Source organism: Centruroides vittatus, unplaced genomic scaffold (genome assembly GCF_030686945.1).
Source record: "Centruroides vittatus isolate TY-2023 unplaced genomic scaffold, ASM3068694v2 scaffold_149, whole genome shotgun sequence".
NCBI lineage: Eukaryota > Metazoa > Arthropoda > Arachnida > Scorpiones > Buthidae > Centruroides > Centruroides vittatus.
The window spans coordinates 2669567-2813745 of record NW_027122681.1 but is presented as its reverse complement, the minus strand read 5'-3'; the positions used below and the strand labels follow the sequence as shown (position 1 = coordinate 2813745).

Here is a 144179-nt window from a genome sequence, read left to right as displayed (position 1 = left end):
CTGCATTAATAAGTAAGTAAAACGGGTGGCAATAAATTATTTAAAGTGACAATTTTTTAAAATTTTTCGGATGAAATTAAGAAAAATTAACATATTTTAAACATCTTTTATATATTAGTTTTCGATTATTATTATAAAAATTTAAAATAATACGACAGCTAATAAAAACTCAAAGAAATAAGATTAATTATGTAATATTTTAAATATAAAATTAATTTGAAAATTAAAAGTAATTATCTTTCTAATTAATTATTACAATTTTAAATAATAATTATAAAATTAATCATTTAACACAAGAAGAAAAACATTAAAACAGAAAATATTTCAATTACATCACTATTAGCTTTTGATGTTATACAGAAAAAAATAAATAAATATAATAAATAAAGTTAACTGAACAGGAAACGAAATTCAAATTGAATATATAAAGTAGGATAAGCTAAAATGGTACTTAAAAATTTAAAAATAACTGGCTAATTAAATGTTTTGATACAACTACAAGATATTTTCTTCATTATATAAAATACATTTGTATTTTTGTAATACTTATACCAAATTATTTGTGAAGACAGCACACTATATATTATAAAAAAATATATAAATAATTCGTGTATCTTTGGATTTATTTAAAGAATATTTATGTTAAAAACTTTAGAATAAATAGAATAAATATTACAAATTTAACGAATGGAGAAAATGAAGTTTTCAGGTGTGATACAATATTGTACTTTAGTCTTGAAAAATTACATTTAAGTTAAATATTTTGATATATTTATGTAATATTTTGATGTACCGTAGATTAGGAACAAATCAAAAATCTCATAATGAATCAGAGAGCTTCATTAAATTATTACTAACACCATAAAAAAATTTATTAACAAGTTAATTCATTTAAATAATAAACTCTTCATTAAAACTGTAATGTATGGTCATAAATTTATATTAATAAATTTACTTCTTTAATATAACATAGCAAGTTTTGATTCATTCATTAAAAAAACTTTTTCTAGAAATTAAGAATCACTGGCTGCGTTCAGCAGATTCAACAGTCGTAACTGAGCAAATCAGTAACTGTTACGTAGCAACCTGGATCTGCTGAACGATGAGTGACACATGCATTGGAATGAAAAGCCTCATTGGTCGGTTTCGGGTAGCGATAAGTAGCGTAAATGAAAGAGGTTACTAAACATGATGTCAAAACACCAAACATGTTCCAAAAGAGCACTACTGCAGAGGGAGTTCAGCAGAAAAATACTCAACAGCTCTGGAACTGTTGAATCTGCTGAATGCAGCCGTTGCAACAACAACAAACCATTCTCTTGTAAATTAACCAATCACAACTGAATTTGTTTGATGTTGCTATCCAATAAGCATTTTTGATCCAGCATTTATATTTTTAATAAAATGAATGTTTTCAATTGCTTTTAACAGCCTTCTTCAGGTTTAAGTATAGATCATCAACAAAACAGAACATTCCCATCTGAAATGCTTTGTAGATCAATTCAATTTAATGCTTAAATATAAAATTATTTGATTTAACATTTAAGGATTAAGTATTAATCAATGAAATTTTTGGATTTTACATTTAAATTTTAAATCAATTCATAAAGCACTCTAGATGGTAACGTTTATAGATGGTAATGTTCTATACTTAAAAACAGATGATGATTGACAAAAGCAGCTTAAAATATTTGTTTTATTAAAAATATAATTACTGAATCAAAAAAAAAAAATTCGAATGGAAACAATAAATTAACAAATCAGACTTTTACTGCTTTTGGATGTTTAACTACAAAAAGATTTATGGAATATACTGAGGCCTCTGATGATGGACTTATCAGCCCAATAATACTTAGACTAAAATTCCATTTGTGGTTGTTATATTCCTGAAAGCAGTAAAAGTCTTATTTATTAATCTTTAAATTATTGAAGTTCCTTAATTAAATCATTAATTCACTTTAGTGGTTTGAAGATTAACTGCTAATTACAATTATGAGAATGAGGATAAGTATCCCGAACAATACTTCTAGATACAGATGTGTTTTTTTAAATGTTTTTAACAATTTAAAAACACTTTAAACTAACACTTTTCAATTTTCAGTGTTTCTACTACAACAACATATTCCAAACTACCACCAGGACCATCAAGAGGAAGGGTTGGGATTTCTCCCACATCCAAAAGTGTCTTAGAAAAAACGGACTCTGATTAATACACTCAACCAAACTAATACCAGCAACTATGGGTTAATGTTACCTTAGATAGCCAAGATGGCGGCTCGTCTCCAATTCCAGCAAGGAAACAGTGGGACGCACGTTCTAACCTAACCTAACCTATTCTAATAAATTACCATAATTATTAGCAACCAAATTATTAGAATAGGTTAGGTTAGGTTAGGTTAGAACGTGCGTCCCACTGTTTCCTTGCTGGAATCGGAGACGAGCCGCCATCTTGGCTACCTAAGGTAACATGAACCCTACATTAAACTACTCTGGAATTATACTTTTACAGTTCAGAGGTGTGATGTTTTATATGATATAATATATTCCAGTCTTAGTGTTTGAAGGTAAGTAAATATTTATTTATTAAATACATAGTTGCCAGTATTGGTTTGGTAAAGCGTTTATCCAATCCCAGCTTTAGAGAATTACAGACTCAGATTACTACACCTAAAAATTAATAAAAAGGACCAGGCAAAGACAGAGGAATAACCAAAACACAGTGTGGTAGGTGCACTCCATCGAAAGAAACATCTGCATCGGTCACACCAAGACAGTTGCACATACACCATACAAATTAACGCTATTTTTACTAAAAAATAAAATCTCAACACTAGATTTTATTAATTAATAAAGAGACATATTACTCGTTCAAAAAATTAAACAAATAAATAAAAGCAGCAAGAGGGAACGGGGGTAGGCCCCGCTCTAACCCCATTCCCCTGGCAAGCCAGCAAAGGCCCCGACCACCACCTCTTTTAAAAACAATATAAAAACTGACATGTATCTGGTTTACATACAATATAATGTTTTATATAGAAAGTTTAAACGAATAGGTGTTTATTTTCAGTAAAAACATTGCCAAACATCATGCTCATATAATTATTTTAATGTATTATACAAAAACTGTGCCCTGTATAATAATAATAATAATAATAATAATAATATACTGATAAGCTGTGCTTATTGGATTTAATTATAATTAACTGTGATGAAAACAGGTTACAGGTTACTTGACATGTAAATTAATTGTGTAACGTTTATATATATAAAAACTTTTCGTATTATATTTATAGGTTACGATTTACTTACGAAAATATAAATTGTAAATAAGAAAAATTTGAAAGTTGGGGCGTTTACCTGTTTACTTTGACTAAAATTCGCTTCTTTCGGTGAAAGTACTGTAAATTATATCGAATAAATTCTTCTTGTAAGCTACAAAATCATTTTAATATATGTTTATGACGCGCATATTGATAAAAGCGATACAATTTCACTTAGTTCAATATTTAAACCGATCGCTTCCTTTCCTCCATCATTTAACACTTGCAGCAGCATCCATTATCGAACGCAATCACCGGTGACGTCTATCAAAAAATAATAATAATAATAATAATTCGCATATAAAATATTTTTAAATGAATTTTATTATTTTATTTTTAATTTTTGATAATAATTTAGGTATAAAAATCGTTAGAAATACGAGATATTATTATTGTTTAATTTTTTTGAAATGTATTTGTAATGAAGAGTTTTATTCGCTAGGAAGAGTCATGTGATGTAAATTCGTTTTCGATTATTGGTTTTCGTTTGTCCAATTAATTTGAAGTTGTTAAATTTCAAAAATGGAGACGTTATTGTGATGTAAAAATGAAAATTATTGTATGTTTTAAATCTGTATTATATTTTTAATAAATTATTTTCTTTCAAAGACGTTTCAATGTTTATAATATAATGTTTTTTTTTAATTTTTTCCGCCCTGCGGTTCTAAAAGGGTCTCTTTTAGCAAGCCCATTATGGATTCGGCCAGGCCCACAACGGGGCGGCCAAGTGGTAAGGGATGGGGCCGACATATCCTTTCAGGATTCGATTCCGCAGAGCGGTAGGCTGCCACCTTGACCGCTCGTCCATCCGGCCGTCTAGTATAGTATGGTATAGTAAGGTTTGGTTTTATTCGTATACGACAACGCCACACAAAGGCGATCTGCCGAGGGAGAAATGCCACCCGATAAGGTTTTTTTTTATGGAAAATGGCCCCTATTTAGGTGTTACAAACGTGAAGAAAACCCGTTGGCCACGAACAACAACCAGTGTTCAGTAGTTTTATTTACTCGCCACTGGTGGTTTAATGTCTATAGTATCCAAATGGCTTTATTTATTGTATTTGATGCAGTTAAAAATGTAAACTGTGTAAGCTTCAAAATGAAGTAGAAGATATTACGTGTTTATTGTCCTTCAGGTAATGGCATGTACTGTACATTTTTCATTTTTGTGTTTTTTTTTTTTTTTTTTTCCTTTTCATAACCATCGTGGGTTCGGCCAGACATCTGAGATAGGTAGTCCATAAAAATTTATTGAGATTTTCGACCTCTTGGATTCGATTCCGGATACTCAAAAATGGCGGGCTGACGCTTCTGCCTCGGGCAATCTGCCTGCTTCATGCATATTTAATTAATACAGTAAATCCTCGTTCAGTCGAAGTTTAATTTAAAGACGAAGTGCGTGACCCGCCATTTTTGATAAATCTAATAAACAGTACCCAATTAAAAATGATTATTTCTTTATGGATTATAAAGATTACAATAAATACTTTTTAATTAGGTGATTTTTGCTCACATGGATTACAATATTAAACATACATTAAAGGAACCTGTTAATACACTAACATTCTTGTTAATAGTGAGAATGACTGAAGATTGCAAGAAATGGATTATCTTTAAATACAATGCCGAAGTAACGAGATTTTTCTTCGAGAGAATTGTTCGGGGAAGTTATTTTTTTATAAAAGATTGGTTTGGTGGCTTCCTGTTAGTGAGGCCCCAGGCAATTGTCTGTGGGCTTTTATTGCTCCAGCCAATAAAAGCCCATAGGATAACGCGCAACTGATTAAAAGTACCGACAATTTCGAATTAACGTAACCGTGTTATATGGAAAATCCTGCAGTATATACTGGGCAGACGGCTTCGAGTTAACGCAGTTCGACTTAGCGAACGTTTACTGTGTCATAATTCCTGATAAAAATATTTCGATTGATTTTATTTCCTGTTTGTGCATAAAGGGATCAAGTGTAATCTATTACGCTCCAAGTGTCAGCGAGCGACGAGCTGGTGACGTAAGCTTGCATCACTCTCATGATGGAAGAGAAGAATAGAATGTGAATCTTCCCAAATGGAAAGTTTTGTGATTCCATTCGTGATTCCAGATTGTGATTTCACTTAAAATAGAAACTTTACTTTTTCAATGCATGTGAAGTATTAATTTAAGGCAGAGCCAAAACTTTTTTAGCGCGAAACTTCTTCGTTAGATGGAGGTTGAAAAAATAACTAGCCACCAAGACGAGTTTGAACAAAGGATTTTGGTACTAAGTAACGCACATGATTTAAATTCACATTTTTAATAAAAAATAAATTTACGAAACGTATTAACCCATTTAATTTACAATATCCTTTATGTAAAAATTTGAAAAAGTTCACTTACAGAGATCTCTTTGGTTAGCAGTTAAGCACGCTGCTTCTGAGCCACAGAATATTAGTTGAAAAATTCCGCAAAGCATACTCATAAGTTTCTCGAGATTTTTAAACCGGGAATCTTTATTGGGCAATGTGATAATGCACGCTTTCTCGCATTGCTCAATAAAGATTCGTACCAAGCAGGGGCGAATCCTGACCAAAATTTTCGGGCATGCTGAAAGTTATAATAGGAATAATGAGCCTATCTCTAGCATTAAACCAGGGGTCACCAAACTATTGCCAGCAAAGTCAGTTCATCCGGCCCGCCGCCGCACTGTGCCACAAATGAGATAAAATACTACGAGTTGCGCTGCTTTAATCCATCAATCTAATCCATTATGGACAATGGATGAGTTGAGTATGGCCAGGAACACATGCGTAAAATTGTTTGGCAGAAAATTGAATTAGAAATCAGCTTTCAGTTTAATTTCTGTTTTACACTTTTATGCCAGAACACACATACGTAAAAATTCTGGCCGAATAGAAAACACCATTGCCACTAATAGTGCTAATTTTATTAATTTTTTTCCTCTCGTATATCTATTCCTTTGTACCTTCCATTTTTTCTCCGCTTCCTCTGCTATAATATAGAAAATTTAAATTAATACACTTGTATTCCGAATTCAAATAAAGAACGTGTGATCTAAATACTAGGCCTATATATCGATTCTACTAGACCTACCTGTTGTTTGAAATTTTGCACCTATAGCCATCTATAAACGTTGTTTAAATGCAGTGTCTTTCTTTATACATGACACTGATGTGGTCGAACGGATTCGATAAACCCCTCCATTTCATTTATTTTTCGTTTTTTCGAGACCGTCACAATTATAGAGTTGACCCTCATTGCCGCCGTTGTTAGAATAAAAACCACGTGCTACTTTGACGTCACAGAAAATACCTCTTTATTGGAGGAATTTTGACGTAAAAATTTTACGGCGTAAAAAGTAGAGACACGCTCTACTCTTTTTTCAGTTCTGTTTTAGCCAAAATTTCAGAAAAATTTTTACGTTTTCTGTTTTATGCTAGATTTTACGCCGATTTTTACGCATGTGTGTTCCTGGCCTATTTCCCATTGATTTTATGGAATTTTACGAACCCACGACTACCATCCAGTGTTTAGCGATTTTCATCCACTCGACCACTGGTGAGCCTGTCCATGATAGAAACTAAAGTAATAGCAAAATAATAAATGACGTTTGAGACTATACTAATCTTTTAAGTTTAACCTTTTCTGCAGTATCTTAACAATGCAAACTACCCCACAGATTTTTATGTTTATAAGCACGAAGTCGAGAAATCAGACTTAATTTGAGATAATAAGACTAATTTAATTACGCAACTCGTGCTGGATTTTTCGCTTAGCATTTGTCATAAACATTATATTGTCCATTGTCCACCATTTCTATTTTTACTTTCCCAGCTGTTATATATAACAGAGGAAAAGTATAGCGATTGGTCCAAAAATGGCCCCCAAAATTTTTACATTTTTTGACTCGGGTACCTTGAAACGTCCTAAAATGCAAAAAGGGAGTTTTTCTGTATGTATGAATATTAGAGTGTGTGGTGAGGGCACGATTTTGTTCAGCCTCTTCGAAGCTTAATAACTCCTGTGCTTTTTGTCGAAATTTTCAGGGGTGTTTGTGCATTATGGGGATTGATGCTATTAAGTTTTGATGGTTAAATGTCGAAGAGGTGAGGAGATGAAAGGGGTCGCGTGTATGTCTAGTAGGATCGGACTTAATGACGATTTTATTAGCATTTACAATTCTTTATAAACCCATCCTTACCCTCAAAATTAAGCTTTTTGCCATTCTATAATAGTTAAGAATATGAAAAGTTTTTTAATAAAATATCATAACAGATGGCGCCACCAAACGTTGCCGGGGAAACTTAAGCAACTCGTTGATGAATTATTATTATTTATTTATTTTTTTATGGGAAACTTGTCCAAAATTAACCTAAATAAAACAGAAACCCGCCCAAACGGAGTGATTTTCTACGTTAAATAAAGAATACCCATTTAAAATGGAAATCTGCCAAACTGGAAAAATATTCTAAGCTTTACAATTCCGATTTATACAGGTTTTAATGTATTTAACTTGATATAAAGTTTCTTTATCACAGTTTTCTCAAGAATAACGTAGAATGCTTTATTTTTAACCTTTCCGTCCCGTAGGCACTAAGAAGGTCTTTTTTAGCAAGCTTGTTATAGGTTGTTCGGCCAAGCTCACAATGGGACAGCCGGGTATGAAGGACAGGACCCGACATGTCTAGATAGACCATTTTCCGAAAAATTCCTAAGGTTCCTCACCCGTCCGGATTCGATTTCGGGTTCCCTAGAGCGGTAGGCGCCAACTCAATCGCTCTGTGGTACACTGGATTAAATCTTGGTTGATCGAAAACCTTAGGAATTTTTTGGAGTGATCTGTTCCGAATACGTCGGACACCATTCCTCACTACCGGCCGCTCCACTGTCTAACCCATAATGGGCATGATTAAAAGTCCCTCTTAGTGCTCACACAAGTGCAATATGGTTATTATTGCACCAAGTATTGTCGATTAAATTAAAATTTTATGACTATTTAATAAAAAATATAAAATTCGGCCATTAGAAAAATTTTAACAACCAGTTATTTATTTTTCTCTTCCTTCCAGACCCCCCAGAGATGGGATGGATAAAACCACTAAATATTGGTCGTGGGTTCGCGCCTCACCAATGGATTAGTCACGTGGTTTTCCGGGTTTTCTTCATCTAAATAAGGTCCAGTTTCCTTTAGAAAGTCTTCTGGGAGGATGCCCATTCTCCACCTTTGCCTTACACAAATAAACCAAACCTCTTCCTCTCGTCTCTTCCTAAGTAAAAGCCAAAGAATGTTTAATCCGTTGATGTTTTTTTATTGAATTTTTTTTAATAAATCAAATCCTGAGCTTTAATGACATTCTGGTTTCTTATTGTCAACAAAAATATCATCGTGTTCTCTTACAATTCTTCCATCTGTCTCGTGTTTTAATAATCAGGAATAAAGACTGGTTCACACCGTATACGTTTGTCAACACAGCACGTCCCTGCACAATAGAATATTTAGCTCCTCACACTATTGTTATAAGCTGTGTGGCAGCTAATGAGGAAAGACGACAGAAAATTTTGAAGTTATTTTAACCTTGACTTATTGTTTTATCTCTTATTTATCATCTTTTTTTCCTTTAAAAATGATTGCATACTCGCAACAAGGTTCGGAATAAACAAGATATGAAAAGAGTAAAATAACATATAAATACGATACGACACTTTGAAATTTATTTCGGAATTAATTTCTTTTTATTTCTTATCGCTTATTCGTCATAACCATTCATTATAAATGTTCAATTATACAGTCTAAGTAGGTGACTCGAACTCCAGAAATAGAAATTTCTGTTTATATATTAATAATAATAATAATAATAATCTTCTCTTTTACAAAAAGCTATTCTTGAGGTTCACATTATTATATATTCTAATTATTTCCTCCAATGATGTAATTTAGAGCAATAACCTTACTAACTGACAGGTATGACTTGCTTTCTTTTCGTTTTATACAAAATAATCTAAATACAGGCTAAGACACAATTAACACACTTCTTCCGGATGTATTGTACATTTGATGTTAATTGGTTATTGGGCTAAAAAGGCAATTAATGAACGAATGACTAAAACTCACGAACGTCGCGGGTTCGGGTCTCACCCACGAATTCGACACGTGTTTTGTGTGTCTTCATGTGTCTAACACCTAAATAGGAACCAGTTTCCCATAAAAAGTCTTAGATCACCCACGTGTTGACGTATCGTATCAAACATTTAGGGATGTAAACAGTGAAAAAACATGTTAGATAAGAAGGACCACGAGTTTCTCGTGGTTTACAGGCCTGAGGTAAAAATGAAAAACAAAAATCCAGCAGCGAGTTGTTTAACTTTCCCGGCAACATTTAAAACTGCGTGTTATGAGGGACGTGTTTTATAAAAATTTGTAAATGCTAGTAACAAGTAAAACAGTCATTAAGTCCGACCCTACTCCAGATATGACATACGACCCGCTCTATCTCCCCACCTTCTCTACCTTTAACCACCAAAGTTTAATAGCGTCGATCTCCCTAATACACAAACATTCCTGCAAAATTTCAGAAATTTTCGACTAAAAGCACAGGAGCTATTAAGCTTCAAACAGGGTGAACATAATCGTGCCTTCCCTCCACACACATACCTTACATCCAAAAAACGTTTATTACTTACGCCTCACCTTGTCAATAATTTATTATATTATAAACAACCAATATATGTTTCAATTAAGCGTAGAAAAAACAAACACTAGAACTTCTCTCCATTGTTCTTACTGAATATAACTTTATTTTATTGTTATAAAGTTACTTGATATCATGCAACAGCTATTGTTTGGCCTTTACCTAATTTCAAAGGTAAATAATTACTACTTCTGTTCCGCTTGTATTCATTCATCTTCGTTGTTATTATTGTTATCATCAAGCAATTGTTTTCACTGCCAAGTAATTATTATTATTAGCATCAGTTTATGTATCAAAAACTGAAATTCGTAATGAGATTATTTCTATCTTCTATTGAAAATAAAACAAAACATTCTCTTAATACTATTTTGGGCGGATGGCTAAGGCGTTAGTGTTCTGGGGGATCCGGAACCGAATTCGGGCGGAGAACCCAGGAATTCTTCATGGGCAGAGGATGGGCTACGTCCCTACAACTCTGCGGCTCAGTTGTAGGCCCGGTCATATCCGTGATGTGCATAGGAAAAGGCCCTCTTAGTGCCCACAGGGCAGAAAGAGAATAAAAAATCTTATATATTTTGTATTAGTATAGAAGGGCAACAAGGAGTAAAGATTAGTTGTTTGTTTGTATAAGGCAACGCTACACGTGGGAAATACCTGGAGGTCTAGAATTTCTATAAGAAACTGGCCCCCATTTAGATTTTAAAACCAAAAAAAAAAAAAAAACCCCGGAAAACTCTACGTGATAAGCCCGTTGGCGAGGCGCGCACCCACGACCAGTAAAGATTAGAAACACTTGCCTTAGAATATGCAAGTTTTACTGTCATATTGACTGTAAGATAAAAATTTATATTGTACTACATTAATTCCTACTTCCAATTATCTCATAAAAGTATTAAAATTTTAAAAAAGCACAGCATTTTATTTATAAATTCTATATTAGATTACTCTACAGAGCCGAAATTAAAATTTGAAATCCGGTTTTGGTAGATATTCAGGACAAGTTTGCAAGATTTCAAAGGATAACACTTACATACATAAATGAAATTTCTCAATCATTCTCGGAATGACATACCAAATAATAGTAATAATAAAACTATTATTCTCATTACACCAAAAAATTACTACTTCGTCTCATATGATTATATTCAACTATATAATTAAAGTTTTGCAATTTTTACTCCATATTTAAGTTTAAAAAGAATTTAAAAGAAGCAATTTCTGAATTTCCAATTCAATTTCTAATTTCTAAAGAAGCTATTTCTAATCAAAAATTCTAAATTTAGAAATTTCAAAAGCAATTTCTAAATTTAAATATATTTAAAAATAATTAATCAGCATAAAAACTCTTATTCAAAATACAGTATATTTCAGCAGAGTTGACAAGGTGGGGTCTCATGCCCCCACATACCAAGCTTTGGTGCCCATTTTGCCCCCATTTTTTTGAACAAAGGAAATACAATAACATTTATAGTAAGCACTAAAAGGTGCCCAAGTTTTCTCCGGGTGCGTGGAAAAATCCCCAGCTTCCCCCCATCGATGGCCCTGTCCTTCAGGATGAGAGAGATTTAAACACGTAAAGTCTGATTATCAATTATAACAAACGTTTAAGTTTTTAATTTAAATTCTATGACGAAATAAAACTCACGACACGTTAATCTTTATTAACCTATGAACTTCAAGGTTATAATTTCAAAAAAACAGCTACGTTTGATGTGAAGTTTTCTTAATCTCGCCTTGACTACATTCATTTCGAAACGTTTAAACACAAAAAAAAATTACTTAAAGAAATAATTTAACACAAAAGAGTTGTGTGTTTATCTGTTTAACGATTACAAAGTGAAAGAACGGTAATTAACACGACAATCCATCTGTAAATCACTCACAGGTGACAGTTCTTATTGTTTATTTATTGTGTTATTACACAGTTATAAAGTACAAAGGTTTAAGTATCACAGTTAATTGAAGTACAAGATTTAAGTAAGTTACACCTCTAGAAAATGATTTTTTAAAAGTTTAATTTACAAAAGTAAAAATTCCTTCACTTAGTACCATGTGATCCATACAATCTCTTCACTAATGTTTAATACTGTAGAGGCATTTGAGAATATTTTAGATTTGTAATTAAAATCAAAATCTTTCCGAACAATTAGGCCAATAATATTTTAAATCTCTCTCGACTCGTCCCGGTTGTTGAACTTTGTCGGAAATTCCATCGTCGTCTAATGGAGAAACGGTTGTGAAATTATCTTCGTATTCGACCACGTCCACACTAAAAGCACTAATTAAAACATTAACCACAGTTATTAGGAATATCATGACTACAATGGCGTTGTTCATCTCATCGGCTCCTTTCTGGTGTTTCTTATAATTAATATTGGATCTTCCTACTAGAATCAGCATTATTCCAACAATTATCTGTGAATAAGATTGATACGAGTGTATAAGTTACTCACTATAAATCACTTTTAAACAGTATACATTATACTGAAAGTGACAAAAGTTATTTATGGTAATGTTATTAACCTTGGATACATTTTTATGTCACTGATTTATGTATTTAGGTATTGACTTTTATGATAAATAAAATGGACAGTATGAATATTTAATGTTTATAATACTCTTGAATGAGGTTACTTCTGAATCATTTTTAGGACAGAAATTGTCCTACACTTGAGAACTTATTTGTAACACCACTTGTATTTTTGTTATGGTAATATAAAGATTTCAGGCCATAGATGAACTTAAAATGAATTTATATAAAACTGTTAGCTTCTAAATTAAAACTGTTTAATTTTCCTTATATTTTACATGGATATTTTTGTAAATTAGGAACAAATCTAATCTTATCACATACTTAAATATTTTGGAAAGTAATGCATAAAGTGGCTTTACTATAACTGGATAAGCAAACCAATAACATACCTCCTTTTATTTGAGAGGTTCTCAACCTTTTTCACTGGAGTAACCCAGGGGTACGCATACTACCCATTGAGAATTGATTGATTACATTGTTGGTTTGTTTATCCAGTATATTAGCCTATGCCATTTTACCAGGCATCTGCAAAATGACAGATTATCAAGACAAGCTTTAATGCATATAGTTTATCATCATCAGTTTTGGAATAACTTTTATCCTAGAACAAAGATTAGATTTATTAAAGTATAAACTGAGAGAATAACAATCTTATAACAAGACTAAATTAATATATCTACAAACGCTTTTCTATCAGAAGTTATTGATTTATTTAAGAAATTCTAACTTCCCATACAAAAGAAACTTCATTTCTGTTTGAGAATGTTGCTTTCTCGTATACTTTCTTAGATATAAACTATTTAATAGGTGGGTTAATATAATTTTACTACAAAAACTGCTATAACCCAGTTCGGTTAATGTTACCCTAGGTGCCAAGATGGCGGCTCGTCTCTGATTCCAGCAAGGAAACAGTGGGACGCACGTTCTAACCTAACCTAACCTAACCTAACCTAACCTATTCTAATAAATTACCATAATTATTAGCAACCAAATTATTAGAATAGGTTAGGTTAAAACGTGCGTCCCACTGTTTCCTTGCTGGAATCAGAGACGAGCCGCCATCTTGGCACCTAGGGTAACATTAACCAATAGTTCTTTGCCCTTCTATCAACCTATCCTTCTGTTCAAATGATTTATATACTTCTATAAAATTATTTTAAACTATAGAAAAATTTTCAATAATTAACAAATTTTCTACTTCAAACCATTTTAGACTTTACTTTCTCATAAATTCATTTAATTTATAGCTCAATAAAGCTAAATTCAAGTTTATTTTAGACTGACAATCTTCAAACCATATATATATATATATATATACTGTATAATGAATTTTGTTTTATTAGGTCTACAGTAAGCTTGATTTGAAATATACATAGGTCTTGTGTGTATGTATGCATGCACTTGTGTATATTATTGATACATATAACTTCCTATAGCCTAAGTGTGTAATTCATAACAACATAAATACTAACCTGCAAAGCCATCGAAGCGCCAATTAACGTAATGTTAATTAGAAAATATTCGTGCATATCCGAATGACTAAGAACATACTTTAACTGTGACGCATTGGCAGTTAATAGAGCAATATCCATCATCCCCTGAGCTACAGTTTTTCTCGTCGCGTATATATTTACATCCATAGGCACACGTCTCGCTTCTCGAGTGCACTGAAATCAACAAAAAGAAGCAAAAATTAAACACCGATTCGACACTTTGAACTCGAATTTCGTAACATAAACACGCGTTTAACCTTCAGATATCGTTATATAAAACAAAATCAAACGTAAACAAAACTTAAACTTTCAGTTTTACATCTTAAAACAACGAAACGAGCTGCGGTATATCGAATTAAATCACTCTTAAGCAGGGCATGTTCGGTATACATGAACCTGTAATACACACCTTCAGGTATACCAGAACAGGTACTCCTGTTCAGGTATACCCGTCTTAACAGTGATTTAATTAACTCGTATTAAAACAAAGTCATTTTATGCCTTCCTACAAGTCACAGGGCACTATAAAACGGAATTTTAGCCTGATATAACCCCCAACTTACTTCGCTGCAAGTCATGGCAAGGCTGAAACCTCGCTAGCAATTACGTCAACCAATAATTACAAAGTCAATCTATAAAATGACAGCGTGACCAATAGTAAAGCACGTAACCGGATTTTACGAATAAGTTCTAACGCCCAATAAGCGGTAGAACGAGTTACGGAAAGACATTCCACACGACTCATTCCACCTTTAAGTCGCTTAAACTTATTTATAAATGTATAAAGAATTATAAAAACCTAACAAATTAACAACAACGCTTCCTGTCTTCGTCCACACGCGGTTAAACAATGGAGGAAATTTTTAAAAGTAACGGCATACTTTAATTGTAATTAATTAATAATAGCCGTTCAATTACTTGCATTTTAATAATAATTACAGTCCTAAGTAGAATTAACGAATTTTAATCGAGTTAAAGTGACGTCATTAATTTTAAAATCTTGACGCTTGACGTAAGCGTTATTATTATTATTATTATTAATTTTTAAAAAATTCATAAAATATGCGTAATATTCAATCGCATCTGGAATAAATTAATATAAAATTAATATATTAATTAATATTAAAAAAGTTAATAAAAATAACTTCACGATTTCTCGTAATGTTTATAGTTCAGTTATTAAAGAATGATCACGTTTAAATTATAATAATAATTTCGATTAAATTTCTGATATTTTTACCTCTTTATTTCTCTTGAACTTTCTACAGGATGTTTTGTCATAAATCGTCCGCCTGCGATGACGTAATAGACGTTCAAGGACGCGTTTTTTAAACTTTCAAAATGGCCTCCGGTTAAGTTCTTAGTAGAAACGGGCGCGAACGGGGTGATGGAGGAGAGAAACGAAGCGATTAACATGAAGCAGACGAGTATGGTCGAATGTGGCGATCAACCAGATAGAACACTCATCGAACGGGAGGTAAGAAACGGAAATTATTTTAAAAAATAAACGAATTAAAAACGAATAGTGTTCGCTGTTTTACAGGATCGTCCTCGTTCTTCTCGGCCTGCCATGGATGTTAATTTATATGCCGCCAAAAAGACAGTTGCTCAAGGGATGATGGACATAGCCCTTCTTACTGCCAATGCATCTCAATTGAAATATGTTTTGCGTGAAGGGGAGAATGACAAGTACTATCTACTCAACGTCACTTGCCTCAGCGTGTCTATCTCCTTACAGGTATTTATAGAAAGATGTGTCTATACATATACACAGAATACATATTAATAATATACTCGCTTAATTTCATAAGTTAGACAGTTTTATATACACTACAACTACACTGTAACAGTTTAAATATTCTAACAAGTAAGTGTAGTGTTTATATGAAACAAACTACTACAGTTATTTATAGAAGGATATGTGTTTGTGTATATAGATACATCTTCCTATAAATATCTAAGTAATTTGTTTAACACTACACTTACAGTGTATAAAATTAACTAATTTATGAAAATTAATAATAAGTCAGACAATTAATTTTATATATACTACAACTACACTGCAACAGTTTAAATATTGTGAGTGATATTATATATGAAATAAACCAAAGCTGAGAATATAGCACTTTATTATGCTATAAAGTAGTGGAAGCTGGGGATGTTTATAATCTCGAGTAGTTTTTGTTCAGTAAATTTTCTAGTTCAAGATACGCTGTATCAATCTGTCTAGAGCTACGTAATTGAAGTATGGAACAAAGCCTTAAAAGAGCAATTATTTAAATATTCTGTTTTCATTGTTAACGCCTCAATTTTATCCCTTGCAATCTGTTGTGTAATACTCAACTAGAGTGGTGCACATATTATAAATTGGAAAAAAAAGGGGATTAGCCAAATTTTATATTTACGTTGAAAGTGGATAAGGTTTTCTTTTTGTATATAACAAATTAAAATATAGAAGTTTGAACGAAAAGCAGTTTTAACTTTTAAAACAGATTTAAATTAGTTAATCTTAACTGGATTAGAGAATTGAATAAATTAAATCAAGTTCGAAATTAAATTGAACAATTCGATTATTTTTCAATTTAAAATTGAAAAACAATTAGTTTTAATTATTTAAAATCGAAAATTAAATTTAATTTTCGATTTTAAATAATTTGACTAATTGTCACAATTCTTATTGGAAAAATTTTTAATTAATTCCTCTTGATAAGCTTAAACTCCTCTCTCTCTTCTCTAAACCATGTCTAGTCCAATTCACGGGTGTCAATCCATAAGAGACTGGCTATATCCCCCAATATTTTCTATGGGAAATTGCCCACCCTCCCAAGATATATAGGCTACGTATTTTAATTTTATACCATAATATAAAAATTATAATACCATAATATAAAAAAGGAGCAGTAACAAGTACACTTAACAACAATAGGTACACCTTATTTTTTACATCCATTCAAAACCTGACAATAGGAATGTTTTTCACCCATCATTGCCCCTCCCCAAATGTATGTATATATAGATCAACGCAGACTGCCCAAATTACTGAGTATCTTAATTAATTATTCGTGTTATAGCCCTATAAGAATCGAGTTTTATCATTCGATTATTAAACTCTTCTTCGTTTCAATTTTTTAATAATTTTTTTTTTTTTTCTGTAGGCGAAATGAGTTTATGACACGCTCATACCGTTTTAAACGAGAAAAGTTTAGATGTTAAACTGTACGACATTTGGTCCCCTACTCTCCGACTCGTACGCCCACGCTAGTATTCAATGTAACAACGAAGCATGAACAATTAACCAACATCTACAATTCTTTACATATTCAAACCTCCAATAACGGCTACCTCTAAAAAGCGGCCATTTTTTTCGTGACGGCGGCATTATATTGTAAGAAGTTTTGTTAGAAATGCTTCCAAACTAACCTCCTAACAACGGCCATTTTTTAAAATGTTTCCATCAGTGGCCGTTATTCAAAGGTTTGACTGTATTGTAAATAATTGCTTTTTTAAGGTGTTCACTGAAAGAATAGTAATTGTTCGTTTTTGATTTTTACGCTTTTCACCGTAATCGTAAATTTATCTTTTTAATTGAAATTCTTTTTTTTTAAATAAAACATTCTTAAATTTCTAGCTACACAATTATAAATTGGGTGGATGCAAGGTTAAGTAATATCAGCAACAATCTTCAGACAACTTTCTTCGGGTTTGTTATTAAAAGGGGCAGAATGATATCTTGACAATATGTAGGAAAAAACAAATTAGTTCCCATTGAAGGACGGGAAACGTAATAATTAATCTATGGCCAATAACGGTAGAAATCTTAATTGTGTTCATATAATTTCTATTTTATTAACTGAATGTTTATAGCAAAGGCATTTAACGCAGTACATTTTAATTGTAATTAAATATTAACATAATAATTGTATAAGAGGGGAGGAAACTCTAAACATGGTGTTTGGTATGATATTATTTTGATAAATGAAAGCCGAGATAAAGTATCAAAACAAATAGGAACCATTAAAGGAGAAGTTTAATTAAAGTTTAGGGTGTTGTCACATCGCTCAATTTTGATTAACTCCTACTTTAATTTTTCAGATCATCGTGGGAGTTTTATTAGTATTGAATAACCGGTACAATATCAACATGGCCGCTCAGCAACATAATGCAGAATTGCTTAATAATTTAACTATCATAGGTATATTTTTGATTACAGTTGTCAATGTTTTCATATCGGCATTCGGCACTTCTCATTAAGAGTGGCGTATGTAGTAAATATTTATATTTGAGCTTATTAAAAATATATTATGTTGTAAATACTTTCGTAAGATTCTCGGTGTAAATAATTCTACATAAATAAGCCTCGTGTTTACACCAAGGCGATGTTTATGTTATTAGATTGAAAGTTTATATGGTGAAATTTTATTGAATGTAAGTAAAAACTGAAAAAAGTATATTTTTTTAGTAATAAAAAAATGTTTATAGCTCTTATTTCGTATATAAAATGTGAATTTTTATGAACGATCTTTACCTTTCTCGATCAAATCATTTTACATGTTAACCTAAGGATCTCGTACATTATAATACACTAAAAACTAATACGGGGTAGGCCATAATTACGTTCCCTACTTTAAGAGTAAAAATAATTACTGTAAAAACTAATTAAACCTCAAATTTCGAAAAGAAATCTTTGTCTAATATTAAAATTAAAACTTAATATTCGTACAGTATGTAGTTAATATGAAGCTCCTGTTCTGTATCTGCCTTCGGTTTTCATCTAAGTACGTTCTCGAGATTAAGGAAGGACAGACAAACAACAATGGGAAATCTATAGGTCTGCAATTTTAAAATTGCAGCCCAATAATGAAGTATAAATCTTAGTACGAGCAGCATATCTATACAAGGTTTGGTGTGGTTTTTGATTGAATACGCAGTACATGGAGCGATCGATCTTCCAAGGTGGTGGGTGACTTTTTGAAAGACTGAGAAATTGGCCCTTATTTAGGTGTTGGACATGTGTAGGAAATTTGGAAAATTCTGAGCTGCCAACCCGCGAATGTTTAGTGGTTTTTATCCACTCATCCATTGATGGGTCGTTTTCTAATTAATTTTGGAAATAGAAGACCGAGCGTCACTTCAGTCAATGGAGTTTTTAGAACATTGAGATGGAAGACACATCCGATCATATTTTTGCATAATATGCACATAATAGAGACAGCAGTGCTGAATTTCGCTGTAGCTGCCGAATTTTGAAGAAAATTGTTTCCCGGAAATACAAACCTTACTCTTTAATTACGATCATCATGTATTATTTATCCCAAGGATCGGCAACCTTTTTGCAAGAAGAGCCAAGTTTTTAAAATTTAAACAGAAACTAGTGTGGGTTTGAGTCCGACTTTACTAGCCTTACGGGTCGACCTTAGGTGAAAAGGTTTCGACCCTCGCTTTGCTCGCGATCTGTCAGGATGACACGAGAAAGGCTTTTCGTATGGGGTTAGTGGTTTGCTGGACGCAAAGAGACTCACACAGAGACCGTAAGTCCAAAATGAACGCGTTTATTTATACAGAGGCATCATGCTTACAGATTCAGATTGGGCCGAAAAATCGTTCGGTCGTCGTATGATATTTCCGACAAATCTGGTGCACTCAGATGTCCGTCTGTCTTTCCAGCGGTGATTTCCGTCGAATCGAGCATGGGAGGTACGGAATGCCGAGAACGTCTTCGGGAAGTTGAGTCCCTTTCTTGTTCTTGCGTCCGGAGGCTGTCGGATCTCTCCTCTCCTCGGTCCTTCCTCAGAGTCCGTTAAGGTTTTCTCTTTGTCTAACGTCAGAGTATCCACTGTCCGAGTGCAAGGATCGACGTTTTCGAACACCATCTCCCCGTGTCCTTGGGATCTCGGGCTTTTATATCATTTTTACCCGAAATCCCGAGGTTTTGGTTGGTCCAAAAGATGTTCTCCGTTAATTCTATTGGTCCCTGGTCTGTTGCCGGGGACGCGATTCGGGCCGCGGGGTCGCCAAACATCCCCGAACTCCCCCGTCCGGGCCGTTTCCCTCCGGAGTCGGGTCAAGCCTTTCCCCGGATGGCGGTCTTGTAAATTTTACCCTAATGTGTATTTTCCTGTCCCGGAGAATATGCAGCTGTCGAGGACGCCGTCCCCTCCACAGGAGTGTCAGTAGGTCCCGCTTTGAACTCTGTAAGGTGACCATCCAAAGTTTCTCCGAGGACGATTCCTCTCTCGTTCTCACGATGTACGATCGGGGATCTGTCAATTAGGTCGGGAATGCGACAATTAAATCGTCTCGCACCCCGTTCCTCGGCCATGCCGGTCCTATTTACACGATAAGTCATCGATTTATTGACTTTAGCTCGACAGCCTGTTCTCCGATGGGGGGAGTGAAGTCCCGGCCTCACACTAAATTACTAAGAGCTGTAGGGTATGTATGTACTGTACATAAAAATTGCTATAATTAATAATTATCTACTTTTTAAGGTGCAAACGTAAAACGTAGTAGTCATTTTTAAAGTAAATTGAGGAAGGAAACAATGGTAATAAGATGTCATTCAATGAAAATACAGAAAATCCTCGATTCGAACTCGGATAGTTCGAAATCCCGTTCGCTGGTAACTATACTTTTCTCCCGGCCGGCAATATAGAGATTTACATATTAAGTATGACGAAATCGAAAAAATACTTTTGTAAAAGTCCGGGTTCTCACATAATTAAGCTTGTTTTTACATTCCCGGCTCTGTTATATATAACATACATACATACAAGAAAGACATCGGCCGTACACGAAGTGTTTAGCCGACAGAAAAAAGGGGAGAGGAGATAGACTGTAGAGAAAGGTAGGATCCCTCTGAACGGCGTACATATGGCTACAGTACCCTCTACGTTTGATGCTGGCGTGCAGTTTTTAGGTGCAAGGCCTTAGTACCCCTAAGGGTCTAAAAGAAAATCTGAGTGTAGCGAACACCAACAATTGAGTGCCGCCACGAATAGCTAAGTATAGAAGTTAGTGCCAAGTTGCTGTTAGTACGAAGACTTATATCTACTTAATACTAATAAAACTGAACGCGATCGCGAATCTTAATTCTTCTTAACAGCTAGACAGACAGCGCGAAAAGGAAACGAACACAATGAGAAACTAGACGAGACGAACGGACCGACAGAAACAAATGGACAAGACCCCAATTTTTTTTAACATACTAACTAAACTAACCTACCATAACCTGGTACGAACCTAACTCTGTTAGGTTCGTCCTAGGTTACTTTCGCCATACTTTTCTTCTGTTATATATAACAGAGGAATAGTATGGCGATCGGTCAAAAAATGAACCTCCCAATATTTTTACATTTTTGGGCTCGAGACCTTGAAACGTCGTGAAATACAAAACCACTGGAATTCTTTCTGTATGGATGTTACGGTGTGTGAGGGGCACGATTTTGTTGACCCTCTTTGAAGCTTAAGCACCTTTTGTCGAAAATTTCTGAAATTTACGAATTAAGAATTCTGATGGCAATTCCTGGCGTGTAAAAGACCACAATCATTACAAATTCCTCTTAGGATTTTCAAAAATACAGATAACATTACTTTAGAATAAATGAATGATTTGACATTTCTATAATTTTATTTACTAGAAAAAAGAAAGCATTATTTTAACTTAAAAAACTTAAAGTAATTCTGTTTCTAATGAATATTATTTTAATAAAATAATCCTCTCTGAAATATTTCAAACCGATTAATGTTTTTACGTAACACGTGACGTAAAATATGACGGGTTCGTAATACGTCACGCGTTCTTAACAATATATTCTAACAATACGTAACGAATTGTTAGAATGTATTGTTGGCTTTTTCTATTGTAGGTGGGCATTGTTAATGATGTTCGGTATGAGATTGAACTAAATTTTGTGGCCCTAACGTGCATTTTATTATGACCAGATGTATTTATAGATTTCTGTCTTTCTTTAGTTATTGTAATAGAAAAAATCCACTTCTTTAAATTAGCTCCCTGGCAAAAACTCGACGCAGTTAGCAGTCTTGCGAAAGCTAACTTTCCACCTCACTCTAGGTACAACGGCAAAAAAGAAGATGGACACCATTGACAAGGCCCTGAAGAGATACGCTAAGAGATGGCTCAACTTGCCACAACGTGCCAGTGCAGAGATCTTATACCTAACATACAACCAGGGAGGAGCAAACTTCCTTCCACTTAACACCTCAGCTGACCTGGCCCAAATCAACCACGCACTACATCTCTTCCAGTCCCGAGACGACAAAATAACCACCATTGCAACATATTCTCTGAAAACAGTAATCCGGAAGCGCATCAGGAGAGACCCATCAAACACAGATGTCTGTAAGTATCTTAATGGTTCCCTACAAGATGAATTTGGCCTTGCGTCCGGTGACATCAGGTCTACCTGGACTCGACTACGTTCTGCTACCAGACGTCTCCGCAAGCTGTTCCCGTTGGAATGGGTTCCTGGCGACGGTTCCCCCTCCTGACGGTCAACGGCAACATAATCCACAAGAAATCCTGCTCTAACATCCTGAACGGTCTGATAAGGCTAAGACACTTAAAGTCACTCCACAACAAACCCGACCAAGGTAAGGCCTTTCGCATCACCAACGCTTGCAGGGAGAGTAATCACTTTATGTGGGACGGAAAATATACCCAATTTGCGGACTGGCACTTCATCCACCGTGCCCGCATGAGTGTGGTTCCGCTCCACGGACATAAGCGTTATGGTAACTTCTCCAAAAAATGTATGCGGTGCACACACCGCAATGAGACCTTAGCACACGTCCTGTGTCATTGCCTCCCGAGCATGGTCGATATAACCAAGAAGCACAATAACATCCTGCATCGCCTGGCCAACGCCTTTGATAAAAAAGGAGGAATTCTTCTCATCAATCAACGGATTCCTGACTTCCCGGATAACTGCCGACCAGATCTAGTACTCCTCAATGAGTCTGCGAAGGAAGCTACGATAATTGACGTGACGGTGCCCTTTGAAAATGGAGAGGAGGCCTTTTCTACTACTAGATCGGCAAAAATCGAAAAATGCAAGGCTCTAGCTGACTTTTTAAAAGGTAGGGGTTTTAATACCTTCGTTGATGCATTCATTGTAGCTCATTGCTCTGGGCGGCTGGGATTCAGCCAATGAAGCTACCATCAGCAGAGCCGTAACTAGGGTATGGCCAACGTGGCCCCCGCCATAGGCGCCGATTTAATAAAGGCGCCAATGAGAAGGTTTTGGAATAATATGTATTCGAAATTAACAACACAAAACAACTTCTACATTTATATTTGTATAGTATTTATGATCTGTAATTTCTACGAACATATATTTCAAAAATAAACCACCATTTTTATTTTTATTTAATAACAAAAATTAAAAAGGCGCCATTTTTATTCTTGGCCATAGGCGTCCAAAATCCTAGTTACGGCACTGACCATCAGACGTCTAGCTATCCCTAGAAATTATGCCAAAACAATGAAGAAGCTCATGGTCAGTGATACCATCCGTGCAAGCCGAGAAATATATCATACATAAAGCATCTCAGCGGCAGCCACGACAGCAACAACTACCAGCGTGATCAGACAAGAAACAACACCTCTGTGTACCATAGTAACCAATACACCAACTCATACCCCTCCAGGTCGCACTGAGCCGTTCAGGTTAGTTCCGTCACTCGGACTCTCACCTACGATTATACTCATCTTAGCTGGCTGTGCGCCCATGGTCACGCGCCTTCCTACTCCTGTAAATTTGTGCCCATGTTAACTCGCGTCACATACATCCTCTGTAAATACCTTCTTTGTTTAGCAGGCTAAGTGCCCATGGCCACGCGTATCATCAGCACTGATGCTGACTTGATTTGCATATTCTGTTTCATATAACCAATGTATTTTAAAATATTTTATTAATAATAATAAAAGACTTTTAAATATTGAATCCCTTAGTTTAGATAGTAATAATACGGTGAGCTTCGAATAGATGAATTTGAAGTATTCAGAGGTAATTATAAATGTTTTCATTGTGCGAGTTAGGAAGAATTCGACTCGACAAGTGACGTTGGTCACTTGTGGAGTAGCATTCTTTCCAACTCTTGGTGGAACTCTGAAGCAGCCACCTTCGCGTGGTGAGTTCTGGGTTGTCGTTCGTCTGGAAATGACCAACGGCAGGCGAAGAGCTGCTTGTTCCATTTTATCCATTCGGCCGCTGCTGGGCAGCTTTCTTATGCCATTTGATGTTGAAAGCCCAAAGTGTTTTGCTGTTTCGTTGAAAAAGTCGAGTACAAAATCAAATTTAAATTATTATAAACTGCTAATAAGTAATTTACAATTGTCCCTCCTGTGATTTATTAATTCTCAAATTGAAATGTTTTGTTAAATACATTCTATTATATTAACTTCGGGTTTCTCGACGTGGTCGGTATTGATTCTTTACGGGTCGATGAAAGTTTGCGGGAGTGCTAAAACTTTGCAAATATTTAGAATTTTACACATTTTTCTTGCTGAAATAAATGTCTTTTAAAAATTATATAAGAGATTATATTTTATATAATATAATATTACATAATATATACATATAGGTTTTAAAATACACCTGTGTTCATCTTTCATCACTCAGTCCTGTAATTGTGATAATGCGCAAAGCGCCCCCTAGGCTTCCGCACCACTTGACGTCAGGATAGAAGACACCACACAGCAACTAGGGCTGTTTTTGATTAATGTCAGTGTTGTTGTGAAGGTCACGCGAGCGGTCGGATTCGGAATGGAGGAGATCTGAAAGACGGCGCGTTGGAAGTGAATCACTGGGATTCACAAGACTCTAGCCCTCTGGTAGACATTTGTTCTAAATCCTGCTGCTACCGCGAACAGCGGCAACTGAGTTTGTTTTTGTTTCAGTGTTTCGTTGAAAATGGAATGCAGTATATGCAATTTAAAGCACAAAGTTTAAGCAGACATGTGAAAAAGAAGCATAAAAGGGAGGACTATAACAGGAATGCTAAAGTTATAAAGTTATTTAAATGTAGTTTATTCAGGTGAATTTTATAAAATAGTAGTAGTATTGTCACACTTCAGAGAGCTACACGATATTACTACATGTAATTATAATCAGACATTTAATTCATTTAGTGATTTTAAAGAATGGAAACAGAAATATAAAGTGGAAAATACCGTTAAGTATATATATATATATATTTTTTAACTCTTTCTGCCCTGTGGGCACTAAGAGGGCCTCTTATAGTAGGCCCATTATGGGTTCGGCCAGGCCCACAATGGGCGACCGGGTAGTGAGGGACGGGGACCGACATATCCGAACGGACCACCCCCCCGAAAAATTCCTGGGGATTTTTCGACCCGTTCGGATTCGATCCCGGTCCCCCAGAGCAGCAGGCTGCCACCTTGACCGCTCGGCCATCCGGCCGCTCCGTTAAGTATATTATAAGTGGTTCAGAAACGAACATTAAGCCTAAATAATTCTATATATCTTATTAACTGCCACAGATAATAAATTTTAAGCCCCCTATGTTGTATTTTATTCATAATTCCATCACATAATCTTACAATATTAATTTTTTATAGAATAATTCATTTTTAAGCAATGTATCTGTTCATAAATCTATTTTATTTTCACTTTTAACTAATAATTTATAATTACGAATAGAAAACACAAGTATTGTACCGGTATATTTTATAAATCACACTCCCTATACTCCATTTTATTTAACGTATAACGAGTTCAACAACGTTGACAGTACGATAAAAACGATAAGGCCTGTAACTACGACCCCAAACTGACAAATGCAGTTGGCGCTGTTCGCCGTAGCGACATAGTTTAGAACTAATATTTATTTGGCAGCTATACTCTTGTCTCGGATGCCAGGTTAACAACTAACAACCGTTTAATTGCGCAGAAAAAGAGTACATGACACAAACTTCGGAAGGTATTAAAAAGAAAAAGAAATAAATTGTAACCAACACTTCTATTCGCTACAGAAGCACCCTGACTGATATAAATAACATGAAACCGCTCAAGCCAAAGTCGCAAACGATTAACCAATAACGTAGAGAAAATTTTCCTAATTAAACTGATTAGCGATATTAGACGATAATTCAGAGGATCGAAACGACCACCCTTCTTATATATCACTTTTAAGCAGATATTTTTCCAAATAGTAAGAAAAGAATAATTAGTTTTGAAATTATTAAATAAAGATAACAAATCGTTTAAAGCATTAATCGGGAGAGATTTAATCATCTTAGCCTTAATAGCATCTAAGCAGGGCCTTTATTATTATTATTTTTTTTTTAGACACCGCACTACAAATTGTAATTCATCAAAAGAAAAATTTTCGTCAAGTAATTGGTCCGTAGTGTCATTGGTACAAATGGACAGTGCAGCCAAAGATGGTCCAGAGAACTAGGTTTTCAAATAATCCGACCAATCACAAATAGAAATGTTATTATGCGCAAGTTTGTTAGTTCGAAATTTATTAACAATCTTCCAAAATTCAGCAGAGTTTTTAATATGCGATAATTGAAAACCCTTCTTTCATCTAGCCATGAAAGAAGGGTTTTCTATTAAAGAAGCGATAGCGATGAAAGAAGGGTTTTCAACGATGATGTCATCCATGATTCAAGAAGATAGTGATGAAAGAAGGGTTTTCAACGATGATATCATCCACGATTTAGTTATACCAATAACATGATATGAAAAGACAAAATCAACAAAACTCTTATCAGAAAAATTAGTATATAATGAACCTTGGCTATTCCAAGATAATACCTTTAACGTAAAAAAAAAACTTCTGAACAAGGAATAACAGGTAAAGTTTTTAATTTTCGTCCATTTGACGATCCACCGACTTCCCTGGTAATAAAAAAGGTTCAATCTTCATCAGCTTGTTATTCAGTAGGTCAAACGTAAAGTTATCTCCATCAATTGTTAAACAATCAGCTCTCATGAAAGCAGACTTACCTGTCGCCTTAGCCTCTCGGTAAAAAGGAACGAGATTTCTTTTCATAATTCTCGATCTCCAATGTAAATCGTCAAAAAACTTTACCCTAGAACACTTTTCCCTCATTTGGATGTTATGTATACAGTACAGTACATTTCGGTAAATGAGTTTCTTTTTATCGGAGACAGCGTCAAGTTCAGTCACCACCAAATTATTTTTTTAAACTATCTTAAGATCTTTCACCAAAATAGAGTCACCATTGGGTCTTTTAACGGATGACAGAATGCCACAACTTCAGACGAATTTCCCTCTAATCCGGCGACAACAATATTATTTCTCTGACCTTCATTAGACGATGAATCTAAGTGATATAAAAAAATAGGAAGTCGGAGTAGTAGAAGTAACATTTAAGTTAGAAAATTCTTCTACCTTCTTCCCCACACTCAGGAGACGCTGTTCAAAGTCTTTATGCAAATTTACCAGCTATTCAAATTTAGGTTAGATTTTTGGATATACCCTAGGTAGCCAAAATGGCGACTCGTCTCTGATTCCAGCATACAGAAGAAAGGAAACAGTGGGGACGCACGTTCTAACCTAATCTAACCTATTCTAATAAATTACCATAATTATTAGCAACCAAATTATTAGAATCGGTTAGAACGTGCGTCCCACTGTCTCCTTTCTTCTGTAATCAGAGACGAGTCGCCATTTTGGCTACCTAGGGTAAATCTAACCCAAATTTAGTAGCTAAATCTTCGAGTTTAGTCAAAATGGTATCAAATTTCTTCTCCAAAAAAGAAAATAAATTTTGAGGTACATTAGCAGACGAAGCCAGTAGAGGAAAAAAACATTCGAGACGTTGAAATTTTAGAGTTGGTTCACTAGCAGACCTTTGTCTTTTACCAACAGACGATATGGACGACTCTGAAGGAGAGGAGGGAGGAGGAGTACGAGACATCGGGCCAGAGTTAGATTCGATGCCTCCAATTAGTAATAAAGTACATAGTAATAAATATATATCAAAAACTTTAGTAAAACTGAAGTAAATAAGCACACAATTTTTAATATAAATCCAATCCAAAGCGCTAGAGTTCATTAATGACATCTCACTCAAAAACTCGCCAACACTGACGAACGTCGCAAGCGTTCCCTTCCCCATAAAACGTTAAAATATTTCGAGGACATTATTGTTATAATCCCCTGGTCAGAATGTTTTCTTAAACAAACGAAACAATTTTAATAATTACTGAAACCATTTTATACAAATAAAGATAATATAATAATAATAAAGCATTTAAAATTATTCATACGGACAATTACAAAGACGAATTTGGAATTCTGTATAATTTTTTTATTTTATTTATATATATATATATATATATATATACTAGTATATCTAGTGTACCAGAGCCCCTTTAGCAGCCATTCAAAATCATCGAGTAGCGTTTCCACTTTCCAGGACGAGGACCTAGGGGTTGGATTTTGGAAAGCGGTGTTTGTGTTATGTGACGGTGTTGTTTACAGCTTTGACGCGTGATATATAAATGAATGGATGCGATGAACAAATTAGATAATGATTCAATTTTGAATGTTTGAATGTGAGGGGTGTTTGTAAGGAAGTGTTGTAATGAATATGAAGAAAACATAGCGCAAATTTCATAAATTGATGATTCTAACAGATGCATTAAATAATATATAATTACCTGATGCTGAGTGCGCCGTGACAAGATGATGATAACTCTTGGGCGAAGTCCGGTAATTGCAATTGAATTGATGCAGATGGAACATGAAATCTGTAATACACTTGTATGTATCAACTACTCCTATACGAATTAATGTGATATCAATCATGTATCTGCATCAATTTCTCACGGACTTATCCCCGGGTCCCACGCCAAATAAATTCCACCGAAGGTTGCTCTTGGAAACTCGAGTGTCGAATCTTTCCATTCGTAATGTGGTCTTCGGATTTCGGTCCTCGGGTCCCACGTCAAATACGCGTGCTCTCGGGAATGAAATATCATTCGAAATTTTACCATGAAACCTTTTCAGCTTTTCGAAATTCGAGACTTTTCGAGAATGCAAATTAATCGTTGTGTAAATCTGTTTCAATACTTGATTAATTTCCATTGTTTTTTGGGAAGCATTGTTTAATAATAACCATAAAAACCATTATTGGAATGATGAAATTCAATTATTTAATTTTGAAGAAAAATATTTTAATCAATTCTACGGATTATTAATTCGGCTTTTTGTTTATGTTTGTTTGTTTGTCTTTTTTTAAAGTTTTATAATACTGTAAGCTGAAAATTTTTTAAATAAAGCATTTAAACGTTTACGATTAAGGCTTTAGAAGTAGTTTCAAAGCATAAGGCCTCAAAAGGTCTTTCATTTTCCTTTGCATCGAGGACTTGTATTGACACGCGACACTCCTATACAAAAAGTGCATGTTATGCAAGCTACTTACAAATGTGATTTATTCTAGAACTAACAGATGAGTCTGGTGTCTCTCGGGAAAAACTAACAACAAACATTAAGATTATTAGATGTTTTTTTTTTACTTCTAACCTTTTTCTTATATTGTAGTATTTGATTTATATAACTACAAATGTTATTTTACATAAGAGTTTAAAACACCAAGTGTTTAATCTCACGTATTCCATTTAAATCATATTTTGTGCAGGCTGATAACCTCGTATTTTGGATGTTTCGATTCCAACACCGCCATACCGTTGGTCCGATAGAAGTAAGGGACCTTTTTTTTTAACTCTTTCCGCCCTGTGAGCACAAAGAGGGCCTCTTTTAGTAGGCCCATTGTGGGGGTTCGGCCAGGCCCACAATGGGGCGACCGGGTGGTGAGGGACGGGGCCCGACATATCCGAACGGACCCCCCCCCGAAAAAGTCCTGGGGATTGCTCGACCCGTTCGGATTCGATTCCGGGTCCCCCAGAGCGGTAGGCTGCCACCTTGACCGCTCGGCCATCTGGCCAAAAGAAGTAAGGGACCGTTGCGGATAGGGTCGAAGTGATTCGAGCAAAAGTAGCCGTTGATCTCCTCCCGGAAAAGAGGATGGTCAACGACTACTAATTAATACGGGTGTACTATTAATATTTGAAAAGTGATCCGTGTTAGACAGGTTGTGATGGCTCCGCACGTGATCGAGTTGCTAACCTTAACGTCCGAAAGTCTTCATATAGAACTTGTTTAAGTAAAAATTCTTGTAAAACTGTGAGAATAATTGCTTTTGTGTTATACCTATACAAAAACACCTTATCTCACTGAATTTATTGACCGTAACAAACGTTTTCAACCTTTAACCAACGTTTTTTTTATCTATTTTATTATTTTGATATTTTAAATTGTATATACATTACTGTAATTTATTTTTTAGATTATTCGAATCAATATTCCAAAGAATATTGTATTTTAAATGTGTTCTTTACTCTTTCATACAAAAAAGAACAGTTACAGTAGAGACTCGTTAATCGGAACCCCGGTAATCGGAATCGCCGGTAATCGGAACGCTTTTCAGTCGGACTGAATCGAACGTTTTTGATACTAAATTTACTTCTAAAGTATAATTTTCATGTTTTTATATTCTTCAATATATTTATTTTGTTTGTACAAAATGCAGAAATAATTTTTAACGATACGATAGCCTCGATTATTATTATAAAAATTTTCGTTAGGCTTAAAATCGACGAAAATTCAACACGAGGCGACACGCAACGGAGAAAATTTGAACATCGGACAGGTTAATGTATCTGTTCGTGCATAATCGGTAATCGGAACAAATCACTAATCTGAACAACCCCAGTCCCCAATTGATTCCGATTTTCGGTTCTCTACTGTATCAATATGCCTTAATTTCTAAAAACCTGAAAATGGCCTGTAGAACAGGTTGAAAACTTTCGTTACAGTTAACTGATCCATATTGTAAGTGGTTGCGAGAGAGAGTTTACATAAGATTCGCGCGGAGATAAATACGTGTAGTTAAAAGAAAAAATTATTACAATTAGTTTGATTGATTTGGTGCCTCCCTGGAAGACTTTCTAAAACCATCTGGCCCGAATTTAGATGTAACTAACGTGTATAAAACCTAGAAACTTCCACGTGGCCAGTCCGTATTAACTGAATGTAATATTTGTTTCTTTTAAAAATTATATTAATTTTCGTACAAATTATATTGAGTTTATTATTTTTAAATTTTTTCGCCAATAGCTGGCGCCACATATTAAAACGGAAAATCGAATATCGACAGAAATTAATTGATATATAGAAATGCATTCAATATTTCGTGATGATTTGTATGACATTATCTAAGTTAAAAATATGTTAACGTAAATGCCGAGTTTAGTAGAAATTGGTCGTACGGTCTACAAGTGCATAGCGAACAAACAAACACCCTCCTTTACATACATAGATAACTTGTATTTGACGTCATCTATTATCAGATTTTTTATCGTAAACTTTCATATTACTAATTATTTTAAAATGTGAAAACGCTTATTTTCGGAGAGAGATGAGTTTTATAAAGCATTGTAAATGCTAATAAAAGTAAAATCTTAATTAATCCCATAATGAATTCATACACAAAATCTTGATTTTTAGCCCAACCTCCGTAACTCGAAAGTTTTTACATTGAAGTTTCAAATTTACCGATCGATTCCAATTGACTAGATTTCACTGTAGTAACAATAAAGTAATCTAGTATAATAGAATCCGGAAATCCATAAACAATCCAGCAACGAGAGTTGCTTAACTTTTCCGGGCTGTCTGACAGGGGAGCTGTATTAGAAAATTGAGGCGGGTATACGTTTGGTAGTTGGATAAGATGATGTAAATGTTTTAATAGAGGTTGAAATGAAGCAACCCCCCCTACATAACAAAACATTGAAAGAATATTCTGACAGTGATTTAAAAATAAAAATGGTGCATGTTTGTGGTTTGATAAGATAATGAAAGGTTTCAAAATTTGTAGTAATTCACAAAACTCTCAACACTCATACGGAAATATCCAAAAGAATTTTTGAGGATAGAAATGCAGTTCATTAAGCTGCCTTTCGCTCCAGATCGGGTGAACACAATATCGAGGTTGAGGCCAAAGTTTTAAACACGAAAACGCGTACTTCGGACGTTTAGCGCCGCTTTCCTATGAGCCTAGAAGTTTGACAATGGCGTTTGGAATGTCGAGCATGATTCCACTGACTTTCCAAACACCATTGTCAAACTTCTAGGCTTACAGGAAAGCTGAACGTCCGACGTACACGTTTTCTCGTTTAAAACTTCGGCCTCAACCTCGCTAGTAGCGCTCTTTGCGTTAATTTCTTCTGTTTTGTGATAAGTGCACATACCACAGCCGCCTTCATACTTAAAGGCCATATAGTACTGACGGATAAAAAAATAGGCTGTTAAAACTTAAGTTTTTGGGGTGACTAGTAACCACAGCGACAAGATGGCGACAGTCGTGACAAAAAAATCACTAGTGCCTGGTTTGCAAATTGTACTCTCACTCCTGGGATAAGACAATACAAAATTTTTAATTGATAAATTTTATTTTCTTTTTAAAATATATTTGTATAAAAACAAGTGTATACAGTATAAAAAGCATACAAGATTTGTATCAGTAAAAAATTAAAAAAGATCAATACATCTCAACAGTGAGGTAGTGGAGTAAACCAACAATATATACAAATATGTAAATAATTTAACAAATTTATACACATTTTACAAAAATATTACACATCATTTTTCTATTTTGTTTCTTGTAAAGACTCTTCATTAACATTTATTTTTCTTCTTCATCATTAATTTCTTCCTCTTCACTTTTCTCCACCTCAACTGGAAATTATATAACAATGTTTATACTTCCAAGAAATAGAGCATTTGTATCCTTTTAATACAGAATGAAATTTATATGTAATAATCTTTAATTACCAATTCCAAAGTATGACATCCTTTCCATAAGATCACCAATTTCATTGTTGGTATTGTAGACATAAGGGGCACCACAATAGCTTTTATTGTCACAACAATATTCCAATAGCCTATGTATAAATATAATTATTAGTGATGTATTTTATACATATTTGGCAAAAATTATTTAAAAAAAATAAATATCAACCTGTTCCAATTCTTGTCTTTTGATAAGATGAAAGGGTTACCCACTATTATTAATAATGCTTTTGCTCTTGTTAATGCTACATTGAATCTCTGAAATAGGCAAAGGACATTGTAAATTTATGGATTGGATTGGAAAATATAAAAGCTTTTAATTAATAAAATTTACTTTAGGTTCTCTCAGAAATCCAAGGTTAAATTTATGATCTATGGCGAGAAGATCGGGATTGCTGCGGACGGTCGAAATAATGATTACTTTCCTTTCTTGCCCTTGAAATACTTCCACGCATCCAACAGAAATGCCATTGCAGTTTTCAGTTAATTTCAATTCGTTTCTGATTTTATCAACCTAAATTTATTAAATAATTATGTTAATTTTGTTATATTCATTTCCAACTGTATAAATATAACTAAACTAATTTTCACCTGTTTCCTATAAGGGGATATAATTCCTATATCTTTCGGAGACAAATTAAGATCACCTGTAGACTCGAGTAACTTTTCAACGTAATCCATGACAACTGAAATTTCCTCCAGATTAAAATACGACGGACTGTTTGGCTCTCTCTTATCTTGACCGATTACACCATGAAATATAATTGGGAAACCTTTTGATGGTAAATATGTCCAATTGCAGAATAAATTGCACACAGTTTTGTCTGCACATTCCTAGAAAGAAACAAATTCACATCTTTAAATTCTTTGTAACAATCATTATTATTATTATATTCTCTACTTAAATTATTTCTGTGATTGAATCCAGGCGAGCAACCCCCCATTTTTCATATGCAGTCTGTTCGAGATATGTTAAGTATCATCCTTCACTACTCAGCTGTCCATATTGTGGGACTGCTGAATCCACAATGGGTATGAAGATGCCCTCTTAGTACCCACAGAGCAGAAAGTTTTACAAAAATGCTAATTAATTTGTTAAATTAATTAAATCTCTCACCTGCAATTCGTTGTCATAAAACAACTCATTTGGAAGTTTCAATATAGATGGATGACTTCGATAATTTTTCAATAATTTTGTAAGTACTTTTTTGTTGTATACATTTTCTTTGCGTCCATACACTTGTTCTATATTCATCAGGCGTTCCAAAAGTGACAAACCTGTTTAAAAAAATTATATACTTTTAATAAACAAAATGAAAATAACTTTCATAATAAAAGTAAACATTAAAAATAATTACCCAAACCGTATTTAGTGGCTAATTTCGATCTGACAATAGGACCTAACTGTTTTGGATCTCCTGCAAGAATCAGGTGACCGCCTTTAGGATTATCAATCGAACTCTGCAGTAAACCAGATATTGGAATAATCGTTTCCGGTTCATAAGAATTTCCAGCTTCGTCGATAAATATGTGAGTGAAATAATTGCAGGGAAAAGCTGCAGATACCAATCTGAAAATTAGATTATGAAATATTTAAAATTTTCAAAACCAAATATGATTTCTTATTAGATTATAAATTGATTAGGCAAGAATTAATGGTGTCAATATTTTTAATTATTTCAAATTAAATCATTAATCCAATATATAATTAAAGGAGTGTTTTTGTGTAGCTGACCAAATAATGACTGTTATCAATTGCAGTTTGTTCTTCCAAATGTGTGTGGGAGGCAATTTGTAATTCATTTCATTTAAAATATATGCTCTCCATTTCAAATTAGTAGTGGCTTGCCCCTGTACATCATACTTTTCCTTTAACAATAGAGTCGTGCCAATCATCTATTAACTACCAATACTTTCGGGGGAAAAGTTTTAAATTAAAATAACATGATTTCCAGTTTGCATTGAAAGTTCTTATATGGTTATTAGGGCCTTCTGTCCTCAAGGTTTCTACATCTGGTCTCGGCTTTCATCTATCTAATTCCCTTCTCGAGATTAAGGAAAGACAGCCGAACGGACGGACGACAGTGGGAATTTATAGGTCTGCAAATTTTTCAAATTGCAGCCCAATTAGTGTAAAAACTTTTTCATGTTTACTAAACTTTTACTATGAGAAAAGTATATTATTTATTGTGATGTAAGGTACAACCTTTTTGATTAACAATACTATTTGTCACATTGTCTGAAAGCATGGATTTCACTGATTAGTTACAACCGTTAAAATCAGAAATGCTGCAACTTTGGAAGAAAAATGCTGCTTTTTGAATCAAAACGCTGACAAGCATAAAATGCTAGAAAATTCTTTATTAACATTGATATTGCACAATGCTTATATTAAATACCTTTAAAAAAATACACACCTGTTCCTGTTGTAAGATATGTGTAATGATAAAGCATGCACACAGCACGTCTATAGGAAATCGTTCATTGCTTGAAAATAACAGCTTTTTATTAGATGTTACAGATATTCTCAATCATCCTTCATATCATTTAGTTTGCTATATTTGTTCAAACTCGGGGAAATTTTATTGGGAGATTTGAAAATTTTTGTTATGAACTCCATATATGTGTATATTGTGTTAGAAAAATTCTCTCTCTGTATTGAACAAGAGAAGAAAGGTTTATGAAAATTAGTATTTTATTAAAAATGCAGAGAAATTCAGAGAATTTCTTGTATATATGTGTATATAATAATTTAAAAATGAGCCTTACCTTCCTGCTGTGACAAGTGTAGTCACTATAATTCGATACTGCATTACGAGTATACGGGAAGGATAAAAAAGCTTCCGAGATGCAGAATGAATGTTACTACATTTCTGAAAATGATTTAAATAATATTAAATCTAAAAATCATAATAATAGGTTTAAATCTGAGAGTTTTGAATGATTATAATTTTAAAAATGTCAGCACAAGAACTTACTTTAATTTTCTCGGGAATGAGTTTGAAAGATCGAGAGAATGCATACATCCGAAAAACTTGGCGCAGTGGAACATGTTTTATTATCCTTTCTGTAATCAGATCAGCTGCACTATTTGAAGGTGTACAGACTAGAATCTTCGTATCATCATCCAGTTTCCATAACTGATTTAATTTAAAATGAACATCTTTAATAAATCAGAAAAATTAACAAACCAATTAAAAACATGTATTTAAAGCAAACCTGTTTAATGGCTTCTACAAGTGTAACTGTTTTTCCAGTTCCAGGAGGGCCAAAGAGCAAATATGGAGCAGGATACGAACTGCCTAGAACAATCTGTTCCACTGCAGTTGCTTGTTCAGGATTGCTTTCTATGTCTTTATTAAAAAATCTATAAAAGTAATTTCAACTTATAATTAAGCAAAAAATACTATTAGTCCATTATAAAATGTTTAAATACATACACAAATTTTCTCACAGATTGCAACCGACGCTTAGCAGCAGTTTCTGCAGTTGGAAATAATAAAGGAACAATATCGACTTGATTATACATTTTCAATGCACGATGCATTAACTTCAAATTACTGTTATTAAATGAAAATCTGATATCAAATCTCATTCCATCCATAAATGTTTTAAGAAATCTGCAAATACATTTAATATCAAAGTTATGTCAATCATATTCACAGGTAGATTAAATTTAAAAAAAATTCTTACTCCTTTGAAAATCCTAATACCACTGAATTCTGATTTATTTCATGAACACGTCCTTCATACTCAGTAATTGGATTCTGGGAATTATTATTTGATCGTACAAATATAGAATCTCCTTTCAGAATGGAAGGTATATTTTCCATTAAACCAGGCACCTGAAATAATATTTAACAAATGAAGTCCTGTGTGTGTAGGTATTATCTACTTTCTAATCCTTCTGATACATCGGGATGATAAATCAACGCTACCTCCAACCTATTAACAGGAGAAAAACTTGTTCTTAAAATTCACTAACATCTTCGTCGCCCCTTCCGGACACTTCCTCGGACTTTCGATAAAAGACCGTTGCGAGCTGTATATTGACCTTCAAACTTCCCTTTCGAAGGTGTTCAATTACTTAACTCCCTAAGCGCATGCGTTTCTCCATACTATAAATCTTCACCCGTATACCCGCTTAACCTCCTAACAGTAAAAATCAGAGACAATAAATATAATTACATGTTATCTTCCATTAAGAATTGCCACGCTTTAGAAAGGGACATTTCCTCCTTAAAGTTGATTCTCTTATCTTCACACTGCACTTTAAAAATTTCCATGGCTTCTAAAATTTTAAGGTAGTCTTAATGTGGGATGGTAAGAATGATACGCGCCCTATCAAACTCCGCTGTGATGTTGGGGTCTTTTGCGTAAGTCAACAGGGCTGTTGTGAACTTACTCCATATTATGTCTGATTTATGCTCCTTTAATTGCATTTCCAAGGATCTTTTTGTTGCACCCACATACACCATTTCCCTATTGCGTCTTCCATCCACAACTGGGACTTTGTATACGCCCGGTAACCTATTAGGGTTCGGACAATCTTTCCTGTTCCTCAGTATGCTGAAAACAGTACGACACCTCCTGTATGCAACCCTAATCTCCCGTTTCCTAGCAACAACAACAGCATTGTATACTGCTTTTACCATTGGGTTATAGGTTACCGGGACAATGATGTTGTCTTCTTGCCTCTCTTTATCACACTTATCTCCCTTATCCACCTCTCGTGGGTATTGTTGCTTATATTTTCTGATGAGGATAAGTATAAGGTTGGTGTATCCATACTCATTTGCTATCTTTTCTATATACTCTATTTCTTGTCTTAATGCCTGTGCTGTGGACGAATGAGCGTACGCTCTCCTGATTAATGCTCAGAATGCCGCTACTTTATACTGAAAGGGATCGCAAGATCCTATAGGAATGTACGCTGCAACTACCGTCGGTTTCCTATAAACTGCCGTACTTATGCTCGATTCATCAAACATTACGTCTATGTCCAAAAAGTGGATCCTATTTTGGCTGTGTTGTTCCATTTCCACTATGAGCCCATACAGGTTGTCGTTCAACTTGCGTATAAAACTCTCCAGATTTGGTTTCCTCTTCCAAAAGATGACAATGTCATCTATGTACTGTACAGTACCTCCTATAGAGGGTAATATCATGGAGGAAATTAGGTAAGGTTCTGCTTTCCAACATTCTCACTACCAATTCGCAGAGGTCTCCGGATACTGGACTCACCATCGGGACCCCCTTTACTCTAAGTGTATACTATACTTCCCTATTAAATTGGAACGCCAAATTATAGCACGCCAGGTGGGCCAATTCTAAAATATCTCGATGCATATCTTTATCATTCACTACCTCTAGCAGAAAGTCTCTGAGCGCACAGAAACAAGGCAGAAGCTTGATAGATGGGTACAAGAACTCGAAGTCCATCACCATTGCATACAACGGGGGTGAGGTTAGCTTAAGTTACTCTACCAGCTGAACCGGATCAGATATAGCGTACTGGTAACCCTCCAAGTGCGATGTCAGAAAGGGAGGTTTGAAGGTCAATATACAGATTGCAACGGTCTTTTATCGAAAGCCTGAGGAAGTGCCCAGAAGAGGTGACGAAAACGTTAGCGAATTTTAAGAACAAGTTTTACTCCTGTTAATAGGTAGGAGGTAGCGTTGTAGGTATTATCATCCATGAAAATGAAATATGCACTCATAGCATGTCTAAAAGGCATTGGGGTTCAGGTATCTCATCTCTGTACCATCTTACAGAAATAGCACTCCTAGCAAAACCATAGAACACAATGTGGACATTAAACACAATGCTACTCAAACCATGACACCACCATCTATAAACTGGTCTCCCCTCAATATGGGTCTTGTCCATAGTTAGGGACTACCCAAGGATGGTTTAGAATCTCTTCTTTACCATCTCTGGAATCTGAATGCCTACCCATGTATTTGCCATCTGTAGAGATTCACATGACAAAAAGAGATATCCTGGCAATTGATGAATGACACATTGTCCTCAACAAACTGTTTGGGCATCTTGCTTTATATAAATGAGAGGCTCAAATCAGGCTCTGAATCAACTGGCTCATTATTAAGTAATTTTTGATTTCACTTGGAGTCAACTGACCAATGCAGACCAGGAGTATAATCTGCTTGACAGAAATTACAATCAGATGACTTCTAGTAAAGATGTCAGATTCTCGACAGTCCTCTAAATTTTCTCCGCCATAGCATTAGGCAAAATTGCAATTACTGTAATGCCACACAGTCAATCAGGTTAATAGTCTTAACATGTCATGACATGAAACACCAGAAGTTGACAGGAAAAATCTGATAACTAGTAGATCGGGGTGTAACAGCAGTACAACATATAAATATCTGCCTGATGAAAAATTATTCCAACCATACATCTCATCCTATCATTTAATTCACCAATACTACCACCTCTCATTACTGCAGATTATCTGCTTTGCTGCTTTCAATGCCAACACTTCAATCATTCACAAACTTCTTGCTGGAGTACAGCCATATGCACCAAATGTGGAACAACAGATCATAACTGTACTGCAAATCCAAACTGTGTCAATTGTAATCCCGTAATGGTTTCATCCCGTATACTCATTTGAGTCTTATATATATATTATTATTATTATCATCCCTTACTCTAATAGTAAAAAAATTCTTAAATGTATTTATCTTTTGGTCCTTTCTGACTTCCTGTTATTTACATATAATCACTAGAATACAAAATTTTTCACCAATCCAAATCTGTACAACAATTAGTTCAGATAAGTTAAGAGAGTGTACAGCATTTATATCTGATGTTTCTGCTGAATCAATGACTGAACAGAAACATGCTTGATAAAGATGAAATTTGGATATACTTTGAAATTGTGGGATGGAGTGACTATGTTAGTAACTTAAATTTCAATGATTTTAGTCTTTCAGGAAGAACGCTATAAAAATAGGGGCTGTTTGTCATCAGCAGTGAATCCTACAGCACTTTACAAAAAAATTTCATAACTCAATTACTTTTATTTTTCAGGCAAACTTTCTAAAATTTAATATGACATTAATATCTATTGCTATTTTTGATTCTTATTTTAGATTAATAATAAGGTGACCAACCATCCTCTTTTTGCAAGTTCTGTCCTCCCTCGAAAGTCCTCCTACATATCCTCCTTTTTGATATTTGAAGACTAATTTGTAAATCTCCATATTTGATTGATGCCGAGCCAATCCGTTGCATGTAATGTGATGTGATGTGTTTGCATTTGACATAACAGTTCATCAAAGCTCGGTACAGTGCAGCAAAACGCGATTATGAAACGCATGTGCTCTGCACAGGAGACCTTGAGAGAGTGCACTGCATGCAAGTAGCTTTGTTTACTTCTTACCAAAACACAACACAGCACATACGCATGCAGTAGAGATTATTATAGTGTATTATTGTTGCAATGAATAAAATGTTTCTTTTATTTACAATATTTTTTCCTTCAATTTATTTGTGTTCTCCTTTTCATTGTAAAAAAGTTGGCCACCTTATTAATAATAATAATGTTGAAATTGTATTATTGTTATACTTAAAATAAAATAACCAAATATCATAAAGTATTGCCCTGTACTGATAAATAAATAGAAACAAAAAGCTATTTACCTCAAGTGAAAATGCTTTATCTTCATGAAGGTATGTCATTGTTAAATTAGCCATACTGTACTTTTTAATATCTTCTTCTAATTGAATTTCTTCACAGTATAATAAAAAATCAAAGTACACACTATATGTGTTGGAGTGGATGCCATAATTCATGAGTTTCCTGTTTAAATAAAGTTTATCTTAAAATAAATTTGGTAAAGTTCATAAAATACTTTTAAACAAATTTATTAATATAATTGTTAACACTAAAAAATTGTTTTGATCTTTATAAACCATTCATTATAGATTAATACATACTTGCCATATAGATTTACCCTCAAATTTATAACAAGTTATCAAGCTTATGTAGTGTAGGTTAGAAATGGAAATATGATTATGGTGTATGGCCTATGGCAAAAGCGTAGTGTCGAAAAAATGGTGTAACATTATTTACTATGATAACCTTTTTTTGTGTAAACTATATCGCTTATTGAGGGATTGGGCAACAGATTTCTAATACTAAGGTGACCAACCATCCTCCTTTAGGAAGGAAGTCCGTTTTTTGTAAGTTCTGTCCTTCCTCAAAAAGTGTCCTCCTACAAGTCCTCCTTTTTGATATTTGAAGACTAATTTGTAAATCTCCACTTTTGATTGACGCCAAGCCGATCTGTTGCATGTAATGTAATGTGATGTGTTTGTATTTGACATGACAGTTATCAAGGCTCGGTACAGTGCAGCAAAATGTGATTATGAAACGCATGTGCTCTGCACAGGAGACCTTGAGAGAGTGCACTGCATGCAAGTAGCTTTGTTTACTTCTTACCAAAACACAACATGGCACATACGCATGCAGTAGAGATTATTATTGTTGCAATGAATAAAATGTTTCTTTTATTTACAATACTTTTTCCTTCAACTTATGTGTGTCTTCCTTTTCATTGTAAAAAAGTTGGTCACCTTACTAATACACCAAGCAACTACTAAGAAGTCTGTTAGCTTGTTAAGAACTTTGTTTATCAGTATAATAGCCATTCCAAAATCAATAACATCTCTAATAAAACATAAGAAAGTATACCAGTATTTATCTTATAGACTATTATTTGGATTCTTACAAATGCTTGGCCCAGTATGACTCAGAAGTCCTTGCACCAATAAACAATCCAATCCATTAGAAACTTTACACAGCATAGTACTATGACAGTACCACAACATACAAGTAACAAAATAGTAGAACACCATAGTATATCTTTTCCTATGCTCTTTCATTTGTATCATTAGTGTACAGTTATCTTATTAGCTATAGAAAACAGCAGGAAATATAGTGTTCATTTATACTAAAATTTTTATTATAAATAAGTTTGCCAAACACAAGTTTTATCTGAAAATATTTGGACAGCCTGTTAAAGTTATGGTAAGTAGCACATAACAATTGTTAGGAGTGTTATTCTACTTGTCTGTGGTAAAACGTTGCAATCTGTAGTCACCTTATAAATCAACTCCTCATTTTGGAGACTTCTCAGGCTTAAAGTCTACTGTATATGCCAGCATAAACAGTAGGAATGTACAAATTTATTCAAAACATTCATATTTTGGTTTTTTCAGTATATTATTTGCAAAGAATTGATGCTGTTTGATAAATAAAACATTAATGCATTGATGTACTGTATTTATATTTGTACTAAAACTTAACTTTAAAAGATAAGTGTTAAATATATATATTTTTAATATGCTATCACCAGCATAATAGGAATATTGTTTGAAAAAATTAAATTAATAATAAATGATTTTTCATATTAAATAAAATCAGATAAAATTTATATTATTATAAATAAATACAAATTAGTTCTATGTTTGCTGATTAAATGTTAAGATAGGCAATATGGAGATTATTCATGTTATGAAAATTGATTTATGCAAGGAAAATTAGTTAATTAAGTAGAAACTTTAATTTAATATGAATATATACCTATATAAGATGTATTAGCTGACTGTGCTGGTCAGCTGCAAATGATTTATACTTTGTCATTCGATCCTACTGATCTTTAGAACTAAGCAGACAAACATGAACAGTAACAAAAAAACTTTATTAAAAGGTGAGAACTGTCACCGACATCCTCGGCCAACATCCAGGCAAAAAACCTGCAAACTTTCGCGCCTCTTTTTTTACAAGTTGCCAGCCAACATCGTTGGCAAGTGTTGCCAGGCAGTGTTAGGGATCTCTGGCGCTGGCGGCCACAATACTATCTTTCATTCCTCTGATTGTAACTTAAGAGTCTTAATTGTTGTCGAGAGCAGTGTTTTCAACCTCTTTCTCATCATAGACTGGTAAAATTATGGATAATTTTACATGGACCAGTAATTACATGTGATTATGAATTATGCTTATTTATTACACTTATATGAACTTATCTAGAGCTACTTTTGAAACAAAGTATTGTGGCTGTATGCCATGTGTTTGTATATAGTTTATATTGTGGCCGTTGGCCATGATATTGTATATTTTGTATATTTTATATTGAATTAGTCTTAGATTTTCTTTGTTCCTTTGTCTAACTCTTTCTAGAACTTTCTTTTGTCTAACTCTTCCTAGAACTCTCTTTGTCTAACTCTTTGCCCTTGGGGGAGGATTATCTTTCCCTCAATAGGTAGAACAAAAGGTGAAGTAAGGCCCTGGGGCCGGTGAACAAAGGGGAGAGAACAGTCTTGGTCGAGCTCTTGACGAGAGAAGGTAGCGCTCCAGATCGAGTGTCCGACGATTGGAGGCTACGAGGAGCCAAGGAATCGATAGGAAGGAATTCCTATAAGAGAACTTTGAAGGAAGTCTGGGTTGGAATCCCGAAGAGGTAGGAGCTGAAAAGGAGTGCTCCAGAAAGGGAGAAGGGTGATCTAAGAGGATAAAGTGCAGAGAGAGATCATCGAGGAAAGACGACTCAGTCTGAAAGAAAAAGATTATAGACGAAAGATCTATAAGGAAAAGGGCTACAAACGTAACAAAAGAGAGAGATCCGAAGTTGTTCCCCACCAAAAGACACATCGCAAAGAAACCCGGGTATTTCTACTACTTTTCTTATCTTTCCTTATTTCTTCTATTCTTCCAATTTCTTTTAGTTTTAAGTTAGTATAAGTTAGTGTAAGTGAATACGGTCCTCGTCAGATTGTCGCGTGTGTGCAAGATAACTGTTTTTTGAGGACAAACTTTTAATTCCTGTATATATAAAATTCTAGAAGTTGTAAAGTTGGGATCCTATGTAAGAACCTGTTCAGAGAGAATAAAACTACTTTGTATTAAGTTTTATTTTGTACCATTTCGCTCGCGGGATCATGTCCCTCTTGTTACGAACACTACAATATTTTATTATTATTTTTAATTTCACTTTCTCACGCTTTTATCCCCTTTCTTTTCTTTACCTATTGTTTTTCCTCTTTGGAATGTCTGTCCAAAATTTCTTTCCTTATATGGTCATTGTATATCCCCTGAAACAAAGAAAGGGTGCGCGACCCCTGAGGGGTCGAGTATGAAACTAGAGGGCAGGAGGGTCGTGAATAACAAAAAGGATTCGGACTCAAGAAAGTGGGAGTGAGACGAGCTTCTGGTGCGTTCTGGCAGCGTGCAGAAGAGAAAGAGTAGCGTCTCATAGACGGACTAAAGAATTCGTTCTGATTGATTCATTTTGTTTGTGATTGATTCATGAGAATTAACTGTGAATTTTGGCATCTGAACAGTCGACAAGCGAATGAACAGAAAAGAAGAAAAGAACCCCCTCTACATATTTTGTGTAAGACCCTCACCAAGGACGTTATAAAAGAGACCGATTCTTCGAAGACATCAAAGACCAACGCTGGGTACCCCCTTTCCTAACTTCTTACATTTTCTTACCTGTCCTTTATTCTCCTCCTTTAGTTTAATATTAGTTTTAACTTTCATTTTTTATTCGTGTTTGTAATAGTATAACATTAGCATAAGATTAGTTTTAATTATTTTCCCTTTGTCGCAAGATATATATGAGTCGGGGAATTTTTGTACAACATTGTTCGCTCATACGATTATTTCCATCTGTCGGGACAGAAAATATACTGGCATCCTAAAAGAACCTGTAGCTAATAACTTTTACCTAAATTAAAATTTACCTTTTTCATTTTTATTTTGGTTTCACGTGTATTTCTTTTAACAAAGAAAATAACACATTTTCACAGTATGTACAGTAAGTGTAGATTACTATTTAAATGTCACCTATAATCAACAACTGCACCAGTGTCAGTAAGATCAGATATTTTTCTGCAGATCAGTGAAATTTTTTCATGGACCAGCGATTGAAAAACACTGATTGAGGGTGTTATTTGTTAGACTAGATGTTGCTTGTCGGAGAGATTTGCAAAAACTAGTTAGACTCGTGTAACTGGTTATATAACAAAGAATACACAAAGATTACACTGTCTTGATTCAGGAAAGGCCAGCGCTGGAAAGGGGGAAGTGTGAAACTAGGTCACCGTCACCAACGGTTCCCCGAGGGGTCAACAGCACCACAAACCTTTTATTACGTAACAGAAGAATGTTTACAAAACATCGCGACACAATTTGTTGTATGTAACGATGTCGTATAACATTTGACAATAATTTCAATCGTTGATTACAACATTATTGAGTGCTTTCCTCTTAATCATATTGTAGATTTTTATAACTATAATAATTAAATGCTAAATTAATAACACAGTATTTTCAGATATAATGATTTTTTGATAACTTGATCATTTTGCACAAGTTGCATTATAACTAAAACTTGTTCTGAATATTCTGGAAGTGAATAACTGGAAAACTGCCCTATCTGTTGCTAGAAGGCATTAGAAGATATAAACTCTGGAACTTACAGATTGTGGTTTACTATTGGTTTTAGAATATTTATTAAACTGTTTACATAAAGTAAAAAAAGTTACCTAATACAATCCACCAAAACTGCCTCTCCTTCAGTAATTGAATCCCACTTCTTTAAATTATTGATAACAATCTTTCTTAATCTGTCAGGTATGGAATATTTTTCTAACACTACATACTTTTCTAAACAATTAAACACGTCTTCTCTGGAAATAAAATAAAATAAATTTAAAAATTAATTCAATTTTATATATATATATATTTTAATACTTAGTTTATACAGTATATAATGTATTAAATCATAAATGAACAATTATTAGAAAGGTCCTGCCACTTAGTTATGACTTTCAGTACGTGATGAAAAAACTCAGTTTATCAGCTGATAAGAAAAAAAAAAATCTCACAGGAATAATGTAAAACTTTACAGATTTCAGCTATGTCCATATTGTATGGATAGAGCTGAAACTTCAATTACAACCCTTCCTTTATATTTCTAAGATTTATGGTACAGTTTGAGCCATGAAATCCTTGTGCCATTAAACAATACAACTTGATCTTCTAAGGTGGCATGTTCCTAAACAATATCAACATATTTTATAGTGTAGGAATAACACAACACAACTCAAAAGTTCTTCCTTTCAGGACAGAAGAATTGATGACTTATTAAAAAAAAAAGCCCAAAGGATGTCACTAAATCAAACAGGCAAACTTATTTTATGTGCGTGCCTGTACACCATGTTGCACATAGTGAATTTATGAATTTGCTAACATTAATTATGACAAATCACAACAGTAAATGTGGGGGAAACTTTTAATATCACAAAGTAACATTCTATAGACTTTGATTTAAAGTTAAACATTCTAAAGTTATCTACAATGTTTTATACAACATTAATGTTTAATGTTATTCTTTTAGAAGTAACTAGCTGACCCGGCCACGCGTTGTTGTGGCTCAAAATGTATCTATTATAAATGTGTAACACTTCCCCCGTGGGAGAATTTCAAAAATCCCTTCTTAGTGTACAGTACATTCTTTTACGTGGTACCGGGCTTGTACCTTTGTACGGCAATAAAGAACTTGAACTTGTACAGTACATTCTCTTGACGTACCCTATTAAAACGCAATTAAAAACGCAAAAACCGCATGTAAAATAGTATAAATAGAAGCTGAGTTCTTCGCAGTAAGCCTTAATCCCGTCCCTCTCCCCCGCAAGGAAATATCGAAAAATCGCTTTTTAGTGTATATTCTGTTGACGTACCCTATTAAAACGCAATTAAAAACGCAAAAACCGCATGTAAAATAGTATAAATAGAAGCTGAGTTCTTCGCAGTAAGCCTTAATCCCGTCCCTCTCCCCCGCAAGGAAATATCGAAAAATCGCTTTTTAGTGTATATTCTGTTGACGTACCTATTAAAACGCAATTAAAAACGCAAAAACCGCATGTAAATAGTATAAATAGAAGCTGAGTTCTTCCAGTAAGCCTTAATCCCGTCCCTCTCCCCGCAAGGAAATATCGAAAAATCCCTTTTTAGTGTATATTCTGTTGACGTACCCTATTAAAACGCAATTAAAAACGCAAAAACCGCATGTAAAATAGTATAAATAGAAGCTGAGTTCTTCGCAGTAAGCCTTAATCCCGTCCCTCTCCCCCGCAAGGAAATATCGAAAAATCGCTTTTTAGTGTATGTTCTGTTGACGTACCCTATTAAAACGCAATTAAAAACGCAAAAACCGCATGTAAAATAGTATAAATAGAAGCTGAGTTCTTCGCAGTAAGCCTTAATCCCGTCCCTCTCCCCCGCAAGGAAATATCGAAAAATCGCTTTTTAGTGTATGTTCTGTTGACGTACCCTATTAAAACGCAATTAAAAACGCAAAAACCGCATGTAAAATAGTATAAATAGAAGCTGAGTTCTTCGCAGTAAGCCTTAATCCCGTCCCTCTCCCCCGCAAGGAAATATCGAAAAATCGCTTTTTAGTGTATATTCTGTTGACGTACCCTATTAAAACGCAATTAAAAACGCAAAAACCGCATGTAAAATAGTATAAATAGAAGCTGAGTTCTTCGCAGTAAGCCTTAATCCCGTCCCTCTCCCCCGCAAGGAAATATCGAAAAATCGCTTTTTAGTGTATGTTCTGTTGACGTACCCTATTAAAACGCAATTAAAAACGCAAAAACCGCATGTAAAATAGTATAAATAGAAGCTGAGTTCTTCGCAGTAAGCCTTAATCCCGTCCCTCTCCCCCGCAAGGAAATATCGAAAAATCGCTTTTTAGTGTATGTTCTGTTGACGTACCCTATTAAAACGCAATTAAAAACGCAAAAAACCGCATTTAAAATAGTATAAATAGAAGCCAAGTTCTTCACAGTAAGCCATAATCCTGTCCATCTCGCCCCCCAGTGGGGGAATTTCGACATGTATATTATATGAAAACACGTGCGTATTTGAATGCAACGTTGTGTCAAAATTTAAAAGGAATTGGTAGGAACAAACGAACGTTATATTTTATTTATATAGATAGATAGAAAATGATCTGCTTTAGTCCATTCTCACAGAAAAGCATAATGCCTCACAGAAAAGCAAACTTAGGTTGTCGGAAGTTAGCGCCATCTGTTGGACATAAAAGCCTTAATCCATATATAAATATATTTTTGAAAGGGGGGAAATGGTGGTCTTCACATGTGCCAGAAACCTTCGTGGGAGTGTATTAAACAACTTCCCGAAGTTTCATGGCAATCGGATAAATGGTGTGGTAGTGCATGAAGGACAAACACACACACACAGACATACATTCATTTTTATATATATAGATAAGCTACACAAGATGAATCTAAAATAATGTTTATAAAATGTTAGAAAGGTTGGAATTTGCTCTAGTAAAATATCCAATATATTAAAATACATGCCTATAATGTACTACGTGAAATACCACATTTAAGAAATATTAATGAAGTTAACTTGATCAAATTAATAGCAAATCATTCTCACCTTTTTGGAGGAACTCCTTTAATTATGTGTGTGGCAGACATTACTGTTTCTCCGGGAATGTATTGTTTCACCGGTTCTAGAGTTAATTTGAAATTTGGAACTTTTCATATTTAACAGTATGTCAATCAGTATTAAAAATATATTATTATGGTTTATGTTGAAATTATAATCAGTATCAAATTTTAAAATTAAAAGATTTAACCAAATTTCTTTACTGAAACTGATTTGTAAGCATTTGTTTTCTTTTCCTATTGTGTTTTTTCCTTCATGTTTATGTTCACAATCACAAACACTATTGGCTTCCTCTAAGTAGGAAACTTGAAAGTTAACAAGCAGTTATTTATTGTGACATGGTCACAATGTTCTTAGTGTCTTGTTCCTGTACATCATACTTTTCCTGTTAACAATATTTAATAAAGTAAGTTTTCTTTTTTTGTACAACATTGTATACATTTGTATTTCTTAAACCATAAACAATTAATGTTAATAAATTTTGAAATTATCTGTGTTTATATACCAAAACTTTACCATAAATGAAATTAGTACAATTGTCAGTTCTCAAATTACTTTTTAGAAGAATAGATAAAACTGTTATTTTCTTTTAAAAACTCTTTCCACCCTGTGGGCACTAAGAGGGCCTTCATTAACAAGTCCATTATGGGTTCGGCCAGACCCACAGTGGGGAGGCACGGGTCCCTACATATCTGAATTTTCCTTTGAATGAGATATTCGAAGCTACTATAGGTGTTTGGGGCGGAGAAATCGACCCCCGAAATAATATATTTATGTGAGAGATATGGTACATTCCAGACCAACTAAAAATAATTTATGTGGAAGTGTCTAGTGTACAATAACAAACTGTTTATATGAAAGTGTGGCTACTTGTTATACTTTCAAGACCTAGTATAACCAGGGGGCCTATTCTGAGTAGTATCGTTAAGCTAACGAATACGATAAAAACCAGTTTCTATCGGAACCACGTGATTCGCGTTTAATCAACTGTGAAAATGCTATTCCGAGCCGTACGTTTCGTTTTCGGTGCCGATGGCCACGTGCGATAACTAAACTTTTGTTATCGGTCACTCTCGAGCTGCCGTTAGGAACGTAACGAAAGTGAAAACAACATGGCGTCTTCTCGTGTAAGAATGATTTTACTTCACGAGCAATTGGAGAGAGGGGACAGCAGTAACACCGATTAAATTTAATACTCTTTCTTCAACTTCAGTTAATTTTTGATTAACCGAAGGCCCACCTCTTGTTTGAAACGTTGATTTTTTTTATTTGTGAGGCTTTACTTTTAATGTTTTCTTTCCAGTCACTCCATGTCTATGCAAATAATATTTACATTTAATAACATGTACAGTATGCATTTGACATTTAATCATAATACTAATTCTAATTTGGTTATAAGGTAGTATGGAAGTAGAACTTGTGGCAAAATTAAGTTTGTCGTTTTATTCTTAATGAATGAATTAAAAAATACATTAATTACATGAAGTTATATAGAAATATACAAAGAAACTTAGACATACTTTGTATAATTGTAAAATGTTAGCATTATGTAATAATAGAAATCTTTATTTTGTAGATTTTATCTAAGTTTAATGTCGGCTTTAATTCATTAGTTTTAGTAAAAAAAAAAAAAAAAATACATTCTATATACGTAACTTAACAGTAAACTATACACTATACATAAATGACTATCTATCACATAAATTATAATTTTTAAAAACAAATATTTGCTTAACGGATGGGCTGACAAAATAGACCCAGTAATAGACCCAGACATTTTAAAACAAAACAAAACTATATCACTAGCGCTAGTACACGACAATGCTAAAAGCACGTGCTTCGCTTAGAAAATGGCGGGTTGCAGTCACGTGACAAAATACAATGTTAACTAAACTGTGATTGGTTAAAGCGTAATAGCTATCGATAGCATGGAACCCAGACGCATCTCGACCGACTACCCGTAGCGAAACCCACTTAACGTGGAGCACAGAATAGCGATTTGTCTAAGGTTCGTTAACTGCCTTTCGCTAAGGGGACTTATCGAATGTCCCGTGTATCGCTCTCGTTCAGTTATCGGAAGAGCTCAGAATAGGTCCCAAGATGACGGCCGGATGTTTGAGACTGCTCTGAGATTGAATTCGGGTTGTTGAAAAACTCAGGGCGATCTGTATCTAATGTGTTAAGTCCCGTCTCATACAGTCCGGCAGCCCACATTGTGGAAACCAAGGATGGGCAAGGTTAAAAACAGCCCTCTCTATAAACAAAACAAAAGTAAAATATCACCAGCTGCCATATTGCAAGTATCATGAATGTATATGATGAGCACGAAGATCTTTAACCATACTAAATTTCCAGAGATTTAACAGAAAAATTCCTCACGAAATGATTATTGATGCGAATGTCTGAAATTCTATTTAATTGATGGAAGTTGTGATCACCAGAGCCCCTTCAGCCACCAATTTAAAGACTTTTAATCTTTATAATTGACGTTTTCACTTCCCGGGACGAGGACCCAGGGGTTTGATTTGTGGGAAGCGTGTGTTTGGGTTGTTTCATTTTGTTGAACTATAGAGAACAAAGCGTTTGACGTATAAGTGCATGAGGGCAAGAATTCAAGTAAAGGTTAACCGGTGTATCTTGTGTACAGTGATGTTGTGTCTGTGTGTGGTGATCCAACATCTTCGGCACGTCTAAAAACAGAAAAACAGTAAATTACGATACGAGAATAAGATGTGTTAAAAATGAAACGAAAGAGTTCTTACCATCAGAAATATTCAGTTGTATGATAAATGGTTCTCTTTATGATAAAGTTGGGGAGGGAGATTCTTCTCTTTCCCAAATGTTCCTAGAAAACACAAAGACAGTGAGAAAGCGAAAAGTTCATTTATTATCTAAGGTTAACATTATTATCTTTATCAGACTGAAGCTGTCTTTCTTCCCAAACAGTGTTATGAGAGGAGTGAAAAGACCTGACCTGACCTGGCCTAACCTAACCGAAAGCTCAATCCTCATAACGCCTGTTTAGGAAGAAAGGTCTGCAAATGTCGTAAACGAGTCACCTCCGGGTGGTCACAATTGGGAATCAAATCCATTGTCGGTCCACCAGTGGCCAAGCAGTCTTCGTTCCCTGAACACTGAGAGTTCGGTCGTGGGTTTGCACCTCGCTCGGATGAACTGGCCACATGGAGTTTTCCGGGTTTTCTCCACGTCTGTAATGCCTAAATAGGAGTCAGTTTCCCTTACAAAGCCTCCCGGAAAGCACCCCCTCCCCTAGACAGATCGCTCAAGTGTTGCGTTGTCACAAATAAACAAAGAAATCCGTTGTCGTCGACCGAGTGTCACGTTCGGGAGACAAGTCCGTGGTCACATTAGGGTTAAAGAGGATTACGTCCAGGAAAAAGTGTCGAGTCCTAACCTATTCTAATAATTTGGTTGCTAATAATTATGGTAATTTATTAGAATAGGTTAGGTTAGGTTAGAACGTGCGTCCCCACTGTTCCCTGTCTTCTGATTGCTGGGATCGGAGGCGAGCCGCCATCTTGGCTACCTAAGGTAACATTAACCAAAATGGCGTCTTTTTCGTTTTTGTTATTAAATAAAAATAAAAATGGTGGTTTATTTTTGAAATATATGTACAGTACAGTACGTAGAAATTACAGATCATAAATACTATATAAATATAAATGTAGAAGTGTTTTTGTGTTATTAATTTCGAATACATATTATTCCGAAACCTTCTCGTTGGCGCCTTTAAATCGGCGCCTATGACGGGGGCCACGTTACGGCTCTGCAGCAACTAATATAAAACTTGTGAAAATTGCTTAAACTCGGTTGGAAGATTGCATCCATACGAATTGCCCGTATGAAAAGTTGACAAGAATCAAGTGTTTTAATCCCTTTATATTTAAAAATAAAACATGGAATTTTTATACGTAACTAAATGAAAAATTTATTATCTTTATTGTTCAGATACTTATAAATTCATCTTATATCATTTTCAACAAGAAAAATCGTAATATTGTTAAGCGTTATAAACAATTATTAAATAATAATAAGATATAAATAATGGCATTAGTCACGAAGTTTTTATTGCTTTTAATAATTCTGAAAAAGTCTTTCTCGTTTCCCGTAAGTGAAAAATTGTACAGCAATCTACTTGCTATTGGAAACGAGCGGAGTTCAAACACGGATGACTCCGAAGAAAACAAGAGATATGACAGATATAGAAAAATTATAGAAGATATAGAAATAATTCAAAAACTCATTTCGGAAATTAAAGCAAAGAGAAAGATCGAAGGACTTAAAAGTGGACAGTCCCAAATAACAACAGAAACACCCGTGTTTGATACCAATGTGATAAATGTCGTCATAATTGTCGGATACTGTTTAGCAATGTCTGCCATCTTCGTAATAGGATTGTTCATCCTCGTCAAATCGAGTAAGCGCGTAGTAAAAACTGCGGCATCCCCCGAAGACACCATCGCGCGGCAGAGACGAATTAGTAAATTGCAAGCAGAAAAGATAAAATCGAAACGCATCGTCCACACCGAACCTTCACCGTCTATGCAAATGCCATTCGATTCTGTAAAGGAACAACGAGATAACGAGGAATTACAACTGTTAAAAATTTGCACGAAGGACGAAGACATAATGAGTAAGAAAGATACGAGTATTAAAAAAGAAAACGTTGAGCTTCGAACCGGTATCGGTGAAGAAGATGTTAATATTAAAGGTGAAACGCCTTTAAATGTTTTAGAAGAATCCGTTTACGAATATATCGAACAACCTACGAGTGAAGAAATTAAGATAAGTGGAGAAGACGAAGGCGACGAAGAAGAATCCGAATATGAAATTTTAGAATACGAGTATTTTGAAGAAGAAGAAGAAGGAGGATATGACGAGATCGATGAAATTAATTAATTATAAACTAATAAGAAAGAAAGTAAGTTTAAACCAAGTAAATTTCATTAAAGAAGAAAATCAAATGTATCGTTTATTTCATGATTTATGCAAACATTTTTTGTAATCGACCTGTTTAAAGTTATAAGTACTTCAACTGATTCAACTAATGAATGTAATAAGTGGAACTGGTGATATCGAATGATATTATCACAGTTATGATTAATGTGAAAGATTTTACTTGTGGATAGCATTTACGCTGTGCTATAACATTGACATCTTCTCTGGAAATTAAGTCTTTGTAATAATTGGAAATATATAAAATTTATATAACAAAATGTTATAACAGATGGCGCCACGTACAATTTCATTTATTTGTTTTCATTGACAATACGAACGTTCTCTCTAAAATAAAATCTCATACGAGCCGGAAAAGTTACGCAACTCGTTTCTAGATCTTTTCTTTATTTAAACTAGTTTATATGGGCACTAAGAGGGCCCTTTTTAGCATTACGGGTTCGGTCGAGCGCACAATAGCGCATTAGGTTACCCGACATATTCCCGAAAAATTCCCGATTTTTTCCGGATCCCCCAGCTGCCATTTGGCCTCCTTTATAAATTTCATGTTAATTAATCAGTTAATAAAAGTCGTGTTTCGGAATATATCAGATCTTTTTCCTTTCTGTTTATTTATATAAACCTAATAGAAAATTTCTGTTAAAATGCACTAAGGAATTTGTCCATTAATTCATTAATTCGTAAACGATAATTTCGATAAAATTCATCGTTGACTAAATACACTGGAAAGGAGGAAGAAAATAGCGGATACGTTGCGACATCTGGACGATCTGTATCGTAACGTCTGATTGGCCATCTTTAATTTACGATTGTGTTCCTTTTTCTTAGCTGTAAGCGTCGTCGCTAATGGCTGTAAATCGACATTTTTTTCAAATGTGATTGGAAGTGTGCTAAAATGTGAGATTTTGAAGAAATTGACAAGTAGAATTAAATTAGAAAATGGCAGGTTTTGAACCTCCTCCTTCCTACTGTGAAGCGACCAGACAACATGCCTCTTTGAGAGGAAATCTTACTTTTGTCGATTTTATACCTCAACCCACCGAATCGGGCATCTTCGACGTCAAATTCGAACCTTTTGGGCGAGGAAAACATTTTTTCCCATTAATTTTTATATATTTTTACACCTTTACTCTGTTAAATATTTATATAAATCTTTTAGTCTGATTAACAATAATCATTTTGAATATTTCCTTTCACATTTTGCAGTTTTATTAAGAGAAAAAATATTATGAATACTCAAAAAGTGATTTGTGTGAACCGTCGCTTCGCCGCCATGTTTGATACGACCGAGACCGAATCCAATTTAGAAAACCCTGCGCGATTCGTTCGGTTTTACGTGCGGTAAAATCGAGCTTACGCGGCCGCTTTTTGGGCCCGCGACTTCCGCCTGCGCCGGCGAAACGGTCGCGTAAACGGGGCCATGGAAAAATTAACGTGGGCTAACACAGTGTGATAGAATATTGAAATACAGAATACGTGCTTATGTGAATGCGAGCCGTTTGCAATTGTGTTCGTTCAAGTACGTACTAAGCGGAAGTGTTAGTAGCAGTAGGCAGAATCGATATGTTTCTGAAATGGTAGTAAAGATTTATTTTAACACGAAAATTCAGAAAAAAGTTATTTTGCAGAAGCGTTTAAGAGTTAGATAAAGCGTTAATAATTAAACTGGTTTTTACGTAAGCGTGTAGATATTTTTCTTTGCCGAGCGTTTCGAGCGACGTAGACCGATCGTCCCTTATTATTTTTTTACTTAGTTGTTTATAGTTATTTTTGCAGTTCGGTAACCTTGCAAACTGTTCCAAAACTATAGCAGCAAAACTCAATTCCATTTAAAGTTTAATATTAGGTTTTCCTGTTCTGCTGGCTTTATATAAATGGAGATAAATATCACTTTTGTACACTCTTATCTTGGCCAGTTGAGTGAGTTTACCAGTGGCCACCAAGATGGATGATTTATGTTAAAACTTGTGCAGTTTTCCAGGGGAATTTTAGGGATGTCACAAAACAACGTTTTAGTGTATTAGGCATTAATAGTGTTTATCTGAGTAATGGAAAAAACTTGCACAATATTTACAATGTTATTTATTTGAGATCTAATAATTTATTTGTTGCATCACAATCGCATGTTTGAATTTAAATTTATTTTAAATGCATAATTTGTATTACAGTAGAGCGTCGATAAGTAGAACGTCGGTAAGTGGAATGGCCGGAAAGTGGAACGATTTTCAGTCTGACTGTGTCGTGCTGAATCGAATGTTTTTGATACTAAATTTACTTCTAAAGTATAATTTTCATGTTTTTTATATTCTTCAATATATTTATTTTGTTTGTACAAAATGAAGAAATAATTTTTAACGATACGATAGCCTCGATGATTATTATAAAAATTTTCGTTAGGCTTAAAATCGACGAAAATTCAACACGAAGCGACACGCAACGGAGAAAAATTCAACAGGAAGCGATACGCAACGGAGAAAAATTTGAACATCGGACAGGTTAATGTATTTTTTCGTACAAAGTCGGAAATTGGAACAAATCATTAACTGGAAGGACCCCAGTCCCCAATTGGTTCCACTTATCGACGCTCTACTGTATAACGATGCAGAGGCGTGCCGTGACATTTGATGATAGGGAAGCTGTGTTTCTGTAAGAAGCCGACTTCCAGGGGCAATCAGTTAATTGCCGTCAGTGATGGTCTAGGGCAGTGGTTCTTAACCATTTTATACTCGCAGCCCACCAAATATTTCATAATTTTTTGTGACCCTCATTTTTTTAAATAATAATTTATATTTGATAATTTATCTATAATAAATTGATTTTTTTATTATTGCTTTATTTTTTTATAAAATAAATGTAAATCATAACTTTATTATTTCATTTTCTCGTTAATGTTACCTATGGTAGCGAACTCGGCGACGGGGAAATTTTTCTACCCTACAATCTAGACGGCGACAGGGATTTTTTTCCCCACCCCTACATTACACGCGGCGACAGGGAATTTTTCTTTCTACCTTACATTTAGACGGCGAAGGGGAGATTATATCTTCCCTACGTTCTACGCTTACAATTCTAAAAAATACAAATTAAAAAAACTAGGATAACTTACTTTGTTTCTGAGCTTTTCCCGTTTTTCCACGTTTCCCGTCGATAGAACTAGACTCTCAGGTACGTGACGATGCTCTTTTTCCCCCTTTCGTTTTAACACTTTTCTCTCTTTTTTTCACCTTTGTCTTGTGTTTTCTTTTGCTTTTTTGTCTTTCTTGCTGACATTAGGTGCGGGAGCAGCCGGAATAGTCTCTGGTTCTTTCCAACTAGGTATTTTTCCGTGACCGGGATGTATTCGATCAGTGTATGCCTGCCTTTTTAGAAACACCCGAGGAAACTGCCGAAATACTCGTCGTGCACTCTAAACTAAGATAGTGCCGTATGAATGTCAAAAGATTCGCCCATGACATATTGCCACATTTCCTTTGAACGTTCCTTCGAGAGCCGAACTATTCCGCCAGCATTTTCGGCAACGCATCACGCAAGATTTCCGGTCACTGCGATAACTCGATTTGCATGTTTGGCCACATTTCTGGCAAAGTTCCTCGGTGTGCTGGAGGCCCAGTTTTACGGCAAATTTCGGTCCGCCATCAATTCTTTCGTCTAATCCTAATTCGGAAGACTCTGCTTCTATTAACTGATAAAAACGTCGCCCAGTACACTCTTTCCAAAATTCGTCCGACTCCAAATCGCAACTCGACATGACAAACTTGTGAAATATCTATTCCAAAAATTGCAGAATACGCTTAGCAAATTTGTCAATAAATTTATTCCAAGCGCTTAAATTCACAATGTAAATTTAAAAAATTATTAATTACCTTATAATAGAAAAATTCCAAAAGTAACAAACTCAAGAAAATCTTTTTGCACGACAACACGCCTACTCCACTCTCGGGGGAGAAAATTTGCATACTTCCGATCAATCGCGATTCTACGGATCAAAGCGCCCTCTACGGATTTCATTAATTGATAACGAAATCCCGACAAATTCCCCGTCGCCATCTTGAATGTAGGGGAAAAATTTCTTCATGGCAGTCTAGAATTTCCCCGTCGCTCTCTAAAATTTCCCTGTTGCCGAGTTCGCTACCATAGGTAAACATAAAAACTCATTTATTTTTAACAAAAAATAAAATAAACAATTAAAAATTCATAGAAAAAACAAAAAATATTCGAAAATAATTTAACGAGATTTCTTGTGATTTTGTAATTCCTTGAACTTCTATTCTTACGAACCCATATTTGATATAATCACGATCGTATTTTCTAATTTTAATGTTACTTAATTTTATACCTGTTAGGACTTGTGGTTTTTTTTTCCGTTGCGTTTTTCACTGTATCATCGTCGGAACTTTCACTAGTATTTTCTTCAGTATATTTTCTTTTTGAAGGTCCCGGTCCGTGATTACTTACATTAAAAAAAATTTCTAATGTTCTCTTTCTGTTTTTTGCTCATTTTTGTGGGTTAATTATAAATAATTAAAACTAAACACACAATATGAGAAAGAAATGCACTATTATTAGATCCAAAGCCGATGCTAAAACTAAACTAAAACACCCACAACTTGTTGTAAAGATTTTGCATAACTTTTGCAAAAATATTTAAATTTTCTAACCCTACTACTAAGCCTACTATTTTTGCATAATTATTTTTAAAATTCCAAGCATTAATAGTTTCTTAGAATTACTTTGGAATAAAAGAAGTAAATACTGCGGTGTAAGTAGCATATTTGCATTTATTTCTTCTGTACTAACAAAGTTGTATGTAGGAAGAAATAAAAAACAAATAAAAAAAAACTAAATAGGAAAACTTTATCTTTCTTATTTCACTTTTCAATACGATATTCGGTTATACATCAATTTTCTTTTTATTATATTCCGAAGGAAATTTTGCATAATTTGGCGGCCCCCGGCAAACTTCTTATGGACCCCCAGGGGCCGCGGCCCCCCTGTTAAGAATCACTGGTCTAGGGTCCATTCGTATTCATTTGTTCGATAAGCCAGTAAAAACTGTAGACTTCTCTAAAAGTATTTTTAATATCACAATTACATTCCGAATCGCTAGCCACGTGCTAAAATTAAAGATAAATTATAAAAACTTACTCGGTGAAATAAAATTACGATGGATATACATACTTGGTACAATATATTGTTCAATTGTATTAATATACTTTTAAAAATATATATATAATTAAATATAACTTTGTTAAGAAACGTACATAAAAATAACAAAATATTGTTTACTTTTTAAATTTTAAAACAATCCACTTAGTCAAATAGCTCGATACGAGTAGCTAATGAATGGAATCGGAGACGGTCCAGGTAGGTTGTAGTGTGTGCGTGCCAAATCCCGAAGGTGCCGATACCGGTCAATGTCAAATGCCTCTTTTGTCGCATCACTAGTATATCTCAAAGGACATCCACAGGGCTGTTGTAAATTTTAAACGTTTCTCACCATAGCTGTAAAAATCTAAATATGTTAAACTTAATAGTCATTTGTTTTCTAACTAATTCGTTTTAATACCAGGTGTACACGGAAATCAGTTCCCCACTGTACTGAGCAAGTGATTGGTTCGGTTAAGCTTTTGTTTAAGTAAAATTCTGGCTCTTTCAACAGGGTTTTATTTATGTTCCCATTCCCTGATCTCTTAATTATTTAATTACTTCTTAAGTAGAAATAAGTCGAAACCAGTTACTTTGTACTTGAATATCTGTAGTCTTGGGTAAACATTGGAAAGACAAATTTTTATGACAACGGATACTTAGATCGTAAATTTAAGGAAAATAAATTTTAGAGCTTTTTTGTACCTTGTGCGTTTCATTCATTAAATTTGGTTGTAAATGATGCTGCCAAAGTAACAGTTAATTTTTTAACATTGTACAAGAATTGTACACGTTTTATCTGCATCCGCTTACAGATAGGACATACTAAATCGTAATATCACCGGTTTAACATCGAAATCCGTAAGTAATATAAGATGGGAAGCGGAATAAACGCAGAATAAATATATCAAATATTTTAATGGATTTTTTAAAACTCCTGTCAACTATACAGAACTACCGTAAAAACATGCCAGTAAACTTCTATCGATTGGGTTAAGTTATAAATCTAGTCTAGGGTGGGCAACCTTTTTTATAACACGGGCCAGAATAAATTTTACGTTTTTTCCGCGGGCCGTAGTAGTTAATTGACGCCTTCTTGTGACTCGTAATTTTTTAAGTCTGCAAATATGAAATAAATAAATAAAAAGTTAATTACAGTGGTACCTTGGTACTCGAACATAATCCATTCCAGAAAGAGGTTCGAGTACCAATATGTTTGGACTCCAAATCATTTTTTCCCATTACAAATAATGTAAAATGGATTAATGCGTTCCAATCTCCAGTTGATTCGCTAGTAACATAACAGATTAGAGTATATATGATATTTAGATTTTAGGCAAGCAATAAATAACACATATATAACTCTCAATAAATAGTAAAAACATTAAAGAAGTCATTTTAACATACGAAAACTTACCTTTTTGATTGCGATATGATGGCGTAAGTGGATGGAGGTGTGAGGAGGAAGAGCGGGAGTTACTGCCGAGAAGGGGAATCCCCTTCCATAAAAACATCTGGTAATGGAACTTCGGGGGTTGCTTCCCTTTTCTGTCGCTTTTGGGCAGGTAAATCTTTAATTAAAAACTTATCCATTGTCTGTTGCTTCTGCCTTTTTTGCAGAATTTTACGGAAATGAGACATGACATTTTCATTGAAAAGGTGTACAGCCCTATTGGCTACCATGGTATCAGGATGAGATTTTTCAACAAAAGCTTGCACATCCCCCCACTTAGCACAAATTTCTTTAATCACTGAACTTGGGATATCCTCCTTTCCTTCTTCCTCTCCCGAAGACATATCCTCAGCCAAAATCCTTTGTTGCTCATTTTGAAGGTGCTCCAACTCTTCTGTAGTAAGCTCGGTACTGTGGTCTTCCACGAGCTCTTCAATATCCTCATTGTCGACCTCCAAGCCTATGCTTTGTCCAATAGAAACAATGTCATCCACAATTTCTTCATTAAAGCCCTCAAAATCTCGCTCTGGTACACAGTCGGGCCAGAGTTTCCTCCATGCTGAATTCATGGTGCGGTATGTCACTTGGTTCCATGCATTGTCAATAAGATGAACGCAATTAAGAATATGGAAATGATTTTTCCAAAATTCTTTCAAAGTTAACCGAGTGTCATTAGTGACTTCAAAACACTTCCGAAACAAGGATTTAGTGTACAATTTCTTGAAATTAGAAATGACCTGTTGATCCATTGGTTGTAGCAAAGGGGTTGTGTTAGGTGGCAGATATTTAACCCGAATAAAGTCGAATTCTTCGACTAAATCCTCCTCCAAGCCTGGAGGGTGAGCAGGAGCATTATCTAATAGGAGAAGGCATTTTATTGGCAAGTTCTTTTCTTGCAAATATTCTTTCACACTTGGTGCAAAAACTTCATGCACCCACTCAACAAAAAATTGCCGAGTCACCCAGGCCTTTGAATTAGCACGCCACATAACAGGCAATTTACTCTTCATAATATTGTTCCTTTTGAACACCCTTGGGTTGTCGGAGTGATAAACCAACAATGGCTTAACCTTAAAATCTCCACTTGCGTTACCACACAGCAAAAGAGTAAGCCTATCTTTCATTGGCTTGTGCCCTGGTAGTGCTTTTTCTTCCTTTGTAATATAGGTTCTCTTCGGCATTTTCTTCCAAAATAGCCCAGTTTCGTCTGCATTGAACACCTGTTGAGGTGCATAACCTTCTTCCATCATAAGTTTACTAAACTCGGCGACAAATTTCTCAGCCCCTTCCTTGTCTGAACTAGCTCCCTCTCCATGCCTTACTACGTTATGTATTCCACTTCGGTTCTTAAAATTTTCAAACCACCCTCTACTAGCCTTGAATACAAAAGCACTCGTACTTGTACCAGGGGTTTTCTTCACTAAATCGTCATAGATTTCTAGCGCCTTTTCACAAATAAATGTCTCACTAATGCTATCACCTCGTAACTGTTTCTCATTTATAAAAATAAGTAGCAACTTCTCCACTTCTTCAAGTATCTGAGGCCTTTGCTTTGTCAACGTAGTCACTCCTTTTGCAACATTAGCTCTTTTTATTGTTTCTTTATTCTTTAAAATAGTCGATATCGTCGACTTAGCCATAGAATATTGGACAGCAAGATCCGAAACACGCACTCCATTTTCGTGTTTAGCAATGATTTCTTTTTTCAGTTCGATTGTTGTTCTCACTGTTTTCCTTTTCACTTGACCACTTTCACTTTTATTCTTCTTGGGACCCATGTTTAAGGGTTAATAAATCAAAAGAAAAGGATGCTAATCCAAAAAATATAGCACAGCGTAAGTTAATGTGCATGCGAAACAATGACTGTCTCGTAACTGACGCCGCCGCCGTGGCGTCGGCGTCGGCGTCGACTTGGCGGGCTTTCCCGTTCGAGTACCAAAATTTTGTTCGGGAACAGGGGCATTTTTTTTTTCGAAATTTTTGGTTGGGTACCGATTTGTTTGGGCTTCGAAACGTTCGAGTACCGAGGTATGACTGTATGTTAGAACACATTCGATTTTCAAATTTAAACAGATTAGTTCGGTTTTTCTCGACCTTTCTTCTTTAGAACATTCGATGAAAATCGAACGATATAATCAGAAGACGTCGTGAAAATCGAACAATATTAGAACATTCGAATTTCAATTTTCAAATTCGACCTTTCTTTAAAAATAATTAATTTGCTGATGAAATTGCTCTTTTTCTTTTGCAACTATGACGTAATAATCTGAATCTTCGCTATCGTTACTTTTGCCCGAGCAACGCCGGGCCTACATGCTAGTTTAATATAAGTTTGGTCGGCGGGCCAAAAGGCTTAAAAGAGGACGAAACCAAACGGAAACAATTCCAAATAGAAACAATTAAAACGTTTAAACACGTAAAAGGAAATTTGCCAAAATGGAAATTCCCAAAGCGTCGCGTTAATTAAAACCGGAGAAGTCCGCGATCATTCGACTCCCTCTTCCTCGTTCTTTCCCAGAGGCGTAAGCTTTTTACGTTTTTAAACGGAATGTTTTAGTCGTACCGGGAGGATGACGTCGGTTTCCGACAACTTATCCTCTTAAAGCATTATCGGCGCAGGAATCGGCTAGTCGTTATAGAAAACAAAGCACTCGACTCCCGCGTTAATAACGCCAAGAAATGAATCGCCCTACTCCATATCGAGAGATAATCGTAGGTTCGAAACCGTCATTCGTCACCGATTACCAATCGACGTTTTATTTGTTATTGAACATAAATGTACTCAGCAAAAATATATATACTCCAATAACCACCACCTTATAAGTTGCTGAGGGAATTTTAATTAAGAAAACTAACGTTTTCGATCTATTCCATAGATCATCCTCAGGTTCGAACTGACGAACAAAAACAAAAATAATTCCAAAGAATGGAACACAAAATATTTAAATTCAAAAAAACCGACAACGGAGCAACTAATTAAAATTAGAATTAAAGCGCAAAAAATACATAAATGTAAACTAACAAACATAAAACAATACCAAGGTTATTAGTACACGCTAACATCATTTAACAGATAATAAAATATTAAAGTCCTCCAAATATGAAACACATCGCAAGTCATGAGCCATTTGTAAGTCTCTTAATAGCAAACTTCCAAGCCGACGGTAATCCCTCAGCGTCCCTGGCGTTAATGCATCTGTTGTCGAGTCTACTCTTATATATTTCTATTTTTTCCGCCATCTTTGCTAAAGTTGGAGAATATATTTGCTTGACGATTTCCTCTTCTTCCCATCCAACGACGGATCTTTCGGCCTGGGCCATCTGGGCCAGAACAGTTGCGTTAGAACTTTTCCTTACATCATATTTATGCTCTTTGATTCTTACACCTAGGTTTCTCGTTGTAACCCCTATATACTCCTGTTTTAGACCTAATTGCTGGTTTTCATAAGGGATCCTATAGACCCCAGCTTTATCCTCTTTCTTAATTTCCTCTTTATCAGTTCTCAGAATTTTGTAGAGGTTCGGGGCTCGTTTTAAGATCAATGTTGATTTTTTAATGTCCGCTATCTCCTTCATAATGCCCCGTACATTTTTGTTGAATGTAAACTTAGTATATCCACTAGGCCTTTGTTTAGAGGTTCTTGCGTCGCTCTTTTCAAACTTCCTCACGATACCATTAATTACGTTTCTTCTGTAGCCCAAGTTCTCAGCTATTCGCATGATCCTGTCGATTTCGTTAACCCTGTCCATAACGTTATCGCAATAAGTAAAAGCCCTCCTGACTAAGGTACGAAAGGCTGCCAATTTATAACGAAATGGATCATTTGACTGTGGCGGGATGTAGAGTGGGCTATGCGTCGGTTTAGTATACACTTTAGTGGATAGATGCCCTCTCTTAAAAGTGATATTGATGTCCAAGAAGTGTATCTCTACTGAACTTTTCTGCTCCAGTTTCAGACGTAGGCCGTCTTCGTTATCGTTAATTCTTTCTATAAAGGTACTGATTCCTCGATTACTTCTCCATATTATAAGGATATCGTCAACATATCTCTTGTAGTAAACTATATTGTTCCTGAAGCTGTGTAGAACTTTTTCTTCAATTTTCTTAACCACTAATTCGCATAGAAGCCCCGACATAGGGCTTTCCATAGGAACTCCCCTCATTCTGTTTGTAAGTATGGCCTTCGAAGCCAAAGAAGGATTCACAGCATACCAGGTTAGCCATCTCCAAAACATCGTCTCTGTGGTGTAACAACTCTGGATTTACTTTAAATAAGGATTCCATTAGCGCTTCCAAACAGGACTCATTTTCACAGATGGGTACATACTCTCGTAATCTAATATAGTACCCACTTCCTCATCCATCAGAGTTATGTCTTGCAGCTCTTTAACTACTACCGTAGGATCCTTTGCAACCAATATACTGCCTTCCAGTAGGGAGGAAAGATAACCGTGCAACCTTTTTTCTAAGAAAAAAGTAGGGGCTTTAAATTTTTCCACAATTGGCCTTATTCTCTTGCCTTCCTTGTGCGTTTTAGCAAACGCAAATAGCCTTGGGACCCCAGGTCTGGGGTTACGGCACTTCTTGATAAACGGTAAAATCGTCGAGAGCTTACTTCCTTCGAGTTTCTTGAGCCTCCTATCTATATTCTCAACCACTTTATCGTTGGTCCTAACACACTCCGTCTCTTCGAGGTACTCTTCTAATGCTTTATTATAAGTCTGCCTTTTCATGATAACTATTTGTTTACTCTTATCTGCTCTTGCAGCCACCAAGTCGTTTACCTTCAGCCAACGTTTAGTGTAACGGATGTCTTTGTCTTCACTCCCTCCTCTTCTCCACTTTTCCGGATTTTTAATAATCGTTTTCCAACGTAGATAATCTTTCTCTATCGGATCTAAGCCAACTAATCCTCTTTCGATCTCTTGGATGGAGGTTTCCCAACTCGCTGCTCTCTCCTAGAATGGAGGCAGTATATTGGTTGCAAAGGATCCTACGGTAGTAGTTAAAGAGCTGCAAGACATAACTCTGATGGATGAGGAAGTGGGTACTATATTAGATTACGAGAGTATGTACCCATCTGTGAAAATTGAGTCCTGTTTGGAAGCGCTAATGGAATCCTTATTTAAAGTAAATCCAGAGTTGTTACACCACAGAGACGATGTTTTGGAGATGGCTAACCTGGTATGCTGTGAATCCTTCTTTGGCTTCGAAGGCCATACTTACAAACAGAATGAGGGGAGTTCCTATGGGAAGCCCTATGTCGGGGCTTCTATGCGAATTAGTGGTTAAGAAAATTGAAGAAAAAGTTCTACACAGCTTCAGGAACAATATAGTTTACTACAAGAGATATGTTGACGATATCCTTATAATATGGAGAAGTAATCGAGGAATCAGTACCTTTATAGAAAGAATTAACGATAACGAAGACGGCCTACGTCTGAAACTGGAGCAGAAAAGTTCAGTAGAGATACACTTCTTGGACATCAATATCACTTTTAAGAGAGGGCATCTATCCACTAAAGTGTATACTAAACCGACGCATAGCCCACTCTACATCCCGCCACTGTCAAATGATCCATTTCGTTATAAATTGGCAGCCTTTCGTACCTTAGTCAGGAGGGCTTTTACTTATTGCGATAACGTTATGGACAGGGTTAACGAAATCGACAGGATCATGCGAATAGCTGAGAACTTGGGCTACAGAAGAAACGTAATTAATGGTATCGTGAGGAAGTTTGAAAAGAGCGACGCAAGAACCTCTAAACAAAGGCCTAGTGGATATACTAAGTTTACATTCAACAAAAATGTACGGGGCATTATGAAGGAGATAGCGGACATTAAAAAATCAACATTGATCTTAAAACGAGCCCCGAACCTCTACAAAATTCTGAGAACTGATAAAGAGGAAATTAAGAAAGAGGATAAAGCTGGGGTCTATAGGATCCCTTATGAAAACCAGCAATTAGGTCTAAAACAGGAGTATATAGGGGTTACAACGAGAAACCTAGGTGTAAGAATCAAAGAGCATAAATATGTAAGGAAAAGTTCTAACGCAACTGTTCTGGCCCAGATGGCCCAGGCCGAAAGATCCGTCGTTGGATGGGAAGAAGAGGAAATCGTCAAGCAAATATATTCTCCAACTTTAGCAAAGATGGCGGAAAAAATAGAAATATATAAGAGTAGACTCGACAACAGATGCATTAACGCCAGGGACGCTGAGGGATTACCGTCGGCTTGGAAGTTTGCTATTAAGAGACTTACAAATGGCTCATGACTTGCGATGTGTTTCATATTTGGAGGACTTTAATATTTTATTATCTGTTAAATGATGTTAGCGTGTACTAATAACCTTGGTATTGTTTTATGTTTGTTAGTTTACATTTATGTATTTTTTGCGCTTTAATTCTAATTTTAATTAGTTGCTCCGTTGTCGGTTTTTTTGAATTTAAATATTTTGTGTTCCATTCTTTGGAATTATTTTTGTTTTTGTTCGTCAGTTCGAACCTGAGGATGATCTATGGAATAGATCGAAAACGTTAGTTTTTCTTAATTAAAATTCCCTCAGCAACTTATAAGGTGGTGGTTATTGGAGTTTTATTTGTTATCTAGTTTATGACGTCACCTTTGCCCACGTCGGGATATAAATTGGAAAAAGTGTCCCGCGAGTGCGCAAATCTTGGAAAATGTGTTTCCCAATCCGCTGTTGTTGCTTTCCCAACACCAAAGACGGATCTTTCGCCGTTGGAATTTACACCCTGGTGAGTCCGGGTCCTTTCTTTTCGTTACCCTTTTACTCGCCGGTCGATATTTTAGGTTTTCGTCCGATTGGGTCGACTTTGCACACTCCGTTACCGTTCCTTCCTTCCTCGGCAATTCCTACATTTTTATTCGTCGTCCATTTATTCTTTCGTAAACATTTCTAATCGACAAATACCTATTTGTATATAATCGGATTATATTGCTCCTAACACTAACATTTAAAAATGAAATTTAACTTATTTAAAATATTTATTAAATAGTTTCATTTAAACGAAAATCCCAATTATTAACTGTTGGCGAGAATGGAATTTCGCAATTTAATTATTAGAAAATCACTTTTTGGATTTCATACAACCCGTTATAGATTAGATACAAGCCATTATATCGATAACGTATCGCACCTACCTCGGTATCTGGGTTAAACGGCGCATCCTTTTCCCATTTTCCACGCAATACGCGTATTTCGCCATAAATTGGGTGAAGGGGCGGTAAAATAATACGAATCGAGAAGTATCCGTACAATCGACTGCGTTTCAATATAACCGATAAATACTCGTCCATCTCACACACCACATTCTCAGACACTTAGACAACAACATTAGAATAGATTTCCAATGGGTCCCGGATCATGGGGGGTTCTCGGCAACGAGACCGCTGACCGTCTCGCCAAACAAGCTGCAAAGTCTCCAGTCACTAGTACTTTCAGTCACATTCCTACGTCGTACATCAACAATCACATCGAGAAGCTGGGACCGTGAAATCGTCATTCTCTGGCAAGACAGCTGGGACCGTGACACTACTGGTAGGCTCACCTACACTTTCATCTCCAAGGTTGACACTACTGCGATTCTTTGCCACTTTTACCTTAGTTACACCCTGACTCGGCTACTTACAGAGCACGGCAACTTTAAGCAATACTTGCATAGATTTAAGCTTGGGGACAATCCACAATGCGATTGTGGTATTCGGGAGGACCAAACACCACTTCGCTTACTTTTTCGCTGCAATAGGTACAATCAGATTAGGGATAGTTTAACGAGAGCTGCTATTCTTGAAGGGTACAACTGGCCTTGCAATCCGCACCAACTCATTCACACACGTACAGTGTTCCATCATTTACTCACATTTGTATTCCTTAGTGATGCTGAAGAGGGCACTCACTCCGGGGGCACGGATGGCAATTAGCTTTCCCTTGCTTTGTTTCAACTGTCTGTATATAGCTGTATTTTAATTCTTATTTTCCATCTTCTTTTTCAGTCTAAATTCGGTTAGTCCTAGTTGTAAGTTAGATTAGAGACTCTTAGCTTGGTTTCCGGTTAGGTTACGATAAGTTAGATTAAATTAGATTAAGGCTTGTTAGCTTTGGTCGTCTGGTTAGGTTCGTCCTAAGTTATGGTAAATTAGTTTAGTTAGTGAGTAAGATAACCTTTAAAATAGTAATAATAAAAAGAAAATAAATAAAATAAAATGAAAAATGGGGTCTTGTTCGTTTGTCTCTGTCGGTCCGTTCGTCTCGTGTAGTCTGTCATTGTGTTCTTTTGCTTTTCGCGATCGGTTCAGTTTTATTAGTATTAAGTAGATATAAGTCTTCCTACTAACAGCCACTCGGCATTAACTTCTACACTTAGCTATTTGTGGCGGTACTCAATTATTGGTGTTCGCTACACTCGGGTTTTCTTTTAAACTCTTCGGGGACTACGGCCTTGAAGTCTAAAAACTGCACGCCAACATCAAACGTAGAGGGTACAGTAGCCATACGTACGACGTTCAGAGGGATCCTACCTTTCTCTACTATCTCCTCTCCCTCCTTCTTCCTCTCCCCTTTCTATTACCCTCTTTTCCGCCGGCTAAACACCTCGTGTACGGCCGATGCCTTTCTTTCTTATCATCAATAGTATGAGTAGTCCTTCTTAGAGCACAGTACAATACAATGATATATAAAAAAAAAAAAAAAAAAAAAAAAACAGTAGCAAAGAACGTCCAGTGTTGCCCGGGAACTGGAGGAGAGGGTCGAGTCATCCCGGTTATAAGGTAACATATTCTTCCCGCAGATTAGCGGAGAGTTACTATGCTAATTTTGGTGCAAATCGGTCGAAGGGTTTAGTAATTTGTGGGGAATGAAATTGGGAAAGAAGTGAGGGTCCGAGTTTTAAAGTAGCGTATAATTTTTGGGATTGCAGAGAGTAACTATTCAAAATTTTGTCCAGATCGCCCAAAACATCGAGAGTTTGGGATGAAATCGGAGAGGAAAGTTTTACGGTAGACCACGTTTCCCGTAGGGTACCAGAGAGACGGATCGCCTTTGATCTTAGCCAAAAGGTCTTTTGGCTAAGATCAAAGGCAATCGGACGGTAATGGCTCCTACCACTTTCGAATTATTCACGGAACGTTGGGTGTTCTTTTCTTTAGGCCGAGACTCCACTAGCGTAAAAACGGGCGTAAAAACCCTGGCCGTAAAAGCCTTCAATCACGTGACCGTGATATTTTACGCCCGAGCAGGTGGTAAAACCAGCGTAAAAGGGAGTCGAGCAATGTTCAACTTTCCACGCGAATACGACCGTAAAACGGCACCATCCACCAATCAGAAGTCGGCGAAATCTAGGTCATCGTGACACGGTGCGAAAATGGCGAAAAACGAGCTTCTGTGTATGTTCTCTCGTGGCTACTCTAGAATAGATCTGGAAAGATTTATCGAAAACATCCGAAAGTATTCGTCTATCTACGACGAGAGGTATCCCGATTATGATAATGAATGCCTAAAACACGCGATATGGACGGCTGGACGGCGAAAGGAAATTCCATCAATTTAGAGGAGTATATAATAAAAAAGCTAAGCTTATAAGTGTTGTATATTATCTTAATAATACGATAATAAAAGTTAATATATGAAAGTAAAGATATTATTTTTACTACATTTGTAATTACAGTACAAAAGAAAAAAAACTGGTAGAATATAATCATTGTCTTTATATCGATATATCAAGTATACAACCATACAGTACAGGCGTAATTTTGACAGTACCGTCGCCGTAAAAAGTTCGCTGGCCGGACCTCCACCGCAATCCCAGCGCAAACGCAAATTGGTTACGATTACCATCAACCACGGTAATCGTGGTTGATGGTAATCGTAAGTTTTTACGGCGAGGGGGTTTTACGCCCGTTTTACGCTAGTGTGAATTGCTACGCACGCGACATTTTTACCACGAAAAGTTTAAAATGGAAAAACTTACCAGGCGCGTCTGGCATTCGTTATTTTCAATTTTATCTGTTTGTTACGTCGTTCTTATCGAAACCGAAGAAAGTACACGGAGAACTAATATTTATTTATTTGCCGTCCTCTTACGGCCGCGATCTTTGCCGACGAGACGGCCTACAAATTATTAATTAAATGGATGCCGCCGTCCCTCCGGCGCCAAAATTAATAATTTTTAAAATACAATTTCGTAATTAAGAAACGATCCGGAGCGGAATTTACTAAATCGCCCGGAGTCCAACCGCGGTTTTGGATAAGATTTCGCGAGGGAAGGAGCGAGTTCGCGGCGAGGAAAAGTGTTATTTAACGACTTTAAATCCCATTCTTGCGTCGGTAAACTCGTTCCTCCGTCCACTCGATAACGAACGGTTCTTGTATTTTGAATTTCTGACAATTAGTGACGTTGGACTAAACGACACTGCGTCGATTTAGATTCGGTATCCGTGGCACAATACTCCACACGTAATCGATTTCTTTTTTTTCGTTTCTTTTAGATTATCTCCGTCTTATCGGCAGTTGTTTTCGGCGTACTTTACGGAGAAGTTCGAGATGCGGAAAACTTGGTTAGGCGTAATTTCTTAAACTTCAATGGTAAATACACGTAACTTTGGTCAGATTTATACGAATAGTATTTATGACGCTACTGGAAATATCGGCGTTTTAAACCGGAAATTATATTTTAAACTTACTAAAACGATTCTAATTAATTAAAAATAATCTGCCACCACCGGATTATCCAGTGGAGATTCTTTTAATGATTTTTGCCAATTTAGGGTTTTAATCGTAAGTAACCGAACTAATATCGGAGTAAAACCGTTTAATTAATAAACGATAGGAAATGTTATTAGTCGGTTATTTATACAATATTGGCGTTTTTACTTTAATTAAGGTAGGTAACTCGTTTAATTCGATTACGGTAGTATTGCGGTGCCACCGATAAAAATGTATTTTTCCTAGAATCCCAGTTGGCCTACGTAAAAATATACATGATCCTGTACATCGTCTTGTTATGTCTCTGGTTCCTGGCAGGTTTCTGCTTGGTGTACGGAGCTAAAACGGTAAGTGACTTTTTCCCTCGTTCAAATTTTTACGGCTATTAAATCGAAGAATTCCGGAAACGACATTCTTGCGCCAATAAAATTCTTTAACCGTACCGGAAATTTACTTATTTAGACGTTATCTAGTGTTTTAACACTACGTATTTTTATATAACGTTAGTTCATTCGAACGTGAAGCCATTTTGTAATTAGGCTAGGTATTAGGAAATATCGTCCGAGGTTTATTTTTGTTTTAATTAACAGGACCAACGACTTTTTCTCTTACCGTGGTTGATATTGATGGTAATCGTAATCGCCGGACAACTGGTTACGTTTATCGGCTTCTTCATCGCCATGGTTTTCGCTCCCGTAAGTTCTGTTTATTTTCTCTCGCCTTTAATTATTATCGAAGTACGTGGCCCCTACGGGTGTGACGTACGACGTGGCGATTTTGTATAGTTTTAATCGGGAAGGCATTTAATGTTTTAGGTTTTAAAACAGACGTTGATGTACGCCGCCCCAATGATGATATCGGGTATCTTCATCGCCTTTCACGTGAGTATATCTATTTGTCGACGATTTACTCGGACGAAGGGAAGTTGACCCGACGATTTTCTTTCCAGATTTACTGTTACAGTTGCGTCTGTTCTCAGTACAAGTTGTTGACCGAATCGGACCCTTCGCAGACGGCCATGAGAAAGTTCTAACCTTTTGACAAAGTATAAAATTCCCACGAAAAGAATTCGTTATTTAAAGAAAAAAGCATTTCCCGGCGGAAAGTAATTAAATATACTCGTTAATTTCCGGGTCACGCTTTAATTGTACGGAGTCATACCTTTTGTACTGTACGTTTTCTAAATAAATATTTTTAATAAATCGAAATTGTAAAATATATTATTTTGCCGGCTATTTCCGGTAAAGATTTTCCAAAAATTATATCCAAACGGAAGGATATTAGAACGTAGGTCGCTTACCCGCAGGTAAAAATTCCCGTCTGTATTAGACGGGGTGTACTAAAATAATTAAAGGTATTCTACCGATTCGTCGATATATTTATTAATAAATTTCTTTTATTATAAACGTGTAATAAGTTAAATATAAATCAAAATATCGAGAATATTCCCGGTAATAGTACACAAATACTTGGAAGTTAAACACGTAATAAAAATTCTTCGTTTATAAATTTGGTCGAGAAGCGTGTTACGGCCGAGAGAAAATTTAGTGAAACCTATCGGAAACGAAACCCGAAACCCGCCTAGACGGAAAAAATTCTCGACTTTCTAGGTGAAAAGGAACCCGCCGAAGAGCGGAAATCTTCTTTATTAACATCGATATTCTTCGATGCTTACGTTAATAAAAGTCGCGGTGAGGTTTTAACGCCACCGGCGATATAAAATGAAAGATAGAGACTATATATAAGCGATATACCCACTATCTGTCCCACTCTAGTAGGGTCGCTGTTTCTGATGAGTCGTCTCCACTGCTCCCTGTCTTGGGCTGCCTCCACATTCAGATGCCTCCCTCTCAAGTCCTCCGCCACAAGATTCGTCCACCGTCTCCGCGGTCGTCCCCGCCTCCTCCTCCCCTTCACTGACATCTGCATAACCCTTCTTCCCACATACTCTTCTTCTCTTCGTACCACATGACCAAACCACTTCAACCTTGCCTCCTGTATCTTTGCTTCTATGTTCGTAACTTTCACAGTCCCCCTCACACATTCATTTCGAATGTGATCCCTACTCGTAACCCCACACATCCAGTGGAGCATCCTCATCTCCGCCACCTCCATCCTTTTGACATGGGTTTTCCTCAAGCTCATAGTCTCAATAGCATACAGCATAGCTGGTCTCACCACCACCCGATAAACTTTCCCTTTCAACCTAAGCGGCACCCTCTTATCACATAACACACCTGACATATCCCTCCAATTCCTCCAGCCAGCCTGAATCCTGCCTGTCACCTCCTTATCCACACCTCCATCCTCCGCCACAGTTGACCCCAGGTACTTAAAGGTATTGACTCTGCGAAATACGTCTCCCCTCAACTCCAGATCCCTCTCCCGGGCACCATCCACCTCCCCACTACACATATACACTGTTTTACTCCTACTCACCCTCAAGCCCCTCCCTTCCAACGTGTCCAACCACCTTTCCAATTTAACCCTCAGCTCCTCTTTAGTCTCGGCGCACAGAACGATATCATCTGCATACAACATGGTCCAAGGCGCCTCTTCTCTGACCCCGTCCGTGATCACCTCCATCAGCATGTTAAACAAGAAGGGGCTCAGTGCTGACCCTTGATGTAAACCAACTCCCACCTTGAAGCACCGGGACACTCCAACACAGCTCCTAACCTTTGTGGCCACATCCCTATACAGTTCCTGTATCAATCTAACATACTTTTCAGGAACTAGCTTTTCCCTTAGACACCTCCAGAGTTCTTGTCTAGGCACCGTATCATAAGCTTTCTCCAGGTCAATGAATGCCATATGCAGCTGGGTTTGCTTCTCCCAATATTTTTCCAACATTTGCCGAAGGGCAAAAATGGCATCGACTGTTGACCGTCCTGGCATGAATCCAAACTGCTCTCCTGCAATGGTCACCTCTGCTCTCAACCTTCCGTCCAAAACCCTTTCCAAAATCTTCATCGTGTGGGACATCAACTTTATTCCTCTATAGTTTTTACAATCTTGAACATCCCCTTTTCCTTTGTAGATAGGTACAAGTATACTTTCTCTCCATTCGTTAGGTATTTCCTCCTGCTCAAAGATTTTTTTGAATAGGTCCCATAGCAAATCAATGCCCTTCCTCCCCAATGACTTCCACACCTCTACAGGGATTCCATCCGGGCCCTCCGCTTTACCGTTCTTCATCCTCTTTAGGGCCCTTTCCACTTCTTCTCTGGTTACCATCTGTACCATGCCCATGTTTTGGCTTCCTTCCTCTCTGTTCTTTCTTTCATTCTCTGTATTCAAAAGTCCCTCAAAGTATACCCTCCATCCTTCTCTTATATCGTTCTCCCTTCGAAGGACCGTCCCCGTCGTGTCCTTGATCTGCCTTACATGCGAAATGTCCTTCGTTGCCCTATTCCTGATTTTGGCTAAACGATATATTTTCTTCTGTCCTTCCCTTGTATCCAACTCCTCGTATAAATTCGCATATGCTCCTGCCTTTGCCTGTGCCACTACTCTCTTAGCTTCACGCTTTGCCGTTTTATACGCAAATCTATCTTCCTCAGTACGTGACCTGTCCCACTTCCGTTTTGCCTCCTTTTTTACCTGAACAGCTTGTTGCACACCTTCATTCCACCACCAACCTTCCTTTTGCACCCTAATCTTTCCAGATGTTACACCAAGCACCTCCTCTGCACAGTTCCTGATAGCCTGGGCATTATATGCCCACCAGTCCTGCACCCCCTCCCATTCTTGCGAGATTTGTAGCAGCACCCTCTCCACATACTCCGCCCTCGCCCTCTCCTCCCTCAAACGAAACCACTTAATTTTCTTCCTCTGTGTATTTCCACTTTTCCTATACATTCTTAACTTCATGTCTATGCACATCAACCGATGTTGCGCCGATACCTGATCTGTTGGTATAACCTTACAGTTTATCACCATCGCAAGGTGCTCTCGTCTAGTAAGGATATAGTCAATCTGCGAACTATGAGGCCCACTGTTGAAAGTTATCAGATGACTTTCCTGCTTGGTGAAAAACGAATTCACAATCCCCAGATCGAAAGCCACAGCAAAACCCAATATACTCTCCCCCTCCTTGTTGGGTTCCCCAACCCCATGGCCTCCATGGATCCTTTCATAGCCCATGTTCCGCCCCCCTATGTGCCCATTGAAGTCGCCTCCCACAATTACTCTCTCCCCTCCTTCCAGTGTCCTCATTTCTTCATCCAATTCACTCCAAAAACATTCTTTCTCCTCTGTTGCACATCCTACCTGGGGTGCATACACACTAAACACCACAAGTAGATCGTCTTCAAAACTCAGTTTCATTCGCATCATCCTATCATCTCTCCTGTACACCTCTAGTACCTCGCTCCTCCACTTGCCAGCCACCACTATTCCAACCCCATTTCTTCCATTCCTGTTTGCACTGCTATAAAACAATTTACATCCATCTCCAAGTTCCTTCGCCTTGTCTCCCCTCCACCTCGTTTCTTGCACGCACAGGACATCAATCCTCCTTCTCCGCATCATATCCACCACCTCCATTCCTCTTCCCGTCATACTTCCCACATTCAGTGTTCCCACTCTCAACACCTTTTCCTCATATAGGGCTTGCTTCTTTAACCTCATCCGCCCCTGGTGAGGTAGCCCTTGCCCACTTTTCGCAGCTTTAGGGCGATCGCCCTAAAGCTGCGAAAAGTAGCTGCGCGTCGCCTACAGGGTACGCCCTAATTCTCCTTCTATCACAGTTTCTGAGACTCATCATGTAGTTTTGGCAAGATAGAGACTATATATAGGCTATATACCCAATATCAGTCGGAAAACAAGGATAAGACAACAAAAATCAAAAAGCTCTCGACCAAAGGCCCGCGGGTCAATTATACAAATCCGCAGTAGATTCGTATAGGCAATTCTTCGGTCAACCTACCAATGCGGCAAAAATTGTTTTAAAAATCGTACCGGAAAAGCGGACTTCCGGTGCAGCCTCCGGACGCCGCCTTTCGCCGGTAGTTAAAACACCCGGCCAGAGAAATTCTTACGGAACTAAAGGTATTCGCGGCGCTAGAGGGGTAGACGAAGACCACGGGCAAAAGTGTTTTCGACTCGCAATCTCTGTCGCTCTTTCGCTTACTTTCCGACATTTTCGTATCCGCCATCGGTTACTCCCGGCCTTCTTCCGGACTTCCGACCGATAGAGAAAAATTCCTCGGCCCGCGGGAAGGGCGCTCGGCCTTTACGAAGAGAGACAGTCTGGTCGGCCCTGCCGTAGATCGCCATCAAAATAGATTTATAAGATGTGCCCACGACACATCTGCTCGCGCGTGCACCGTTTACCGATCGAAAGCCACCGTTCTTTCTGCGCCCTTTCTCCCATATCACTTAATAATGAAAAAGCCAACAAAGTTAAACCTCCCAGACACGATAAGGGCGGGGGAAGATCGAGACGGAACCAACACGTACGACGTAAAGAAAAATATTGAGAATATAACGGATTTTCATTTCACACAGGATGACCGCGAGACGGATGGAGAGGAACACAGACGAGTGAGACGGAGGAGTCACCACGAACAGAACCAGCCAGACGACGTACAGTACTCTTCTCTTTCTTCGAAACGAGTAAGGCAATTAACTCCGTGGCAAACGGAAAATCTCCGGGATTGGACGGTGTAACGGGATGTATATCAGCACCACTCTGCTAAGCATTGGGTTGTATTGTGACTGTTTACTACAACCACGTTTTGGGAATCATTTATAGAGGCATACTTCCAGGCTACACCTCACCACTAATCTTATTGTGAGGGCTGGCTTTTGGACAACCATGGACATACTTTGCAACACGCGACAAACCAGCCGTGTATTTCAACAACTGTTGAAAATCCTCCACGCGTAAATATGTCGCGTAGTGACCTCCCTATGCTTTGGGACGCTTGTAGACATCCTGTTCTTCTCTTCACGCGCAAAGTTGTCACGTGTTGAAACTTTCTTACCATGTAAGTTCGCATGGAATCCACTCTTGTATACACCTACTCCTTTTCTTTATTGTATATTGTTCGTATATACTATTCATCAGTGGCGTGCCGTGACATTTGATCATAGGGAAGCTGGGTTTCTGTAAGAAGCCGACTTACAGGGGCAATCAAGTAATTGCGCGTCAGGGCCCGTTCGTATTCGTTTCTTCGATAAGCCAGTAAAAACCGTATACTTCTTTAAATGAATTTTTAACAGATTATCCGACATACTTAATAAATAACAAAGTTCAATATAATTACCTCCGTTATTAGATTCAATAAATTCCCTGTGCCCTCTAAATGCCAATTCTCGCTTTGAGAAAAAACATATAACGTCTATTAATTTAGATATATCTATTAATCGTAATTATCTCGTTATAATTTTCAATATTTATTTTATATTGTCTACCAATGTTAAATTCTATTCTATTTTGAATTCCAAATTGCTTCAATTTTACGAAAGAATCGTCATTCGTCATAAATTTTATCCTCAAAATGTCGAAATTTTTTTGTCCACGTATTTATATTTAATTCAGGCATTGGTCTTTCTCTTTTAATAATGTTTTCTTTTTCATTATACGGTCTCGAGCCAAAACTTTTTTAAAATAAATTTTTGAATCACTAGCCACGATATAAGGGCTAAAATTAAAATTATCAGAAAAACTTACTTGGTAAAACAAAATGTGTGATGAATACACATACCTAGTACAAAAAATTCTTCAATTGTATGAATATACTTTAAAGAAACTTATAATTAAATATAACTTTATTAAGAAACGTACATAAAAATAACAAAATATTCTTTACTTTTTAAATCTTAAAACAATCCACTTAGCGAAATAGCTCCATACGAGTGGCTAATGAACGGAATCAGAGACGGTCCAGGGAGGTGTGTGCGTGCCAAATCCCGAGGGTGCCGATACCGGTCAATGTCAAATGCCTCTTTTGTGCATCACTAGTATATATCAAAGGACGCGACGGGGTTGTTGTAGATTTTAAACGTTTCTCACCATAGCTGTAAAAATCTAAATATGTTAGACTTAACAGATTGTCCGTCGTTCGTTTTCTAACTAATTCGTTTTAGGACCGAGTGTTCACGGAAATTTCCAAAATTTACAACTTTTCGGTCACTCTCATTGAACCTGAGAAATTTCTGTCTTTATTACATCTAATATTACGAAGAGATCAGACCCCACTGTACTCGGCAAGAGATTGGTTCAATTAAGCTTCTGTTTAAGTAAAATTCTGGCTCTTTCATCAGGGTTTTATTTATGTTTCTAATTCCCTAATCGCTTAATTATTTAACTACTTCTTAAGTAGAAATAAATTGAAACCAGGTACTTTGTACTCGAATATCTGTAGTCTTGGGAAAGAAGTGGAAAGGAATTTTTATGACAACCGATACATAAATCGTAAATTTAAGGAAAATGAATTCTAGAGCTTTTTTTTGTACCATTGTACGTCTCGTTCATTAAATTTGGTTGTAAACGATGCTGCCAAAGTAACAGTTAATTTTTTAACACTGTACTAGAATTGTACACGTTTTTTCTCCATCCCCTTACAGATGGGACATACTAAATCGTAATATCACCGGTTTAACATTGAAATCCGTAAGTAATATAAGATGGGAGAGCGGAATAAACGCAGAATAAATATATCAAATATTTTAATGGATTTTTTTTTTTAAACTCCTGTCAACTATACAGAAGTATCATAAAAACATGTCAGTAAACTCCTATCGGTTGGGTTAAGTCATAAATCTAGTCTAGGGTGGGCAACCTTTTTTATAATATGGACCAGAATAAATTTTACGTCTTTACCGCGGGCCGTAGTAGTTAATTGACCCCTTCTTGTGACTCGTAATTTTTTAAGTCTGCAAATATGAAATAAATAAATAAAAAGTTAATTACTACATTTATTTCTCTTATCGTTTTCGAAAATTACAAAGAATAATTTAATAATCTATTAAAGATCTCGCGGGCCGGATAGAAACTTTTCGCAAGCCGTAGCTGGCCCGCGGGCCGGGGGTTGCCCGCCGTTGATCTAGTCTACTCGGAATTCACGTAATCGGGCGAGGGCAGCCGAATATCTAACAGGCAGGCGGCTAACAGCCCACAACCGGTCCGGGATATAAAATTAGATGCTTTACGGGTGTGTTGCTTCTACCAGCTAAACTAGGTGAGGTTGGTGCACTGTAAACCGCATGTACTAATGCCTATATAATCTGGCTGATTGGAAATTGACCCGGTTTTGACATTCCTTCTGCCACCGAATTATTCGAATACACAATAGCAATCTTATCGTTTTTTTTTTCACATGTAGTATAAAAATTTGTAAAAGATACATAATGCAGTTATAATAAAATATTAATTTTAATTAATGCAAAGTACGTTAAAATATGAAAGTTTATATTTTATAAAATACAAGGGAAGGTCATTGAAAGGTAGAATCGGCGCTTCCATCGCTTCCAATGACGGCACGTCACTGTATCAGGGTATATTTTAAATATAAATTACTACAACACGCATAACGAGAACAGAATTATTACTGTCTCCGTAGTAAATATAGTGGTATCGTGTGAACTAAACATGGCGGATCGACAGTCAGAATGCGATATTCTACGTATTCAAAGTTTATTATTTTTACTGTTTCTTTTATTATTTATATTTATTATTAAATTTCGTTTATTCAGAAATATACAAATTATTATTACTTTAAAAATGTTTAATTTTTACGAGTAAATAAGCATATTTTAGACATTAATATCTGGCAACACTTAGGTACGGATCTTAAAACCTGAAAGGGAATATTTACTTCTTCGAAGATTTTTCGTAAGAATTTTATGTTCCTTTTATAAAATATTTGATATTTAACACTTAAATTCTAATTCAGTATGCTTTGTGTCTTCATTTTATTAAATAAAAATAAAATATTGTGTAGAATGAATGCAGAACATCCATGTTTAAGTAGAAGTTACTTTTAGGTAAACCGTACATACGTAAATATGTAAATATTAACGTAAAAGTAACCTCTACCTAACAGCAAATTTAAGGCATGAAATTCGCCGTCGATTTCTGCATTTTCAGTAGTTGGGCTGCAATTTGAAAAAACTGTAGACCCATAAATTTCCACTGTTGCCTGTATGTTTGTCTGTCTGTCTATCTTTTCGTAATTTCGATAATGGAGTTAGATAGATGAAAAAACGAGACCTGGGGCTGTATTCTGGTCATTGTCTCTCATCTGAGACACATTGTCTACGTCGCAAGCCAGTCGCTGATTGGCTTATCATTTGTTTACATTTCGAGAGATCATCATGTCTCTCTGAATGCGATTCTGGATGTCTTTTTCTCTCGAAGATTATCTTGTCTCTCAGAGATGAGTGAATAGTTGTCTTTCGTCTTTTGCCTCAATTATATCCAATATGGACGACTGTATGCTATTCACTCTGTACAGTCGTATTAGAGAATGTTCTCTATCTCGGGAAAGAATATTTTGAGAGAAAAAATGCTTCTGATTTTTTTCCAGTGCCTACTTCGGAACGCCACCGATTCCGTTTTGTTTTTTTAGTCATCCTACATCAATTACTGAACTATTGAATATGATGATGTTCTTATCTGTCTCTCTAAGTATTTTCCGAAATATTACCAGGTAATTTCTTCTTAACTAAGTAAGCATGCTTTTCTAACTTAGGTTATTAAAATTTTTATTTCTTAAGAGACAATTTGACATTACAATCTGTAATAACGTTATAAAACAAAAAACATAACTTTGTCAAAATCAGGTGCTTTATTTGAACGTGTGCTTTCCTTACCATGTGATCTATAATTACATACTCTGCATTTCCGAAAATTATACGATTTTATTATGTAAAATTCTATACCATTTTGTGCGCTCAGATAACCCGAACATATATAATCAACATAGTAGAATCATGACATCAACAACAAAGATGAGATCGTTAAAAGTGACCAGAATTGCCACTGTCTCGGAGAGACGGAATTCGTTTCTCGTTTTGACATCATTTGTCTCTGGAAGAAGAGACGAGAGATTAGTGACCAGAATACGGCCCCAGATACAACACGTTTATGGACAGGAGGCTCCAATTGACTATATATGAACTTCTGGCTTGCACCGGAAGTCACGTTATTTCAGTTCAAAAATTTTACCCAAAAAGTGACTGGCAAGACTATTATTAAAGAAAAAGTATGATGTAAAGGGGCAAGCCAGTACTAATTTGAAGTGTGATCGGTTAATGAACAGTTTGGACTGCGAACAAATCGGACAACGAACACTTTTGCAAAAGATTTTTATGTTCGGATAATGAACACCTGACAGAACAAACACAAGAAGTGATGATGCATTTAAGATTTGTAAAACTGTGCCTATATTTTACTGGTATCTATGAATGGTTTAAGGAACAAGACTTTTATAGTTGTATACATAACCTTTCATGCACTAGTTGTTTTCTGTTCTCCAAATTTTTGTAAGTGTTTTTTCTGAACTTTTTATTTAAAAAAAACTGATGATATTATGGGACTTAAAAAGAGTAGTGTGTCAAGAATTGTGTTCACTATAGAAACTTAGCAAGAGATAATAATCAAGGTAGAGAGTGGGCAGAAGATGTCTAACGTTGCTAGGCAGTATGGCTTCAACAGGTCTACAGTAGGCACAATCTTAGTTTAGAAAGATATAATCAAAAAGACTCAAGCAGATAAAGAAGTAACGAAAATTGCATCTGGGGAAGAAAGATGTGTCATCCATGAGAAAATGGAGAGATTGCTTTTAGTTTGTTATTACATGTAAATATACATATTTAGAAATTATATAATTATTTTTTTCTGGTGTCACCAGAACAAATTAATCAAATTACCATAAAAATTATGGTAAATCAATAATCGGTTAACAAACAATTTGGGTAGCGAACATTGTCTTTGAACAGATTATGTTTGTTAACTAATCACCCACTGTATTTTAAATGAAATAAATTAAAAATTGCAGCCCGGCATTGTGACAATGTCACAGTAAATAATTGCTCATTATTTGGTAAAATCTTATTCTTATTTTCTGTTCCAAATTAGGGTATGAGTTAAGGGAAGGATATCTACTGTTTTTTTTAATTGCATAGGGGGTAATTAGGTGAAATGTGACGAGTGGTGGTGGTGGTTTTGTGGTGAATCGGGGCAAGGGAGGACACTTTTGCATGGTTTTTTTCCCCGACGAGATTAGCATTTCTGTGTTTCTTTTCAGCTAGTTTAACTTTTCTGTCTTTGAGTGGCTTGCTTGTTGTTCGTGGAGTTCTTGATGTTTCGTAGTTGGGGGGTGTGGGTTTTGTGCCTTGTTTACTGAGATATGAGTGATGGCAAGCACCGAAGCACATGACTATATGTGGAGTGGAGGTTGAGGAGAATGTTAGCGAGCCTTGATCAATGCAGAGCAGGAAAAATAGGCAGTAGTACTGGCTCAAGGGAAAACTGTTTTCAGTGAATATACTTTAGTAGAAAGGCAAGTCTCACAGTTTGCCTTTTTTGTTTCTAAATTGAAAAATTTTTCTCAGTGTACAAAACTTCCAAGTGGTGTAAAATTCCTTTCTCCCACCCAGAATTGCCCCACAACTATCACAGATTATATTTCACCTAATTACCTTTTGAGTAGTTAAAAAAATAGTTGAAATCCTTCCTTAATTTCTACCCAAATCCAAATCAGTGTGATGTATTTACATAGTAATCGTTCTCTTCATATCAACAGTGACAATTGATCAGTCTGTAGGACTTTACTGGATAAAGTTCAAATATGCATTTTATAAAAATAACCGTAACACTGTATATATTGTACATTAAAAGACAACAAAACGATTATTTTGTATTCACGATGCTCACTCAATGAGCAAGCCCCAAACTCGCTCATTGAGTGAGCATCGTGAATACAAAAGAATTGTTATGTAATTAGATGAAATAGAGAATACAAAAGAATTGTTATGTAATTAGGTAAAATGGGGAAGAGATTCACTGGAATTATACATTCAATATATGCTATGAAACAAATTATACATCCAATATGTGATATTTAATGACAGGGATATGTTAAGCAATTTTGTCTTTATGTGACATCATAGGGTGTATTTATACAAATCTGTATGGTGCAGTCTTCAACTTATACAGGCTATACGTAACAAAAACTGTAACACGTAAATATTTATGTATCTAAACATAGAAAGGTGGCTATGAATTTTTCGGCTTCTGTATAACTGTACAGGAGTAAGATTAAGTGACACATACCTATATACACAAGTAACTTAGATATAAAATAAATTTCAGTAATAATGGTAAGTTCGTAGTTGCATAATTTAGACATAATTCAAATTTAGCAAAGCTATCAACATAATAATTATGTATGTTATTGTCAAAGTGGGTAGTTATTGAAAAAATATATTATCATTTAGATATTTTAACTGTGATTTCATAATGATAAAGTGTATAATATAATTTATTTTATTTAATCTAATTAATGTAAGAACAAACAAATTAAAATTCTGGTAAGATATTAACTTCATCGATTGATATTAAAAATGTTTTGTACAGAAAATGCCGAAACACGAGCCTCTGACACCTAAAGCCATTGCCAATCGAATCAAAGCTAAAGGTCTACAAAAATTGCGATGGTACTGCCAGATGTGTCAAAAACAATGCAGAGATGAGGTAAGGTTTTTTCATGTAATAATTGTTATAATATAATAATTCAATAATAAAAATAGTATGCATTTTTGAAGTCAAATAAAATAACATTGTTGGACATAACTTCCATATATCAGCATAGATTAATGTTTACAAACACATCTTTTGTAATTGCTGTTGTTTATGAAGAAGTATTAATTAAAATTATACATGATATATCCTTCGAAGCATTTTTAGAATGTTCATTATAAATTAACTTTCAGATTATGGATGCAACTTGAATTATTTTCACTAATTTATACAAAAATTAAGTAAAATATTCTAAGGAACAATATGAAGAGCCATTGTTAATTACTTTGTGTTTCTTCTTCTTCGTTTTTGGTTTTCTGCTAGTTATAGAAGGTCAAGTGAGCACCGCCTCTTTTTCTATTTCACTATATCTTCAGCTTTTGTGTAGCTTCTTATAACTACTCTCTTTTAAGTCATCCACATTATAATTTTTCTTCTCCCTCATTTTTTTCTTCCTGAATCATTCCTTCCATAACATCATTCAATAAGCCTTCATCTTGAATCACACATCCCATCCAATTAATTAGCTTTTTGTCTCTTTATTGTCTCTAATATACTCTTGTTTTTTTTATTCACTCTTCTTAGGACTTCTTTATTTCTCATTTTATCAATCCATTGACCAAATTACTTTATATAAAATTTAAATATTTTTGAAATTCTTTTATCATATTATACCAGAGGTGGGCAAGCAAGAGTTCAGTCGGAGCTGAAATGTGGGTTTTGCAAAATGCATGGGAGCCGCAGTTCTGTACTGTCATGGCGGATAGTATGGTAAGGCTGGGAAGGATAGAACTTTCAGCAAGAGCCGCATGTAACTCAAAAAGAACCGCATGTGCCCATGCCTGTATTATATTTATCTAATGAGATTATAAAGCCAAAAATGGGATAAAATTACAAGTCTTAAGGTTGGTCTTCTGAAAGTCTTTTAACAAGTTGCTACAATAGAATATGAAATAAATTCTAGTCATTCTGAAAAAGTATACCGTAATTAACATCCATCATATTTATAAAATGAGTTTATTATTATAAAGTACATCAGTTGTATATACTAAAAAGAGCAAGTTCTCTCGAACATAAATGAATAAGATTTTCTTTTCATTTAGAATTCATATTTTAAAAGTATTAAAATGTTTAAAGTAGATTTTTATTTAATTATATGATTAAAAATGACATAAAAATTTGATTTAAAATTATCTTCATAGTTATTTATATCTAAATTTATCAATGAACGTCTTACTTTTTATTATAGAACGGCTTTAAATGTCATACAACTTCAGAATCTCATCAGCGACAGTTACTACTATTTGCTGAAAATCCTTATAAATACATAGACAGATTTTCAAAGTAAGAAGTCTGATAAAATCCTCATTTTAATTTTGATTTTAACATTTTAAAATATACTGATTTTCTTGATAAAATCTAATATTGCTTTAAGTATGTTTGTAAATTTACTAATAAAATTTTAATTTTATTTCAGAGAGTTTTTAGACACATTTATTGAATTACTCAGTAGAAGATTTGGTAAGTATTTAAAATGAAATAAATGATTGATTGTTTATCAATATAATGTGTTTTAACATAACTAGAAGAAATTTTTTGTAATGGATGATGAATTTTTACAAGTAACCTGTTACTTGTAAAAATTGGGATGCCATATTACTAAGAATATATAGTGTAAACTTGTCTAAAGGCAGTGAATGATATGACCTATTACCCCTTGATACTGATTCATTTTGAGCTGTGCTGTTTTATTGTTATAAAATTATGTACAGTGATACAATAATTATACATTTAATTCTTTATTCACAATAACATGCAATACTGTACACAGAAATAAAATGCATAAAGAGGATGTGTGATGTAACTAACATTTTCATGGAAACGGAAACACAGTGGGGTATGCCAGATAATTGAGAGACAAGTTTAGCAAGAAAGTATCATATTTAATTACTATCATAACTTGTTTTACAATTTTCCTGTAAATTCTAAATGTTTCTAAGCATTTATATAGAATTTTAATAAGTGGGTAAATTAAATGTTCAAATATATTTTATGCAGAGTAGAAGAGTTTTAATAGTTATTTATCATTTCAATCACAGTTGCAACATCAAACTTTTAAGTGGCATTATAAATTGATTTTATATACCACAGATTCAATATGAAGTGAATTGTCATTAGAAAGAGACATAATGCTTGGAAAAGTGGAAGGCCAGCATAAAAAGACTTACTATAAGATGTAGTACCATCCAAACAGCAGCAACTGGCATGAGCCTCTCACAGATATGACTTGGCATGTGACTGAACAGCATTTAGGGCTGCTTTCCACTAAGACAGTACATAAATTGAAAAAGTTTATGTGCATGTGTAAACTAGTATTGTATTATTTAATATTTTACCATATAAAATGTTAGATTACATTATTACATTTGGATAATGAATTGAAATTCCAGATCCAGAACAATCAAAACTATGAACGCATTGATCATAATTATCGAAAACTTGATATTGAGATCACAATAACTGGCTTGGTTCTTTCCAATATTCAGTTTGTTTGATGCTTGATCATTTCATTTCATTAACATATTATTATGGAGCAAGAATAAAATGAGAAAAAATAGAATAACTGAAAATAAATTCAAGAGAACTCACAATGCTATATATGTACATATGAAAAAGAACAAAGTAAAGCACATTTTTAAAAATGCATCCAAAATTCAGGTGTCTTAACCAGATTAGTAAGTCCACTGCTGTAAAAAAGCATATCTAGTTGTGTTATGTACATATCTGTTAAAACAAATTTAATATTATTACAAACTGTCAAGATTGCTATGATGTGGGAATGTAATTAAGTTGATATTGTTTAGTTATAAAATTTTGAAATTTTTAGTTTAGAACAGATCATATCATTAATTAAATTTAATAGAATTGAATTTGTTTCACAGGTACTAAAAGAGTACATGCAAATCAGGTATATCAGGAATATATTTCAGACCGACATCATCTTCACATGAATGCTACAAGATGGGAAACATTAACAGATTTTGTTAAATGGCTAGGAAGAGAAGGACATTGCGTAGTTGATTATACTGATAAAGGATGGTTTATTAGGTAATTAAATGTCTTCAGATATATTAGGATATATTTTTATTTCTGTCATTTAACAATATTCAATATTTACATTCAGCTATATAGATCGAGATCCCGAAACAATAAGAAGACAAGAAGCTTTAGCAAAAAAAGAAAAAATGAATTTAGATGATGAAGAAAGGATAGCAAAATTTATAGAAAAGCAGGTTTTTGTTTAAAAATTTTGTCTATATAGTTATATGTGAACAATGTTTTAATTAATAATTGAACAATAAAGTTCAATTATTCAAGTTAATATTGATGAATATCTAAAAACCTTCTGAAATATGATATTTAAATTTCTTTATAAGAAATTTATGTTTCAGTTTGCTGTGCATCATATTGATCTGTCAATTACATACCTCAAAGCCTGTTACCGGTGTACAATTAACATCAAAAACGAAAAAATAAATTTTATGAACGTTTTGAAACCTTCAACAGTTCTTCAGGCAGCAACGAATTTCCATTAAAATGTCATTAAATACGAATATTATTTGAAATTCGAATACATGTTACCCGATGAAGTTTTACTAGGCATGCGCACTATATATGTAGCAATTGATGAGAATTTATAGCTCTTTGTCTACTAGGGCTTGCCATGCTCTCTGTGGTTGATGCAGGTGTTGCTGAGTTTGTAGATATATAAGGCTTCCAACCACTTTAGATGTTCAGTGTGTGGTGTGTGAGGATGATTCTCTCCTGGTTAAAATTTGGCTCTGTTTTAGGATCACCAGCATAAATTGCCAGAGCTGTGGTTTGAAGCCTTATACTGTATATTTACTAATTCAGCTACACCTGCATCAACCACAAAGAGGAATTAAATCTGTCCGTAGCATGTCAAGCCCTAGTGGACAAAGAGCTATAAATTCTCATCGATTGCTACATGTATAGTGCACGTGCCTAGTAAAACTTCATCGAGTAACACATATTCGAATTTCGAATAATAATCATATTTAATGACATTCTAATGGAAATTCATTGCTGCCTGAAGAAGAACCGTTGAAGGTTCGAAAACGTTTGTGAAATTTATTTTTTTGTTTTTGATGTTAATTGCACATTGGTAACAGGCTTTGAGGTACGTAATTGATTACATTTCAGTGTTGGAAAAAATGAAGTTATATTGATCTGTCATTACAATCATTCTTGTGACTCTTCAGATAGGACATCTATAATATTTACCTCTAAATAACAGATGCCAATGTCCATAACCTATCTTACCAAAAGCCTTCACTATTCTGAAAGAATTAGAATTAGAAAGAATACATACAAAATATTTTCAAACTAAAACAAAGAATTGATTCAAGTACTTTTTCAGAGGATGAATTTTGACCGTAGGCATTGAATAAAGACTGGCTTAAAATAGGAATAGGGGAGGAGGGCAGGTTGTAAAAAGCCAAACAGTATTCATTATCTGTTAGAGAAGGCTAATTTGGTGGTTAAGTTGTCAATTACCATTTATCATCATACATATTAATGTTGTTAAACTTTTGTCTTATTGTCAGAATTAAGCTTATGGAACCAAGAAACCATAAACTTTTCTTAAGTTATTCATTCATTTGACAAGAACCGTAGTCAGTAGTAATGAAAATAGTTTTAAGATTAAGACAATAGCATTTATTTGGTGAAAGTTCAAAGTTTGTGTTATGAAGGCAATTTGCTGACCACTTTAAAAAGTGTAGGAAGATATTTGAGTTTCTTGCATTTACGATCATAACAGCTTTGTGGGGGCTAAAGTAATTTTTAATAAATCATTTATTGAAAAAAGCAAAAATGTTCGAAAAATTACACTTACTTGATAACAACAAAGTAGACAAATCATTATATTGATTTTTATTAGTCATTTAGATCATAAATGATGATATAAATGCAAGAATACTGAATACATTTCTTACCTCTTGAAGTGGTTGCAAGCCACTTCAAGGGGTAACTAAGTCCCTTTGTAACTCGACATTCAAACTCTCACCGCCTAAACTGACCTTCATCCATCCTTCTGTTTGTAATAACAGCTTCAATTTTCTTTTTCATTACTTCCAGTCTGGCCTGGATGTCACATGATTTTTTAAATTAAAATATGATTAAAAATTGCAGCCTGGCATTATAACGATGTCACAATAATATAAATTCAATTTTTAATATATAATTTTATTTAATTTACAAGGAATATAAAAAAAAATTAACATATATAAATCTTGTATATTATAGATAGAGAGAGATAAAGGGAGCACGAAAGATGACGACGATGCTAGTTATTCTGAACTAAAGAGAGATAGTGAAGGAGAGAAAGGTATTTCTAAATTAAATTTTAATTTTAAAAATTGTTCAGTTGTTAGAAATAAGCACTTCAGAATTTAAATTCTGAAGTGTAATTTATCTGTAATTAAAAAAAAAAATTTCGGGGATACTATAGATTACCACCTATGGAATTTCATGTGTTTGGGTATATATCTGAACTCAGGGGACCGAGACAAGTTCAACGATACTCTACTTTTGGACCGGAGATGAAAAATAAAAAAGTTATCATACTTTTTTCGGCGATCACGCGATGATAGGGAGTCGCGTCGCTCTCTTCGCTAAGTTGGCCTCGCTATCGTAATCGGGAGTCGCATCGCTTGCCTTTAGTAGACGTTTCTCCTCTATTTTTACTTTGTTCAAGAACTACTGTGAATCGATCACTAGTTTAGCACATGGCGGCGTGTGGTGGCTCCCATACGAGAGGTCGGTCGGGAGCACAAACAGTGGAAACGGCCGCCATGTTCGCTACCATAAGTAACATTAATTGAAATGGCGATCGCACAATGATTGGAAGTTGCGTCGCTCTCTCCGCTCTCATATCGTGTGTTTAACCCTCCGGGAGATGACTATAGTCTGACGTCATGGTTTGCAGACTTTACCGCAAGATGGCAATACTAGCAACTACGGTGATGTCTGCATGAGAGCATTAAAAAAGTATGGTAACTTAAAAAGTGTGATAAATTTTTTATTTTTTATTATTATTATTTTTTTTTTTTGTAAATCTTTGTCCGATGGCGATAATTATGATTAATTTTCTGAAGACAAAGTCCTTCCCAAAACAAGGGATCACCATTTATTGTGTTCCAGACATTACACTTTTGGCGACTGACCTTTCCTTTTAGGTTACTGGCTGCCAAACAGTCCTTTAAAAACACAAACATATATCTAATTAAAAATATAAACATTTTCAAAAAGACAGGAACTGGTAAAGTACGGACGTCTTCTATTCTCCATCATACCTTCTTGGGGTTGTTTCGGCTTTTATCTACAACGAAATAGGCGCTGGTAAAATGTAGACAAGGAAAGCTGCCAGTAGTCTGTTTGGCGGCCTAAAAGGAAAGGTCAGTCGCCAAAAGTGTAATGTCTGGAACACAATAAATGGTGGTCCCTTGTTTTGGGAAGGACTTTGTCTTCAGAAAATTAATTTTTATTTTTTGTCTCTGGTCCAAAAATAGGGTACCGTTGAACTCGTCTCGGCCCCCTGAGTTCAAATATATAATCAAAGTCCTGAAATTCCATAGGTGGTAATCTATAGTACACCCATAATTTCTTTTAAACAAGTTTAAAAAATAATCTCTCATCAGTGTATAAAATTCTTCATTTTTTTACATTTTAGGACTAAATTTAGATTCTTCATATTTAAATATAGATAAAAATATGAAAATATTTGGAATTCATATTGGATTTAACAGAGCCAATATTGAAAGCATAGCCAAACAGTTTATGGAATAAACTTTTGGCTGTGCTGTAGTTCAGTTTATGCATTAACAAGTTGTATAATGCTACCATAACAATGCACAATACAAATTCTTCAAAATCTTATGGGGTCTCTTGTGTATACAGTCCATCATTAAGCAGTGAATACTTGTGTTATTAATTCTTAAATTTATAAAATTATAATAAAAACAAATCGGAATACTTACTTTTATTTTTAAATTTCTTACAGTGGCATTTTCATTAACTGAAAAAGTTAAAGAAAAGACAATACCCAAGGCACAGTAAGTTGATGTAATATTTATTCTTAAAAATGTTTTTATTTCTAAGGAAGCAATCTTAATATAAAATAATAATTTGGCATCTTTAAAATTTATTAAAAGATGCAATATTTTTAAAAATTTAACACATCCAGAAAAATCTTTGTTAAATACAGGGTTCCTACGCACCTGGAAAGTCAGGGATTTTCATTAGTTTCAGAAAAAGTCATGGAAAGTCAGGGAATTTGTCGAAAACTGTCAAAAAGTCAGGGAATTTTTCTCCTTAACTGCCTCGTTGATTTTGTTTGCTGAAAATGACTAACCAAGCGTAGCCATCTGCAGGCGGCAAGAAGTAATGCTGCAATCTTATTAAAGATTGCAGCATTACTTCCGTTTTGAATCCGAAATGGTTCTTTTCACCGTTCTGAAACCATATAATTTTACAGTTGTGGATTAATAACAGGATAAACTACTATTATGTAATAGTGTTTAATTTTTAATTTTAATATTTCAGCGATTATAAAAAGATGAATTTGTTAAGTAGAATAAAAAATAACTAATTAAAAATTAGTTTACAAACTTTTAAAACTTGAAATCGTAATTTATTAGATTGTTCACTTCAAAATAGCTAAATAGATCAGTAAAAATCCGTAATTTAATTGTTTTTTTACGTTTAAAACATTACTATACAAAACAAAAAATTATAAATAACTACCCGACATTTACAGTAAAATGCTGGCTCCGACTAGTAGTTTTTTATATTTGTTGTTACGATTTTCCTTGAAAGAACTGTACTGCAAGCGTATTTTTCCCCCTCCCGTTAATTTCCGCAATTTCGATACATAGTTTAATAATTAGTTTAACACAAATGATGTTAGGTAACAAATATCCACCGATTTTGGCAAATTTAGGCATCATACTTGTAATAGATATACTGTAGTTATCGTTTTGAAAATCAACTAGGTAATCCGATAGTTTAACCAATGTTAACTTGTTTATAATTAATTATAAATTTAAAAAGCTGGTAAATTTAAAAAAAATTAATTAAATTAATAAAAAATTAAAATAAATTTGATTATCTTTTGTGCGAAACAACAACAAAACAATTTTTATAGTTATGTTGCAAAAAGAAAAAAGATTTGTAGTTACAATTCTATGCGCTGAACTTCGATATTTTATTAACATATAATTGTAATTTCGTTTGATGTTTATTTCTGTACACTCAAACCTGTTTTTGTGCGGTATATGAAAATTCCAATCAAATTGGAACATAATTGACTTCTGTAAAATTTTTTAGAACTCTATTAGATGTTTTCTATGACATCAGCAAGTTTTTTTTCATTTTTTATTCAGTAAAATTTTTTCCTCTTACCTTTTTTTCGGTCTCCTCGTATTTTAATAGCATAAAAATCAGAAATATTGTGTTAAATGTAGACTGCGGGTGTAAAATTTCATGCCTTGTTAAATGAAAGAATAACACTTCCTGCAGCTATATTTATCAAATAAAATCCTTTTTTAACGATTACTTTTAACTTTTCACATAGTTTTTCTGTAAAACCAGTTTTTGGGAGGGTGTTTATTTCGCAGGAATTATTTCCCGGCAAATTTTTTAAATGTTAGATTCATATTTAAGTGGAAATAATTAATATAAAAAATAAAATTCTTAGAGGATTTTTTCCCCCATTAGGGATTGCAGAAAAAGGCCCAAGGAGTTAAAAAAGCAATTCCTAGTTATTTGGTACAGTTTTGAGTTATTTTCTATGTGAGACTTTTTTATGCGGTCCCTATCCACCGCACAAAAACAGGTTTGAGCGTATTTATTTTATTTTATTTAAATTCTATACATTTTAAGAATCCTAATTTTTGTAATACTATGACGTCATAGGAATACAAGTCTCACTAAAATAGAAAAACGTAAAATAATTAAATTATTAGATGAAAAAAAGGAATGAGTAAAAATTTTTTTATAGAAACTTGAGAAATAGTCAAGACAGTGTAGCTCTCAAGATCGATCATTTGGATTGGAGTTGGATTTTCCATTGTTTGAAAAGACAATGAATACTTCTGTGACTTCGATTCTTCGATTGACATAAGTAAATCGGAGAATCCATTAGATCCCCATCATAAAGCGTGGGTGATGGTCCGAAACCAATCCAGGGAACGATCGAGGGACAGGAAGGTGATAAAAGCTGGTGTCTCAAAAGACACGAGGCTGTCGAGAGTCATCTCTTCCATAGCCATCGCCACCAATCACTTCCAGTCATTTGCCTTCTCCCCCACTTTATCTCCACTATTTTGTTGCTGCTGCTACCTTTTCCTTCCACAAATTAACAGTTGCCTTTCAAAAGGAGTACTTTTCTAGCTCAGGAAAAACACGAGTGATTTACATTAGTGCTAGACATCAAACAGAAATCAAATGAACTTTTTTTTCCGGATCGTTCACTGAACATTGCTCCGGATTCCACTACCGCCACTATGAACTTAAGACGAGAAACGAAGACAACTTTAGCTATATCATAAGCATATTTTTACAATAAACTGGTTAAATGGTAAAGAGGTGTCTTCGTCCGTCTGTACCATGTTTCCCACATACTTACTAGTCCCTGGACTTTCCTGACATTGGGAGAATTAACTTTATCCCCTTTATTTTCCCAAAGGGAAAGAGTCGTCATATCTCATAAGCAAAATGCAAAGTTTCAAATTTTGTGTTCTAATTGACGTTTGAAATTATGTTAAACCTGAGGAAGGCTGTTTAAGATTGCTGAAAACATTAGTTCATTTATTAAAATTTGCTATAAAAGTGAGAAAGATGGTTTGTGATACGATTTGCAATAATTATAAGATTTGTAATTAAGGGTTAAAACAGATAAATTTTGTCTGCATTCTTAGGAAAATTTTATGCAAAGACAAAATTTAATGCAAAATTAAATAAATAATAAACAAAAATTATTAAAAATAATTATTAAAACTGGTCTTTACACCGAAACCAAAATCAAAATGGCGGCAACAAAACATTGTTTTTCTTTTAACGAGTTGCCAATTCAGCTAATTTTTTGCTAAATTTAGTGGATTTGTTAGAGAAGCTATAGTAAAAACTTACACCTATCCCTCTTTATATACAATCTATTTTTACGCCATTTTGAAATAATGTGGTTGACAAAAGAAAACTATTTCTTCTTTTACGTGATCGATTTTTTTATGAGGGAAAAAATGCTTTGTTTGAAAATTAAACTTTTTGTTAAAATTATGCTGCTGTTTAAAAAAAGTTACTCTTTTTGTTGAAAGATTTTAAAATTATGTGTTTCTAAGTCAAGAGTTCATTTTAAGCATAGTACAGTACTATTTGTATATCAAAGAATACTGTTTGTTGATTTTATGCTATCTTGTATTTACTAGATTTACATACAAATAATATTGATAAATGATGATAAAATAAAAAGCTTATCTTTCATTCGTAAATTGCTTATTTTTTCATTACATTGAAGTTGTGGATTTTATCATACATTTTTCTACAGGATGTATGCATACCGTATTTTTTTAATGTGGCAGTCTTTGAAACATACAACTATGCAAAAAGAGGGATAGATATTATCGATGTTCGCAGTAAATAAAATGCTGTTTTATTATGTCGATATTCCATACCGTAAAAAATGTGAGGGTCAGGGAATTTGGACAAAGTTGGTCAGGGAAAGTCAGGGAATTCAAAACAAAAATTTGAGTAGGAACCCTGTAAATAGACTAACTTCATTCAATGAACATGCTAATCATGCTTAACATATTTATCAAAACACGTTCACCAATTTGAATTAAGTAAAATTGTCCAAACCTTATCTTAATCACTCAATAATACTCACTCACATTTCAGTAAATTTTTCAAGAATTACATTTCTGTATTGCTAACCTCAGTTTTTTATTTACGGTCACTTAAATCTAAAACATTTTGTGGCATTTACATCTATAAATTGTTACATAAAACATATATATTCCGAACTGTCTTGGTGTTGAGTTTTGGAATATGCGTTAATAATTTGGTATATGTCATTATTCCCTATTAAAATAGCAATTTAAATAAAATAACTTCACATTTATTTTTTAAGTGCATTCCAATATTTGATGATGACCGCGAGAGATAACATTGTTTTTTTATTTTTCACAATTTATTATTTTCTTCCGTATAAACTCCATATAAGTTGTTTTTGATTCATTTTTAAAATTAAACTATACAAGAAGATTAAAAGATAAGGTGAATTTAGTAAAATGAAATAATTTTTTCAATGTAGTCATCTCAACTATACACACTTGCTACAGTGTTTCTTTATTTTTTCTTCTGTAATCTCCAAAAGAAATTCTGTAGTTTGGTACACATACCAGATCTCTGCAGCATCAATATGTTCTTAATTGAAAGCAAATATTATCTCTTTCAGATAGAATATCATCTCTTCTCAGTATTGAAGAAACTAAGAGGTTATGTGACTGAACAGTTCAAGTTTTAAAACTTATTTTTTGCATGATTTGGTGGGTGTATCTTGCAGAAAGAACATTTCCAACTCTGCTTCTCCCCTGCTATTTAACTTCAGAGCTTTTACAATCCAGGCAGTACTAAGTATTGGGTTGTTCAGAAAGTTCGTAGCGATGAGAAATAAAAGAAATTGTTTTAATACTAAAAATATACTTTTATTCCATTATGTATGCGCCATTGTTTTTAATGACGTGTTGCCATCTATGGGGCAGCTTCATGATACCCTCTTCGTAGAACTTTCCAGTTTTTTCTGCGAAAAACTGATCCACGTGGTTTTTGCAAGCTTCCAAAGTATCAAAGTTTTTATCATGAAGGGAATTTTGTAGAGAACGGAACAAATGGTAGTCCGACGGGGCAAGGTCGGGTGAGTAAGGGGGTGGGGTAAAACATCCCAGCCTAGTTCCAATAATTTTTGGCGTGTTCGTAAAGACGTGTGAGGTCTGGCATTATCTTGGTGAAACACAATGCCTTTTCTATTGGCCAGTTCCGGACGTTTTTCTTTAATTGCCATGTTCAGCTTATCCAATTGGGAACAATACTTATCAGAATCAATTGTTTGATTCTGTGGAAGCAGCTCATAGTACAGGATTCCTTTCCAATCCCACCAGACAGTGAGCATGACCTTCTTTGGATGAAGACCGGCCTTTGGAGTTTTTAATGGTGATTCATTTTTCTTACCCCACGATCGTTTTCGGCTGATGTTGTTATAAATGATCCACTTTTCATCACCTGTCACTAAACGCTTCAGAAAAGGGTCATTTTCATTTCGTCTTTCAAGAGAATCACAAATGGAGATGCGATCCAGTAAGTTTTTTTCCGTTAAGTCGTGAAGTATCCAAATGTCATAACGATTCACATATCCGAGCTTCTTTAGATGTTGAAATACAGTACTGTTTGACGACTTCACTATGTCTGCAATCTCTCGAGTTGTGTAATGAGGGTTTTCATCCAATAATGCTTTGATCTGGTCCTCTTCAATAACAGGAGGTCTTCCTGAGCGAGGAGCATCTTCAAGGCTGAAATTACCCGTTTTAAATTTTGCAAACCACTTTCGAACAGTTGATTCTGATACAGCACTCCCACCATAAACATCACATATCTTTTTTGCTGTTTGTACAGCATTTTTGCGTTTACGAAAAAAGAAAAGAAACAAGTGTCGATAATGCACGTTGTTCGCATCCATTTTTGCAATGAGACAAATTAAACGCTATTTGAATAATCTTAACGGTTTTTTTGTAACGGACGCGTCTCAAGGTCATTTATCGTAATATTCATTGGTTTGTACAATTCTAATCATTTTTGCGTCAGTCGGTGTCTCAACTGTCGGCTATCAAAAATCGCTACGAACTTTCCGAACAACCCAATATTTTGAATATATTTACAGAAAATTTTTTAAAAATGCAGCTTAAAATTGATGATTAAATTTAACCTTGAAAGACATTTAAATAAAATAAAAAATAATACTATGATAATTAGCAATCATGATTGTTTACATTTATTGTTTAAAATATTTGTGTATTATTTTCTCATATTATTTACACAAGTAAGATATTTAAATATCAAAATTCTTTTAATATGCTATTAACCCGGCGTGAATGAGGTGAGAAATTGTTACACTAGCTATGAGGCGGGTTGGAGATATTCGAAATTTCAATGCCAAATTTTTGATACTATAATTGTGTATTAAGTATTTTTTACTTGGAATAATAATAATAATATACATTCAACAAGATGAGTAAATAAAATACTGTGTTTAAGATTGAAAAGCATTTTTTTTTATTGAAATAACAAAGTGTTTATTTTTCCTTTGAAAAAGTACAAGTTTTGGTAGTTTAACATTTTTTTGTATAAAATCCTAACAAAATTACAACATCTTTGGTTAATCAACATAACTATAGTATCTTCTAATTATAAAAATGTAAAAAAAAACTGAAAGGTTTCATGATATCAATTAGCACAGCACCAACATTACACCTACAAATCAGCACAATCTCCGCATGTAAAAATTACGTGCTTCATACAAATTGACTTCTCACACTTCGAACAGCAATGTTTTGTTTTCCTTTTTTTTTTTTTTTTTAGTACAGTCACCACACCTGACATATTTACTAGCCATTTTTCTGGGAACTGGTGGTGAAGGTTCTCCCAGTTGATCAGTAGTCATCTTTCAAGTTTCCCTTGGAAGATCTAGAAATAAATCTAAGAATACTATAAATAACTATAACTCATAAACTTACTGTGAACTCAAAAATGTAACACCGACTACGACCCCAGCCACCTTTGCACATGTGTATCTCCCGCTGACACTGGCACAACACTAATCTCAGCACTGCACCTCACCTCCCTCTCCCTTAACTCCAGCTACTATGACGAAGGGATTTGCATGGCAACAATAACATTAAATAATCTGCGTTTAAAAACTTCTTGGGTATGACATACCTAACCTCACTCACGCAGGATTAAAAACATTATATATTTTTATTATATAATTCGTATTTTGCTTAGATAAATTGTTATTGAAATCTTCATAGATTTAAGCCAGATAATCTTTTTCTTTTGTAATAATTGTAAAATGTGGTTTCATTATTACAGACCGCTTAGTAAGTTAATATCAAAACCATCGTCATCTAATAATAATAACGACGAACCAAACAAACAGAGTAATGAGGCAAAAAAGCGAAAGAATGTCTTGGATGAAATTATTGAAGAACAAGAAAAAAGAAAAGAAAAAATTAATAGGAAAGATCACTGGCTTGCACCAGTAAGTTAAATTTTATTAAATTGTTTATGGATTTTAGACTAGATTTTTTTTTAATGGTAATTCAGGCCTGCTTTACTATGTGATTAAGCTTTTACCCTGGCATGATGGTACATATAAAGTTGGCCAAGTGCTACAGAGAAGTGTGGTTGCATCTACATTAATTGGTCTGGAAGTGGTGATTGGAAGGATGTCTCGGTAGCATAATTGGCAACACATCTGCACAGTAAGCAGAAGTTGCATGTTCGCATCCTACCTAATGATTGAATTTAATACAAGATGTTGACATAATCACCTAACTTTAGTTCAAATTCTATCATATTTATACATTTAATTAGCCAAGTTATAGCCTGATAATGAATTTAGCATTGTTACAGATATATATTAATAATCAGATGTTAAAGATGTAATCCAAAGCATTTGCACTGTTTAAGTTAGAAGCCATAATAAATGTAAAATTGTATCTTGTAGATGATAAAAAATAATATAATTATGTAAAATAAAAACAGAAATAATATTAATAGGTACATTATGCCCTCTTCTATGATATTAATACATGGGAAAGTCAGTAATTAGGTTACAAATAGATTTCTTGCCTAAATTTTTGGTAAATGCCTAACATAATCATTAATTTTTCAATAAAATTCCTATGAAGTTTTAGGCACTTGTCACAACATTCTATTATTGTCTGAAAACATACTACATAGAAATCTGTTGATTGCTATCAGTTCCACTACAGTACATATTCCTGAATCTTTTCATTGTTTGAAATATATTTGCTACTTGAGCATTTTTTTAAATGTTTCATAAACAATTCAGAAACATACTGCAGTGACACCAACAGCAGTTAACACTCTTTTTGCAGCAGGCTTTCAGAAACTTGATAGAACGTTGAGGCATTGCCTAAATGTTTATAAGGAATTTGTTGAAAAATGAAAATTTTATAAGTGTCTGTTTGCTGTCTAATTCCCGACTTTTGCTCGTAATTATCACAGGATGTCTGTAGCTAGAATTATTTGTAACTGACATATATTAACTCAAGTTTTATTAGAACTTTTGAGACGTTCAATGTTAAATATTTAGGTTTTTTTTTGTATTTTTATATTTCATTTTCAAACTGAACAAGTAAAACAAATTAAAAATTCCATATTTTTCTATTCAAATGCTTAAATCATAATATCAAATTAATTGAACTAAAATGTAAATCTTCCTATGTGGGGTCTGTACAGACTTGGAAAATCTCTCACTCTTTTTGATCTGAATACATCTTTAAATTTGGTTCGGTATAGGCGATTTATGAAAACTAAAGCAATCGAAACAGTGGCAAGATTTGTTGCATTTACATCTTGTAAACTATAAATGATGATCTGACAATTAAAATTTCATTGGATAGAGGGTTTATATTCATATTTAAAATGTGTAGTGGGGGTGTGCAGCTGTGAGGGGAGTTTGTTGTTATTGTGATGCGCTCAATTTTCTTACACTGTACAATTATAGTGTGTGTAAGAAAATCAAGCGCATGAACTCTGACAATGCTTTGAGTGCACTGTCACCTGAACTGACTAGGAAAGTGATAACCGCCAAGACTTCATTCATTTACGTCTTATCTCTCCTATAGCGACACAAAGCTGGATTCGTGGATTAAAGGATTACAGTTGTGTCCTGTAAACAATATTCTCAATCTTCTTGACCTGCGCGATGTTTGATTAACCCATTTCAGTCAGTTGATGCATGGAGAGGCAAAAAACTATTAGTCGGCTTAATGATATTGTGTACAGGACATTTTGGATCGCGTGATTGACCTCACACAATTTGTGTATTTTTATTTATTGTATTCTTCTTTTCTACCGACCACTTACAGTATGTGGAGATAATAATTCTGTCAATTTTGACAGTTTGATGATCTGTGACATGTTTTCTCTCTATGTGCAAATTTTCATCTTCAGATGGCCCACAGAATTTCAATAATATAGTGAAATATCACCATAGAGTTAAAGTTGGGTTTTTAAAAACTCCATTGATAATGGCCTGCTTTTCTGCCAAAACTTTGCTACTCCCATTAATAATTTCAGGGAGAGATTGGAAGAAATGTAGTGACCTTGAATGGGTCTGTGCTAAACCAAAATTAGCACACGATAACCAATTTCTCCCTCTGACGGAGTGCACAATTTATTCTATTTAAATTATTTTGAATTTTCTGCCTCCTTGCTTTAAGAAAATTTCAATTTTACAACACGGTACAAGTCTTTTTCTTATTTAAATAAAATCTATGAATTAATTTAAATAAAATCATGAAATTTTTTTATATGACAGAAATGACATAGTTAATTAAGTAATCAATTTAAGTGAAGTTTTTCATTTTTTGTAAGACGTGAATAAAGTGTTTTTTAATAAAAAAATTTATATAATTGTGTGCAAATTGGGCTTAAATTGGGCAGAATAAGTATTATATAAATATATTTATAAATACAGTTGATTCCATTTAATTGAGGCAGCTTTCCGCTTAATTGGGACAGTAGTAGAAAAGGAATTTAGCAATTTTTGATATATTTTAGAGATTTTTCAAAAATATGTCAACGCTACTTACATTAATGTTGTGTAGGTCTAATGGTTGGCAGAGATAAAGCAATTTTGTCTTTCGCTTGGGTGGTTGGTTTTTCCGGATAGCAGGGCATATCTCATCAGGATCTTGTTTGAAGCAGACCTGAATGTGAGCTACTGACACTGATTGGACCATTGTTGGACCAGATGATCCCCTTAAAAGTGAAGGGATGAGGACCTCTGGACAATTTTTCAAAATTTCTCAACCAAGTTGGAAGACAACTAGAGTTGTGGAAGCCCTTGTAAGGTGTTGCATACATGATTACGTCTAAACTAGGACAGCAGCCATCTGATTGTTGGGACCAGCATCTGGAGCTGGCAGATTCTACGGACACTGCACTCCCACCAAAGTGGTCCATCACCAAGTAAAGGAAACTGTGCTCAAAGAAAAGCCATAAGGTGACTTTTGGACGAACCCAGACACATTCTAACTAAAAAGGGAGAAAGGAAAGATCATTCAAGCGGGAACGGATCGAATGGTCAACCCTCGTGTACTTCACTACTAATATTTGGCAACACTAGCATGATGCAAATCAATTATCTATTGTCGTGAGTCTGGCAAATTTATAGTACAAATATTTTCTGTATGTTGGTTTAATAAAGCATTAAAATAAGTATCTAATTATTATTTTTCTACCTATGTATTACATATTTTGTTTTAGAATTTATTATTAGTTCATTCAATTGGGGCAGCCTCTTAATTGGGCCAAAATGGATTAGTCCCAGCATGTCCCAATTAAGCAGAATCAACTGTTTTATATATATATAGGACTGTCAAGAGATTGGCAGCTCCTCATTTGCCTGTTTTGTTGAGCTTTTCCTTATTAAATACCAGAAAAATGATATAATATTCTCACAATATTATTTTATTTTAAATTTGTCAAAATTATGAAATTTATAATACCTTTAATAAATTATTACTATTTTATAAGCTTTTGTTGCAGGTAATTTGTAGCTGCTACTCCTCTGTATAAATATATCTATAAAAATATGCTCATTAATTTTTTTATATTATAATATTATTGTATTTTTTTATTTATTTTTTAGGGAATTGTTGTAAAAGTGATAACAAAGAAAATGTCAGATAAATACTACAAAAAGAAAGGTGTCATAACGGTAAGTATTTTATAATTATACTTATACATCAATAACTACTATTTATGCTTTGTTTCAATACTTTAATAAATACCGTACAAACATACCTTAGCATGTTACAAATATACTTAATTAGAAAATAGAAACTTATTAAATAAGGCCTGTCAAATAACACTTAATTTATTTCATGCCCGCTAGTGATGAGAAATGCAACTTTACATATCCTGCTCAAATTACTTGATTAGAAATTTGACCCATGCACAAATCCAACTCCTTCAAAGCAGCAGGTTAATGCCTTTATTATGCAACTGTCAAGCTGTCCTGCAATAGTTTTAGCCCATCGGTGGCCGACTGGATAAAACAACTGAATATTGGTAGTTGGTCGTGGATTCACACTCCACAACAGGCCGGACATGTGGCATTTTCTGGGTTTCTTCACATTCGTAAGACCTAAATAAGAGCCAATTCCCCATCTCAAGAGGCTGAATGCATTGCCATATACAAACAAATCCTGCAATAGTTTGAATAACAATTGTGTTCCTTCTAGTTAAATAAAAAACTTTAGCAAGGCTTGGTGTTCACAACTGTTTGAATTTGAAAGTATTAAATTTGCAAATAAAACATTCATCAATTTACTTCTTTTACAAAAACACTCTATAATCTTCATTATTTAACATTAGAATCGAAAAATGCATATACATTTGTAATAAAAAATATTTGTTTTTACTTACAGGACATAAAAAATCAGTACGTGGGTATAGTTAAAATGTTAGATGGAGGAGATGTTTTAAAATTGGATCAAGTGCACTTAGAAACCGTAATTCCAGCATTTGGAAAACAAGTTTTAATACTGAACGGAGCGTACAGAGGATGCGAAGGAATACTTCAGAGTATTCAGCAAGATAAATTTTGTGCTACTATAAAAATTTCATCCGTAAGTTAATAATTTATTTATTAGAATATTTTGTGTTTTTCGGTACATTTGTTTTAAAAATTGTCAAATTTCAGCAAATTATGGTAGATGATATATTTAGTATGGTACCACAAATATTCGGTAATCCCACGATTAATGCATTGCTTGAATTATTATTGTTTCAAACAACATGGATAGAAATTCAGTTATCGAGTGCTAATTTTTCAGAGTAGATTCACATTTTCAAGCTGTTAGGCTGTTCAGTGTGCTGTCAGGAAATTTTAACTGTAAATATGTGTATTTTAAAAAAAGGATGGTACAAAATGCCTTAAAGAAAAAGCCAACGAAAGAGGGGCTTATGCCCAAAACACATATCAGTATGTAAGATATTCCCGAATAAAGAGTGATGTTAAAGATGCCCAGTGTCTACCTATGCACCCAGTTGTGAAGTAAAGAACATTTGATCTACTGTTTGGCAATGGCAAAGATCTTTGTTACGAAATGTAGTTATTATTTACTTAAAAAAAATCACATAAATTATAAGACTTATGGCTTAAAAATATATCTGGAATTAATTATATAAGGGAGTACAATGAGTTAATCTAGGACTTTTAAAGTGTTTACTGATTAGATTAGATCAATTAATGTTGGCTTAACTTTATTGTGTATCATCATTTTTTGTTTTTGCACGAATTTTGAGGTTCCATTGCTGCTCATGTGGGAGCATTGAAGTTGATAATGATGGATTAATAGCGTTTTTAGCAATTGTTTGCAATTTTTATAAACTTTTACCATTAGTGCTTCAAAAATGCATCCAAAACATAATAGTAAATCTAGCAGTGGAGTAAATCGAGAAGTATTTCTCTATTACCATGAAAATTAAACTGGACATTATAAAACTAAGTGCATTAGATGGGAAAAAAAATGTTTGAAATGTCTCCTAATGGACGAGGCAGATGGAGGAACCACCAGGTCAACTCTGTCCTGTAAGCATTAAGAGGGCATTGTAGTGCTCATAGGGCAGAGAGTCAAAAAATACGCAACATGGGTTTGGCTAGAAGCAGGGACAGACCCCAAAAAATTTTCTGGGTAAGGTCACCCAGTGCAATAACCAAAATCTTAACCATCTTGGCTATTGCAGGTGTTGTTTTAACAGGGACAAATATAAGTATTTTTAACAACAGATTGACTAAATTGATGCAATAAGGACATAAGCATATAAATAAAATTACAGTTATGAAAGCACATCGAAAATACTTAGCAGTAGATATCATTTCACGGAATATTCAACTGATATGTAACCCGACTAATGAGATGTAATCTTCCATATTTTCAAATTATTTTTCAATAAAAAATTGCAAAGTTAGAGATTACATCCTATCTGTAAAGAAGATTCTCCAGAGCCAGACCACAGTTGATCGGATGCGTTATGGCATCTTGCAACAGTTCTGTGAGGCAGTTGAAAGCGCACAAGTCAAAAATTGATCATTGCAACAACCATTCTATGATGCGGGTAGCATCTCCAGGAACCTAACCTTAGCATTAAATGTGATCTTACTGTATTAATAATGAAAATTACGAAATAATTTCATGAAAATTTTAAAGTATTTTAAGTTAACCGTGTACTTTAATCATTCTATTTCGTAGGGACCCTCGAGAGGCAGAGTCGTCGAAGGAATTGCTTACGAAGACTTCTCGAAGTTACATACTTCATAACATTTACTTTTATGTACGTAGGAATATTGTAAATACGACATTAGGGAAGAATACTTGGAACAAATTCCAAATTATTATCTGGTATTTTTTTTCCATTTTGTAATATTTTCTAAAAATAAATTATTATTTTATCGTATGTCGTCGTCATTCCTTCGAGATGTAGAGCATGAAACTGGGAACTTAGAAATTATCGTTGTAGGACAAACTGTATTGAATAAACAGCAAACGCTATCTTAAAAATACATCTGAGATCATTACTCGGTTATTGGATCAAAGTAAATTACTGAAAATAGAAAAAATACATTTTGTAAATGATAGAGTAACATTTTAGATTTCCTGTTGCGAACAAAAACAATTACACAGTCTAAATTATGTACTTTATTACAAATATTTTTCTTTGTAAATGATTGGTAATGTATCTGCGGTTCAGTTTAAGTTTTTTACGACACCTGGACACAATTTTGGAATTCTTTTACAAAATTAGACGACATCCACAGTATTCATTCCCAATTGCAAAAAAAGTGGGTCATGAAGGTTTCAGATTTTAAATGTTGACATCCCAAAATTTGTTTGTGTAAGTCAACAAGGAACTGATAAAATGGCATCTCTCCGACAGGGCCCACCAGTGGCCAAGCGGTCTTCGTTCCCTGAACACTTGGAGTTCGGTCGTGGGTTCGAACCTCACTTGGATGGGCTGGCCACATGGAGTTGTCCGGGTTATCTCCATGTCTGTAATGCCTAAATAGAGGCTAGTTTCCCTTAAAAAGACTTCCCAGAAGGCACCCCCAGGTAGATTGCCCAAGTGTTGCATTGCCATATCCAAACAAACAACTCTGACAGTGCCATAGTGTCATCTAATTTTTGATAAAAGCCAATCAACATCCATTGGCACATGCAGGTGCGGTAAGGAGAGGACTACACAAGTCACACACAAGTGTATGGCTAGAATTCTATGGTTCCAAAACAGCCACAGTTGCGTTGAAGATTCCATATGGCTTTCAATGTGGTCATGTTAATTATTATATTTGTTTTTCATAAATAAAATATTATTTTCAGGCTGTTTGAGGTAGTCAATTTGAAGAATATAGCAAAAGTTGGAAAGCGACTATTTCCGAATTGTTTCTGCCGTGTCATATTCCTTCTTGAACGAAACCGAGGTATTTGACGAGCCTTCGAAAATCTAGAAACTGTCTCCGGCTTATAGACACTAAAATGACAGGCTTTGTAGGTTTTATGGTTGCATGCCACAGTCTGCATCAGCCTATTGAAGCATTCTTCTGCATAATGAGTTGAAATATATTACAAGTGGAAGTTGTATTCCACAAGACTGCACTGCTGTACCTTTTCTTACTTCAAGCAACCTGTTGAAGTTGTAAATAAATTGTAGATATCGAGCATTACAATGCTATAGACGTTTTGGAAGGCTTTGAGTGTCTTCAGATTGTCATTATTAGACCAAAATTTACTGACACAAAACACAATATTTGCTGGCCAATAAATAATAGTGTTGTATCGGGTGTATCGTGCACCGGGCGCCACTCGCAGAGGGGCGCCCAAATGGTCTGCAAGACAAATTATGTGTGTTTCTGGAGGGGGAGAGGGGCCCAAATGTCGGGTGCCAGTTATGTTCGGCTATGTCACTGCATAAACCCTCAACATTTCTGTATCCACAAGTTTCCAGAGCATGTTTTTGAATTGGTCACCAAGGGTGTATGTCTTGGTAGCCATTAAGATACTGCTAGTTGTTAGTGTAGGTGTGCAATTTTTGGAAACTCAACTACTGTTTGAAACTTGTGGATTCCTTCTCTGGAAACTTGGGGATTACCATTTTGTGCCCAGAAAGGATACTCACTGATTGCGCAGAATAGCGATAGAGGAAGCTTTCCTGCCTCTCTGCAAAGAATCGGTTGAAGCCTGTCGCCGCCATATTGGTAATCCTACAAGTCGTATCTCTGTAGTTAAAACAGGAAGTTTTTCAATGTAGTTGGTGTTTATTTTTATTGGCTTATTTCAAAATACTTAAAACTTCTTGTGTTTACCAACGCTGCTAACGTATAATGATGCATTACGTACCGATCAGGAAAGAAAAGGCATAAAATGAAGAAGAAAAATAAAAAATATTTCGCCGGAAAATAGCGTCAATTTTTTGCCCTTAATAATATATCATTCAAGAATAAAAATACGCTTAAGATTTATATAAAACGTTAGTATTTGGTAAATGAAATTTTAAAAAATAGGGTAAAGCCACTGGACACCGGTAGTTGGTTGCGGGTTCGTGCATGGCCAACGGATCAGTCACGTGAATTTTTTAGGGATTTCTTTACGTTAGTAACACCTAAATAGGGCAGTCTCCCGTAGAAACTAAGAGGCATTAAGTATCAATTTAATATATTGAAGCCGCCAACTAAACAATTGGTGGATGTAATTCTTCAGATCCACATTACAATACACGTGACACCCCCATTTGTTTGAAGCGCTTATCTTGATCACGTATTTGCTTTTTGTTTTATGCCACCTTGCAGTCTCCGTTAAACCAAAATTCTCCAGTGTGGCTCAATCTCCGGCAATATGGCGGCACGATTTCTTAATTAAATCACGACCAAGTTACTGGCGTCCCGTGAACTGAAGCGATTGAAATCACCAATATGCATTGATCTTAAATTTCCTGAATTTTTTATGTAAGCCGTACCCGGATATTCCAGTCACTGGGCTTGACTCAGAACCTCACCAACGGGTTGGACAAGTGGATTCATCAGATTTTATTCACGTGTCTAACACACAAATAGGAGGCACCTCTCCCCTGACGAATCGTTCGTATCCTTATTCTATCAATCCTATCCGATTTCGAGTCCGAATCTGGATCAGAAAATGTTTACCATTTTGTCGGTCCTCGAATCGCGCCATCCGGCCGTCGGCATGGCGATCCCGACCTCATAAGATTTTGTTAATGATCACAGGGAATGCCGAAAAGCCGAGAGGTTAGGGTACCAACCTACCGCTCCCGAGGACACAGGGTCTAAAATTTCCATAAATTTTTCAGGGGTGATTCGGGTATGTCGGACCCTTCCCTAACCATTATGATCCTAACCGAATTTGCAAAAAAAAGCATTCTTAGGGCGAAAATAGTTTTAAAAAAGTGCCAACAGGACAAAAAAATAAGTGTCGCGTGAATTGCGAATCGGATTCGAACCGGGATTACTCTCAACAAATACCGTGGCAACATTTTATTATAAATATTTTATACAAGAAAGATCGTCACGTATAATATTTATAATTTTATAAAATAAAAATTAAAATAATAATAAGACACCGACAACCTTTTAATAATATTTTTGATTTTAAGTTTCGAATTTAAGAAATAAAAATAAACGCAAAAGAATAACACCTCCAGGTGGCGCGGAAACGTTTACAGTAGGAGGAAGGAAAGTATTTAAGTGTCTGTTTGTTGTTTTGATTTCTAACGTATCAAAATGGTGATTTGTTTGTATTTCTTTGCCGTTATGGCCTTGGCAGTGTTGGACGTTGTCCACGCAGCGAATTTTGACGCCGGAGATTGCCTAGCGTTAATCATCGGCCTGGTCATCGGTATATTGGGAATCTGTGCGTGTTTAGGCTGCTACGCAAGGAAAAGAGCGGGCATACAATACTGAGACCAATAACAATCGACTTTCGTAACAATAACTTTTAAATCAACGTGTGAAAATCTTTGATAAAATGGATGAGGAAACATCATTGGTAGAGGCAGTAGCGAGTGATTCAACGTCAGGTGACAATGAATTGTCACGTGGTTGGTTGGAAGAAGAGGTTGAATGCATGCAACATGTCCGCCTGTGTCATTCCATTTTTTGTAATTTTTTTCGAAAGTAATTTCTAGTCGAGGAATGTATAATTCGATGGAAGAATAAATGTGGTAAATGGTTTGATTAAAATTTATCTGCTGATTTGCATATCTCGTGGCTTATTGTTGACGTCGTGGATATAACATCACACTTTAACGTTCGTGATTATTTAATTGAGTTTTAGAACAAATTCTGAGTGACGTGAACCTTTTCCTCCTGTTTGTTTCGTTTGGTCTTTTCTGTGCAACTTTAATTTGTTAATTAAACAGTGTTTCGACTACTGGAATGTCGTTATGTGTTTACTCGAAAGTGAATTTAATACGGTCGGATATTTTGATGCCATCCCTCTTGTACATTTTATTCGCTTTTAAAACAATTGGTCTATTCTATTGCACGCTACTGTACACGTTAAACAAATAGCCTATTAGAATGCGGCCTATCGCGTCGAGACGACGAGAACCGGACTCGAATTATTCAAATATCAATTAATATTTGAATAATTCGAGTCTGGTTCCCTCTCGTCTCGACGCGACGAGCCCTTTTCCTTTTGGCCACAATATCTGACGGGCTATTTGTTTCCTGTGTTTAACTTTGGGCAAGAAGTGTACTCGACTCAACAAAAATTAACTCGTATCACGGATGATTTTAATACAATTATTGCAAGCGGCGTGTTAATTTATCCTTTTAAATTTAAGGAAAACTTTGTTCGTGGAATGTTTCGTGAAGAAAGTTTTTCTCTTAATTATCAAGAAAGTAAGTTTTAATTTTTTGATTTACAATTTCGAAGTAAATCTGCCTTATAATTATTTTTTAAGTCAGATTATTAATTCTGATGTTATAAATTTTAAATACAGGATGTCCCAAAAAAATGTGTAAACACTTTGATTATTAATAAACTTTATTTCTTTAATTTTATGTTATTATATTTACCATAAATTAGAGAATTATCTAATCTTATTTTCTTAATTTTAATAGGATTTAGTGTGGTGTACATTTGTTTTTGGTTGTGTCGACACTTTGCGTTAAACTTATCGGTAGGTGCAGTTATATACCGTTATTAGACTATTTAAAACACAATGAAAATCAACTTTAGAGAGAAAATTCTGCAATAAGCCAGAAACAACCTGTTTGAGTATGTTACTTTGTAAAATAATTTCAAGTAATGTGAAAAGAATTGCAAGTCATTTAAAATATAACTTGCAATTGTTTTCACATTACTGGAGAGAGTTACAATTTTCCAGTTTTGTTTTATTATAAAATAATTTTAAATTTATTTTCTAGAATATTTGAAAAATTGATTGGAAGCTTACAATAAATTAGATTTTCAATTGATTTAACAGCAGGTTGTATACATAATAATTCAGATATTAGTGAATGTTGTGTGTAAAAAGGTTAGTGGGGGACTAAATAATAAGTCTTTACAAACCAAAATTTTAATATTTAAAATGAAAGTTTTAAACCAAAAGTTCTTTAGAATTGCTTTTAACAAGAAAAGTCCATAATAAAACTGATGTGTGATGAATAATTTCCAAAATTTAGGGATATAGATTAGTAGTTTGATAAAAGTCTCATTAGAAAAAGAATATGAGCAGACAATTTAGGTGTTGTGAGTTGAATTGCATGTATGGAGGAAGGAAAAATTGAAGGATTTTACACCGTTTAGCTCCAAAAATATTCGATATATTTAACAGAAATACGAACAAAGATTAATGTCAGCTAATATCGATTTTTAATTGTGAATAATATATGTATTGGCAACACACAAAATGTCGCAGCCTACTTATAGATTGTATAAAACAATCTTTCATCCATAAGTTTATTTTTTTAGTACATTTATTTTTAAATAGCTAATAAGAAAACGATGCACGAATTTTATATAAAAACAATTCATAAAGGAATTAGCAAATCGAAAGCTTAAGTAAAGAAAATAAGACATATTATTAATACGTGAATAACATTTTGTGTGAACGGAATGGTAGTACTAACGACGGATATTCAAAGTGCCCTTTGCCCTTCGATATTTAAAATTGAAAAATGGAATTATTGCAGAATTAAAATTATAAAATCGTTCGGTTCAAAAGTGGCATTATTTATTTTTGGAGCGCCTGCATATTGTGTACTTAGGGGTGCCATATTTACTGCTTATCAGCAAAGATCAGACGCTTCCAGAAATCATTTTTGCTTAGATTTCCTATGGCATACGATGTCTTTTCTTCTGATTTTCCTCTTTTTTTGTCAACGAATGGTCTTGTATTCTTGCTTCATACCCTACTCCTACAATACGTATTGTTTGTGGACTAATTTTCGTCTGGAAACAATCTTTGCTAAATCTAAAATCTCTGTATGAGTGCACCACTCATTGCACTCCCCCACTCATTGCTTCTTCATTTATGTAGCACTGTATAATATGTTGGACATTAGAAGCGCTCCTGTTTACAAAGCAATTCTTTTTATTACTCTATGACTTTCTGTTTTACATAAAGTTACTTATAAAATAAAAATGTTCCAGCAAGCTTTGAGTTTTTGAGGCGCATAACAGTCTTAAAGACACTACTGAGTTGTTAATTGTGTATTATGTTAGTAATAAAGGACAATCGGATTGGTAAAGGATTATTTCAATGTTAATGCTTGAAATTGTATCGCATTTTTATTATATAATACTGAATGAAAATTGATGTGTTATGACGGTAATGTAATCAGGATTTCGCGTTTCCTCTTTGCGATCACTCGTAAGGTTTCTCATAGATATAGAAGAAGATAGGATTCTAATTTAATTATAATAAAATAATCTTTATTATTATGGTCCTGAGCTCCTCGATGAGTTTTCAAGGTAAAAATTCCAATATTATTACCAAAAGAAACCATTCAACAATAGTAATTGGACGCGGGTTGGCGCCTAATCAACGAGCTGGCCACTAGAAATTTTCTGTGTTTTCTTCGCGTATTTAGACGGGTGAAAACCTGGAAACTTCACTCATTAAACCCGAGAGAAAATGGCAGTATTAAGTGGTTTTATTCATTCTTGCCACTGATTAGCACGCGAGAACCTACGGAAAACCTAGATTCTCTGTGCCCAAAACCATCGCTGATTATTTACATTAATTTTTTATACTTAATAACATTGAGTTTTGAATTGGCATAACGTTTATAATTGAATTCAAATAAATACTGATTTTCTCATCGATCGGCGCCATTCTGAATCATTCATTCCTTCTCCTTCGATCTAAATTACATATTATAGAAAGTTTAAAAATAAATCTAAATATAAGAAATGATTTTATAAATAATTTTATTTCGTAAGCGAACGTTTAATCAAAATTAGATTCAATCGATTATTATAGAGCTCATTTTAATGTGTTTCAAGACAAATGCTTCAGATTCACATCTACAATTATCCTTAAGGAATTAATCTTTCTTGACTGTTCAAATGGAGGTTTTGCAACAGAAGGCAATTCGAGTGCTGCCATGATCAGCTGTTCTAATGGGCTGAAGGCCCCCAAGACAAGTGAGTCGGAATAAAAGCATCTGCTCGAAGCCGGATATTATCACGGAGAGTGAGAAACTCGGCCTTTGTATATATAGAGAAACGATAAAGACCAAATGAGAAGGCTCGGCGCCATTCTCAAAGCTATATTTCAGAGGCACAATGCGGTGCACAGCACTGAGGGAGCGGGGCCCTAAATTCTGCAATAGTGTACATGATAGTATATGTAAAGCACAAAAGTCCCCTGTCAGTGGCGTAGCGTGGGTGTCAGCCGCCCCCTTATTTAGGTATTTTTACAAGATATTATTATTTATTGTGAAATTTTGCCGTCCCGTGTGCAGATGACATGCTGAAGCAGCAGATTCCAGAGGTCCGCCATGTAATACGCAAATAACAGTGGCAAAATGACACTGCCTCGTGAGATGCCTTGTCAGAATAGCCGAGGTTCTGAAGCGCTACCATGCCACTGTACTCAAAAGGTGAGGTCCATTACAAAGTTGGTGATTGGTGAAGGACCCGAAGTATGCAGTAAAAGCTCGCGCTTACTCCATCGGGGTGGTTGGCGTCTCTCCAGATTAATATATGCTATGATGAAAATTGGATACCTGGAGTAGGAACAGAGACGATGAAAAATGCGATAAAGGATGGAAGCGGAAAGAGAATGCCCCCACCTTTGCTGTCATTTTTATCAAACCAATTGACGAAGGAGGGCATTCAGCTGCTCTGTGCTCCACCAAAACTTCAAGCAGAGTTGCTTGGCTAATCTAAATGACCATCACTTCCAGATGCACAGTGGTGGCAGCTGAGCGTCCACCAGGGTGGAAGGATGAACCAGTGACTGTACAGGCGCCTTGGATAGTCTTGATGCATTCTATGAATGCCGTACATGCTGATGAGAGCTAGGTTCGAGGCTCCAAATCTGGCCAAGGATCTCGGAGTAATTGCCCTAATTGGTCCGCCGAATGACTTGAGCGGACATAAATGCTCTCCAATAAACGGATGCAGAAGGAGGAACAGACGAGAGCGCGATTACTTGATAGCAGATTCCTCACCATAATCCATAAAGCTGATTCTAACGGATCTACCGCAGAAGAATCTCTAGACCAAAACAAAGTGTAATCCCTTTTATTGAGAAAACACAAGCTAAACGTTAACCAGACGAGAATTCGCCTAACTCAATCGGATCGGTGCATCCCGAGTCCACAAAACAGTAATTGGTGATGTGCCTGTTGAAGAAGCTAACGGTGGAGGTTTAAAGCAACTCCGCAAGGAGAATATACATTGACATCAATATATGTTAAGCCACTACTGTAGAGTTTGACCCCTAAGTATGCGAAATCAAGGTCTATATTGAGAGGTCCTCCCGAGATGCCAGTCGGTTTCTGGACATAGCTACAGGAGACTCCTGCTGAGATCATCTGGGCGACCTTTCCGAAAGATTGTGATTCCCAGTAAGGAAAAGGAGACAACCGGGATCTTTTAAATGAAAATTATGTTTACAGATGCGAAACACTCTGCCCTCAGGAATAAGTTGTTTGGTGCGCACTCCCTGGTGTTCTAAGGGATTATGTGGAGAGAGAGCTTATGGTGGTTGGTCATCAATTTGTATATTTTGTTACCGAGAGCTACCGATAGACAGGTACTGTACGAAATATACTACTAACATTCAGAGCATTGTGACAGTCCCGCATTGTGATTACGCCACAATAAATTATAACTCGTATTTTGCTTAAATTTTAAATCGATTAAATATTTGTTCATTAAATTATTTTTAAAATAAAAAATGATTTTATTTAATCACATTTAAAAAAATTATTTTATTTTAATGAAAAATTGTACGTTTCACGAAGTAGCAAATGACTTTTAAAATTAAAAAAAAATTAATTTGTTTTTTTAATGAAATATTCTAAACAAGATAATAATTTAGTTCGACCTTAATTTATTCTTATATTAATCTTATTTAAGTAATTTATTACACAGATAATTAAATGTTTTTAAGGCTAATTCATGACATTTAACGTGGTGCCATCTCTTATCAAAAATAGTTATAAAGTTATATTAAATATTTTAAAATTTATACATTATTTGAAAACATTAAATTTTATTTACATTGTTACATTAATAAAATTAATAATAAATCTATTTTTTTATATTTGTAATTACGATAATGAAATAGTGTATTAATATAATCAAAAATAGTAGATTTATTGTTATTCAAGATGGCGCCGAAATGAATGTATAGTCCGATCAACTAGAAAAAACTATAAGATCATTTCCTAACTTTTTCGATCAAAATTATACATTTTTTAGCTTTATATTTTTTAAAACAAATATAAATTCTCTTATCAAGATATTTAATTGCAATTTTGAAGAAAAAATCGAATCATCTTTCGGTCGCCATCTTAGAGCACGTTCATAAATATAAAAAAAAAAAAGATCATAGATATAATTCATAACAGATACAAATAATTTTATTTAATTAATATTAATACATTTACATTCTTAAAAAATAAACAATCCGGTTTCGATTAAAGCGCACAATAGAATATACGATAATAAAGCAAAATCGATTTAATTAAATATCGGGAAGTAGCGCCATCTAGTGCCGGTTAGGAGACGAGAATCGTTTGGTTTTCGGTAGATGGTGGAGCGTGATTAAAGTAGCGCACACATTCCCGTTCGATCGTAATTTAAAGAGGGAAAGAAAGAAGAAATAATAATTGTAATCGAGATGTTAGCTTTAATTAATAGAATATTAGATTGGTTTAAGAGCCTATTTTGGAAAGAAGAAATGGAATTAACTTTAGTTGGTTTACAATATTCCGGCAAAACCACATTTGTAAATGTCATTTCGGTAAGTTATCAATAAACCTTCTTTAATTATTCATTATTCGTTTCGTTTCTCGCTTTCATTATTTATTCATTTACTCCTTGCTTTTCTGGTTTAGTGCGCTTTTACGCTTAAATCTTTTCTCTGATTTTTTTTTATTTTTTATTTTTGGTCGATACGATTCAATATCCACGCGTTAGTCATCTTCGCTTGAGGTCTGTGCACTTGGAAAACAAAACTAAATTTAGTCCTTCGTAATTCGTGCCAGTCATCTTCATTGTCCATTTAATACGAGATTTGTATTAATTATGTACCGATTCAAATATATCATTATCATTGTTTGACTTTATATCAGCTTAATTTACTTTAAGCTAACATTTTTGTCGTGTAGTAAAGGTGTTTAAATCGTCGTCGTCTGTTAAATGTTCGAATATGTGTTCGTTACTGTCTTCGTCGTGATACTTACGTATGGCTTAATTGTCACAATTATACACGAATAATCTGTGTTTGCGGTACGTTTGTATTTAAATGTTTAGCATATAACGTATTTAAACACGCGTATACGTTCGTTACCGCTTTCCTCTTCTTCGTAATGTCGTGATTATACGTGATACGCATAACCACTCAAAAACGGTATGTCGTTGTCTTCGCCAAACATTCAAATATGCGTACATATTCGTTACCGCTAACCTCTTCTTTGTAATGATGCGATTGTACTATGTGATACGTGTAACTATTCAAAAGTTATATTGTCGTACTTTGCCAAATATGCAAAAACACACACACGTGCACAACCTCGTTCACTTTCCTTTTCTACGTCGTATGTATTGTCAAATTGCCACGATTATACGCGATTGATTAATTCATAGTTCAAACAAGTTAAAAATCTGATCAATAGATGGAAGAATATATATATATATATATATATATTCTCGGCTTACTATTCAATTAATATATACAGTATATATATATATATACACACTGTATATTAATTAAATAGTAAGCCGAGTTTTAAAAATTTATTAGACTGTTTTTGTATGTAGTCTGATATGGCCTATTGAAAAACTGGAACCCAATCTTTTTTTTTCTAGAAAGATGATAACATGTTTCATTAGCAATAAAACATTCTCAGATTCTCTGAAATACACTCATTTTTATGATTTTGTTTTTGTTACATGTAATAAAAATAGGATTATTTTAGACTGGGTAACTTATTTTTTCTTCTGTTATTGAAGAGTACAAATGCATGCTACACTAATAAAATAAATATTGCCATCATTAATGTTTGTCTGTCATGTTGAAAAAACCCTTTCTGTTGGAGAAAACTGAAAAAATAGTGAAAAAAATGTTATGATATTATAATAATTGTGTAATGAATAATAACAACACGATTGATTGATTGATCGGCATAGAAGAGCCTTGTTTTTAAAATCCAGTTTTAAAAAACGACCTCTTAAGTACGACGACTTAAGATTAAAGAAACAACATTCAAACTCGATTTATTATGTAAAATATTTGTTGAATGTTTAAACCTATTTAACCTTTGTTAAGGATTAAGAATAACAAACATTTAATTATAAAAAGGAAACATGGAGTATTATTAACATATGCGTCGATAATTATAATTGGCAAGTTTCGATGTCAGGATTTCAAAACATGCCCTAAATAAAGTTTCAAGTTTAAGAATAAGACAAAAAAAGAAAAAATAAACTTGATTAATACATTTTTTGATGGCTACGAACTATTATGATCGAGCAAATAGAGCAAAACTCTATAAGAAAACAAGAATTTAACCTATTAGATTTCATTTTAATTTTCGAAATAAAAATAAATTTAGAATCGGCTTCATCCACGTACAAAATTAAAGATTCGAAATTAACTTACAGAGGAATTAATTAAAAAGCTTAAATATAACAATAAATTTTAAATAATTTTTTGTATAGGCAGTGCAGATAATATTTTAAGTATTTAATATGTTGAAATAGGAAAAATTTTAAGATTTCCATTCTGATCTCATGTACACAGTTAAATGATTGAATTTTATAATTAATTTTGGTATGTATAAGATGAAAGTCTTAAAAATTATAAATAATACATTGTCTATCTTTTATGTCGGAATTAGAATAATAAACATTAAGATAATTTTTGCTTTAGATAAGCATAATTATATAAATTTAACATTTTATCAATTTATATAACAATTTAGTAATAAATTATATTATAGGATAGATGTAAATCTGTTAAAAGAAGAACCTATAGTTAACATTTTAAAAAGGATGGTTACTTACCCAAATATTAATTAATGAAATTTAAAGAACACTAACGTTTTTGACTCGGTTAGCGGGTCGTATTCGAGCCAGCATTCTACTTTCGATTGCTAGTACTCGAAGAAAGCCTGCCGACCCGGCCGAAAATGTTAGCATTTTTAATATTATTCCCGCTATTGACGTTGCATAGATTAATTTGGCTAAAATTTTTATGTTACATCAAACGTAACTGTACTATATTTTACGTAAGAGACATTTAAATGATTTAAATGAAAGTCTGTTGTATAGTATTATAAAAATATATGACTTTTATAAGCAAAAACATAATCAAAACTTGTTTACTTTTAGTGGAATTACATAAAATTTTATTGAAAATAAAGAATAAATTCATTTTTTTAATTAAAGGTATAAAAGTTGTTGAGGATTTCATAAAGTTTTCCTTTTCTTTTTTATACGAACGCAAAAGAAAATTGTATTTGTGGTATTATTTTCCGTTGGCTTCTCTCAAATGATGATAAATTACAGTTGTTGATTCTCATCCGATATAATAGTTCAGAGGTACGCCTATGGAGTTTTTTGGATAAATTGTTAGGTAATTGTGGAAAGTTTGTGATAAATAAGAAAGTCTTAATTATAATTTGAATTTAGAAATAATTTTACAGTCAGATGTATGAAAAATTTCTGTTTATTTAAAAAATCAAATTTAATGTTTGAGAGAAACTTTGATTGTAAGAATACTTTAATAAGTGATTATTGATCATTTTGCCAGTTTTCAGATCAGGTATAAGACTTTTTTCCAGGAAATTGCTTTGTTTAGCATAAATATTTCATCATCAACAAGTAAAACATCTCTCAAGTTAGCATATTTTTAAACAGATATTTTCTTGTGTCTGAGTCATTTGTTTTAAAAATTTAATAAGGATAGTCACAGTTATTTTAAGTTATCAACATTGTTTTGATTTTTACAGATTCAGAAATTTTTATTTTATTTAAAGGTCATTAAAAACGCTTCTTGTAAAACTATATCAATGGAATTTTAAATGAATAACTTTCGAGTTCGACAAGATACGAAACACAATTACTAATACGTTTTAATTAATAAACACATCTTATTTATTTCGTAATTTTACAATAAAATTTTCAATGTTTCAAAACAAACTTATGAAAAAAATAGTGATATTAGGTTGTATTTTTTGAGAAAAATGTCAACAAATTTCCAGCACCCTTGGTTTCAAAGCCTTGCTAGACCAATCTCACTCACATATAATAATAATTCCTTAACATACTTCTAACCCAGTAATTGTACACCTCCCAATCTAAAGTATACCATGGACTGCTATAAATTTAAATTAAATGAATAGTAAATTTAACATCACCATTGATACTATAAATAAATAACGACTAACCCGTTACAAAGCTATACATCCACAAGAGCCGAATTATCGGGCTAGAGTTGGCTATAATAAATAAATAATTAATAAGACAATTTGGCACTAGAGCTTGGCGTTAGGCGCCATCTCTTAGTAAACTTAATAATTATAATTAAATTAAATAAATAATTTTAATAATTGTCTTATTAATTATTTATTTATTATAGCCAACTCTAGCCCGATAATTCGGCTATTGTGGATGTATACCATTGATACTCATCTCTTGTTGAAGCTAGGGCTAGAGTGCAAGCTAGGGTTAAATTTAAGCAGAATTAACTAAGAATATCACAGAATTGCAGTATCCCCACTAACAAGTTCAGTATAAATAATGTAAATAAACATGTCCTACATACAATACCATCTACAGTCATTCAGTAAACTAGTCTACTGATTCTCCAGCATCACACTGGAGCATCAGTTTTCAAAAACTCAGTTGATGTACTGTACATCTAAAATAAAATATATATCTATTCAGTCGGCAATGTAATTTCCGTCGTTTGCAGTTACTGTGTTCTAATGTTCCACAAGTTTTATTGATTCCATCTTCGTAAAAATTTTATAGTTTGACTCAAAAAATGAATGTATATCATAATTCACTTCTTCAAAACTTTAAAAATTTTTTTTTACTATTTAAATGATTTTATAATGATCTGATAAATAAAAATTAAAAGTTATTTTATTTATTTAACAATATTTTTGCAATTTCTGCCCGTATTATTTTTTGTTGACAGCTTTTTAGTTGTACTGCGTATTGTGAATTTTTTTAATTCACAATTTCCTGGCCAAAACTGCTTGAAACATGTCCAAAGTTTAATAGCATCTTCCCGTACAATTTATATGTCTCAGGGGTATCATTCTGAAACTCAGCCATATATGCATCTTTTTATTCAAATAAAACATTTAAAAGAAAATTCAAAATAAGTATTTTATCGTACTCTGTAAGTTAGTAATAATATGCTAAAATTATCACAGCAACTTTAATTAAATCACATTTTCCATGTCTGTAGCAACATCTGTTGAATAACACAAAGTTTCCATTCACCCTAATAGAAACAGGGCTACTTATAAGAATTTATAGACACCTTGAATGGCCAGCCAAATAATTTCTACAGATGCGCAGCATTTCTTGATCTAGAATAAAGGAAGGGCAAAGATAGTTTGACCTTCCTTCAACTGTTAACTGTATCGTTATCTGATTAGATATGCTGACAGTGCCAAATACAAATTCGACAATTCCGTGAAATTTAAAGTCGACTAGTCCACGTAATACTTTTTTTATTTTTATTTTTCAGTTCTTTTCGTACTCTGCCCTGTCGTCATGGGCATGCATGTTATATATTATTTAGTTACAACTTGTGTACAGTATGAAGGTAATCGTTAGATTGATTATAGATACAAATAGAATAATTGTTTTTTAGAAAAGTTCTACTTAGAATATATTGGCTTGTCTATTTTCTAGCATTATCTTGAAACTATTACTAAAATGTAATAATATTGGAAACCTATTGTGATTACTTTAGATAGTGGTGTGATAACACTTTCCAATTAATTTTCATTTTATAAATACAGGAAATTCTCGTTAAATCGAAATTCAAGGGACAATATAATCACGACTTCAAATTATCAAGTTTTGAATTATCTGAGATGTAAACTACATATTTTTGTATTATATATCAAATCCACATAACAGATGTAATTTATTAAGTAATGGAATATGGTTACATATACAGAATGCTACTTTCGTTAATCAATAATAATTTAAATAAACTATGGGTGTTCAGTGAGAACCTCTGGTTGCCAGATTGGATTCGTAAAAAATGGAGCATAATTCTCGAACTGTAGCCCAGAGTAATCTTAAAGTAGCCCAAAAAGTAGTGTAAGTCACCCAAATCTGATAGCATAGATCCCTAGAAATATTTCAATCTGCTACTTGTAGCCCAATCTTGCAACCCTGAAACCAAGCCATATTTTATGAGATAAGAGAAAAGGGATAGTCAATGGATAAGGTAACACCTGAAAATGTGTTACTGTAAAAGCAAAGCCATGTTGACTAGATTAGAGTTATTTGTGGTCAATTATTCCCTTACAGTATGGAGGAATGTGAACTTTGATTTGAACATACAAGTTAATCGCAGTTCGGACAGAATTTTCACTTCAAATTTTAAGGTAGCCATATTTCGAACTAATTGAATTTCTTAACGCCATGGTTCTCAATCTTTTTGAAATCGGGGAACACTGAACTTTGACATTTTTTTTCTGTGGAACACTTACGTCTGCTTTAAAGCAGGAATGGCAAACGTTTTGAAATCAAGAGTTCACTCAGTGTAGTATAAGACATCATTGGCATTTGCAGATAACATTCCCATACAAAAATTATTATACATTCTATTGATTTTTAATTTGCAACAATTCTTAATTTTTTATTAAATTTTTTTTTTTTTTTTTTTTTTTTTGCGGAATGCTTGAAGTGGTTTTGCGGAGCACTCGTGTTCCATGGACCACGGATTGTGAACCATGGCCTTAACATATAACCAGCCGGGACAAACAATACAGTTATTAATCTATTTAAAATCTTGTTTTCTTCTTTTTAATTGTTTAAATCTTTTCATATATTGAAAAGTTCTAAAATAATGATTATTTGGCTACAATGCTTGCAGTAAATAGTAAATTTTGACAAATAATATCAATATCCAAATGATACTATTAAGTATACAAGTATAAACATATAAAAACCCAACTATTGGTTTAAAGCCAAATGCTTGCTGGATTATACGGGTTATATTAATGCTACTATTAATAATTAAATTTTAGTAGATGTAGATGCCTAGTATCTACTTCTAGACCATATTACTTAAAATTTAATCATTGATAGTGGTATTAATATAACCTGTATATTCCAGAAATCATTTGGCTCGATACTGTTAAGTTTTCAGTGAGTTTTAATACAATAATTTTAGGTTTTATTTATGGGAAGAACAAAAATTTTTTAACATAAAACTGATAAAGCAGGCTACAATAGAGAAATATCTAAAGAAATAAATACTGTATAAGCTTAATTTAATGTAATGTTAATTAAATATGTACATTGTTAATTAGGTATGGATTATTAAAAGAAAAGTTGCATTACTTTAATTTCAAGAAGTTTTTTTTAACTTTGGTTCCTTAAAATAATTAACAGGGTACTATATCTTGCATCACTGTGAATATATTTGAGTACATCTTTATATTGTAACACTAAAGTAATTTTTCAAGCAGCATAATTTATATTATGTTGCAAGTGTCATGCTCAGCTGATACTGGTGCCAGAATAAAGTCAACACAGCTACCAAACAGGTGTAATATTAAGCCATGTTATTGGTATATGTATCATCTAGAAACTTCTTTACAATGTGATATGTGTTTAATATTGTAGCTTTCTGTAGTGTCATGTATGTGTTTTTATTAAGGTTTAATGTTTCTACACTTTCATATTACATATGTGGTATGATACCAGTGGAGAGAGGACAATACGATACAGTAAATGCCCTGTCCATCCTCCACAGTTGCTTTATTTCTTGGGTAAGTAGAGGGTATTTGTTGATTTTTTTCAGTGGAATGAAATGTCTATAATATAAGTGATCTTATTACATTTATAAATACACACCCACTGCTGTTAAGAACGGGTTATTATATTTGTCAATGAAAGTGATTTCAGGTCTATTGTGATGAGTTGTTTTATCTGTGATTATGCCTCTGTCATATTTTGTGTATTATCATTATTATTATTATTTTGTATGATTTTAAATTTGATGTACAATTTTTATGTCTGCCTTTTATGTACAGAATATAATTTTCATTATTGTAACTGAATTCGGTAGTAATTTATAAACTAGCAATTTAATTAAATCAATGTATTTTTGATTTTTGTTGTTCGGTATATACTACCGAGGAAATAATCTGACTTTAATCGGTCTGTACAACATGGGAATAACAAGTACTATCCGAAAACCAGTTTAACAACTGTTTTCTTCCTTGTTGCATCTGACTTTTAAATATTCTTTCAAGAGAATACAGTTTAGAAACTTCCTTCCTTCTTAGAGTTAAATACATGTATTTTCTTTGGAGAATTTATTTTTTTTTTTTGACAGCATTTGTCGTCGTAATGAATTCTAAATACAGTTCTTAAATATAACTTCGATGTTTAATTGATCTTTTAATGTTAGTTTATAAAAACAGATATTATTAACAGTGATTTAAGCTAGAATAAATTTTAAATATGAATTCCATAATAATTTAAGTATTATTTCTTTAATTATAATTACTGACGCTGGATGATAATTTTTGTTTACTTTTAAGTACTCATTTCTAAAAATAAAGCATTGTCTTTAGTGTGTATCAGTAACAAGATAGGATACAATTCCTTACATTCTACAGATTGACGAATTCATTTTAAGACAAACATTCGGTTTCATGATTTTAATTAATTAAAACTGGTTGCTATTTTCTGTGCACACTTGTTACGTATATATGCTTAATTGAAATTTTACACTACGAGAGATAATGCAAATATAGTTACCACGGCAACTGATTTTAAATTTCTTTTGTTTTCAATCGTTAGTATAGTCTATTGTAAAATCGTTAGAATGTAAACTGTATTGTATGTGATAATCTTGTATTTCAAAATGACAAAAAGATATAAAAATAGCTGAATATTGTTTTATTTTAACATAGGAAAACAATAGTGTAAGGTAATGTTTAAAAAAAATTCAATTACTTTAAATCTTGTGAATTTTTATTGTAAATACAGAATTTGCACTGTTTAAGTACAGTAAATTATATTTAAACTGCCAGATTTTCATGCTTCATATACATATACTTTCAAAGAGAATTCTAGTTTAGAAATTGTTCTAATTACAGGAAACAGATAAGTTCACTGATAAAATTTTTTTTTTTTTTTTTTTTTTTTACTTTTTTTTATCTAATAACTTAATACTAAATATATATAAATTTCAACAGTTATTTTGAAAGTTTAGAAAAATATAAAACAGATTTTTCTGTTAATAATGTTTAATCTTGTTTTTTAAATATAACTTTAAACTTATGTACAAGATGACTCAAAAGTCTCCATATAAAACACAAACCCACTGGTGATCATGTGTTTTCTTAAGATCAGTTATATGCATTAGTCATTCATATGTCATGCATTTGCTGTGATTCAGAAGAAGTATTTGTGTGTGCATTCAGTGAAATGTGCTCTGTGACTTGCAAGCAATGCATGATAAGGTGAATCCTGTAGCTCTAGATGGAGACTTTTGAATCACCTATATATATAAGGCTTTTTCCTAGGAATATTAAATCTTTCTTATCTTTTAATCTGTTTTCATAACACACTGAGTTATGCAAATAGTGCCGTGGTAATCAACAGCTTCTCCCATAGGCACGGTGCAGGGTCAGTTGTACCATTAGGCAAGCCTGGGGAGCCAGCCTTACTCTTAAAGAAAAGATTGATCATTAGTGTTAATTAATAAAAATTTGTTAGAATGTTATAATGATGTTATTTTTATACACATTCACGTGTGTGGGTATGCTTGTGTGAGTATAATAATATATATACAGGGCACTTACATTTTCTTTGCCTGGGCGTGTCAGTTATTCTTGTGCTGCCAAGGCATGGTGCATACTATACACAATGCCTGTGGGAGCAGCTGCTGCTTTTTAAGTTTGCAATTGCAATTTAAGATTGGCATATAACCACTTCATCACATAACCTGTGACCCTTTCAAACTGTCTTTTAAACACACACAACACATGGGTTATACACACAAAAATATGTGTGTCTTTTTACAGAATATACAGTTACCTTTTTTTTTCTATAGAAAGTTCTATATATGGATAAGCTTTTAATATTTATAAATATTGTTATTGTTATATTAAATGTTTTTTAATAACAAGGTATTCTTAAAGGCATTTTCATTGATATCATTTATTTGTATAATATCAGGAGACTTTCAATAATTAAATTTTGCAAGGAAAAGCAAAAAATAAAAAAACACATTTTAATTACTTAGCGGAATTAATTAAATTTAGAAATGCTCATATATAGAATATTGTTTTTAATTCCATTAGACAATATCTCATAACATTAAAAACAAACTTTGTAATTTAAAATTGCATTTATTAATTCTGGAATATTTAAAATATATGACCAATAAAGTGGATATATTTTACATTATTATGTTGGGTTAAGTGAGATATACTCTGTTAACACTGGTGGCTGTGTACTATGCCGGACCAAAGTCAAGACATAGTAACCAAAACAGAAATTAAAGAAGTGTACCAGTGTGCGTATCTGTATTCAGGAATTTTCTCACAATATGACATGTATTCAATATAGTGGCCTTCTGTAGTGTGATGTACGTGTTTCTATTCAATTGTAATGTGCCCAGGCTTTTGTGTAGTGTGTGTGGTATGACACCTGTAGAGGAGAGAACAACAGGTACAATAAGCACCCTATCCATCCTCCACAGATGCCTTATTTCCTGGGCGAGTTCTGCATACTTGCTAATTTTTTCAGTTCATTTCAATGCATTTTGTATATTGTGAGTGTTTGGAATGGATATGTCTATAATGTATGTGATTTTATTGTGTTTGTCAATGAGTGTGATGTCTGGCCTGTTGTGGTAAATTGTTTTATCTGTAATTATGGCTCTGTCGTAGTACATTTTGTGCGTGTTGTTTTCCAATACTGTCTGTGGAATGTATTTGTAGTATGGTTCGTGGATGTCTACTAATTTGTGTTTCTTTGCAAGCTCTTGGTGTATTATATTTGCTACTTGATTATGTCTGTGTAAATAATCTGTCTGTGCCAAGAGCTTGCAACCAGAGGTGATGTGTTGTATAGTTTCTGGCATTTATTATTATTATTATTTAATATTTTATATTATAAAACTAATTTTGAAACTTGGACATCAATATATTTTACTTTTTACAAATTGTTTCTAAATAATTAATGTAGAAACCTCATATCAACTTTGGAATTTGTTTCATACTTTGATAAATTACAATATACAGATATTATCAGATTAATTTGTCTGCTTGTGATATTGAGAATTTAACATATACTGACTCATGCTACTTCTATTTCCTGAAAAATTCTGTGGATTTAAATAAAATTAAATAGCGTGTTGTAGATATATCTTTATCGTATTTAAATTAATTTAAATGTATATTTATATTTTAGAAAATTAGTCAATACAAAATGTTCGAGATTGTTTAATTAAGCAATATTTTATAGATATTTCACATCGATAAAGAAATTAAAAATAAAATATCTTTTAGTATTCGTTCATTATTATGGTGTTTTATATAATACTAAATATTAATAATACTAGCAAAATTCATTTCTATAATGAGCTTGAAATGACATATTTACAAGAAAATAAGATATCAAGAAAGTAATATCAAATTGCATTCCACTAAATACGATTATCAGATATAGTAGAGAGGTGATGATAATTATCATATGTTAAATTATCAGATTAATATAGTTCTGATAGGAATTTTAGATCATTAAACTTACTAATAATGGGAATACATTTTATTAAAGATAGAAATGTTCTTATATTTTGAATAGTTTAACAACTTAATAATTTGAAATATAAAAATATTCAATAAAATATAACCCACTATAGAAATTGAACCTATAATTCCCATATATTAGATGAGTCTAGATACTTTATATCATTTTAAAATTCTGTATTGATCTTTTCTCTTGTTTTACAAATATAAATAGATGATACTCGTCGTAATTTTTACTCTGCGAAAATTGCAATGAGTATTTCTCGTCTATTGAATATCCTATTAAGGAATTGCAATCAAACATACTGTATTCCTCACAGGATATTCAAGCAGTTATGATGTATATACTCAGTGGTATAGTTTATAGATCTTGTAATCCTTTTTTTTCTTACATTTTTGAATGTTTCAAATATTATTTTGATTCCTAAGATCGGGTCCAAATATTATACAAACTTCTATAAAAATTACAAGGATCAATAAACCAAAGGAATAATAATGATCTTAAAAGAAATATAATTCAGAATATGTCGGATGAGTATGATGTTTTCGGAGAATAAATGAAAACCGTCGAATCAGAAGAAGCTTCAGAATGAGATTTTAAAGGAAATTATCTTGAAATGCAAATAGATAGAAAGATTAGCTTTGTCTCTACATTTCAAAGCTGAAAACAAAAGGACAAGATCTAGCAGAAAGGGTATTCTCAAGAGAGTAGGTTATTATTCAGTCGTAAATCTCGGGAGAGTTGATCTAAAGATCCTAAATGAAATATTAATATTCCGTAAGAACTGGATTAAGGACAAAGTGTTCTTTCTTTAATTAAAATCTGTTCTAATTTCGAATTTTGTTTGTATGTAAAAACATTAATGGAAATGTGACTAATTATTAACACAAGTTAAGCTAAAATGCTTCATTTTATTTGTTTTTTATTCCTCTCCTTTCTCATAAGTTACAAGATTTTAAGTAAAAATTCTACAGTAATGAAAAAAATCTTTAGAATCAAAATTTTGTATAAATATTTTAGATTTAGATTAAATACCTGTTCGAGTTGTATACGTACTAAGTGAAACTATTCATATAAATATATGCCGTTATACAGTAGAGTATCCTAATGCTTAAGAACAGCTTTGTTTTTTGTTGAATGGAAATTTTTAATATTTATTTTGTGTGAGATTTTTTAATGGTTAGAAGAAAACTTTTAATTTATTATAAAAAAAACATTGGGATTGAAATTAACAATTAATTTACAATATCGTGTTGGCTATTTTTAATATAATTTGTGATCTTCCAAACTCTCTTCCATAATCTGGTAAGCACGCATTAATGTTGTTCGACGTCATAATATATCATGTGCTCTACTGACAAATGCATGAAATTTTAAAGAAATAAATGGTTAATGAATTATTTAGGATTTATTTAAATGATAAATTATTAAATATTACAAAAATAATTTTATTTTTTATGAAATTAGATAATTTGTTAGTAGACTAGATGAGAAGAGAAAGTTATTTCAAATGTTTCTTGTCTTGTTTTTGTATTAATAGTCGTAATTAGTAGAATAATAGAAAGTTAGAGTTAAGAGTCATCTGCAGAATATTTGCAGTTAAAAATGTAATAAGTATTACTTGAATATAAGATGCACCCCACTTTTTACAAACAGGTTTTGTCAGAATACTGGATGTTAATTAGAAGTAAATATAGTTTACAAGAATTTGTTAGAGTAAAAACATGAATAATGTATTTGAAATAAAGTTTAATTGACAGAAAATATAAACAAATACCAGAAAATAGTATAAATTTTTCATTAAATCCAGACTTTTGAAGAGTAACAAATAATAATATGAATTTAAAAAATGCCTCTGATTTAATTAAGGTTTGGTTTGTTAAGTTATGGTGACACGACACTTGGGCGATCTGTCTAGGAGGAATGCCTTCCGGGAGGTCTTTTTAAGGGTAACTGGCCCCTATTCAGGCTTTACAGATGTGGAGAAAACTCCATGTGGCCAGCGCATCTAGGCGAGATGCAAACCCACGGCCGAACCACCGGTGTTCGGGGAATGGAACCGCTCGGCCACTGGCGTGCCTCTAATTTAAGATGCATCCCAATTTTAAATTTATGTGGAAATGTATGAAAAAGTGCATTTTAAATTTAAAGTATATGGTTTTAAATTATAATTCATGCAAATATTTTTTGCAAAATTATTAAATTTTAATGTCAGAAATATATTATTAGCATTTCTTATTAATATAAACTGGTAATAATGCCATTGTTTTTGGATTATCATACAGTTATCTTTTGTGATAAATTTACTACAAAATGTCAAACATACACAGTACACTAAATGAATATTTATATTTATTTATTGATTGATGTTTTCTATATTTGAAAATTTAATCTAGTAGTATTTATATATCCGTATTGTGATCTCATTTGAGGAAAATTGCTTTAAAAAGAATTAAACTTAACTAAAAAAATTATATTACATATTTAAATATTTTGAAAATTTAAAACTGCAAAATATCAGTCGACACCAATCAAGCTGTCTTAATTCTAGACTGTATTAAACACTTTGATATATGTTTTGATAAGTGATGATTTTAAAAAATTAAGAATAAGCAATTTTGTTTCTTCTTTCTGTTATGAAACTCAACAGAATTCAGTTTTTAACATTTTTATTTTGTATTTTAATTCTATATTTTTCTTTATTGTCCTATATTAATTGTAATATATACGGTATAGAACAGTGGTTCTCGATGTTTCTCGTGTCGCAGATCCCCAAGTCCTTCGTACCACGATGGGCCGTAGACCTTCGCAAAGTTCCGCAGACCACCGGTTGAGAGACGTGGGTTAAATTATAATAGAAATAACTCCAGATCAGAAAAATAGCTGTATTTGATTGACTACGTGCAAACGTTAATATATTTTTGCTTTGGAAAAGTTTCTTAATTGAAAAATAAATCTTTACAAAATAAAGAAATTAGACTTTGCAATAATGAATATTATGTTATCATCTACTTTCTTAATCTTATCTGGTAAGTGAATTGAGTGTAAAATTTTGTATTAAACTTGTCTTTATTGATCAAATAGCCATTAAAGATTTTAGCAATATATAAAAATAGTTTAGAAACAGTGTATTTTTGTGGATAGTTCTGTAATTAATCTAATGAAACTGAAATTTTATAATAAATACAAGTTTAATTTTCCAGCAATTGCTCCATATTTCAAGTTAATGCTTTTAATCCTTGTAAAGGATTATCTTCGGGTTCGGCAAATGATATAAAAGTTTGTTTGAAAGATGATTTCTAATACATTTGCTTAATTTACTTTTGTAATCTTCGGGTTCGGCAAAAAGTTCCAAAACCACACAGGCTCCTTATGGGCTGCTTATTGCAATATATTGAGATATTAAATACTTTAATGTACAGAATTGATACTATAGAAGGAAAAATTAATTTTCACTATACTCAAATTATATCTTGTTAATAATATTTTAAGAGTAATGAAAATATTTTGTAATATTACAAAATTTTACAACGTGTAAGTAGAAATAGCATGTTTTTAAACAGTTCTCAGGATCTAACTCGTAAAATGTTTTATTTTTTTAATAGATCAATTATTAATTTAATTTAAAATGAGTTTTTGGTTTGAATTATGTCTAATCGAATTAATTTTTTCCTATAATGATAAAATTATTCCATATTAAATTCATAAATTCGGTGGAAGTTAATTTTATTTCAGAGTAATACGATCAGTCCTCATAATATTTCTCTGTTAAATATCTTGTACAGAAATTATAAGTATTATATTAAAATTGATTTCTGATATAAAAAATAACTTTATATAATTAATGTTGGTTACGGTGGTGTTTGTCTGTAAAATTTTGTTCTCTGTTTTGACTGTAGGGTTTACCTATGTTATAAGAGAGATGGATGAAACTCTATAGATGAAAATCTTTCTCAGAAATGTTAACAATTTGTATCTTTATAAATGACAAAAATAAATTGTTATATAATTTTATAAGTATTAAATACTTAGTCAGTACAAAGATACTAACTAAAAATAAAGACTTTGCAATATTAACATTATTCTTTTCAACACCGGAAAAGACAACTCTGTGGATATTAATGAAAGAAAGATAAACTTGAAAGGGTTAACGGAGTTGGGATAATTATCTGGACCAATCATATTTTGAGATTTTCAATTCCGCTTTCCAATCAACAGCATTTGACATTAGTCGTCTCCACTCACCGGAATGAGATACAAATAACACTTATGTTAAACCTTGTAACCAGAGTGGTTGTGTTATATGACAGCTAACGTTTTCGAGGCCTGCTCTGGGCTCTTCTTCGGGCTTTTGTATAAATAATAAGCTGAATGTTGAGAATCGAATTGAATATTTTCGATTCGATTCTCAACGTCCAGCTTATTATTTATACAAAAGCCCGAAGAAGAGCCCAGAACAGGCCTCGAAAACGTTAGCTGTCATATAACACAACCACTCTGATTACAAGGTTTAACGTAAGTGTTATTTTTAGCATTTGACATTCAGACAATTTCAACAGAACATTTAATGTAGCCGACTAACATTACAAATTCAAACATTTTTTAAACTGAGGGGGAAGATATATCTGTTAATTTGTTTAAATGTTGTTCGAACGAACACTTGTTCTATTTAAATTGTCAGAACGTCTAATGACCTCAATCCAAAGCCCCGAAAAGTGCGTAATCCAAATAATTATCCTCACTTCTTTAATGATTTTGAGGTTTTTTCTTCCATTCTTACTTAGTATATATTTTAAAAATATTACAATTAATATCTAATCTAGAATTTAGTGTTAGAAAAGTGATATAGAACAAACTAGACTTCTATTTTTTCTGTAGCCTGGTTTTATTGCATACATTATCCTATGGTGGTTGACTGTTATAATAAATTACGTTAAAGTATAATTCAGTTAAATTGTACGTTGATAAGCTGTTTTAAATTTTTGTTTATAAAATTTGTTATTTTAACAATGAAATTCTTTCTAAATAAAATATTTTGTTTTATAAAGGAAAATATTATTATAATGAAACTTCAAATTTTCCCTGTTGTCTAATTTTATAGTAAAATAAAGTAGGTTAAATGTATTTTAATATATTTATCAATGTAGATTTAAAAGTTTATATAAATCAACAGTTTCTTACGAAAATTATTTTGTTACGAACATTCGAATGAATAAACACAATGTCCTTTAGAATCGTTTATTCACGAATTACAGAATTTGAAGTAATAAATTATGATAGACTTTGTCTCATAAACACTAAAGATCTATTTAGTTAGGATTAAACTAAAAATGTTTGATATTTATTTATTTCTAGTATAATATAAATCTTTATGAATTGAATTTATATCTCATAAGGATGAAAGATTTGAAAACCCAACATAATTGAAATTGATTGTTGAGATGATAAAAATATTTCTTTTTTGATTCTTAATGTATTTAAATTTATAGAGAGTTACAGAATTATTATTGATCCGAAATGTGTGTGGAAGTACAGAAAAACCTCAATTTAATGGATTAATTCGGACTAAGTCAAAAGTCTATAATAAAGTAGGTTTTCCAAATGCCTAGATTAAAAAATTGACAGATTAAGTTAGTTTATCTGTTTTTACTTATGTAGATACGTTTGTGTAATTAAAATTAAGTACGTATAAGAAGTTAATTTTATAGAAAAGTTTTATATATGTATAATTGCTTATATACATACTTTAAGACTCTTAAGACTGTAATAAACAAGTATATGATCTAAATTGAAGTAAATAAACATATATTTATTGAAAAATACACTTTAATTGTATTTAACTAAACAAATAGATTATGTTCTTAAGAAGAAAACGAAATTTAAATTTGACAAAAATACAAAAAGTTTCCTATTTATTCATCTTCAGATGATGATATATCGAGATGCTCTCGTTGTGATGGAAGTTAAGAACGGTAACTCTTGGATTTGGAAAATATAACACGTTAACTTAATTACATATAAAAAGCATTTTAAGATTAATGGGGTGTTAATTTTTATGTACAACATATGAACTGGGAATTTTGTCTGTTAAATTTGATGTCCATTAAATCAAGCTTTTACTGTAATTTCTCTGTTATCAAAACAACATACCATTTTTTGTATATGATACCTTGTTTCCCTTAAAATAAGACAGTGTCTTATATTAATTTTTGCTTCCAAAGATGTGCTAGGTCTTATTTTCAGGGGATGTCTTATTTTTCATATGGTATGGCAGCTTCCAGCTACCAAGGGGAGCTCACCACAGCACAGGAGGGACAGTGTACGGTATGGCGACAACGGGCCTCTCAATGCCTTACCTGCACATTTACAAGTGATGGCCACAGAAGGGAACATTGGGGTTGGCGGTAGGTGATAGTCTTCATGTCCTGCATGCAGCTGCTCTGCAACGGACGGTGAAGGTAGGGGACAATGGCAGCAGGCTGAAAAGAATGACAGCTGCATGCTCTGGTGTTCTGTTTGGTGGTCATGCTTCCAAACGAAAACTTTGCTAGGTCTTACTTTCGGGGAGGCCTTATATTTAGCAATTCAGCAAAACCTCTACTAGGTCTTATTTTCGGGGAAACACAGTATTTACTCAAATATAAGATGCATTTTTTTTCAAATTATACCACACTTTAGCAATTTTCCTTGTTAACAGATACCGTGATATTGATATAAATGATAAGTTTATGAAAGTTATGAAATGAAAGTCAAATTTCTCTGAATAAACAAAAAATAAAGACAAAAAATTAAAATACTTATACTCTATACGTACAATGTTCGTTGTCAAACATGTTTGTTTAAGGCCGCGACTCCACTAGCCGTAAAAGGGCCGTAAAAGCTTTTAATCACGTGACCATGATATTTTACGCCTGAGCAGGTCGTAAAACCAACGTAAAAGCGAGTTGAACACTGCTCAACTCGCTTTTACGTTGGTTTTACGACCTGCTCGAGCGTAAAAGCTTTTACGGTGAGGGGTTTTACGGCTAGTGGAGTCGCGGCCTAAGTGAAATATTTGAGATAAATACACGAACATAAATTATCGTAGCATTATCTAAACAAGTTATTTACAAATAAAATACTACCCAGAAGTGAAATTAGTGTTGTTGTTATTTTGAATAGTTTATATTCTAGCATCTTTCTGACATTTTTAAGTTTGGTCACCAGCTATGTATGCATGATTTATCTGGCTGCAGTTTGAAAAAGTTGTAGACCTATAAATTCCCACTGTCATCTGTCATTCCTTAATCTCTAGAATGGAGTTAGATAGATGAAAGACAAGACCAGATATGAAAAGCTTAGGGACAGGAGGCCCCAATTAAATATATACAAACTTCCAATGCAAACTGGAAGTCATGTTATTTCAATTCAAAAATTTTTCCCTAAAAGGTGTTAGATAGATGATCAGCACGACTCCATTGCTAACAGAAAAGTATGATATACGGGGGCAAGACATTACAGTACTAATTTGGGATGAGAGCACAGAATTTATTTCAAATTAAATAAATTAAAAATTGCAGCCCAGCATTGTGAGTGTCACAATAAATAATTGCCCGTTACTTTTTGATACCCCATTTCTTTTATCTTAGGCCTTTCCTGTGCCTTTGCACCCATTGCATCTCTCTAGTTATAGCATTGATCTTCCTATTTGTTTGCTTCCTTCAAATGCATGTTTTCATACATTTCTGTAGCTGTCTTTCTAAGTTTGAAACAAGATGCCACGATTGCAAACTGCTTAAAATTAACATCGTGTAAGCAGCAAACATTTCGCGGCATACAGGAATGGGAGTGCATTGGAGCCTGTTGACTTTGCATAGAAGTATGAGAGGAAGGTTGCTGAATAAATTCCATTTAGTAGTATTTAGATAATATCTATTCAGTAGTAGTGACTTCATTTGCCAAATTTATTGCATTGGGTTTTATACGTATCATTAAATAATAATAATTCTGTTATTAATATAGTTATTGATGAATAAATTGCATTATGTATGTATGTAATGTGATTAATATATACGTAATTAACTATTTTTATTGTTTTTAGTAAGGAACAATAGAGTTAGTTAGTTATATATACATTCCTTACATATTAATTAATGAATGAGAATTATTTATATTTATGGTATGGGATAATAATTTCATTGTTTTTGTTTTAAAAATGTTGATACAATGAGATAACATTCTTAATTCAAACAAAGGTATGACATTGTTTATATTAGTGACTTATGTACTTATGATGTAATCAGTTGAAGTAATCAGTATACTTGCCTACAATAAAATTATTTATATATTTATGCAGTCTTAAAATTTATTCTTATTTCATTTGAAATAACTTAAAAACAATTATAAAATTTGGTTAACGTTACCCTTGGTGCCAAGATGGCAGCTCGTCTCTGATTCCAGCAAGAAAACAGTGGGACACACGTTCTAACCTAACCTAACCTATTTTAACAATTTGGTTGCTAATAATAATTGTAATTTATTAGAATAGGTTAGGTTAGGTTAGAATGTGCGTCCCACTGGAATCAGAGACAAGTCGCCATCTTGGCACCAAGGGTAACATTAACCTAAAATGGTAATACCAGACTTTAAATACCAATTCATACTTCAATTAGTAAATAAACTGATAATATAGGGGCTAAAAATTTTATTGTAGAGCAGAAACATTGTAGAGATTTGTAACTCATCGACTGCATAAACATATTAGAGCAATGAACATTTATTTATTTTATTTTCTAAGTATTGCAAATCTTCTTTGATATATAGAATTAAGTGATCGATATTTTTATGATATTGTACAAGAAACGCAAATGCGTAATCTTGTAGTAGCTTTGTTTAATTTGACAAAATTTTAATTTTTAAATGCAGGTCGGACGTAATGATAAAAATCTAAACTAGTGTTTGAACTATTTCTGTATCCTAATCATTGCATCTTTGATTGGATGTAATTGCAACTTGTTTTTAAATAGTAAGATACGACTGAATGGTTTCGGAGTAAAGTTATTCGAGATTTGTAAAGATATCGTGACACGAAACTTGCCGATTTCTGATACGACAGAAATAAAACATTTTCTCTTGGAGATTGTATAGGGAAAATCACGCCGTTAAGCAGCAAAATATTGATTGATTTGCTTCATTTTTATTTATTATTATTTGATTTATCGCATTATGTATTACAGGGTGTCTGAAAAGTTACTGTGCAGTGAGAAATTTGTAATGAGATTAAAGTTATATGTATGGTATTGCATACAAGACTCTTAAGTTGTTTGCAATACCATATATGTAACTTTAGTGTTAAAAATTTCTCACTGCACAGTAAATTTTCGAACATCCTGTATAATCCATTAATTATCAATATTGCTTTTAAGATTATTAGAAATTACATAACTTCTGATAGTATACAATAAAAATTTGGAATAATAATATATATGTTGTTATATAACATTCTTAGGATAGTTTTTTATTAACGTATATCATTCGTAAGATTATTTATTTTTACATAAATTAAATAATAATCATCTAATATTGTAATGCTATAATGGTATTCGAATTGTATGATGAACAAAGCACTAGGTTTGTTGAACAAACGTTATGCTTATTTCGGTTTGTGTTAGTGTCACTCTTGAACTTTGTGCCTGTCTATTGCAATGTGTAAAATTATGGCATATGTTTTACAAAATATAAATTAATAATTTAGTTCTGAAAATAGAAATAAATAATACTTATAAAATATTTTAAATTGCTTTTTTTTATAGTCTGGTCAATTCTGTGAAGATATGATTCCCACTGTGGGTTTTAATATGAGGAAAGTAACAAAAGGAAATGTCACTATTAAGGTAATATATTTATAATAATTATTGTTTTTATTTCTTAAAAGATTATTTAGCTTATAAGATGAACAAAGTTTTACTTTATAAATGTGACCAGAGGGTCGGCTCCTCTTTAGCGCCTTGTCAGGACAGACACCACTGTGTCTTCAAGAATAGACACAGAAACTGCAAATTCAAGATTTGCGTGAGCGGTCATGTGCGCGGACAGTTGGGATGGAGGAGGATTGGGAGACGCTCGGAAGTGAATCACTTGGATAAGGTGTTAACAACTAAAAAACCAGTTTAATTTAACAAAAAGGAATACATATCTATCCTATCGAATACCGGTCGAGAGAGATAGAGAGAGTTTACAAGAAACTGCAAGTTGATATATACCTTGGAAAACAGCCGTAATCCTGCAGCTCTTGCAGATTACTCATGTTGCACAATGATAAGTGATTCCAATTTTGTGAACTACAGATCACAAAATGTCTTCTCTATAGGAAGTTGCCATTTTCATTTACGGAGCTTCCTAGAGGTAGTAGGCGACAAAAAATTTGAACGCACACTGGAAACAAAACTCAGACAGTTACTCTCAGGTAATAATATGTACAAACTTAAATAATTGGTTGTATGTAATAAAAACCCATTCAAATATGCCCAAAACTAGGAAGAGGAATAACAATGTTAGATACAAATGGACAAAAGCATTTGTATTACTAAATATACTTATTTTTTCTGCTGGTTTTGGATGTATTCGAGTGGGTAAAAGACAGCTGATGCAAAAAAGGAACATTTGTAGTTATCGCAAAGTTTGGCAAATATTTGCTTATTGTTTTGCTAATGATTAATAATGTTGATTTAATTGAGAAGTAATTGTTGCTGTAACTTTATGACATGTTTATTGTTGATGGAAAAAAGTGATTTGTGAGTAATCGATCGATGTTTTGCTTAAGTGTTCATCTGAAGTACGTACTTTCTGATTGACATTCTTTAGGAATGAAAATTTTTGTGTGGATTGTATGAAATTGTTTATTTTTGTAGACTGATTCTAAAACATTATCTGTTGCCATTTGTTGTCTCAGTTTTCATTTTAAAAATTTACAAGAACTACTTTAAAAAAATTACATTTTTTTGCACTTCATTCTCTCGCTATTACTGGTAATACAACTTTATAGTAAATATAAAGTTATTCTTACTTAATTTAAATGTTTATAATGCTGACTAATGTTTTAACATTAGGAAGGTGGTACATTATTAGCTTATCATTTTGTCAATGTTTTTCTAGGATCATAAATAAAACTGAAATTGCCAAAAGTGCAGTGATATGAATAATTCTTTTATGATAAACATTGATTTAGTAGAAAAAATTTCTTTTAATAATAGGAGATTGCAGCTATCATCAGGTGATAAAGGAATAATTATTGGATTGAAAGAATCTAGCAAGCCCATTTGTGATATTATTGAAATTATGAAAAGAAAAAGTAAAAATCAGTAAAGATTCATAAAATTTTAAATAATTATCAAACAAGGAATTGTTTCTATGAAAAGAGAAATCATAGACCACTGAAAAGCAATGGCTACAAGAGAATCTTAAACAGATTGGCTTATGCAACAGAAAAATGACAACCGCAAAACTATCTCAAACTTTTATCACCTGTAAAGCGTAAACTCTTAGTTGGCAAACTGTTAATCATCATCTAAGATGGCAAGGAATAGAGAGCTATAATTATTGTAGAATTCCGGCATTCTCTTTTGGAAATAAACTAAAAAGATTGCAATGGGTAAATGACAACGAGAGCATGGATTGGAGTAAAGTAATATGGTTTGACATCAGATTGTATTTATAGAGGTCAGGAGAAGCATTTAGAAGTAACTGCTTAACAAAAACTATAGTTATCAGATAGAATAATGGTCTGGAGTTACACTATTGTGCACTCCAGACCATTGTTACACTATTATGAAAACTTCATTATATTCAAAAAGGAATTAAGGCGTGCAAGAAAATAAAAGAACTATTAGGTGATGAACTTATAACAAGAATGATAGAGCTAGATAATCCTGAAGAATATAGTTTTTTACAAGATAACACAATATGTCACATGATAAAATGTATGAAAAATGGTTTAGTGACAACATTAGAGAATTATAAAACTGGCCTATGCAAAGTTCCGACTTGATTTTGACAGGAAATATTAGAGATTACGTACAAAGAAAGTTATCAAAATTCGCATAGTCCAAATATTGAAATTCTGGTAAAACGTATCCAAGATATCAGAAAATATCCCTAATGTAAATTTATTAATAAACTTAGAGTTCATACCTAAACAACTATTATACAAGTGAGAAAAAAATAAAGGCAGAAATACAAGAATGCCATGTAATTGTTGTAATTTATTAAGGAAACGGAATATGGCTATGTATACCGAATGCAATTTTTCTTAATTAATAATAATAATATAAATAAACTGTACATAAACAACATGTGTCCAGTAAGAACCCCACAGGTTGCCAAATAGCTTTTATAAAAAGTAAAGCAGAATTCCTCGAAATTTAGCCCAAATTATTTTTAAAATCACCCAAATATAGTAACCAAGAGCCCTACAAATAACCCAATCTGCTACTCGTAGCCCAATTTGCAATTCCAAAAACTAGTCATATTTTATGAGGTAAGAGAAAAAATGGTAGTCCATATATAAGGTGACACCCAAAAATATGTTACTCCAAAAGCATATTGACCAGATTAGAGTTGGTCTTGGACTATTGTCCTCTCATAGTACAGAGGCACTTCAATCTAAACAAACGGGTTAGCATAAGCATATTGCAGTTCGGACAGAATTTTCACTTCAAATTTCAAAGTAGCCGTATTTTGCCAGTATACTTGGTACTAAAATAATATGTTAATGATATATACAGACTAGAAATGAATATTTTATTCTCGTCTTTTCGCTAGTCAAGTTTTGTCTGAATGTTCCTTGTCGCAAATATCGGCTTAATTAAGGTTGCACAATGGCATGAAATAGAAAACAAGAAAATAAAATTGGAGTGGCAAAGTCCCAGGAGGCATGGATTACTCATGAATGATCTAGAACTTTATAAAGCCAGACAACCACTGGATTACATTGGGCTACTTCTTCACAATTATACTTAATTAATTACTAAGTAATTTATCACTAGAGGGAAGCATTAGGCACTGTTTCATATTAAATTTAATAATTATAATTAAAGTAATATTTATTTAATAATTTAATATTCTGGAAGAAAAGAATTGGCCCAGAGCAGGACTCAAATCTGCAACTCCCACTTATTGTGCAGGATGTGTTGCCATTTGTGCTACCCAAGCCTCCAGTCTGATCTCCTCTTCCTACACTTCCTATATTTAAATATGATATAACCATCCTCGGTTACAATGTCAATTGGGGATGCCTTCAGTACCGTCATTCTATAAACTCGTACCCATGGCACTTGGCTGGCCATTGCTCAACTCCAGTCAGCACCATAAGTAACCGAGGATGGTTATATCATATTTAAATATATCTAGAAGAGATCGGACTGGAGGCTCGGGTAGCATAGCTGGCAACACATCCGCACGCAAATATTTATATATATTCCATAAACTGTTTCATTTAATAACATCTGTATCTCCAGGAGATGTAAGAGTTATTATGTGCTATAGTGGTAATAATGATAAGTATGGAAGATTATCTCTCATACTTATCGACATATTACCACTAGAGCACACTCCAGAATAAAAGACATTGCCTGCTTGCTTGTGGAGTTGTGTTGCTTCGTGACAATGCTCAACTGTACACTGTTGCAAAATCTCAATCCTTATTAGTTGGGAATGAAAGGTACATTCTCCTACAGCCCAGAGTTAGTATCAAGTGTCCTTCATCTGTTCAATCACCTTTGAAGAAGTTTGCCGGCCAGTCTTTTTTTTCCAACAATGACGACTTTGACGGAGCATTGCAGAAATGTCTTTTTATAGGTAGCCCCATTCTTTAAACGGGATGCAGAAACTGGTGCCCTGTTAAGATAAATCTTTCAATAATGGTGGGAACTATGTAGAAATGTAGTTTAGGGTAGGCAAATCTAATAAAAATAAGATTTGTTGAAAATAAATTGAATTCTTTTAACACTTACTTTCCAAATGTGCTGATATTTATATATATATATATTTTTTTTATTACAGATCTGGGATATTGGGGGCCAACCAAGATTTCGTAGCATGTGGGAAAGATACTGTAGAGGTGTTAATGCTATTGTGTAAGTAGCTTTCAATTACGTATTTTCTAAAAATACTTCAGTGAAATTATGAAAAAAAAATATCCGAATTTCAGATATATGGTGGATGCTGCGGATCATGAAAAAATTGAAGCGTCTCGCAACGAGTTACATAATCTTTTGGATAAACCACAGTTGGCTGGAATACCCGTTCTTGTTCTCGGAAATAAGAGAGATCTCGAAAGTGCTCTAGATGAAAAAGACTTAATCGAACAGATGTAAGTTTTGTTTATGTAAAAATAATTTTAGGAATTTTTTTTTTATTATAGAATAATCTAAAAAAAACTTCATCAAATACTTTTAATTTGAATATTTTTATTATATTCATCTGTAATTATTAGTTATAGATGAATGTAATATACAGAAAGATTTTCATTTAGTATTTTTCTATAATGCAGCAGTATTGTTGTTTTTATCTCAAACATAATTTTATAGACGAACAGAATATAACTAGTATTAGTTATATATTATTATAGAATTCAAAGATTTAAATTAGCGTTTTTATTTGCTGTTGATTTTCTTCATAGCCATTGCATGCATTTACATTAAGTAACATTGAGTACCTGTGTTATCTTTTTATATGTAGAAATGTGAAAAATAATAATAATTATTTAACTTTCAAAGCATAAAATCCAGTGTTCATATAGTGAGGTTTGTTAACAGTACCAAACTTTTACATTTCCTAGCAACAGTTGTAATTATGAGGATGTGCACACAAATATTTTCTTACATATATCGGTACTTGTTCGACACATGTATATTTATGTATTCAGATGAATTAGGACGTTAAATGTCAAAGTATTAGAGTATGTATGGGTGCGCTGTTGGAATTCTGAGATGATGCATTATGAACAGCAAACCAATATTAAATTCTGTGTCAAGCTTTATAAAAATATTTAATCTGCTTAAGGAGGCTGTGAATCAACAGAAAACAAACTCGTCTGTGTCAGCCGACTTCGGTAAGAAATGAAGAAACAATTTCCATAATTTTCAGAGATAAAAAGGGTCGTAGACAATCACTAGATGATCTGGTTGATATTTTGGAAATCACCCAAACATATGCAAATGGTGTGGCTCCACATGCATCGTTCTTTGCGATGACTCGAAAATGCATTCTGACAATTGTGCTCAAAGAAGTAACACAGAATGAGCTGCAAGATGTGCACAGCTGCAGATGCTTATTTTGAAAATAGTTTTATGCACAGTAAATACTTATACAATTAAACTAACAAAGATTATATTAAAAGTTCAGTTTATTTTTCACTCTACCATGTATATAACCTTCACAATTCCATATAACAATTAATTTAAATTAGTGAGAATGTACTGTGTCATATATATATAAAATCGCATTTATTGTAATTGAGTTTACCATAATAAAATGAATATATTTACAGGAATTTACAAGCTATACAAGATCGTGAAATATGCTGTTATTCCATATCCTGCAAGGAAAAAGATAATATAGGTGAGGCACACGAAACAAATCTTTATATTATTTCATTACCTAACATTTAAGAGAAAAATATATTAAAAGTAAAAACGATTTAAAATCATTTATAATTAAAAAAAACTTTCCAATAATTTTTCCAGATATAACATTGCAGTGGTTGATTTCCCATTCTAAATCTCGAGCACACTGAATGATATTCGTAAGCATGAAATTCAAAAATCTATATAAAGTCATGTTGAAATGTAAGATTAAAATGAAAAAAAAAAAAGAAAAAATTCATTGATGATGTTATTTCAGCTGATTTTTGTACATGCAATTATTTATTACTCTTGTAAAACTATTCATTTGGATAAAACAAGAGAGATTTAATATCTTTTATTGCCTTTTAAGTTGCCAATTGAGCAGAAATAACAGATTTAAAAACATTGTATAAGTTTTGCATGTGAAATATTGTCGATAGGAGGCATTGCAGATTTTGTGCATTGAGTAAAATCTGTCGATACTTTACAAATGTAATTTTATCTTAGGCACGGGTGTTTGATAATGTAAAAAATTCATTTTTGAAGTTCTGGTTTTTTGTTCTCTCTCTCTTTTTTTTCTGTTTTTAATTTTATTTTTACATCAAATACGAAGATCAGAATAAAATCTTAATATTAAATAGTCTGAACAAATTTTCAAGTATTAATACACATTTATCCCAGAAATTTTATGAAATGTTCAGAAATTTCGTACGAAGAAATGAGATTAAAGAAGAAAAAAACATCGTTGCACTTAACGAAATTTTTTCCAAATTCTTATTGTTATTCTTCCATTTAAAACGAAAATATTCTCTTTAAATAATTGTTCATATACGTATCTCCGATTTATTATTTTGATAAAACGATGCACATTTTAAAATTTATAAGCTAGCCGTTCTTAAAATTTCATCTCATACATTCCGCGCATTGTTGTGATGTGCCAATAACTGTCTTCATCTAAAAATAGATTTAAAAAAAAAAAAAAAAAAGACATCAAAATTGGTAAGAAAAGACATTAAGAAAATTAATTCCTATTCCCGTGGACGGAATTATAGTTTTAGGCTTATTTATTTCAAGTGTCAGATCAAAGTCAGTGGTTCAAAATTAATCTAGCAAAATCATAAAATTTAGTACTTAGAAAAGAAAGATGTTTACCCCACACAAAATGAGTTTTATATGTTTCTATTGTAATTATTTGAATGGATGTATTTCTAAGCCATTGGTGGCAATTGCTCTGTACATAACACAAGTTATATATAAATATATATATATATAAAAAAATATATACAGTATATAATATATAAAATTTTGTAGTACTTTCATAAGCGTATAATAAAAGTCATTGCATGCTAATGGCTATAAGTCGTTCTTGTGTTTTGACATATTTTTTCCTCAAAAGAAAAGGCTGTTTTGATTATTTTTTGAATTTAGTAGTTAAATTGTCATTTAAAAAATAAGATCAAACTTTTTTTTGACATTTATTTCTTTTAAATATGGAACATTTTTTAAAATATAGTCTTAAATTAAAACTTTTCTTATTTTATTTTTGGAAAAATATGATATTTGACTATCTTTCTTTTCATGTATAAAACATATATCTACTTATAACTGCTGTTATTGGAGCAAACTAATGCTTTGGATTATGTGTCCGTCGTCAGAAATCAATGAAAGTTACCTCTTGTTGACTCCTGACGACGAGCACGGAGCTATGTTAATTATTTAAGAATAATTTCTCTGAATAAAGTTGTTTAAATTAGATTTACATTTGAGGAACTTTCTTGAGAAATACATGCATTGTTTATAAAAGCTTTATGATATATCATCTGAAAATACAGCTATTTTGTTGATTTAGTGAGTGGAATCCTAACCAAAATTATAAATTAATTGTAAAGTAGAACACTAATCTTATGGGGCCATCCATGAAATTTCCCTGTAAAATTGCTCAAGTTTTAACATTATAAAAAAGTACAGTAAAATTTCTCTAACTCAAAGCTCTAAAGGCAGGGAAAAACTGAGTTACAGTACAATAGAGTAAAATGCTGATTCTGAATAGATTTGTACTTTTATCTCTCTTGTATTATATAAAGAATCTTTGATAGTGTTTTCTTTGTTTTAAACAGCCTGTGTAATGCCTTTCAGAAAAACGCTCAATGTAGCTAATGGAATCAAACAGTTTTGTAGGTACTGTACATCTTGTCAAGATAAAGCGAGAGGACCTCTCATTTTGGATTGGAACATAGTCTGAATTGGTATTGGCGAGTAGGTACAACTGTCTGAAAATTTCATGGAAATCCGATAATTAGAATCACTTTAGATAGAATATATGTTGAAATTCGAATCAGGGAAATTGAAACTAACATAAATTGGTGTTGGGGGACCGTGAAAAACTTTGACTTGGAGAAAATTTAAGTTGCAGACATTAAATCTCAGTGCAGGGGTTCCTTTCATAAAGTAGTTGCATTCAGACCTACCGAGTGTTTTCTTCGAGTTAAAGAAATATTCAAGTTACAAAAGTTTTACTGTAATTTAGAACTTCTGTTTGAATGTAGAAAAATGAATTTCAGTAAAATGCTATAGTAAATTGGTAGGTGATTTTAACAGAAACCGATTATTGACTAGAGCCTAAATGATGCAAAGTTTACATCAGTATGGAATTTATGGCTTCTAGAAGTGGCCCAATAAAGTATGAAATGGTATAATACTGTTCTCAGGCATCTGTTCACTTTTTAGATATTTTTATTTATTATAAGTCACCATGTGTAATTGGTATATTTATATGTATACTGAATGATGTATGTATTGTACTGTACATATAACTCAGTCTTATAAGATATCTTTTATATGGCTTTCTAAATGAAAAATAGGTTCCACGCCTTTCCTGTAAGACATATTCCAGAAGTCAGTTCAGTATTTGACCAGAG

General features: G+C 33.6%; 6 protein-coding genes and 2 long non-coding RNA genes across 9 annotated transcripts; 5 read left to right on the top strand and 3 right to left on the bottom strand.

The window, feature by feature from the left end:
- Nucleotides 1-11890: 11890 nt before the first annotated feature.
- On the bottom strand, nt 11891-14788 carry LOC136987185 (ninjurin-2-like). Its single transcript, XM_067284878.1, has 3 exons — nt 14594-14788; nt 14010-14204; nt 11891-12419 (listed from the first exon to the last, which is right to left on the bottom strand). The coding sequence occupies exons 1-3, from the start codon at nt 14606-14608 to the stop codon at nt 12132-12134; spliced, it is 498 nt and encodes a 165-aa protein (XP_067140979.1). The 5' UTR covers nt 14609-14788; the 3' UTR covers nt 11891-12131.
- A 517-nt stretch (nt 14789-15305) lies between these two features.
- On the top strand, nt 15306-18515 carry LOC136987187 (ninjurin-A-like). Its single transcript, XM_067284879.1, has 3 exons — nt 15306-15507; nt 15574-15768; nt 18123-18515. The coding sequence occupies exons 1-3, from the start codon at nt 15418-15420 to the stop codon at nt 18279-18281; spliced, it is 444 nt and encodes a 147-aa protein (XP_067140980.1). The 5' UTR covers nt 15306-15417; the 3' UTR covers nt 18282-18515.
- A 14278-nt stretch (nt 18516-32793) lies between these two features.
- Nucleotides 32794-48513, bottom strand: LOC136987213 (putative helicase mov-10-B.1). The gene is made up of 15 exons (XM_067284902.1): nt 48473-48513; nt 45544-45687; nt 40633-40792; nt 36654-36805; nt 36401-36580; nt 36180-36327; nt 35939-36100; nt 35730-35833; nt 34319-34530; nt 34078-34238; nt 33552-33794; nt 33295-33474; nt 33130-33218; nt 32943-33052; nt 32794-32846 (listed from the first exon to the last, which is right to left on the bottom strand). The coding sequence occupies exons 1-15, from the start codon at nt 48511-48513 to the stop codon at nt 32794-32796; spliced, it is 2139 nt and encodes a 712-aa protein (XP_067141003.1).
- Nucleotides 48514-60082: 11569 nt separating this feature from the next.
- LOC136987189 (tigger transposable element-derived protein 1-like) lies at nt 60083-61838 on the bottom strand. Its single transcript, XM_067284881.1, has one exon. The coding sequence runs from the start codon at nt 61835-61837 to the stop codon at nt 60083-60085; it is 1755 nt and encodes a 584-aa protein (XP_067140982.1). The 5' UTR covers nt 61838.
- A 4920-nt stretch (nt 61839-66758) lies between these two features.
- LOC136987256 (uncharacterized) lies at nt 66759-70621 on the top strand. The gene is made up of 2 exons (XR_010882590.1): nt 66759-66821; nt 70570-70621. It is a non-coding gene; the product is annotated as an uncharacterized lncRNA (long non-coding RNA).
- A 999-nt stretch (nt 70622-71620) lies between these two features.
- On the top strand, nt 71621-71994 carry LOC136987257 (uncharacterized). The gene is made up of 2 exons (XR_010882591.1): nt 71621-71667; nt 71736-71994. It is a non-coding gene; the product is annotated as an uncharacterized lncRNA (long non-coding RNA).
- Nucleotides 71995-79609: 7615 nt separating this feature from the next.
- Nucleotides 79610-104387, top strand: kin17 (kin17 DNA and RNA binding protein). 2 transcript variants are annotated; one of them, XM_067284877.1, is made up of 12 exons: nt 79610-79628; nt 83376-83492; nt 84787-84881; nt 85015-85058; nt 86480-86645; nt 86722-86830; nt 88866-88947; nt 90622-90673; nt 97761-97929; nt 101575-101643; nt 102356-102556; nt 104183-104387. In XM_067284877.1, the coding sequence occupies exons 2-12, from the start codon at nt 83379-83381 to the stop codon at nt 104249-104251; spliced, it is 1170 nt and encodes a 389-aa protein (XP_067140978.1). In that variant the 5' UTR covers nt 79610-79628; nt 83376-83378; the 3' UTR covers nt 104252-104387. The 2 variants fall into 2 exon arrangements, with proteins under 2 accessions (XP_067140978.1, XP_067140977.1); XM_067284876.1 differs by lacking the exon at nt 79610-79628 and adding an exon at nt 79760-79780.
- Nucleotides 104388-114214: 9827 nt separating this feature from the next.
- LOC136987252 (ADP-ribosylation factor-like protein 8B-A) lies at nt 114215-143020 on the top strand. The gene is made up of 6 exons (XM_067284959.1): nt 114215-114428; nt 135451-135531; nt 139697-139770; nt 139845-140006; nt 141186-141256; nt 141382-143020. Exons 1-6 carry the CDS (start codon nt 114306-114308, stop codon nt 141429-141431), a joined length of 561 nt encoding a protein of 186 aa, XP_067141060.1. The 5' UTR covers nt 114215-114305; the 3' UTR covers nt 141432-143020.
- The last annotated feature ends 1159 nt before the right edge of the window (nt 143021-144179 follow it).

Coding starts and splice junctions, on each gene's coding strand:
- LOC136987185 (XM_067284878.1), bottom strand. Junction 12,420..14,009: donor GCGCTTCGATGGCTTTGCAG/GTTAGTATTTAT, acceptor TCTTATTCACAG/ATAATTGTTGGAATAATGCT.
- LOC136987187 (XM_067284879.1), top strand. CDS start 15,418: ATGGAGGAGAGAAACGAAGCGATTAACATGAAGCAGACGAGTATGGTC. Junction 15,508..15,573: donor GAACACTCATCGAACGGGAG/GTAAGAAACGGA, acceptor GCTGTTTTACAG/GATCGTCCTCGTTCTTCTCG. Junction 15,769..18,122: donor GCGTGTCTATCTCCTTACAG/GTATTTATAGAA, acceptor TTAATTTTTCAG/ATCATCGTGGGAGTTTTATT.
- LOC136987213 (XM_067284902.1), bottom strand. CDS start 48,513: ATGTCTGCCACACACATAATTAAAGGAGTTCCTCCAAAAAG. Junction 36,581..36,653: donor GTATTAGGATTTTCAAAGGA/GTAAGAATTTTT, acceptor ATGTATTTGCAG/ATTTCTTAAAACATTTATGG. Junction 33,795..34,077: donor TTTATGACAACGAATTGCAG/GTGAGAGATTTA, acceptor GTTTCTTTCTAG/GAATGTGCAGACAAAACTGT.
- LOC136987189 (XM_067284881.1), bottom strand. CDS start 61,837: ATGGGTCCCAAGAAGAATAAAAGTGAAAGTGGTCAAGTGAAAAGGAAA.
- kin17 (XM_067284877.1), top strand. CDS start 83,379: ATGCCGAAACACGAGCCTCTGACACCTAAAGCCATTGCCAATCGAATC. Junction 83,493..84,786: donor AAAAACAATGCAGAGATGAG/GTAAGGTTTTTT, acceptor TTTTTATTATAG/AACGGCTTTAAATGTCATAC. Junction 85,059..86,479: donor ATTACTCAGTAGAAGATTTG/GTAAGTATTTAA, acceptor TTTGTTTCACAG/GTACTAAAAGAGTACATGCA.
- LOC136987252 (XM_067284959.1), top strand. CDS start 114,306: ATGTTAGCTTTAATTAATAGAATATTAGATTGGTTTAAGAGCCTATTT. Junction 114,429..135,450: donor CATTTGTAAATGTCATTTCG/GTAAGTTATCAA, acceptor TTTTTTTTATAG/TCTGGTCAATTCTGTGAAGA. Junction 140,007..141,185: donor AAAGACTTAATCGAACAGAT/GTAAGTTTTGTT, acceptor ATATATTTACAG/GAATTTACAAGCTATACAAG.